This window comes from Thamnophis elegans, chromosome 1, assembly GCF_009769535.1.
Source record: "Thamnophis elegans isolate rThaEle1 chromosome 1, rThaEle1.pri, whole genome shotgun sequence".
NCBI classification, from domain to species: domain Eukaryota; kingdom Metazoa; phylum Chordata; class Lepidosauria; order Squamata; family Colubridae; genus Thamnophis; species Thamnophis elegans.
The window spans coordinates 152,558,260-152,699,599 of NC_045541.1; the positions used below are offsets into that span (position 1 = coordinate 152,558,260).

Below are 141,340 nucleotides of genomic sequence, written 5' to 3' on the forward strand. Positions count from 1 at the left end.
TCAATTGATTTATAAGAAGTGAAAAAGCCACTAATGTGGTAGTATGAAAATATTATTTTAGGAGTTTAATAAACAGGTGGTCTTCATTTTGCAACTGCCTTGTTTAAGGACCACAGTTGTGGCAATGAGGAAGTGACCAATGCTCACATTACGACAGTCACAGTGTGTTCACTATTGGTTGGTATGTGTAGAATTGGTGCAGATATTTTTAATTGTAGATGTTTTTTTATTGCATGCTGCCCACAGTCATATTTTGTGAGATGAATGGCTATACGACAAATACGACAAATAAATACAACTTTGGAGGGAGACAAAGATTGAATGTCACTTTACAAACTTTAAGACTTTTACTTGTTATAAGAACTAATCATCAAAAAATTATTTACATGGCTTTATCAACTTGAAAAGCTAAGAGAAGGAACTTAATCCAGGGCAACAGGAAAGGTGTTGCTACAATAAAGTCTTGTGGGCAATTATCTTCTGTGATGCGAAATGTCCAATATTTGGAAAACAGTGAGCCCTCACAAGAGGATCATGTTTTCTAAATTAAAATAATATCTATGGCCTCATTTACACCAGAAAGAAAATGAAATGGGACAGAGGGAATTTTAACAGCCAGGTGATAGGCTATATAGATTTCTCCAGTGCATCCTAAAACAATGTTGAACCATTTCTTACAGATTGCAAAACAAGAATATCAATGGGTGAAGGTTAAACAAACCTAATTTACATTTCCCAATTTCAATATTTTAAAATCTATATCTCATTTATTCCTATATTGCCGCTTTAGGCAATTTATTACGTTTAACAACCAGTAACATTTAAAAACCCATTAAACTTGAGCAGCTCAAAAACAGCAGGGTACAAGACTGGATACGGTTTTTAACTTGCTTCTAACCTGGAAAAAGGATGGATTCAGCTTCAGGCCCAGATATAAAGAACATGCCAGCGTATCTCTGGGAAGACCCCCAAAAAGATGCTCCAAGGCCAAACTGTATGGGAATAATTCAGGGATGGGTTCCAGCAGGCACTACTGCCGGTTTGCTCATTTGCGTGCTTCATGCGCTTCATGTGAATGCTTCGTGCGCTTCATGTGCATGCTTCATGTGCTTCATGTGCACTGTGCACGCATGCATAATACAATTAAAATTGTTCTGCACATGCTCAGAACTGAAAAAGACGATGGCGGTGCCTATGGCCGCCTGGAGAACCAGTTCAGGGGCGTAGCAGGCTTGGGTTGCTGATGGTTCCAGCGACCCAGGCCGCCACACCACTACTGGTTCAGCCGAACCAGGCCAAACTGGTAGGAACCCACCACTGGAATAATTTAAACCCATACCATAGAATTGATAATCTCACTGTGCTATCTAGTGAACTGCAACTGTGAAAAACTTGAATAATGTTGCCCTTCACCATAGGGTTGCTGAGCTTTCCCCTTGACTCAAAAGACACTCTATATTAAATGCACTTTATTTCTGCATATTCCTATTTTTGGCTTGCAAATTGCAGCAGGGGTGGGGGAGTGGGTGGGAGGCAGGATTGGTTACTTCATTTTAATCGAATGAAGTAGAGGGAAGAGCTCCATTGTATTGAGGTTGGAAAGAAATGACTACACCCCCCTCCCCACCCACCCATTTCTTTATGTTACAACTATGCCTCTGCTTGTTTTCCATCTTGATAGCTTATTTATAGTAAATTCACACAAGACCCAAATTGTATAGTTTATGAAATGTGTACTTCATCCCCAGCTGAGCAAAAGTATGCTTTTGTAATTTATCCTTTCTGCTCTGGTAAGCTTGTATTTTTCCTGAAGCGACTGAAAAAGTATTGCAGATTGGTGACCATTAATTACTAAAACACCAATAATGTTGCTGTTGCATAGATAAATGAAGACAAATACATCTCGCAGCCATTGGCTGATTGGAAGAAAACTTTAAAATGCATAGAATTGATTTTTTTTAAATGATTACTAGTATCGGGGGAACCTTTTCATGTGCTCTGAGCACTGCTGAGCACTGTTCTTAAATTGTCCTCCTCCTGCTAGCTAGTGGCCTTCAGCTGCTTCACTGTTTTAGACTCAGACTCAAATGCAACTTAAATGCAGCTGCTTTATTCATCTACCTGGCCTCACTCAGCTTTTGTGTGAACCAGTATTGGGATTTCGATCTATGCTTTTATACAATGCTTTATTATTACATTACTGAATGGCAGGATTTGAGATGAAGGAATCCAGAGGAATTTGGGGAATTCAAGAGCAATTTACTCCAAATAAAGACTAAAGCAGACTTCACTGTTGGGATGTAAAGTTAGCTGAAGCAGCATGGAATAGATAAGCAAATAGTGGCAATGTGTATGCCTGTACAGTGGTGCAATTTGGATGCGATGGAACTGCCCACTGCGCTGAGAAACAGCTGCTCTAGATAACGAGACAAACCCAATGCAGGTAGTCATTGGCCACAATTGAGCCTGGAACTTTGGTTGTAACTTGTAAGTTATAAGGCAAGTTACCATGTGACCGGATTCAGTTTTACAACCATTTTTACGATCATCACAGTCATGAAGTGAATCACATGGATGAAAGTCCAAATGCAGCTTATCCAATGGTATTGATTGCCAGAAAATGGCAAAAACCATAGCTAAACGTGGTCATGTGGCCTCGGGATGCTGCAATAGATTGTAAATGTGAACCAGTTGCCAAATGCTCAAAAAGATGATCATGTGACCACAGGGTGGTGCAGCAGTTATAACTTCTCGGGCAGGTCATAAGTAACTTTTTGAGTCCTTCATAACTTTGAGCATTTGTTAAATGGCCAGTCGTAAATTGAAGACTATCTCTGATAGGTTGGTTAGGAAATGGTACTTTTAAATCTATATCCAATGATAGACTTTGGGAGGATTTTTCATTTACTTAGAAATGGTGAAATGAAGCATGACAGAAATGAATGTGGATTATCCAAAGTGATTGCATCTCTTGAAATGTATCCACAAATGTGGGAGATTGACTATCTAATCTTGTTTGTATGACCTTTCAGAGCCTTTCACTTGGGAATGTTACTTCTTATGTCCTTGTGTGTCACTGCAGACTGTCTCTGCAGATCAACTTGGAGACTCTTAAGCTGCCTCCTTAGAATAAAGGAACCAACCCATATCTCGACACCAAAGTGGTGAACGGCACTGGGGTATTTTCTTAGCATAATTCATCCAACATATAAATAAGCTAAATAAATAAAACACTTCCCATCTCAATTCCATTGCCATTATATACAGAAAAGGTTACAACAGACGGATCAAAGCAAGCTACTCCCTTCTGTGCTGTCCATGCTAATTATGCACAGGACTTGTTCCAGTGGCTCTGGAAAATTCTGAGACCTTTTGATATGCATAGATCTGTGATGGTGAACCTATGGCATGCATGCCAGAGGTGGCATGCAGACCTTCTCTGTGAGCATGTGCACTATAGCCAGTTGCTTTTCCAGGTTCTGGCAGATGCATGCACGCTGGCCAGCTGGTCTTTAGGTTTCCGGTGCCCTGGCATGCGTGTGCACATGCGTTCCAGTTTGAGCACTTGATGTCAAAAAGTTTCGCCATCACTGGCATAGATAGATTCATCATGTAAACTGTTTTGTTGTTCATCTCTCTCCCTCCTTATTTTTTCCCCTTTTGCTCCATTTTGCCAATTATACTGATTTTGAATAAATAACATCAAACCATATTTTTGCTAGCTGCATTGAGAAGTGTGTGTGTTCATTGCAATCTGGAGACAGGAATTTAGAGTGAGTGTGCAGAGTGCAAACCAAGATGGAAATCACCCACAAGAATTTTCCAACAGTTACTTTAATAGGAGACAAAATGCACAACCTTGCATTTATGGTGCATATTCTTGTCACACTACAAACAACTCTAGGGTCAGGATAGAAATAGCTGCAGCCTTTTCCATCTTCATGTACAGTTAGAACTGCCACATTTGTGCTGTAGCCAGCCAATCACTAATTAGATGGCAACAAAGAATTAATAGTTTCTTGTGTTACTTTGATTTGTTAAGTCAGTTTCTGTGGTCACCATCTCAAAAATGGCATAGTCATCTAGTGGCCACAATGTAATAGTCCTATGCACCAGTGACCTGTGCCTCATGTGGCTTTATACACAAATCTTTCATGTGGACCTACAGCCAGTTCATTTCTAAGGATTGTGTAATTTGTGAACCCAGTATTTCCTCTCAAGCATTCCTCTGCTTTTCCTTATTGGAATGGGGACAGGGGAGTACATAGTAGGTTATAAGCCACAGTAAACTTCCCTTGAAAGCCAGTTGCTTGTCTCATATGGCTCATGTGTGGGTTTGTGTGTGTGCACATGCACCTTTAAGTCAATATTGATTCTTGGTGACAGCATGACTAGTCCCAGTAGTTTTCTTGGCAAGATTTTAGAGATGGTTTGCCATTGCCTACTGCCTAGGGTTGAGACAGAGTGATTGGCCCAATGTCATCAAGCTGGCTCTGTACCTAAGGTGAGACTAGAACTCATCTCCCGGTGTCTAGCCTGATTCCATAACTGCTACATCAAACTGGCTCTCTTGTCCAGCTTCAGACACATCTAATTCCTTAGAGATCTCAATAGTGACTGTACCTTCCCTTTCTGATGATACCATGAGATGATTTCATCCAATTTATTTGGGTCCTTGTATCATCGCTGAGAGAAATAAGGTTATCTGTGTAAAAGAGCAGAACCTGACCGACTACATTTCTACACTTTAGATAATACCAGAAGCAGAAGCAGTACTTTCATAACACATTACTTTGGTAAACACATTAAGTTAATACCATATATATACAGGGGACATTTAGGGGAATACAAGAGCCGTGAGGTTAAATGAGGAAGAACAGGCTGGGTCAAACTGAGGCCTAATGAGAAAGTGCTGGTGTCAGTTTTAAGAGGCTGACATAAGTCGCTTGATTGTGCTTATAATTCCTAATAGGTGGGAAGCAATTGGGGGCTTCCACTAGGGTTTTTTTTTTGGGGGGGGGGGCGGAAACTGGTTGACTAGTTGCTAAAGGCATGTTGTATAATACGACTTTATGAAACACAGACATTTAAGGAAGTGGACTGTTACCCCAAAACTGTATTTAAACTCTCTATCAGGTGATAGACATTCTCTTTCTATCTTTCATGATTGAGAATCCTTTTGCAAAAGCTTTTACAATTGTATCTTAAATAAACATGCTTTTTATTGTTTATGGTCTCCTTGCCCTTTGTTCCTTTACGAGATAGAGATTTCTTTTCTCACATTGATACAACATGTGACATGTACAGAAAGCAAGTTTCATGTATAGCCCATTCAGGATGATCTAGATACTTTTTTTTTTTTAAGACTTGTATTAAAAAAAAAACAATCGCAAACAGGTACTTTTACAAAGTATGTTGATGTAGAAATGATGGAAATGCTATGAAACATCTGTCATGGAATGTCACCAAGTTCCTTCCTTGAAAGTCTTCCAGTACCTGATAAAGAATTAACGGGCTGCTTCAAAAAGCTTTGATTGATTGATTAAATGCTGTCAAGCCAGTGTCAACTCTTAATAACCACATAGAATTTCTTGGATGAGCTGGAGAAATTGGAGGATCAACATCTAGTGGACTTCCCTATTACTGTAATTTTGCTTAGAAAGTTGGAGTTTTGTTTTTGCTTTTACTTTATTGTTGGCAACTTTCATACTTCTCTGTTCTTTCATTCATTGCATTTTATAAACACAGCCTGATATTTCTTAATTTATATTCATGGAATTTGGCTGCACTGAGTTTTCTTTGCATAATAAAGTGGGAATTAAGTTTCTGAAAACAACCTATTTAATTCAGTGTACTCCAAATATCTCCCAATGCACACCAGAGGATACACTTGAATTTTGCAAACTAGAGTGGGTTTTTGCTAAAATGGTTCCTTGATGTTTTCCTTATAAATTCTCATCTTATTTCAGAGAGGTTGAGGAGGTGCCTCAGTTATAAATTGAAGAAAAATGAAGATTAGAACCAAAAAAGCACCAGAATCTCTTCTTCTTTCTCTACTACCCTTTTATTCATTTAACTTCTTTGCTCTTCATTCTTTACCATTCAGAGAAATACTTCAGACCTCATGCAAGGGTATCAATCTCTACTATTCAAAAAGGCATGTATGTCTCTTAAGGATGTCATGTAAATCTGAAAAAATGTATCTGATTAAAGAATTGTATTAGTCATTCCATTAACTAAAGGATCACTTTCCTTATTCAAGCTGGTGAAGAAGGTTGAAAAAAGGGACTGCTTTAATGGATCACAGAGATGTGGTGCTTTTTATGAGATCCCAAAGACTTTCAAATTATTTCAAAATGTGTACACCTTTAGTGGGAAAAGCAGTCCTTCGCTAAAGCTCAGAAAATTACTCCATTACTCTTCCATTACTCTATCCATCTTCCATCCTTACTTGTAACTAGGGCAAGAACTATTTTAAGGCTTTTGTAGTTCTGAATTTCTCCAACAGTGGTAGATGGGAAGAGACTCACTGACCCGATTTGGGAAGGATCTCATGAGAGACAGGGAGTAAAGGAGGACAGAGCAGCCAGCTCTCCAGTTGACTGTCCTGAAGCAAAGGGAATTGAACAACTCAGCTGAATGTTCTCCAGGGTCTGAAATTAGAGCGGCCTCTGAAAGATTTAGGCTTAGTGTGTTCTCTCCCCCCCCCTCTCCCTCTCTCCTTCTGTCTTATTTAGATTGGATTTAGGGGAAGGTAGTTCACACTGCAATACATACCACTGTTTCAGCCCCAATTAGCTCTTATTATTTGAATTAAAAGTATTTCAGAATTTGTGCTCAGTGGCAAGAAGTAAACTCTTCGTCATTATTTTAAAATTATATTAATAAAATCATTGTGGGCAGTAGTATCTTTTATGTCTTTAAAACTTACCATAACTATTGTCTCTGAATAGAGTTTGTAAATTTCTCTGAAGAAATGTTTGCTTCTCTCTTGATGGGGCTGAGATTCTTTGATAAAGTGGTCAGTAGGACTTCAGAAACACTGAAGTCATCTACTCCAGCAGAAATGGGTAGCTTTTATATGGAAAAATATGCTTTTTGGGTAGTGTTACTCAGTCTAATTTCTGTTTTGGATGGGGGCATCACCAATTCCTTTTCCTTTCCTCAGCTCTTTTTGGGGAACCTTTAACAGCTTGATTTAGAGCCATTTGTTTAGTAAGTTGAGTTTCTCTTACCCTGAGCCAGATGGTTCCACCACAAATCCGCGAAGCCCTTATCCGCGGAGACATAAGCGCGAAGACTAATTCGCGCCGTTCAAAGCGCTAAGGAAAAATAATCGCGGAGGGTAAATCCGCGCATTCCCAAGCACTCAGTACCCTAAACCTAACCCTAAACCTAACCCTAAAACAAACCCCCTAAACCTAATCCTAACCCTTACCTTAATTGAAGTCGGCTTTCTGCTGCGGCGCCGTTTTAAAGCGCCCTTCTGTTGCCGCGCTGTTGTCGCGGCAGTGATGACGCGCGGTGATGACATCACGGCTTTAGCGACACGCTTATGTCTCCGCGCATAAGGGCTTCGCGGTTTTGTCATGCCATGGAGCCAGATTTCTCCAACCTACTGACCAGGGGTGGGTTGCTGCTGGCATTACTGCCAGTTCGGTGCGCGTGCAATTTCCTTGCCCATAAATAGGTCTGTGCATGCGCAGAACATAAAAAATGGGGGAAAAACATGCTGTGGCAACCGGGGAACCAGTTCGGAGGCGTGGCAGGCCTGGGTCGCTGCTGGTTCTGGTGACCCAGGCCAGCAAACTACTACCAGTTTGGCTGAATTGGTCCAAACTGGTAGGAACCCACCTGTGCTACTGACTTCCAGATGTGCAACACTGGTTCCTATCATTTCAGCTAAAAATTAAGAAAGGCCAAACTTATCTGAAAGGCAGTGGGGTAGAAAAAAAGTGCTCAATCATTGACAATAATACTTGAACAATTCGATATCTGCAAATAAAATAAATAAATGGAGAAGAAAGGAAAGGGAGGAAATGGGTGTCTTTCCTAGATCTACTATAGAGAGTAAACCATTAAGACAGGTCACCATGCAGCAAAAGACCCTCCCACCTTGTTTTTACAAGCTGTTTATACAATACGATATACATCCATTATACCAACATGCAAAATTAAGTTAATCACAGATACTGCAAATATCTCAGGAATTAAGACCCTCCCTAATCTCTCATGCTAAGTTTAAATACTTCAGGACATCTGGAACATTTCCTCACAGCATTAATACTGAACTAGTCATTAAGGATGGATCAAACAGTGCTGGCAATGGACAAAGAAAACCCAAATGGTACTTTCCTTCCTAGTACAAGCCAATTTGTTCAAATGCTTCCATTGCCTGACAGAGTTGCAGGCCTGCCTCTAATTCACAAAGAGGCTCTTATGATCATAAAACACTGTTTTGTTGATTTTGCTCCAAGGCCATTTCATTGACAAGCTGCTCAACAGATGACTGGATGGCTGTCTTCACAAGCGAGGCAGCTGTTTCAATCAACAGCATTTCATATTGCTCTGAAGTCCAGTGTTCCTGGCTGTTGGTGCCAAAGGAAGATGGGACCTGGGAGCATGCTTGGTCTTCCTTTGTGTGGTTGCACCCTGCAGTGGGAGTTTTGTTTTTGCTACTTTTTTTCTTCCCTTTTTGCTTGATGGCTTGGGGAAATGCAAACATTTCACAGGGAGGGACCGATTCTTCTTCCTCCTCCTGATCATCTTCAGCCTCAGTGATCATGATTACAATGCCAGCCCCAGGAAGGGTAAACTGATTTCCTTCACTTTTCTCTTCCTCATCAAAATGAACCGGTATGTCTGAAGCCTCATCTTCCATTGCAGATGGGCTGCAATGCAACATCACTTCGATGGAATGGCCTTCCTTAGCAGCCGCATCCTCGCTTTTGCCCACCACATCAATGCCTGCCCCAAATGGCTGTGACTTGGTTTCTTTGGTTCCCTCTCTTCCTATAAGTTGCTGTTCACTTTCAGGCAGGTCCTGAGGAATGGGAGGACTGATCTCAACGTTAAAACTGAACTTCTGATTTTCCAGCTCTTCAAAGTTTCCATAGAGCGTTCCATGATGCAACTGAAATATTTGCTTCTCTTCTTCAGTTACAAGTGCAGTTTCAGAATGGATTATTTCTGATGGAACACCACAGTCAGCATAACAATTGGGATCAGGAAACGTGTTCTCTCTATTGGAGAGTGCCGCATTTTCCGTATTTGTCATGGCTCCACTGTCACTTTCTCCTTCCTGAAGTCCTCTGCTGGGAGATTGCTTTGCATCAAGGGGAACTTCCATAGCCACAATCTCTGGCTCTTTGTTACTTTTATTATTCACGATGCTTGCTGTATCATTTCCTTTTTTCTCGCCATCAGGCTGTTCTATTATTTGAGAATGGCTGTTCCTTTTTTTGCTTCGGGAGAGTCTTAGGCAGGGAATCTTAGAACTAGAACTGGCATGCTTCCTGCCAGAATCTCCTCTGTCCACCTCTAGATGTACGCGAGAACAAGCCTGTGTTTGCTTCTTCAGAGAGGATTTGGATCTTCTCCTTAATGTCACTAGTCGTTTGAAAGCCAGCCAAGCCCCTCCTGAAGTCCAAAATGGATTCGAAAGCTCTGCTTCATTGTGCCCCATGTCAGAAGATTGGTTAGCAGGCCTTAAGCTAAGTGAAATGGATTCATGGTTCTCGTCCTTCTCCTCTCCCTTCTCACAAGACTTTTTCCTTTTCTTAAAGCAAAAGATAGAAGCCTTTGTGGCTGGACTGTCAGGAGCAATAATTGGATCAGTTGTATTTGAAGTTTCCAATCGTTGCTCAGTGTCCATCTGAATTCCTTTTGCTGAATGTTCCATATTTTGGGCTTCCATTCTAACTTCCGAAAAATTGTTTTCTTTGCTAATGCTTCATTGGAAAGATACAATTGAGGCTGATCTACAATAGAAGAATATCACTTGTAGACCAATTGAACAGTTATGCTTTTCTTTTTAGCAATTGTATTTTGGAGATGATACGCTAAATCATTTATTTGGAAGCACAATTCCCAATAGTTATTAGAGAAAGGAAATCACTATTAATCCTGTTCAGATGTATGTCAGTAAATTATTAATAAGGTCAATTTATTATAATTCAAAACTGACCTCAAAGTGTTAGCAAAAGAGAGGTGTTTTTTTTAACAGCTAACTCATAACTGTGGTCTTCTCTTCTCTTTACTCTTCCTGAAGGAATCACACATGTATTTAACAGTCTTTTGATGTGGTGGTGATAGTCCATCAAAAGTTCAACATTTTAAATGTTTTAAATAGGTTGAAAATCAACACACAAAGTGCCTCTTATTCCATTAGTGAGAGACACAAGAGACAACAGCCATTTGCAAATCTACATATGGCTTCCCAGTCAAAGATTTAGTTTGGAAACACATTCAAAACATTTTGCTGTTCATTTATGGGATGAAATTTCCCCAGGATCTTGCACATTTGCTTCTTTTTTTTTTACTGCCTTTCAATCCATTTTCCAGCTAGTGCTTCTTTGGTTGTAAATGTGACCATTTTCTTCCTCAGTGGGATAGCATTGCAGGCATCTGCAGGAGGGGAGGGAAAGAAAAGGGGGAAAATGAATAGCAGCATGCTAAATTCACCCACACAAACAAATCTTCCAAAGAATTAAGCTATTTTGTTAAGGAAGTGTTTGCAATCTTGCCTAAATGGCTCCTCACCCTGCATGATATCCACAAAGCAGGTGCCTCTTTATAGGAATGTAAGTAAGTGGAATGCAGAAAGATGCTGAATTTGAATTACCCTGTACAGCCGGGTTGATAAACTGAAGCTTCCAGATGTGCAAACAAGAAGAGAAAATGGTTGTAGCCGCGTCACCAGCTCATGAACTTCAAAAGGGATAAATAATGTGTCTTAGCAATTTATATGTTGCTGAAATTGCTTCCAGTTTCAGGCAGATCTAGACAATATGGACAATAGTAAGGGATAATGAGACTAGCCGTCCAACAAAATAATTTATTGATTTCTTTGTACAGGTAGTCCTCGACTTATGACCACAATTGAGCCCAAAATTTATGTTGCTCAGTGAGAAATTTGAAAGTGATTTTAGCCCTGTTTTACAACTTTTCTGGCCACATTTGTTAAGTGAATCACTGCTATTGTTAAATTAGCAATACTGTTGTTAAGTGAATCTGGCTTTCCCATTGACTTTGCTTGTCAGAAGGTCACAAAGGGGCATCACTTGACCCAGGGACATTGCAACCATCATAAATATGAACCAGTTGTCAAGCATCTGAATGTAAACCATATGACTGTAGGAAAGCTGCAACGGTCTTAAGTGTGAAAAATGGTCATAAGTCATTTTTACTACCAATTTTGTGGGTGTGGCTTGGTAGGTGTGGCATGGTTTGGTGGGCATGACAGGGGAAGGATACTGTAAAATTTCCATTCCTCCCAACTCCAGGGGAAGATTACTGCAAAATCACCATTTTCTTCCGATCAGCTGTGACTCGGGAGACAGAGAATAGATGGGGGTGGAGCCAGTCAGAGGTGGCATTTATCGGTTCTCTGAACTACTCAAAATTTCCACTACCGGTTCTCCAGAACTGGTCAGAACCTGCTGAACACCACCTCGGATGCCACCCATCTATTGACCCAAATTAACTCTATTTACAGTTATAAATCAATGAATACAAAGAATCTAGGCAGCATACATATTAGCATAAAAATGCAATATAAAATACATTAGAAGGCCACATATTTCACATTCCTTGTTTGCACATTATGCATATAGAACAATCTGTAAGTAAGTCCCCTATTACAATGGCACTCTAGGGACTCAGGCAAAGAATCTTTTGGATTGGAAATGTTTGGGATTACATCTGCAGCCTGCAATGTCCATTGTTTGCTACCTGTCATTCCGTTTTTACTTTTTTTTTGTTGCATTTAACTTCAAGATGATGTTTTTATTCTGCAATGCTGGATCATCAAGATTTTCAGGGGACTGTTACCCCAATGAAAATAAATAGAATAGAAAAACAGAGTTGGAAGGGACCTTGGAGGTCTTCTAGTCCAACTTCCTCCCTAGACAGAAAACCCTATACCATTTCAGACAAATGCTTATCCAACATCTTCTTCGAGGGAAAAAGGTGCGTCTTAAAGTCTGAAAAATATGGTAAGTTGTTTCTGTCCTTGATTAATTTCTACCCATTGCTTCTTGTCCTGCCCTCAGGTGCTTTGGAGAATAGATTGACTCCCTCTTCTTTGTGGCCACCCCTGAAATATTGGAACACTGCTATCATGTCTCCCCTAGTCCTTCTTTTCATTAAATTAGACATACCCAGTTCCTGCAACTGTTCTTCATATGTTTTACCCTCCAGTCCCCTAAATGTATGAGGTAGCATGGCTTTTTGTTGGTTGTTGAATTGATCGTTAGATTTTTTAGCCTATTTTTCTTCCAGGAGCACAAGACACCTTAGCATCTCCCTTTCTTTTATCCCCACAATTACCCTGTTTAGGCTAAGAGAGAATTTGACTCAAAGTCAGTCAGTACGTTTCTACGGATGAAGATGGGCTGGACCTGTGTCTCCTGGAGTCTAGTCTAACACTTTAATTATTACAGTACATCACCCTGGATCTCATTGCCTGTAAGTAAATAAAATAAATAAACAATCCTGCTGCTGGCTTGAACCTTTGCTCCATGCACTTATAGCAGGGGTGTCAAACTCGATTTCATTGAAGGCTGCATCAGGGTTGTGTTTGACCTCAAGGGGCTGGGGTGGGCATGGCCAGGGAGGGTGTGACCAGCTCGATGTCACTTGTGACAGGGGCGCCTGTGGTTCTACCAGCGAAAATGGACACCTGAGCTCTGTTTGACCATGACAGCCTCCTACAACCCCCCGACAGTGAAAACGGAGCTCGGGAGGGCCATGTGCCCTCCATTTTTGCCGGCAGAGGCACCACAGGACAGTCCTTCACTGTTTCCAGAACAGCCCCATGGACTAGATCTAAGCATCCTGTGTGCCAGATCTGGGCCTACGGGACTTGAGTTTGACACCCCTAACATAGAGCATTCATTAGGATGCCTTGCTGCTTACTGCTTACCTTTGATTGCATAGTTCCTGGTTCACTCATTCACAAATTATGGAGCTCTGACTTAGTGCATCAATAAATTATTCTGTCCTAGATAGCGATTCCCTACTCCTAGCTCCCTGCTGTAGCAGATACAAAAGAGCATGGAAGTCCCTAATTTCTAAGAATATTTACTACTTAACCAAATTGTATTTAAACTGCCTTTCTGATTCATTACAGGATGATCCCAGCAAGGGTGAAATACAGCAGGTTCTGAAAGGTTCTGTAGAACCGTAGCGGAAATTTTGAGTAGTTTGGAGAACCGGCAAATGCCACCTCTGACTGGCCCCCGAGTAGGGTGGGAATGGAGATTTTGCAGTATTCTTCCCCTGCCACGCACACCAAGCCAAGCCACACCCACCAAGTCATGCCCACAGAACCGGTAGTAAAAAAAATTGAATTCCACCCCTGGATCCAAAGTATGGCAAGCCAACAGTTTCACAGGATGCTTCCCTAAAATCTCTTTACACCAAAACCTTTTGACCCAATCTTCAACATAGAGGGAGCTACACTTTAGAAAAGACAATACACATTCTAGGAGGGATGCTTATTTATAGGTTCAGTTGCCTTTCCATAGCAACTGCAGCATGAATCATTAAGCCCCTGAAATATGCCCATTCCATGCATCTTGAGGCAATACCTTTTCCTGAAACTCTTCCTCCAGAGCTATTAAGAGCCCCAAGATTCAGTGGGAGGATACATAGCTGGCATTTAAAAGGTCCTGGATTCAATCCTCAGCATCTTGAGGTGCATGTCAAGAATTTGTTTTTTTTCCTTCTCTCTCTCAAGGGATCCATGGAGAGATGAATGCTCCTAGGAATGAACTCAGGATAGTATTTATAATTCTCCCCAAATACACGGATAATCAAATTTAAAAATATGGCCAAGATTTTAAAGGTTCCCTCTGTTGTGGCCCGCCAGCGGCCAGTGGAGCTAGCGGCAGACCTGGACAGTGAAGAGGTTGGGGAGGAACATGGGCCAGTCCTGGGGTCTGGGGAAGGCTCTGATGAGGGTTCTGCATCAGAGGCAGAGATGGGCCCAGGGCCGTCCAACAGTTAACAGCTTCCTTCGGAGTCGGAGATAAGTGGGACTGAAGAACAGCTGGAGCCTGTTCCCGATGTGCGCATGCACAGAGCTGTCAGGAGAAGGGAACAATTAAGGAACAGAGGTCGACTCGGGAGTAAAGGCACAAGGGGATGCTGAATGGCCCCTCCCATAGGAAATGAATAGGAGCAAAAGGGGAGTGGTGTTTGCAGGAGACAATTAGTTCCTTAGTGTGAAGATTTGCTTATCTGAGAGGTCCCTTGCCAAGTATTTCCTTGTAGAGTGTTACATCGGGAAGCTATTGACCTGGCAACTATCCAAGGACTGGTAAGGTCTGTGTTTGCAATTCACCCTTGAAAGACTGTTGCAGGGACTTTGCTGGATGTGAATGCTAGGAACTCACATTAGCCAAATAAAAAGGGTTTTTGTGGGGGGACAAGGATTTGGTGAAGCCTAGGTCAGAACACCCCCTCCCTTTATAAACAAAAATGTCTTTTGACACTTTTTCCCTCTTGTGCATGTCATGAAAACTCCATGTGATCATTCAGCATCAACATCACAGGATAGCTTAAGAAAGCATACTCCCCCCCCAACCCCAAAAAAGTAAATACATTTTTGCCATTAAAGCCAAAAATCCTAATTCTTACTCAAGTCACTAAAATGGGTGGCTGTATCCAATCCATCTGTAATCTGTAATCTATCAATCAATATAGGTAGTCCTCATTTTACGACCACAATTGAGCCCAATATTTCTGTTGTTAAGCGAGACATTTGTTAAGTGAGTTTTGCCCCATTTTAAGACCTTTCTTGCTACAGTTGTTAAGTGACTCATTGCAGTTAATAAGTTAGTAACCCATTTGTTAAGGGAATTTGGCTTCCCCGTTGACTTTGCTTGTCAGAAGGTCGCAAAAAGGGAACACATGACCCCAGGACCCCAGTTGACAAGTGCCTGAATTTTGATCACTGACAGTGGGGATGCTGTAATAGTCGTAAGTGTAGAAAATGGTCATGTCACATTTTTCAGCACCGTTGTAACTTAGAATGGTCACTAAATGAACTGTTGTAAGTTGAGGACTACCTGTATTTAAAACTAAGCCCAACTTCACTCTCTCCTTGACAGTTCTGTCCATTTTTCTCCCGTCTTTTTTTGAATTGGGATGGTGTGGTGGCTCAGCGGTTATAAATGCTGAGCTTGTCAACTGGAGAGGTGGCAGCCCAGGTTCGAGACCCAAGTGCCATATCATGGGGTGAGCTCCCAAACTCGCCTCACCTCCTGCCAACCTAGCAGTTCGAAAGCATGCAAATACAAGTAGATAAATAGATACCACTTCATTGGGAAGGTAACATGACAGCGGAAATGTCTTCGGACAATACTGGCTCGAAATGGAGAGCAGCACCTCTCACTAGAGTCGTTGAAGGCTAATGGGATAAAATAAGCAGGGTCTCCTCTTTTGTACTTTTTTAAAGAAACAAAATCAGGAGGAATGGAACTCATGAAAAATGAGCTGGAAATTGGTTATATCTGCACTCACCCACACATCTTTAACTTTGTTCTGAAATATAGAAGAACTGCATGCCAGAACTGCTGATAACTACAGGCTAAATGAATGACTAAAACAGCTTCCAATGGTAAAGATCATGTACAGGTCCAATATTATAGCAAAAGTCACAGCTGGCTTTTAAATAGATGAAAACTTAAATTGCCAAATAGTCGTGTATTTCAAACAGCATTTGCTGCTATTATATGATATATTTAAAAACATGCCAAGGCAATTATAGCAATTATAAATCACTTATTGTAAAAGGAATATATTTGTCACTTGGTATATATCCTCTGAACATCATCTTTCCTGTCATTTAATTACCTAACTGTCCATCTATCCAACCTTCCATCCACCGTGTTGCTCAGGTAACATCAGGAGGCTCTCTGGCTCAGCGATGGAATACGGTACATGCAAAGCATGCAGCAGGGCCCAGGTCTGAGTTCAGATCCTCCATTACAAACCTCTGTAGTACTGTACTCATTTTGAAGGAGACTACCTAAGACCAAGAAGAATCATTGTTCCCAGTTAGGATTTGATTATTAGATCTGGGATAGGTGGGTGAATTGGTGGCATCCTTCTCTGTGTGCCATGGTCGCTAAGACAGCTGGAAACTATAGTTTAGCCTCATTTGGAGGGTCACCCTGCCCAAAAGGTCTGCCTATAAAACACACCCCTTCAAACAAAGGCTGTCACACCTGCAGTCCAGACAAGATCTGGCCAGATTACCTGTGTGAGGACCCAGGACAAGGCACAAAGGTCACATAGCCAGTAAACTCCTCTTTAATGCTCCAAATTTCCCCTCAAACGCTCCCATGTTCTTGGCATGTCCCAGAGCAAAGCGCGCACACACTCACACGGCAGGGGTGGGTTGATGCTGGTTTTACTACCAGTTCGCAACCTGCATGCAACCCTCGCGCTTGCTTGCTTCGATTGCACGTAAGCTGTTCAATGTAAATTGTTCTTTGCGCATGCGCAGAACAATTTACATTGAACTGTGTACGTGTAGTCACTAAAAACCAAAATGGCAGCAGCCCAGTGGCGGTGAGGGAACCAGTTCGGGGGCGTGGCAGGCCTGGGTCGCTGCAGGTTCTGTGACTCAGGCCTGAATTCCACTACTGGTTCGGTTGAATTGGGTCGAACATGGAGCAACCCACCTCTGTCACATAGCAGCCTCTGGCTGCAGCCAGTCCATCAAAACAAAGGAACAGGAGAATGAGTCCACAAAATAAGGAACTAACACATTCCCCTCCCCACCGCATCTCCTTAAATCTCAATCCCCAGGTGTGGCTTGTGAAGAGGGGTGGAGCTCTCTCCTCTCAAGTCATCCAGTTGCCCTGTGCTGTTCTTGCCTTCTCTCCACACGATGTGCTCAGGGATCAGGAGTGGGCGGTCCTTGCTCATTGCCTGAGCTCTGTCACTCGTAATGTCCATTGCTTGCCCTCTCTTTGTCATCCTGCTCCCATTCCTCCCTGATAACAGATAGAGCCGAGGTGGCTCAGTGGTTAAATGCAGCATTGCAGGCTACTTCAGCTGATTGCAGTTCTGCAGTTCGGCTGTTCAAATCTCACCGGCTCAGGGTTGACTCAGCTTTCCATCCTTCCGAGGTGGGTAAAATGAGGATCCGGATTGTTGTTGGGGGCAATATGCTGACTCTGTAAACCGCTTAGAGATGGCTGAAAGCCCTATGAAGCGGTATATAAGTCTAACTGCTATTGCTATTGCTATAACAAGCTGTCCCAATCCTGAGAGGCCCTGGGCTGCCTCAGCCTGCTCCTCTCCACATTCCTCCGAAGCCAATGACGGCGCCCCCTCGAGCTCTGTTGGCTTGAGCTCCGGCTCATCCTCCTCCACAAATTCAGGCCCCGAAGGGAGCATGAAAACCTGTGGCCAGTTATTGTTACTGATGGAGTATATATACCTAGGTTATTATGCACATTATCTTTGCTCTCACAAAGTTTGTTGCATGGTATTAGGAAGGGAACAGAATCAGGAAGAACAGTACAATTGGTATGAGGTAGTGAGAAAAGGTTATGCAAAATACTTAGTTGCAAAGTAAATGTACCATACTGCAAACATGCATTTGAATTAATGCTTCTTTATTTCATTTTCCATACAAGCAGGTCTACCCATTCCAACCGTTACTGTGCTCCAATGGGGGAAGATAGCATCTTTAATCATTTATTGTTATATCTATTAAGAGAGGAGACAGTCTGGTATAGTGTTTAAAGCGCCAGGCTAGAAACTAGTAGATACCAATCCAACTGGGCCAGTCACTTTCTTTCATGCCTAGGACACAGGCAACAGCAACGGATTTGTCCTGGCAGTCACCAGGATACAAAGGCATATACAGAAGACTATTAAGCAAGTATATGCCTTTTCATACGTTTTTTGTTTCAGTAAGTGGTAAGTACTAAACACTCGCAGAAGATTGCTCAATGGCTTTAGCCACACTTACCAACTGTGCTAAAGGCTATCATCAGGATTCTGCTATTGATGTTCCATTAAAAAATTAGTCCACAACCTCAAAGTTTTCACTTTTAGCAAAAAGGGGAAAAAAAGTTGGTCATCAAAAGAAGAATTACAGAATTCAACACTCATTAAATTGTTATCTGAAAGCTTTCAGTCTCTTTTGTATAATATCATATGTCACTAATGGATTGTTTTTCTCATACATAAACCTATTTTGAGTTTTTTTGTACCCTACTAAGAAGAGAAACCTTTGTTCTGTCCTAAATTTCCGACTGCTCAATTTCACTGAAGAATTCTACCACTAACAGGAAAAAATGTTTATTTTTCTACTCCTATAATGCCATGTAGTACTTCATGTTCTCCTATTAGATCTCCTGGTTTTTCCTTAACCTAAAAAGACCATCAGCTTTCCATCCTTCCAAGGTCAGTAAAACAAGGACCCAGATTGTTGGGGGCAATATGCTGACTCTGTAAACTACTTAGAGAGGGCTGCAAAAGCACTATGAAGCGATATATGTCTAAGTGCTACTGCTATTATACACTCGATCCAAATTGCAAGTTGTAGATTTATGTAATTTTTAAAAGTATCCAAATGCTTTCAAATTCAGAATTTGCTCTTTCTTTTCATACCATAATGATAAACCGGGATCAGGGGATCCAAAATCTTATTTGAAAATCCCCCGTCAGGAAAGCAGCATAAAAATGAAGGTGGGCAATGTTATCTTTTACCCTTCAGTATCCCCATGCTTGGAGAGATCTTTTTTGAAATTCTTCATGGCCTCAATTTATTTTAAAACTAAAGGTAAATGTAAATGTTTCCCTCGCACATATGTGCTAGTTGTTCCCAACTCTAGGGGGCAGTGCTCATCTCCATTTCAAAGCCGAAGAGCCAGTGCTGTCTGAAGATGTCTCCATGGTCATGTGGTCGGCATGACTGAATGCCAAAAGCGCGTGGAGCACTGTTATTTTCTCACCAAACTGGTCCCTATTTTTCTACTTGCATTTTTTACATGCTTTCGAACTGCTAGGTTGGCAGAAGCTGGGACAAGTAAAGGGAGCTCACGCCGTTACGCAGCACTAGGGATTCATATTGCCGAACTGCCGACCTTTTGATTGACAAACTCATCATCTTAGTCACTGAGCCACCTTTTATTTTAAAACTAGGCACAATTTCAATTCAACCACAACCTTTTTTTCAAAGTGTCCGTTCACTATTCAGTTGCACAGAAAGAAAACAAGCAACATAAATAAAATACATGTGTGAACGCATTCAGTAGTATATATACTGTATATTTAGACTAATAGGAGGAAAGAAACAAAGGCTGGGGAAATTGGCCACACTGAAATAGCATGGTCAAGAATTGAAAAATCCTTCTTAAAACATGGGGAAAGCTTTATAGCAAATCACATAATTTATTACCAGCCCAGAATTACTGTCACTTGTTACATTAAGCTATGATGTGGTAAGTTTACTTTGAGTTAACCTGGTAAATGAACCCATCCATTATAAACCAAGCAAATATGAATCACTTAGCTAACATGATTTTGAAAATCCCAGGATCACTGACAAGTACTTTGATATATTAATGTTTTGAACTGCATTCAAGATTGTGCTTCACTGCATTTCTGATGAAGAAACCCTTAATAACCCTCATTTTTGAAATTAAAAATTTTCCCATCACCAGCTCTTCTAATATTACTCATCAAAAGAATTATTATTACTAACAAGGTGCATACCCTGAACTTGAATGAATAGACCTGAAAGTTAAATCATAGTCCTAGACATCAATGTATGCCTTGTAGTTCCAGTATAACATTTGGAGACTGGTATCACAGTACTACATAGCTAAATCAGTCTTCCTTATCATTATAAGAGGTAGAATAAAAATTATACAAATCTTATGTTTAAAAAAGTGAATATAAATGAACATTTTCATGAGTTCACTAGGAAACATCTGACATCCCGAAGAAACCCTAAGGTTTCTTAAGCTTTTTTCTCCCTTATGTATTTAAATCTATTCGCCCTGTTAACAAAAACCACTGGCTTTTTGATGTTTGTAAACGATGTTTCATCTTTAGCTAATAATGTTCTTATGTACTCCTTTTCAATGCCTGTAGCTGGTTTCTAGATATTGTTCAGTCCATCATACCTATCTTCATACGCAATTCAGCAGCAAAGATAGGAATTATTACTATTACATATCAAGGCCTAGCATCACATTGTCATGTTGTCAGATATCACACTGGGTCAACAGTGTTTGTGACAGGTTAAGGAAAAGGTAAAGGTTCCCCGCACGTAAGTACTAGTCGTTCCTGACTTTACGGGTTAGGATGCTCATCTCCCTTTCTAAGCCGAAGAGCCAGCACTGTCCAAAGTCATCTCTGTGATCATGTGGCCGGCATGACAAACGCCAAAGGTGCGCAGAGCGCTGTTACCTTCCCACCAAAGTGGTCCCTATTTTTCTACTTGCATTTTACATATGCTTTCGAACTGCTAGGTTGGCAGAAGCTGGAATAAGTAACGGGAGCTCACTCCATTACATGGCGCTAAGGATTCAAACTGCTGAACTGCCAACCTTCTTATCGACAAGCTCAGTGTTTTAGACACTTAGTTATGGTAATTAATCATGGCTTACAAAGAGTATTGATATAAATGAAATAGTTTACACTAAATAAGGTTTGGTATGATGTAAGGGCTTTGTTCCCTATTAGAATCTGATGGACCTTGAGATAACAATAAATGGATAAGCTTGAAGCAAGAGAAAATAAGGAGCAATCAACCATAAAATGTGATTTCTGAGTTATACATCTGAAAACTCAGTTCACAGTTAGTACAAAACATGTCCTGTTCTGATCATGTGAATTAAGCCATATTTTTGTTAATGTATGTTTCTTATTACTTATACTGAAGGCTAATTTTGAACCTTCCCACTGAGTACTTTTAAATAATGACATCAGAGTATTAAATCAGTTAGATGTCAAATAAATATCCTAAGTAATAGGAGAGCAGATTATGTTAAGATACAATTTTATGATAAATGCTTATATAAAGAAAGAAAGCTCCATATGGAAGAGACATTCTCAATTTTCACACAGGTGGGAAGAACAGTTATATAATGCTCTCTGCTATGGCATACATTATCTATCACTTAATCATATTAAAAATATACTCCTGGCTTCATTATGGTAATTACTTTTACTCATTCATTTATATATGCTTTTAATAAGATTAACATTTTATCAGATTCAAGATGGATTCCATTTAATTTTATTAGGTTGCAGGCAGCCTTCACACAGCAGCCTTAACAGTCGGCACAAGTAGCATCTGTACTATGGAGTATTATATAGATGGATATCTGGTTTGCTTTCTTTCCCTTTACTTCTGAATAGACAAGATTAATATTAGAGGCAAGGGTAGTATTCACTTATTTTCCCTACCAGTTCGCAAATGCAAGAACACGCCCTCAATGCATGCACACGACTGCCCGCACATGCGCTTTGCTTGCGCACGAGGCTTGCACGCATGCACACAGCTTGAAAACATGCCTAAATAGGATGACATAGAGGTGGGGCAGGTGGGCGGGAGCAGGACCATCCCACCCACGAGTTCCACTAGTGGTTCGGGTGAACCGGTCCAAACTGTTTGAATACCACCTCTAATTAGAGACAAGGACTTCTGTAAGGTATGGTTAAAAAAAGTCAGGATGGTAGCTGCAATCAAAGCTCCATCCATTTGTTATGTGCCCTTGACCTATGACCACAATTGTACCCAAGATTTATGTTGCTAAGTGAAACATTTGTCAAGTGAGTTTGGCCCCCCTTTACGACCGTTCTTGCCAGTTGTTTAGTGAATCATTGCTGTTAAGTTAGTAACCCAGTTGTTAAGTGAATCTGGCTTCCCCATTGACTTTGCTTGTCAGAAGGTCACAAAAGGTGACCACGTGACCCCAGGACAATGCAATCATCATGAGTCAGTTGCCAAGCATCTAAATTTTGATCCTGTGACCAAGGGGATTTCTGCAACGGTTATAAGTGTGAAGAACGGTCATAAGTCATTTTTTTCAGTGCCATTATAACGTTGAATAAGAGGCACAGTGGCTAAGACACTGAGATTGTCGATCAGAAAGGTTGATAGTTCGGCGGTTCGAATCCCTAGCGCCGCATAATGGAGTGAGCTCCCATTACTTGTCCTAGCTTCTGCCAACCTAGCAGTTCAAAAGCATGTAAAAATGTAAGTAGAAAAATAGGGACCAATTTAGTGGGAAGATAACAGCGTTCTATGCGCCTTCGGTGTTTAGTCATGCTGGCTACATGATCACGGAGCCATCTTTGGACAATGCTGGCTCTTCGGCTTTGAAACGGAGATGAGCACCACCATCCCCTAGAGTCGGGAATGACTAGCACATATGTGCAAGTGGAATCTTTACCTTTATAACTTTGAATGGTCACTAAATGAAGTCTTCTAATGCAAGGATTACCTGTATAACATGTCTAATAGATGTAACAAAACAGGCAGAGTTCAATTGCTGGGTCAGGGCCACTCCCTTGATTTTTTTTTATCATACTGGTAGAAACCTCTGATTATAGCTGAGATTATATCCGAGGGCTATGATCACTTTTTCCACTTTTATAGGTGATCAGCAAATATTCAAAATCTATAGCGTCGTGTGGCTTTCCTTCTCATGCGTGGACAATTGCATAAAAGAGATCATGGCTGGCTTTTTCCATTTCACCCATGCCCTCCCCAGGGAAAGCTTTCTCTGCACTGAAGCCCATCCTGGATTGGGTTCCCATTTACCCAAGGGCCCGTTGCATGGTAGGCACTTGCCATTAAGGCCTCTTCCTCCCAACCCATGGATGGTGTAACTCTGCTGTCTTCCTTCAGTAGTGTTCACTATAGGACAGAGGGGGGGGGGCAGAGTGTTGTGGCCCGCCAGTGGCCAGTACAGCTGGCAGCAGATTCAGACAGTGAGGAGGTTGGGGAGGAACATGGGCCAGTCCTGGAATCTGGGGAAGGCTCTGATTAGGGCTCTGCATCAGAGGCAGAGATGGGCCCAGGGTCGTCCAACAGTTATCAGTTGCCTTCAGAGTCAGACATCAGTGAGGCAGATGAACAGCTGGAGCTTGTTCCCAGTGTGCAGAGTTGTCAGACAAAAACAGTTACGGAACAAGGGTTGACTAAGGAGTAAGACCACAGGTGGACGGGGAATGGCCCCTCCCATAGGGAATAAAAGAGGAGTGAAAGGGGAGTGGACTTTGCAGGAGACAATTAGTTCACTTCGTGACTCTCCGAGATTCCTTGCCAAGTTTTGAAGATATCAGCCTGGCATCTCTCCAAGCCAGATAAGGTCTGTGACTATAAATTCACCCTTGAAAAACTTTGCTGGATATGAATGAGAGGAATTCACAGTAATTTAATAAAAAGGGGTTTTTTTAGGACAAGAAGTCTGCTTCGTGGTTTGGGGAAGTCTAGGTCAGAACACAGAGAGGTTCCCCATAGTCACTGATGCATCAAAATAATTAGTATTAAAAAAAGGAGCCTAAGCTTCTTGACATCTCTTGGAAGTAGGGATTCTTTGCAACAGCACCATGAAAGATGAAGCTCTGCTCCAGACCTGCCATGGAAAGAATCTCCTCCTCCTCCTCCTCCTCCTCCTCCTCCTCCTCCTCCTTCCAACTTTGCAAATCCTTGGACTGACCAGAAGGAATGGCAGCCGCTGCCAAAACTGTACTTCCTTTTTCTCAAAGGCAAACAGCAATCGAAGATCGCTTATTTAAGTAGACTTGTTATTCTTAGCCGAAAAAAATTGTACATTTTTGCCATCAGGAGTTATTTCTAGATAATTTCCCCAGAAGCTGCATGAACCTTATCTTAGAGAAGAGACCAGCACATTGTGTGTGTGTGTGCATGTGTGTGCGTGCACGTGTATGTGTCCATGTGTAATGAGATGTGGGTGCACAAAACATCTAATTTTGTATCAACAGTTACTGGCAATTAAACATTGCAGTATGTATCAGTTACATTATCTACACATTTCTTCTTTTTTTTGCACTTAATCTGATCCACAATTCTGATTTATAATAGAGACACTACCGCTAATTTGCATATCCCACTTGCCTTGGTGTGGTATAGGGCAGCTTGCTTACAAATGGATGACTTTATCCTAAACCTGCCCCTGGCCACCCATTTTTCCTTGGGTTTTTTTTTTTTTTGTCAAAAGTAATTTTCCAGTCTCTGCTGGCTCAAACAGTTCTGTGTGGCCAGTGCCAGCCCTGCTGTCAATTGGCTGTGCTTTGCATGCCTCATCCCTCCAATCATGGTCACTCTTGGCCATTTTTCCTGGGCTCTTAGACCAGTCCACAGGTGGCCCATTCATGTTTGAATGAGGAGAAGGGGGTTCTATTTAATCAGCCTGCTGATGGGCCAGTGAAACTGTGAGCCTTAACTGTGTGTGTGTGTGTGTGTGTGTGTGTGTGTATGTCTCTATATGTCAATGATGGCCAATCTTTTAGACACTGCGTGCTCAAACTGTGCACATGGATGCCCAAACTGAAAGGTGTGTGCATGTGCAAATGTGTGCATGCATGGACATGCGCGAATGTGCACATGCGTGGACATGCACATATGGGCAGCAGAGACCCAAAGACCAGCTGGCCGGTGGGGGGAAGGGCATCCCAACATCAGCAGTGCAGCAAGAGGTAAGATCTTTTTCTTTTATGAGCTTCTGTTTTGTGATTTGCAGGAAAACAGAAGCTCACGAAAGAAATGCCATGGAGATCTGACCTGGGGAGATGGTGTATGTGCCAGCAGAGAGGGCTCTGCATGCCACCTCTGGCACAAGTGCTAGAGGTTCGCCATCACAGCTGTATGTGTTTTAATCAGCCCCATGGAAGCATCCTAAAAGCATCCAGTGAAATGGCAATGGAGGGACAGGAAGCTGGGATCTGAATGGTGTGGAGGGGAAGAGAAGGCTACAGGAAGGAGAAAGGAAAAGGGAAGACCCAGCAAAATATTTTGTGTGCCAGAAAAAAAGAGAGTGTGGGCAAGCAAACAAAAGAGCAAGAGAACACAAAACTTTTTCCAAACACGCATAAAGAAGAGGCGTGTGTGTGTGTGCACGCACACCCACACTCACACACATAAACACACAGGCACCATTCCTTTCTCTTCTCTCCCAGTGCTGATGTGCCTCTCAGTTCTTCTGGATCTGAATCCAATAACATTAATTGTTGAACCTTTTTTACTAAGGCTTTTTGCCAAACCATGTTCTGGCAGAAAGCAAAGAATTGGATGAAATTGGCAAGAATTTATCCTTCTAGCTCAGTGGTTCTCAACTTTCCCAATGTCGCGACCCTTTAATACAGTTCCACATGTTGTGGTGACCCCCAACCATAAAATTGGTGTCTCGGTTCCTAAGACTGCTGAAAATATGTGTTTTCCGATGGTCTTAGGTGACCCCTGTGAAAGGGTCGTTCGACCCCCAAAGGGGCCCCGACCCACAGGTTGAGAACCACTGTTCTAGCTCAAATGGCAGCAAGAAGCTGAAACAGGGATGCCTCAAGTTATTTTCCCACCAATTCACCTGTGGAGTTCACGCATTCATCATGAGCAAGAACGCCTGCACTGAGCTGGGAGGTTGAACTCCATGGATCAATATTACACTTCAAACTGTATGGGTCTATGACCAGGGATGCTGTTTGCTCATGAAAATAGACATCCTCAAAAGTCTGCCCAATTGGTGCTTGCCTTCCAGGCATGGGTGGGAAGGATTAAAAAAAAAAAGGCAGGGTGACACACCAATCGGGGACTATGGTGGCTGCTGTCCAGATAGAACTTCTGGCTGGCATTTTTACCAAAGCTTGAAATCCAGACAGCAGCTTCCTAAACTTCATATCCAGCTGATTTCAGCACAGGAGACTACCAGCGTAATTAAGGTGGCTGGCTGGAATTGTCCTACTCAAGCGAATATACATTTGTGAGGTCCTATGGTTGGAAACCTAGCCCTCTGCACCAGGTTCAAAGTATGATAATGCAGAATCTTAAAAACAAAAAGGGCTGCTTACTTTTAGTTGCACAAGTAAATCTACATGTAAACAGTAACAGAGTTGGAAGGGACCTTGGAGGTCATCTAGTCCAACCCAGCTACTGCATTGTACTGTTCCTGCACCAGCTGTAGGCTTTGGTGATTGCAGTTAAAGTGAACAGTTGTCTGCTTGGGACCTCCATTTGTTTCAAACATCCCATGCCAGCCCAGTGGTGCCAGGATGGCTCCCATTTCCCAGTCCAAAAACCACTGAGGATGCCAAGTAGCGGTTGTGGTCTGCTCAAGCAAGATGCACCCATGCTCAAGGGAGATGCCCTGCTAGTAAGAGGCCCAGCACCCATCGTTTCTAAACCCCCCCCCCCCGCACTAAAGAGGGTTGGCGGCTGGTTCCCCTTGAAACCCTCTTTGCCCACACAAAGCCTCCTCCCAAGCAGCTCAGCGGGGACTTTCCCACGCGTGACTCTCCCGTTGAACAGAAAGGCTCCCTCAACTTCCCTGAGCGTGAAGCCTACTCAGAAATGGAGGAGGGGGGGGGTTGTGATGCTGCTTCCAGTTTTGGGGGACCGAGCAAAGAGATCTCCGTCTCCTGTACTCTGCACACACCCACACCGAGCATCTGTCCTTGCGTTGCGCGCGATTAAAATGTCCTTGTGCACCGGGAAGATGGTGTGTGTGTGTGGGGGGGGGCATTAGCAATACAGCCACGCGTTGCAAAGATCGCAGCTTAGCACCCTTCGCCCTTTCCCGCTCCACCTGCACGGAAAAGAGCGCGGCTCCCAAGGCTGCAAGGAGCTGCGGTCGCGCATCCTTTTATGGGGTCTATCCTCACTCCCACCTTCTCGGATTTGCATTTCCTCGCCTCGGCTCCGGCCAGGGCACCGCGACGGCTGGCTACCTCTTCCACGCCCGCCCGGTCCCCGCAACGGGCTCACCTGCTCCCTCTCCAGCCGTCCTCGAATCCCTGTCTCCTGCCTCGGCGGTTGAAATCAGCGCTCGCCTCCGAGCGGCTGCGGCGGCGTCTCCTTTGCTTGCCGCGGCAGATCCTCCCACTTGACTCCCGGGGAGGGTGGAAGGAGCGGAGCCCGCCCGCCGCTGGCGCTCTGGCGACGCCAAGGAGTCGCCCCGAGAAGGAGGGTCCTGGCGGAGTTCAGGCGCAGCGGCGACTCCCTTTGTCGTCGAGGGCCGCCGGCTGGCCCTCCAGGGTCATCGCCCTGCGGCGGATGGACGGGAAGCTTTTAAGAAGGTGAAGATGCGCGCTGTGTGGCGCTTCTGGGGGCTGCCTGCAACGCTTTTCTTCACACGTGTAGTTGTCATGTCTGTAGGCACCGCTCACTTGCCCCCTTTGCAGGTGATAATGGAATGAAAGCTGCCTGTCACGCGAGGTGTGCCTCCAGACCCGTATCAGTAGCGCTGGCCGGATTTTACCCTTTTATTCGCTAGATCAGTATTTCCCAACCGTGTCAACTTGAAGATGTCTGGACTTCAACTCCCAGAATTCCCCAGCCAGCGACGTCTGGGGAATTCTGGGAGCTGAAGTCCAGACATCTTCAAGTTGACAAGGTTGGGAAACGCTAGATGTTCAGCTGGCTTTTCCTGCAGGAGCCTTGCCAGGCATTCAGATCAACTCCCCATTTCTCCTCTCAACTACCAGGGCTTTGTGCCTGGTCCAGAGCCAGTCCTGTTCCAGCATCTGAAACCCCACTGGCTGCACTGAGATGTCAGGGACACTAACTGAGGTTTTGGGAGTTGTAATCCCATCCGATTGAGAAGCGGCATGTGGCAGGTGGCAGGAAGGCTGGATCTTTTGGGCAAAGGCTTTGCTGAGTCACAAGCACACATGTCCTGAGGGGGGTGCCCAGACTTAAACATGGCATCTTGTATGTTCAAAATTAGGTAAAGGTTCCCCTCACATATATGTGCTAGTCATTCCTGACTCTAGGAGGCAGTGCTCATCTCCGTTTCAAAGCCAAAGAGCCAGTGCTTTCCAAAGAGGTCTCCATGGTCATGTGGCCGGCATGACTAAATGCTGAAGGTGCATTAAATTCTGTTACCTTCCCATCCAGGTGGTCCCTATTTTTCTATTTACATTTTACATGCTTTCTAACTGCTAGTTTGGCAGAAGCTGAAACAAGCAATGGGAGCTCACTCCGTTACGTGGCACTAGGGATTTGAACCGCCGAACTGCTGATCTTTCTGATCGAGAAGCTCAGCAACTTAGCCAGTGAGCCACCAGGTCCCCATGTTCAAAATCAGGACTTGCCTATTGACAGAGAGTTTTTTAGCTAGTTGAGCATCATGCAAACCGAATACAGGTAGTTGTGAACTTACAACTGGTCACTTAGTTGCCATTCCAAGTTACAACAGACCCCCCTCAAAGGTATTTACAACAAACCTGGTTCTGAAGTTCCTGTGGCCAGCCCCCCCCCCCATATTTAAAACAGTGTTTCCCAACCTTTGACATGACTGAATCATTTGGATCACAGCTGAGGCAGAGACGTGAAAAAAATGGCACTGACTAGGCTTCAGTGAGCGAGAGTGTTTGCCGACTTCCAAAGGCAGAGCAATAAATCATGTAGACGTAGAACAAGAAACTTGCTGGTGGCTGTTTGCCAAGAGCCTCCATGATTTATTCCTCATGGCACGTGAGCCATTCTATTACAGGATGACGAATTACTATGTTAAGAAACCATCAAACTAGCTGGCTTCCTCGCCTTGAATTCTCTACAAGCATCGACTATATTATTTGAATATGTTTTAAAAGATCCAAAGGGAACATGTGCTACTTTGGAACTCTTTACACTTAAACAATCAAATAATTGCTACAGGAATTTCTGACATCTCAAAAGTTAGTTATACATAGTGAGCCTATCCTTCTCACAAGGACTCCTTCCTGTGACAGCCAATACATTATTATTATTATACTTTATTCATTAAACATGACTCTCAGTCAACTGAACATTCAAAAATGCATCGCCAATACCATTGACTGGTGCTAATGGATGATATGGGCTGCTGCCAGTGACCTAGGTATAAACCAAGTACCTTCTTAAAATATACAATGTTCCGAGTAGCACAGTTTTTTTGCAGTTCCGCTGGTGTTATTGCAGGAAGCTGCAATTTGTTGATGTATCTTATGAAATTATTGGACATGGTACCAAGTGTCCCAGTGACAATGGGTATCACTGTTACATGTTTCATCCATATGGCCAGGTCGCAATATTTTGTGATTTTTTTCCAGTTTTTTTTTTTTACTCTAACCTTCTTTGACTCTGACCTGGTACCGTGATGTCAATAAATTGTATATTTTGGCCCTCTACAACCATGATATCTGGCGTGTTGTGTTCCAAATGACAGTCTCACAAGATCTTCACCTTCTCATTTTTGGTAACTTTTTTCACTTTGTGCTCCCATGATTTTTTGGATACAGGTAAGTCGTATTTTTTACATAATGACCAGTGGATTAATTTAGCAACTCGGTCATGTCTAGATTTGTAATCAGTTTGTGCAATTTTGCTGCATTCACATATTAAATGTGAAACAGTTTCAACTTTGTTGTTGCAAAGTCGGCAGTTTGGATTGTCAGTGGATTTTTGTATCTTTGCTTTCATGGCATTAGTTTGTATTATTATTATTTAAAAAAAAAAAATAGCTTGGCCGCAAAACTGAACATGAAGCTGCAGCCAGTCTTGGTTCTTCCAGGGTTGTTTAGGATACAAGCCCTCCAAATTCATGTACAGCTGTAATGCGTAGCCTGCAAAAAGATTCACAGATCTGCTTCTTAAAATAGTTATATGGCTGCCATTCAATAAGCAACTGTGTGGCTACTAATCCATATGGCTGTTTAAGACACCATGGGGAAGTGAGATAATATGCAACAAATAGTACTTTGCAAACTATCAAAGAAAAAAAGGAAGCTTTTTACCTAAAATCAGATGCTAGATCAAATTATCAGAAAATTGTGTCAAAAGATGGAAAGACAAAAGTGAGGGAAGAACGTTTCAGTACTGAGTTCAGTACTGTATAAAACTATCTTAAACCTCATTTTAAGGTTTAAAATGGTATTTATTTAATCACTACTGTTTGCTGTGTCAAGCCACAATTCTCTGGGAAACCATTCAAAAATGCTTTTCTATAATGCATTATTTAGACTTTTAAATTGGTGATGCCAAGAACTCAAATTATGCAAAATGGTCTTAGCCTTGTCTGTCTACCTAGGCCTTGGGGTGCTTGTTAGAGATATCTATAAGCTATATAGAAATGAGTTTTGAACAGTTTAGAATTCTGGGAGTTGAAGTCCACAAGTCTTAAAGTTCCCAAGTTTGGACACCCCTGGTTTAGAAAAAGAGAGAGTGCAAGATATCATTAACAATCTCTTTAAAGGATGAGTGGTGCAATAAATATGAATCCAAATAGGCAACAAAATATGGCATATTTGGCTCTTTTGCCTTCCTTTTCATCAAAACTTCCTTCAAAACAAAGGATTTCACTTTTAATCCAGCCATTGTGGTGCATTGCAGATAAAATCTCTCCCCTTATCACCCTCCCCCCTCAAATACCCGGAAGCTCTGCCCAGAAAAGTAATGAAACTCACCAAATTCCTCTACATTAATCACAAGTGTGCTCAAGAGCTTTTCAAGGACACCAGTTTATTTCTCTTAATTACAAATCTGGCAGCAAATATATTTTTAATTTACACATTCGAAAGTAATTTGTATGTACATGGGCATATGGGTAGGGCTATCCATATTTCAAAAATGATTCAGAAGAATTGGTTTGGATCTTGCATAGCCTAGCAGTCTTCTCCTATTTGTTAAAAGAAGCCTACTTTCTTCAGGATTCTGCACAAGCTTGGAAGAACAATACTCCAAATGTTGCTGTTCTTTTAAGGAATCTGCTCATTGAAGCTAAGGCAACAAAGGTTGGCCTCCTTTCAGGAGTGTCCACAGAATGGACACAAAGTCAGAATATTGATCTATGATAGTGCAAATGAATCTGTTGACAACCAGCATTGATGTACTGGTTTATGTAGGAGTATCCTTCCATTCCCCACCATCCATTCATAGCTGAAGAAGCTTCTTGGATGAGAAGCAAAACGTCTTCAAAAAAAAAACCAGAAAGTCCAGTTGCCTTTGGAAAAAGCACTTTTGGGACACCCGTGACCCCCGGATGACTGAGAATCTCCATAGTACTATGGAATATTTTGCTATTGTATTTCATTTAGAAAAATAAATGCAAAAAACAGAATAAAATCAATTTATGTTGTGGCCCACCAGCAGCCAGTGGAGCTGGCAGATTTGGACAGTGAAGAGATTGGGGAGGAACATGGGCCAATCCTGAAGGGCTCTGTGTCACAGAGGGAGAGAGAGGGGGCCAGAGCCTTATGCCAGTTATCAGCTATTTTCAGAGTCAGATATCAGTGAGGCAGACGAGAAGCTGAGCTTGTTCCCAGTGTGCGCATGTGCAGAGTTGCCAGACGAAGGGAACAACTAAAGAACAGGGGTCGACTTGGGAGTAAGGCCAGATGAGGAATGGCCCCTTCCAGAGGAAATAAGAGGAGCGAAAGGGGAGTAGAGTTTGCAGGAGACCATTAGTTCACAGGTTGTGATTCTCTAAGACTCCTTGCCAAGTTCTGTAGATATTGACCTGTCAGCTCTCCCAGCCAGATAAGGTCTGTAACTATAAATCCTCCTTTGAAAGACTTTGCCTGATGTGAATGAGCAGAATTCACAGTAAATTAATAAAAGGGTTTTTTGTCGGGACAAGGAAGTTGCTTCATGCTCTTGGGGAGCCTCGGTCAGAGTAATTTCTTTGGGGCTATTCAAACACCATCCGGAGGAATCTCCCCATCTTCTAAGTCTTTTGAGAGTGTTACCATCTCCCCATAAACATAAACAATGCCAACACCGCATCAAATGCAAAGTTTTTGGACTGACATCAGATTGTTTTTTAAATCAGACCTGTCCAAAGTTGTCTATAATAAGTGAACAAAAATAGCAAGAGGGTCAGCAAGAGGTTCAAAATGTGTATTATACCCAGCCAACTATTTCTGTGGGCTTACAGCTCCCACCATAGTTAGCTATTATTATTATTATGGCTGGACATGATCAAACCTCTTCCTGAACATATGTAGAAGGCCAAAAATCCTAGAGGGCCTTATAAGCAAGAATTTTCCAGACCCACCATCAGAATCTATGTAAGTGGAGAGGCTAGGTGTAGACTTCTTTATCCAAAGTATCAATCTGCCCCTCTCCCATCATTTCTGCTATCTTGTAAGATCCAGCAGAGTTAACATGCTTTGGGTTCCATCCATTTGGCACCATCATCTGATGTCTGATCATATCCTTCTGTGCCTGCCCCTTGGAATAGCATCCCCCATATCACTTAAAACTGTTCTGATACTGCAGTTCCTTAAACAATCCTTGAAAACCTGTGTATTTCCCTAAATTCTGGGATGAGTCAGGATATATACACCTGGAGTGTACTTTCTGTGTTAGCTATGCCATATGTTGTTCCCCCTGCTTTTTGGTTTGGGTTTTATGTATTGTGATTTATTGTTATTTCGTACATTGCTTATAATAACGATCAAGTTAACAGAATAAGAGGGAGGAAGGGACCCTGAAGATCTTCTAGTCCAACTTCCTGTTCAAGCAGAAGACTCTATACGATTCCAGACAATGGTTGTCCAATTCCTTCTTTAAAACCTCCAGTGATGGAACACTCACAGCTTCTGGAGGCAAGCCGTTCCAATGATTCATTGTTCTCGCTGTCAGGAGATTTCTCCTTAATTCTAGGTTGGATTTCTCTTTGATAAGCTTCCATCTGTTACTTCTTGTCCTGCCCTCAGGTGCTTTGGAGAATTGGTTGACCCTTCTTCTCTGTGATAACCCACCAAATATTGGAAGATTGCTATCATGTCACTTATAATCTTTCTCTTTGTTAGACTAGACATACCCAGTTCCTATAACCATTCATCGTATACTTTTAACTTCCAGCTCCCTAATAAACTTTGTTGCTCTTCTCTGCACTCTTTCTAGAGCTTCAACTTCTGGATGCAGTATTCCAAGTCTGGTCTTACCAAAGCAATATAAAAGTGGTACTAAGACTTCACATGATCTTGATACTATCCCCCTATTGATGCAGCCTAGGACTGCATTGGCTTTTTTTTTGGCAGCTGTAGGACACTGCTGATTATTTAAGTGGTTGAATCCTAGTTTCCTCTCACAGTTACTGCTATTGAGCCAGGTACCTCCCATTTTATATCTGGGCATTTGTTTTTCTTGTCTAAGTATGTAAAACCTTACTTTTCCCACCACTGAATTGCATTTTGTTGGATAGTCCCTTCTAGATCTTGAGTCTATCTTTTAAAGTGCTGGCTATGCAAATCTAAATAATGAATAAATAGGAAAAATCTCAGGAAGGATGAAGAAATATACAAGAGATTTTTGTAAGTAGCAAAGAGAGGTGGTGTCCTCTCTGCATAGCTCATATAACACTACCAAAATTAAGCATTAAAATGGTCAAATTGGTTTGGTTAAACTATTTCTTTTAAAAATAGAAATTAGTATGTAGCATAAACTAAATAGGAAAGTATAAGTGATTAATTAGTGAATTTAAAATTAAAGTCTTTGATCAGAAAATGTGCTTTCACTAACCCACCAGATTTTAAACAGAACAAAATATTTTTTAAACAAAAATGTATTTAAAACCTGTAGTTTACTTTCTTTGTGAGAAATCCAGTCTTGGATCTATGTGGTCAAACCTATTAAAAATGATGGGACTTAACTCTGCTTATTTCAGTGCATGGATTCAAATGAGGATTAACTTTAGATTTTATCCTAACATGGCAAGATGCAATTCATGGGTATATATTCCATGGTAGTGCCTGTTGCAATGCCTATGTAACAGCTATGTTTTTGTTTAGTTGTTAACTCACGTGTAAATGTAATAGACTTAATAAAAGTTGTATGATTCATTATTAAATTTTATTTAATCAGGTTGAATCCGAGGTAAAAGCCATATTTTTTTAATAAGGAATACAGGTGAACTTCTTTAAAAATGTGCCATTGTTAAAAATATAGACTTTCATTTGCCACAACTAAAAAGCATACCACGGTTTAAAATTACAGTATTAAGATGTGTTTTTTAAAAAAGTTTAAATTGTTTCCAAAGACTTCTAGGAACCACGGAGAGCTTACTCAACTTTTGTCAAAATAAGTTTCCCCAATATCTGCAAAAGAAAAGAAATTACTTGTGTAACAAAAGTGGAAGTCATAATTAATGAATCAGACAAAATAAAGAGCCATCTTTTTTTTATAGCATCTGTTATGCTCTAAAAATCAATGATAACATAATTCATTCAACATCTGGAAATAAAAAAGGAAAACATTTCCACATGTTGTCCACAAATTATTTTACATCTCCCTTAATATAAAACTTGGAGGATCCACATTGATCAATAGCTCATATCTTTACACCAATGAATATCAAAGAAAAGCTTACCAATATATCATGATATTGGAGAAACAGACGAGCTTTTGATAGCCAAGGCTCATATTTTTATTTCTATTGAGTTGATATGGCTGAGACTTCCATTGTTTTCCCCCCATTGTTTTGTTGAAAGAAGCCAGATTGAAAAGTGATTTTTGAGTGTGATTAGATCTAAACGAAGACTGACTTTTCTGTAATTTTCTCACTGGAAAAAATGGGAAATTACATGCTTTTTCTTGAACAGGTGTCACCAAAGCTTAGTAATATGATTTTTTAGACCTTCCTCCCTCAAAGAGGAAGCCACAAACTGCCCAAAATGCAATATAAATTCTCCTTTCCACTTCATAAAATAATAATTCTTCACATTGTTTGAACTACTTTTGCTGCTGAACTAACTTATCAACTCAACTTATACTGGCATATGTTTGGAGACACATTTTTGGCAAGCATAGTCCTTTCAGAAATTCCTGATGTACTTTCTCCTTCAAAACTTGGAGGAATGCATGGGAGAATGAACTAGTCTTGATTTGATGCTGGCAAGCAAAAAACCCTTAGCTGAGAAAAAGGAAGAAGCATAATAGTGGAAGAGTGACCCTGATGCTTTAATGCTTGAGTCTAGAAGAAACAAAAATTGAGAAGAGACAAAATATGTATCCTGGACTTAAAAAACTGTTTTAATAAATGCAGAACCAAGTTAAGTAGCATTCCAGATCAGCAGAAACTAATGGGAAAAAGAACTCCAGGTGGGTGCAAATTCCTAAAGAAGGGGATACTAACTGCAAATATAGCAAATCATTTTAATGAATGCAACTGCACAAAACAACTAGCGAGGGCCTGAAAAAAAAGAATACAATAGGAAATAGAAAGGGGAACAAATCACGAAGGAAGGATAGAAAGCAGGTAATATGAGACTGCAGAACTGGTTTCATGAAAGTTAAAAACTCAGAATTTCCTGACATTAGTGAAGAATGAAAGGAATACCGTAATTTTACAAGGTGTATTTAGCTATATTCTAAATAAAAAGAAAAGATTTACTATATCAAATTATTCAGGGAAGATAACAGCTAAGAGATAACAAAGAAATGGAAGAACTATTTTAATTTTATTTTGGTTCAGTCTTCTTTGACCCCAGTTCCCCCCACACCCTGCCACCCTAGCAAAAATGTATTCCACTGAGAAAAATAGAGTGGCAGCACTGATGTTCATGTCTGACAGAAACATGATCTCCAGGGGAAAATAAACTGCATCCTAGAACAGGGAAAGAATGAAATCATGGTCTGAATGAAACCTTTTGAGAAACCTTAGAGAACTGATGGAGTGACAGATGACTGGAGGAGAACAAATGTCAGCCCGATGTTCAAAAAGAGAAAAAAAAGAAGTGGCAGTAAACTACAAACCAGTCAAGCCACATCAATATTTAGAAAGATTTTAGAGCAGATCATAAAAAATGGATATGCAAGCACCATAAAAACATGGATTTGTCAAGGACAGGTTTTGCAATATTGACATGTATTGTTTTTTAATTAACCTTAAAAAATTATAAGAATACTGTAGACATAGTATATCTGGACTGTCAGAAAGGAGTTAATGATCAGCAAGATAGTTAAATATGGGCTGGATGGCATAATAGTTTAATAGATATACATAGCAAGCTTGAAATTTGTATTCAGGCAGTGTTCAATATAACTCATACTCAGCCAGTTTAGCCTCATCAGATTGGAGACAGAGTTGGATGCCAAGAAAAAAAAACCAGTCCTTGAGGCCTCTTCTTTTCAGTAGTAATGACTTGAATAAAAGATTTATCTTAGAAGACAAAAATAAAATTATATAAAGAGGATGAAATTTATAGAATGCTTAATTCTGCACATCTCACCTCGAGCACTCAATACAGTTCTGGGCTCTACGCCTTAAGAAGGATTAAGAAAAAAACTGAAACTGGAGGGGAACAAGAATGATAATCAGACTATGAGCTGTGGTGGCGCAGTGGTTAGAGTGCAGTACTGCAGGCTACTTCAGCTGATTGCTAGTTCGGCAGTTCGGCTGTTCAAACCTCACCGGCTCAGGGTTGACTCAGCCTTCCATCCTTCTGAGGTGGGTAAAATGAGGACCCGTATTGTTGGGGGCAATATGCTGACTCTGAAAACCCCTTAGAGAGGGCTGAAAGCCCTATGAAACGGTATATAAGTCTAACTGCTATTGCTATTGCTATAGACTAGAAAGCAAGTCTAGTGAAGAGAAACTCAAGGAACCTGGTACGAAGCATTGACTTCAAACTTAACAGTAGTGTCCAGCAATGCCTCTGGATCCCACATTAAGCTCACTACCATCCTTGGAAACAAAATGAGGGGGTGGCTTCAGCTTTGTGTTTTGCTTGTGCATCCATCTGTCTGCACTTGTCCCAAAAGAGAAGGTGGTACAGATCACTGATTGCTTTTTAATAAATGACTATCTGATGATTAGCCATGGCAGATGTTTTGTGAAAGTCCTTATTAGCCCAAATCCTCTCAAAAGTCTGCAAATTCTTGGTTCACAGAGTAAAGCAACATCTACTGATGTTCTCAAATACTCACTTTTGGTTGTTGATTTGTCTTAGAATAGTCCATTTACTTGTCCAGTCACAGGATCCAGATCAATGTCATAGAAACAAGGCCTGGTAGGAAGTCCTGGCATTGTGCTCATCTGGAATGAAGAAACAACTGGTCTGAAATACATATTCCAAAATTACTTGGTCATGGGGCCAAGAATCTAAACACTTCCTTCCTGGCTTGTATCTTGAGCTCCCTGGAACCCTTGTTTTATTCTGAAAAGGAAGCCCAGCAGAAAAATTCAACTTCTTTGATCTGGAATTCACTGCATCTGGAAAATGTTATCCACACACAATGCACATCTATGTCTATGCAGTTATTTCATCATGACATCATAATTTGGTTTGGTGCACATCCCCCACCCAAGGTGTAAGTTTTATTAGCACCATCCACCAAGTAGTGAGATACTTTCCAGGTAAGGCTGAGTACATCAGTCAAACTACTATTGGGTTTGTTCTGAAAAGTCGCAGCTAGTTGTCCTTTTCTCTTTCTTTCCACTTTTTCTAGTGTTAGAGCCTTTTCCAGAGAGCTAAGTCATGGCACAATGGGTGCAAAATATGATAATTTGAGCTTGGTTATTTGTTCTTCAAGTGAGAAATCTGAATTGATTAGTTCTATTACTCCTGCTCATTTCACCTTAAAAACCTATCCTATTTGTTCTTACCACAGCATAAGAATTCATTTTAAATAATCTATGTTTAGTAATTTTGGCTTTTGGTGAAGCCCTCTGTCTATGAAGATAAATATGGTAAATGCAATCTAGGGATGTGGTATTCCTACCCTGAGTTTTTTCTTTCCACCAGAATCCAGACCTATCATTTCCAGAATTCCATTTACAGGACCATAAAAGCCAGGATTTTGACACTTGAATTCTGAATGGTACTTTTGCAGGCAGCCAATATAATAGTTAATAGAAGGTTAGGATGATCACTGTTGCAGACCTCAGCAGCCTGTATCACTTAGAGAGCTATAAATCCGTGAAAAGTTGCTATAAAATGCTCACAGACTAGGCAGACAAATGACCTAACAATTTATTTATGTAAAATAAACAGGTATAAAAAGAAGCAGCAGGAACAAATCCTCCACATAACCCCTTTTTTTTGGATTTATAGACTATACCAAGAAGGACTAATTTAATCCTTTCAACAAGAAAAAAAACATTTACTTTCAAAATACATTTGTTCTATCTCAACCAAACATTTCATTAAACTTGAAATTATCATTCCTGTATTGGCTAAGGCTACAATGGTTTGTACCCACTGAATATGGGACATATGAATAGAATATAAACATGTTAATGGTCTGACCAATTCTTAGAGAAGGAGCACTACGGTGTTTTCCTACATAAATCTTTTCCTTACAACATGAGACCTTCTACTATATGCCCTGCTCTTTCCCCTTTCTCTTAAAAAGCTAAACTAGTAAGGAAATCCAGTAACTATTAACCCTATATTACTTTTTCTAGAAACTTGTCCAGTTTTAAATTTTAAACCCAAGGTGGGATGCTTATTTCAATCTCTCCATTGGGTACAAGAAAGACATTTTAGTGACTGTTACATGAGGCAGTTTTGTAAGTACGGTTTTAGGAGCCATCAGATCTTTGTATAGGTGGTCCTCGACTTAAAAGCATTCATTTAGTGACTGTTCAGGTACAACGGCACTGAAAAAGTGATTTGCAATTGGCCATGACATCCCTATAGTCAGATGTTCAAAATCCAAGCTTGCACCAACCAATGGTTGCAGTGTCTTGGTATCATGTGATCATCATTTGCAACTTTTCCAGTCAGCTTCTGATAAGCAAAGCCAATGGGGGAAGCTGGGTTTGCTTAACGACCACATGATTCACTCCGCAACTATTAAGCGATTCATTTTAACAACCGTGGCAAAAACGGTAATAAAAACAGGCATGACTCACTAAAAAACTGCCTTGCTTAGCAATGGAAATTCTGGTCCCAATTGTGGACTAAGTTGAGAACTACCTGTGCCTTATGGATCTTGGCAAGATTACAATCTCATTCCATATCTTTTGGCTGCACTAGCATTTTTCTTTAACTGCCCCCATAGACTTCCAAAGTGGAATCAACAACGTTCGATAGCTGTGGTGTCAAACTGGATTTCTTTGAGAGCTGGACCAGCACTGTAGTTCTCCTCCATGGGCCGGGGAAGGGGGAGACAGGACAACAGTTCTCCTACAGCACTTTGCTGGCCAAAATAGGGAGTGGGGGAACCACACACGGCCTTCTCACGGCCTATTTTGGCTGCCAGAGGCACCGCGGGCTAGTGCTTTGCTATTTCCAGACTTAAGCACCCCATGGGCCAGATGGAAGGGGAGCAGTTTTTCTTTGTTCCAGTGCACATATTCTTTTCACCCAAAAGACTCCTCTGAATATTAGCAAGAGATACAGTCAGTCTGATGTAGTAGTTAAGGTAGCAGGCTAGAAACTGACAGATTGTGAGTTCTAGTCTTACCCTAGCCACCCTAGCCACTGAGTGACATTGGGCAAGTCACACTTTCTCAGCCCTAGGAAACAGGCAATGGCAAACTCCTTCCAAAAAATCTTGATAAGAAAACTGCATGGGCTTGTTCAGGAGTCAACACTCACAAGAGGCACCAAATAAATAAAGAAATAAATTCCAGTAAACTCTCAAGGCCATAAACAGAGAGACACCACAATGGCTGAGGACTACATATAGCCTGTAAGGTACTCATTTCTGCTTTAACTGCAAATGAGACTTCCTACTACTATGCTCCAGCTTATCTTATTAGCATAAGCAGCATGATTTTGTTAAGTAATCTGCTTCTTAAATTCTCAGCCTTGTTTATTATCATTTGGTTTCATAGAGAAGACTAAAAATCAGCTAGTACTATGGATTGACTTGTATATAAGACTCAAGGTTTAATTAAAACTCAAGTCATTCAAATTGAAGATGCCTACACAAGACAAAATGTTTTACTTCTCTGAACATTGCTACAATATGTGCTTTTCTATTTATACCAAAGAACATTTTTGGGGGCTGAAAAATGTAACTTGGAAAGAAAATGTGTTTCTTTTTCTGGTCTTTCCTTCCGCCTTTTCTTGACCCTAAGCCAGTGATATTCCCCATAACACATGAGAAGCTAATCTAGATTCAGAAATGCTATAAAGAACTGTGCTTAGTAGAAAACTATTTTAAAAAATCATACAAAACACGCTGAAGGAAAGAAAGAGTTCCTTAATCATAAGGAACACACTCCAAGAACAAATCAATGAATAAAAAGTCAGCAAATGAATGCCATTTATTTCAGAGGTGGCCAACATGGTTCCTACATGTACCAAACTGCCTATTGGACCTGAAATATTAATTTATAATTGATATATATGAGTAACTGTATATCATTTAATGCAGTTTTTAAAAAAAATAGAGGGAGCTTGAAGCCAAATAATCCAGTACTAACCCAATTGAATCAAACTTATATTAATTCAAGACTCCCAAACTGTGACACTTACTGTTCCTACTAAGGGATAAAGGAATCCTGCACCCACGCTGGCTCGGATATCTCTTATGGGTAAGATGAATCCGGTGGGCACTCCTTTCTGCTCTGGGTCATGAGACAATGACAAATGGGTTTTAGCCATGCAGATGGGCAGGTTTCCAAATCCCTAGATGACAAACAGAAAAGAGACAATGATTGCAAAAGAAAGGACATCACTTGAAGAGCGTGCCAGAAAAAAGTTACCAAATTATACAAAGTCACATTCATTTGGCTCTAGCCTTTCTTGGTTTAAGCAGATCCTTTGCATCACAAATTGATTCATCTGTTAGACTATTTCTATCAATCACAGGATCTTTAGTTTTAACATTAATAGGGGTGCTCCTGGTACTGAATATATAAAGCATTTTCTAGATAGATCAGTCCAGCATCAAATATATATATATGGCAGCCAGGAAAAAATGCCACCACAGATGTCATTTTAAGCAAGAAATGAGGCCCTTCATACACTTTGGGATATCCAGTAAACTAAAGATCCACTGAAACTGCCAAATTTGAAAAGTGCAAAATGCATTTTAAATGGATCCACAGGAAATTAAGAAGAACAATTCTTGTAGAGCACATACTGTAGAAAGAATGCTTCCGTATGAATTCATATAAAATTGTTTGTGTGACATATGTAATACATAATTAACCAAGAGAATCTGGACTGTCATCTGTCAGAAACGCTGAAGGGTCTCCTGCTTAGACAGGGGGTTGGACTAGATGACCTACAAGGTCCACCCAACACTGTTAATCTCTCTGTTAAATCTCTCCTACACTTTTGTAACAAGAAATGTTGACTATCATCTCATGGAAGTGCTGTATTAAAGCCAGGTCAAAATGCTGAAAGAAGTCTTCTCTTCAAAAAGGAAAGTTTTCTAAAGGCTTTTGCGCTAGTTTTACTTCTTAAAAAATGTAGTTATGCCCAATTCTGCCTGCATATCCAGATAAAAATCACAAGGTGCATTAAATTTAGCCCAGGCATAGGATGCCTGTAGGTGTACCTGTTTGGTATATTGAATGATTTTAAACTGGGCTTCTGGCAGCAGTTCAATGTCATTTGCTCCATAGATCTTCTGTGCAATAATTCTGATCTTCTCTACAACTGGCAGCTAGGGACACGAAAAAGGAGAAAACATGTCAGGGAGAGTTTCTTCCATTCTCACAACATACTGAATTAAGACACAGCAACCCTTTGGACTATAGAAAATCACTGCAGTTTCACCAACCATATTTTTTTCATCAGAAAATGTACTTCAATATAATTGCAACAGGAAAATAGGAAGTTTGGAAGCAGACAATCTTGGCCAGAATTCTCCAATCTGCTACTACCCGGATATGTTTGGATTTGCACTTCCCCAAATTCCTAAATTGATATGAAAATCTCAACACAATCAGGGGCTTGGGAAAATCATTTAGCTTGGAGCAGAGTATACCAGTCCAGTTTCACAGAAAGGAAATCGCTATTTCTAGGCATTTCTTCAGAGAGAATGTAATATGGATTACAAGAGAGATCTGATGCCACCGCACAAAAGCTTCCTTATAGCAGAATGTATTCTACATATACAAATAATATGGATTTTATATGGCCATTCTCAGAGTTATTAGAAACTACCTCCCCCCCCCCCCCCAATAGCTATTGACATAGACAGTCACTAGGCTGAAATATCATGCTCAACCAAAACCAAGCAACATTATGGCTTACTGGGAATAAGTAGCTATGGCTTGGTTCAGGCATCACACTCAATCACCACCAACTATGATTTAGCATGATATGTGAATTATACAGATGGTCCTCGACTCACAGCAGTTCACTTAGTGACTGTTCAAACTTTCAACAGCATTGAAAAAAGTGACTTATGACCATTTTTCAACTTATGACCACTTCAGCATCCCCATGGTCATGTGATTTACATTTGGCTGCTGGACAACTGACTCACAATTATGAGGGTTGCAGTGACCCAGGGTCATGTGATTGCCTTTTTTGACCTTCTGACAAGCAAAGTCAATGGGAAAACCAGTTTCACGTAACCACCATGTTACTAACTTAACAAATGCAATGAATCACTTAACAAATGTGGCAAGAAAAGTTGTAAAATGGGGCAAAACCAGGGGTGAAATTCAGCAGGTTCTCACAGATTCTGGAGAACCAGTAGCAGAAAATTTGAGTAGTTCAGAGAACTGGCAAATACCTCCTCTGACGGGTCCCAGAGTGAGGAGGGAATGGAGATTTTGCAGTATCCTTCCCCTGCCACGCCCACAGAACCGGTAGTAAAAAAAATTGAATTTCACCACTCACTTAACAAATTTCTCAACATAAATTTTGGGCTCAATTGTAGTAGTACATGAGGACTATCTGTATGGGCATAAGTTGTTGTAGGAGTGACATGTTTGAAGCACACATAACGGAGTCCCCCAGTTTGCTTTGGTTTTTTCACTGCCACATGAAGTGACCCTTCCTGGAAGTTTGGCACTCAGACAAATCAGCCATCAACAGGCAAATAGAGATAAACATCTACATACCATTCAAAAAAAATAATAATTAAAAAAGCCAAGACAGTAATAAAACCCCCAACCACCTCCTTGACAGCAATAAACAGCCTGATAAACAGAGATTAACATCAAGATTAATATTAGACCAACACTCAAGAAGTGAACAATATCCCAATCAAAGGATGCCAACTCAGACAAACAAGCTAACACTAAACAACAGCCTAATCAAGAAACCATGAAGAACATTCCCACCTATACCAACAAGGAAAGCCACTAATATATACAAAAAGAGGAAACCTCACTCCCTTCTAGCACTGGTAATATTACCTAATTGGATAATGAAAGAAAAGAAAACAACTAAGCTCAAAGAATACTAAGGACCCCACAGTCCATCTCTGAACTACAAATATTCTCTGTTATCAGACTCGGCATCCATATATTTTGCATGGAGAAAGTATTGCTACTGTAGCAGAGAAGGCTATCATTGCTGTATTGGGGACTAGATTGATTCCTGATAACCAGTGGTGGGTTCTGGATCCCATTGCAACTGGTATGGTGCAAGGGGGCTGGGCGTCCACCACATGAACGTATGCAGCACGTGTGCACGCATGCATAATTTCTGCCCTTGACACTCCAGCTACGCAGCGGAGCATCACATAGGTGCCTCCACGCATGCGTAATTACTGCCCTTGACACTCCAGCACCATGCGCAGAAGCCCCGAACAGCTCAAATACAGGTAAGGAGCACAGGCAGGCGGGTGGGCCTCAGGAGCACCATACTGGAACAGTACCTAGTGCTCCCAGCAGGCACCAGTACGCCCCGGTACGTATTCCACCACTGCTGATAATCAACCATGAGTAGCCCAATTGGATACAATTGTAGGGTGACAATTACCACACAAACCCATGAAAGCATGACACATGGATGTGCTTTCTCTTTCCTGACTGAGCAAGAGTCAAAGCTGTAACATGGTGTGCTGGTTATGACTTAGTGTACTTTATTCAACAATCTGTAGTTAAACCAACCATAGCTTAGCACAAAAGGGAGATACCCATAGATTCTGGGAGGAAAGATCTCTCATCCCCAGGGCCTTTGGGGTCTGTTTCTCTACTACTACTAAGTGATGGCAATTCTTCATACTTATTGAGATTGCCTTTTTCCCCAGAGAGTGGGGAATAATAAAATGCACAGTGTGACATACACATGAATACATGTAAAATGTAGCTTCATACAATTATAAGTCACAATTAGACAAAGCATTTTAAAATTATAACTCTTTCTCTATGCTTTTCCATTGAATAAGTCTCTCAAAACCCTCCATAAAAGAAGAGGAAATATCAAGAAACCTGACAGGAATGACAAGAAAGTTTCAAATTTGTGCAGGACACTAAAATTCAGGGCTGGTAAGAAAGAAAAACATGTGGACAGAAACTTAATGACAGCTAAAACAGCTTGATTTCAAGTGAGTTTAAGTATTCTTTCAACTCATCAATCATCAAGACACTAAGTTTTAAAACTATATTATTTTCCTCTTGAACATAAAAATCAAGTTCTGGCCACTGGGAACAGCTGCAGACGAGGTTGGAAAATAATTTGATTGTGCTGCTGAGTCAAAGACCATGAAACCTGAATTAGATTTAGTTGAAGAGAGCCAGGATACTTGTCTGCATTTATAAGTCTGGTTCAGCTATTATCCCCATGGAAGCCAAGGCAAATATTTCTGTAACCAGCTGTGATAATCCCACATATCTGGTCCTGTTGTCGTAATCCCAATACTCTGCTCAATATTCTTTACTTTCTGAAATTATTAATTTAAATACTGCATTTCCTTCCAGAGGAGCCCAGTAAATAAAACAGGGCACTGTAGAACCTAGATAAGTAAAAGGATTTTTCCCCAGGGAGTTGTCTTCATCCCAGATTTTTACCCAGCTAAATTTTTTCAGCCTCTATTAACATATTTCACAGTTTTTAAGCTGTGAGCCTCAAATTTCCTTTGCTATTCACAATCTTATTTTTAATAGGATTATCACATTTTCCTTACCCCTTCATTATGATTTTGGAGCTAAAGTTGACTCCAGCTGAAGGGACAAATCTTTCAGTGATAGATACTGTAGAACAGGAATAATCTTAAGGCAAAAACACTGATTTCTGCCAACTGCTCTAATTACTTGAAATGATACATTTAAAATGACATCCAGCCCCAAGGCAGGGAAGAAAAAAAAGAAATCATCTTCTTCTATTACTGTATTGTCATTTTTCCCCATATTGTAAATCATTTGTAAAAGAAATTGTCTTCCTTTCAAATGCTGAATCGCATTAGCATCTCTGCATTAATACAATCAGCCAGCCAATCCATCTCATAGGGAACCCATTCCTTTTTATACAAAGTTAGAAAACAAGCCATAATTTCCATCTATCAGTTTCGCATTTCCTTCCTTAGCATTTCATTTCTCCTAATATATATATAAGATTCAAAACAAAGCCTTACCTCCACATTGTACAAGAACTGGAAATGGCTTGGGGCCTGTGATGCCCTCTGCACGGCTTCTGCTAATGCCACAGCTCCTTTACCCCCATCAGCCCAGTGGGTGCATTTGACAGCATCCAAAGCACCAGCTTCCTTAGCCATCTGGATGACCAGCTGTAGTTCTGCCTCTGTATCTGATCTGCAAAGGGAAAGATTACCAGGCTTTCTATTAGAATGCCAATATACCAGTACTTAACCTTTCAAATGTTTCATTGACTAACTACAATTATATACTGGAAATGCCCTGCCTCCTGTGCTGTACAAAGCATATTTCCAGTTTCAGCATTACTGAACTTCAGTAGAATCCAAGGACTAAAATTACTGCCAGCCACAGTTAGTTTTGAGATTGTGATAATTATGGTTAAAGCTAACCATAGCTGATTCATCATTAACATTCAGTTGGTCTGTCACTGTTGTCCTTTAAAAAGATGCTGGTTCTTCTTTAGGCACGGAGCCAAAAAGAGAGACGAGGTGGCTATACAGGAATTGTGTCCTTCTCTCTAGAGAAGTAGCAGAAGCCATTAAGAAAAATAACAGATCCGGAAGTAGCATGTGTTAAGCAGGAAAGGACAGCACAAGAAAGAGTCTCAAATTTAGTAAAAGGAGGTGGGGGGAAGAAGCTACAGATAAACTTGCAAAATTTTGTTATTGGAGCCTCATCTTGATAAACTGTAGTTGTAGTCTTTTTGTTATAGTTTCCAGATTTGGTTTAGCTAATTCATTTGGTCCAAATTAACATATTTTATTTTATTGAAGTTTATTATATTTATGAATATTTTTATTCATTATCTATGATATATCACTTGTTATTTGTGTATACACTGAGAAGTTGTGCACCAGAGACAAATTCCTTGTGCTTCCAATCACAGTTGGACAATAATGCTATTCTATTCTATTCTATTCTATTCTATTCTATTCTATCCCATCCCATCTTCTTTGTACTGGGTATTTTTAACCCTTGCTACTAGCATTGAACTACCAACCAAGCAGGTGGTTATATTAATTAAACAAAAACATTCAAAATGAAAGAGATGAATTTGACAAAGGGAAAAACAATTATGCCAAATGTTTAATCTTGGTGAAGATCATAGTGAAAGAAAAACACCAACTTCCTTGAGAATTAAGTATTCAACATTAGGGAGTGAATATGTTCAGACTGAGTAAAAGCTATATGGGCAGGGTAGAAAGAAAGCAAAATATGGCTGGGAGTACTGCTGTACTTTTCAGCCCTGTCAAACTCCCTAAACCCTTCAAGGTGGGATGGAGAACTGAGCCATTCCCTCAAACAGGGATGCCAGGTGGGAAACAAAGGAACTATTTCCTGTAGGAGAAAAGGGCTGCTTAAGCTTCTTTAGTTGAGATTGATATTCCAGATTTGTCCTTCTCTTTTATTACAGAACAACACATGCAATTGTTTGCCTGCTTCTGCCTTCTCTACACAAAGGGGTCACCACCATAAGGAGGTGCAAAAGTGTGTTGGGTATGTTGGGCTTGAGGAATTGAATCTAGAAGGACGGGATTTTTGGAGTAAAAACCATAGAAGCAATTCAGCTACACTGAGCAGAAGATGAATAACATGAAGTATTCCTTAATTGAAGTAAGAGAAGCTGGGGAAGGCTTAATTTTTATTCTGTTAATGTTTGCTGCAAATCATTAAACATTTCATCTTCATGACATTCTGAGATCACCTCCCTCAAATCATCTGGCAAGCATGAAAAAACCTTGCCTGATAAGCCAGGGCACTTTGATTTTTTTCAAGGTTGAAATGGAGATGCAACATAAAGAGAATAGTCTCCTTGCAGCAAATCTCTTGTTACCCAAATCTGTACATTTTATTTACTTTATTAAAAAAAATGCATGGTCGCCCACAACTCTGGGTAGCTCACAACAATAGTAAAAACCCTGAACTATAAAAATGTGAATATTACATTTGTATACAAATAACACAAAAACACATGCAAGAAAGACCAACAGATGGCTTGGGAGGGAGGTAGAAGATATATTCTATTTACCCCTACAAGCAATCTGACATGCGAATATTTACCACATTTCAAATCACCACCCACTCAGCTACCTGTATGTGTGAACCAGGTTTCTGAAAATCTGATCTGAGGGGAACACTTCGTTAATGAGGCTTCCTCGCTCAATAGACCTTAGAAAAGATTGTAGTGTTTGCCCAAAACTAACATATGTTAATATTTTATCTGCATTGATTTTTAAAAATGAGGACGTGAAGGAAACTTCTGGTTTCCTGCAATGTAGAGTGATAACAGTCCATCTCTTCTGTCTTAGATTTTACTACCCCGTTTTCCTGCATTGTTGAAGTACCGAGAGCATCTCTAAAAGCTGCCAGTGAATTGTACTTTTAATGTGAACAAATGAGAAAATTACTGAATATATGAAGAATAATCATGTCAAATGTATTTGTTGTGATTTACATTTAAGTCAAACTTCAATTAAATCAAATTTAATGTTCTAGCTTTATCCAATAATTTATGTCTTGAACCCTTTCTTGTTGAGTACATTTTAAAGAACATAGGTAGATGGCATCCACCCCGAACTGTGAACTTTGTTGTACTATGGACCATGTTGTACTTACTTGAATGCATTGACTGCCACCACTACTGGAACACCAAAAATTCTGGCATTTTCGATTTGCTTGCGCAGGTTACTACAACCTTTTTCCAGAAGTGGAATATTCTATACATGACAAGGAGATTTTAAGGGATTAGTTCAGAGAAGGAACAAATGATAAGTGTCTCCTGGCAATTGGCTGCTGAATGTTAAAGAAAGCTGGAATGAAAATGAAATGTGTGTGTGCATAATCTACATTATTTTACAAACTTCACTTTTTGATTCACAATAAAAGGAAAAAAAGACAGACTGAAGAGAAATAAACAGGATAATTTGGATCAATTTTAACAAAAGACTGTTTGCATTCAACTGCAAAATAGTTTCATTTAAGAAACTACAAAAAAAGAAAGAAAGCATCTTTTAAGAAGAAGAATGGCACAAAGGGGGGGGGAGAAGGTGAAGACAATTCTCCATTTTCAACTAGAGGGCCCCACATTATCCAATTCTCTGTTGAAGAGACTTTGCTTTTGCAGGATGGAGATTTAACAAAGGCTGCTCCATGGATTGTTGAAGATCCTTCTTTAAAATAGCTAGAAGCGTCTTCAGATGAGTACTGCTGATGTAATAAATGTTTAAAATCACATAAAAATTGCCCTTGATCAAATGTGCAAGCCTTTAGCAGTTTTAAGATTCTTCTGTCTAATATATATTTTATAAACAGATGTGGCAGAAGGATGGTTTTGCAAATATAGAACCATATGGAGAGGCACAGTGAATGCTCTCAATGTAAACAAGATTTAGTTGTATTTCATTCCCCATATTTCCTTATCTCCTTATCTTTAGTTTTTCTGACTTAGTATTTTTATCTTTTTCTGCCTTTTAATAATAACTTAGCTTCCTATGAAGAGAAACATTGTAACAAATACATTTGGATGTAATACTTAGGGTATTTGCATTTATATAGCAAAATAGCAGAAAGCCATGCCTCCAAGAAAAGTGGGACAAACTCAGGGGTTTTGGGGGACAGCAAGGAGCTGGGAGCAGGATCCATGCAGCTCCTTATTGTGCTTTGTAGTGACACTTATACATCAACTGCTATTTTAAACTCCTGTTTTCCACCTTACAGTATTTATATAAATGGTTCTTGACTTAACAATAGTTTGTTTAGTGACTCTTCAAAGTTACAACAGCACTGAAAGAAGTGACCATTTTTCACACATATTGACTGTTGTAGTATCATCATGTCGTGACATGATCAAAATGTGGAACTTGGCAATGGACTCATATTTGTGACGGTTGCAATGTCCCAGGATTATGGGATCCCCTTTTGCAATCCTCCGACAAGCAAAGTCAAGGAGGAAGCCAGATTCACTTAACGACTATGCTAGTAACTTAACAACTGCAGTGATTCACTTAACAATGGTGGCAAGAAAGATCATAAAATGGGGCAAAATTCACTTAACAGATGTCTCAGGTAGCATATTTGGCGTAATTGTGTTCATAAGTCAAGGACTACCTGTTGATACCAGTTAAGAAATTCCACCTTGACAACAGTGTAGACTCCAGTCCAACTAATCTGGCAGGCGCCTAGTTGGACAAGTTCATTCCTTATTGTGGTACCCATCAGGCATGGGTACCTGAGTTGAGTCTTGAGTTTCTCTACCAAACTTCCCAAAGTCTCCTTACTCTTTTTATGCTACCACTGGCATGATTGTGTGGGAAATTATCATCCAGCCCTCTCCCAGAAAAATGAAATATCCTAGGAAATATTGAAAAGGCAGAATATTTCTCTGGATGTGAAAAGAAAGGAACATATTTTAAAAGACAGAATAGTTGCCTGTAGCTTCCTGCCCATCCCCACTGTTAATGGGCCATTGAGAACGCCAGACTAGTCCCCTTTACATAATAAAGACTTCTCCACTGCAGCTGCAGGGGGAAGGAATGTTGGAACTTTACTCAACTGACCACATGGCATCTGAGAACTCATCCATACCTGGATTCAAAACACAGCCTAGAGAGTAGCCCCTGCATGGCCCCATGGGAGTCTGACAACCAATCAGAGACAGGAAACAGAGAGGTGGGACTAAACAGGTTATAAAAAGCCTAGCAAGCCCCTCCTTCAGCCCTTCTCTTCTTCTCCATCAACATTGAAGCATGTGATCACCTTTTCTGTTCAGGGCTCAAGCCATGTGGCCCTGTCCAACAATAAACCATCTTTCCAAGCAGCCTCTATGTCTCCAGTGTCTTTTTCCCCACTTGGAGCTGAACCCAGAAGGACATTTCTTTCATCAATTGTTTTGCAAAAAAATAAAATAAAAAAAAGCTTAGTTTGTGTTGTCTTTTTCCCTGCTCAAAATTTTGTCCATAGAGAGATAAAGCTTTGGCCTTGGTTTCAGTCTGCTGTTTGAAATTCATTCCTCTCCACTTAACACTTTAAGTACACAAACACAGCAGGAAAGGGGTTACAAAAGGAATAGATAATAGCATGAAAAATAAAGCCCTTGAACTGCTAGGTGGAAGGAAAGTAGACTTTAATGCTGACCAAATCACAAGGTTATCACATAAATGAAGCCAATGCAAATAATCAGTTCGATTCAGGAAGGAAATCCAGGTAGCTGAAAAGACCATATACATGTATCAATCTGGAGTACTGATAGTGCTCCATAGATTACAGTGGTATGAATTTTCATAGATAACCTGAATCCAGTTTCAGGGGAATGGGAAGATAGAAGAAACAGGTTGTCAAAGTTACAACCATCTCCTGCGAAAAAAGTTTGCTGCTGAATGTTGCGCGCATAATTGAGGGATGATCTGGAAATTACAAAATAGAGAATTCTGAACCATAATTTCACATCAGTAAACCATTGCTTATTGAATGAATAAGTTGTTCAACTTTTTATACCACCACAATTGCACATCTCAAGATGCTTTACAAATCAAATCTAAACAGTAAGTTTTTTTAAAAAAGCAAACAAATAATTAAAGTAAATAATTGCCCACAATTTATTAGATGGGAAGTCAAATATAGATGCCAGTCTCCAAAGGCCAGTCAGAAAAGCCATGCTAGTTCTTTAATGAGTTCTGTGCTTGCACATTTAATTGAACTTAATTCCCATGATATGACTGGTCCGAAGTCACTCATTTGGTATTATGACTAGCATAGGGACTAGACATCATGGTCTTCTAGTTTCCAGCCTGATGCCCTAATTCACCAACTGAATTTTGTGTCTGTGTGTGAGAGAGTGGGGGGTGGTGGTGATAGGGGGAGGAGCGAGAGAGAGAGAGAGAGAGAGAGGGAGGGAGAACAACAATAGGAGCTGTATTGAGATTGCTTTGGGTTTTATTTTTTGGGCAAGGAGCTATCTGAAAGGTTGGTTTGTTATCATTATCGAAATAGTAACATAATATCTGACAATGAATCTGAAGACAAGAATCTAGAAAAATAAACTAAAAAAATTAAATATACATTCAAAACACAATCAAAAGCACAATTATTACCTCCACAATGTATTCTTTGGGCAAGGGGACTCCAGCCATAACCTGAAAATATTAAGAACAAGACAATCAAGGAACAAAAAAAAATATTCTCCTGGTATCTCAATTTTATATTTTTGTATTCCCAAAATTTATTAGCAGATTTTTTCATGAATGGAGCTTGGGAAAGAATTATGAAATTCTTTTAGAGTGCATACCTGTAATTCTAATAGAATATTTTCCCCATCTGCTTTATGGGTATTCAAATTACCATTATTTCTTGTTTGAATTTATATAACAATTTAGAATGCATAATTTCAATTCAATATATGACCAAGAAAAAGAATTTGAATGCAGCAAAATCTCCTCCCCTAACTATTACAATCATCAGAGTGCAATAGTTAGCATAAGAATACAATTAACTAAGTCTCATCTTAGCCCTAGGGCCATCTGGTTACCCTCTTCCTAAAAATGTCTGATAAGCAGAAACATATTTCACAATTAAAGCATATTACCATTCTCAGTCACCATAGATAAAGCCAACAGAAACACTCTTAACAGTATTTCAACAGTGGGCCAATGTGGCAAGGCAAAGTATTCTCCAACCAGTCATATATCGTGGAGCAGAAATTAATCTTCCCTGATTCTGTTTTGTGGAAGAAACAGACTGTTGTCTTTTGCTTCTCTAATGAATTTGAGGTAAATTCTCTAAGTCCTGAACAGATCCAGCTTGGACCAGATATCTTCCCTGGGCTGATCTGTGACTAGGAAATAGTTGAGAAATTGTGCTAAATGAAACTAGTCTTAGAACCATCTTGATTTGGTAGAAAATATAAAGATCCTTTCTGAGATCAACCCTAGTTCCCAAACATCATATAAAAAGCTAGGATTACTAAAAGGCTGTTTTCAAGATAAGAATAATGAATAGTAATGAAAATTTGTCTAATGGGCTTGAAGGAGTTAGTTATTAAAGTCCTAAGTGCTAATGACAAGTCCCATGCAGGGAAACGGTAAATTGCTAGATCTGAGAGAAAGTTTTCCAAAGGAAATAATGCCACTTGTCTTATTCAGTTGAATGGAAAATAAGGAAGTTGTCTGTTTATCTGTCATATTTACTGCTAGCCCTCTCTTCAGTCTTGCTTGTTGGAAGTCCGAGAGTTCAGGGATCCCTATTGTTGGTGTCACACATTTCTCTCTTTCCTTCAAACCGACTGATATATCTTAATGTGGCAGCTCACCCTGGATCCAAGTTGATCTCTACAGCTAAATCTGGAATATCCATATTCAGGAGTTGCCCAGTGCAATTTCTAGGCCTATACTGATAACAACCCTGGACTGGTATGTACTGAACTTCAAGACAGGGGGATCAGGTCTTTTAGGAACTGGGAATTGCTCTCTCATGTCACTTGGACAGCAGAACAGTGTCCTTCGTGATATATTCTGCTGACATAAACAGAAGGCTATAGTTTCTGAAGGCCATTCAGTCTGTTCTAATAATTTAAATAGATTATGTTGTAATGCCATCTCTTTGCCGAAGTTAGTGGGCTCTCTTGTAGGAGATGAGCAGACTGAGCTGAAGGGTGGGGTTAAATGTGCCATTCGTTTAGAATAATAGCACAAGAGACCCAAGTCCAGCCCACTGAATTCTGCTGACCTTCATCTAGCACCAATTTAGCTTGGGTGTTAGTTGCTCAGATTCTTTGTTATAGGTGGCAGAATAAACTCTTAATGCTCTGAACTCAAATACTGTTCCTGGTTATTTGTGCATGACACCCTACTCTTTTAGCCTGGTGTCTGTGGCCATCTGGTCTCTGAAACTGATTGCTAATCTGCCACATAGAAGAGAAAGAAATCTTTTCCTGTAGGCTTCATTTCTAGTGACTGAGAATAAAGAGCAAAGCAAAACACCAGCTGCAGCCTTACTATTATTTATAGGAATGCATTTGGTCTGCAAAAAGTCCCACTGGGACAGTAGACAGCATCCTAGGAGGTTAATTTGCTTCTGGTAAGTGAGTGTTTTGTGATTGTGGCAGCCATTTTGTGAATAGGCAAATCTCCCATGGCAACAATTTTCTAAGCAAATCTACCATAGGATCCCAAAATTTAGCATTCATTATATGAAATTTTTCTCTCCTTACTATGGGCTAGAAAAAACATGTCACTTTCTGCTTCCCTTAAAAATAGTGTGTAGTACAGTATCTTCTGAACTGGGAATCATGATATAGAACAGTTATTCCGGTCAAATTCAAAAAATGCTTATTTCATCCAACCATTGCTAGTATTAAACACAAGTTCTCTTTTATGCATGAAACAAGCCACGCTCTAAAAGCAGCAAGCAATTCTGAAGTTCTATCCTGTCTGGAGAAGAGCATGAAAGCATCACCTTGAGGAACCACAAGGCACCAAGTTTCATTATGATTCCTTTCTGTTTCTGTACATTCTGCTAGGTAGCTTTTTGACCCTAAAAATGCAATTTACTCCAGGTGTTAGGCTATAGAAATTTGAAAATCCTATGTACATAGTCTTCCCCATCACAACACTAGAAGACCTCCGTCTTCTATTGTATCCTCTGTCATATCACAATATGCTCCCCTGCTGCAATTTAATCTGCCTGTTTGGCAGGCTCCAGGAATACAAAGAGGATGGAAAAAATGGGGATCAAAATATGCATTATGCATTGCCATTATCAGAATTCACTGGTGAAAGCTGTTTTTTAATTTTATACTTACACACACTTACACACGACAAATAACCAGTGAGAAGAAAAAAGGTGAAAATATGAGGTTTAAGAAATTACTGAAATGATCTGGGAGCACTATCACTAGCAAGCAATGATTATTACCTCTGATCTTCCAAAATAACTGAAGTTCTCTGGGTTGAAGACAGCATTATTAAACCATTAGACATTTTTAAAGCCACTACAAAAAGATAACCAATAGGACAACCACATAGCACAGAAAACATAAAATAAAATATTCTAGTCTAGAACTGGGTTAAAATTCCAACTAAATGCAGAATTATAACATCTGGAAAAGACAATTTTTCCCTAGCACAAATCTGGGCACCAGAAATCTAGGCATCATTGGAGAAGGCATTTCAAAGGAGAGCCCTAAAACTGAGATTTTTTCTCTCCAACTCCAGCTACTTCATTTGATAGGGATACTTGGCTGTTCCTTCAAAGGGTCTCTGAAGATGACTGCATTGACCCACTCAGGTTATCAAGTAACAGGGCAATACGCCAAGAAATCTGGCAATTATTATCTTCATCTATCAAAGAAATAATGGGGAGTAAATCTTTCAAGGTTGCTGATGGCAAATCTAGCCAATAGAATTTGGTACTATTAGTTGAGCCCCGCATCAATCATGACATCCTGAATTCCCTAAGATGAGGATCAGCACATACCGTCGGTCCTCCACCATGCATTTTCAGAGCTCGGATGGTGGCAACCAAGACTACCACATGAGGCTGCAAACCGGAATACCGACACTTGATGTCGAAGAATTTTTCCATGCCAATATCAGCGCCGAAGCCAGCTTCAGTCACTGCATGCAGAATAATGAAATTCATTATTATGTACAATCTGCTTTCTTTTTTTGCATTGCATTATTCTTATAAATTACATTCTGGGATTGCTTAAATGATTAAGATGACATGACTGGAGGTTTATAATTTAAAAATGAAGAGCAGCAGCAGATTAGCAAAATGCTCAGAGAAGCAAAGAAAGACTAGGACAGTGTTTCTCAACCTTGGCAACTTGAAGATGTCTGGACTTCAACTTCCAGAATTCCCCAGCCAGCGAATGCTGGCTGGGGAATTCTGGGAGTTGAAGTCCGGACATCTTCAAGTTGCTAAGGTTGAGAAACACTGGACTAGGAACAGGAATGTCTCTCCTTCCTTTTCCTCCTAATTGCACAGCTCTAGCAACAATCTACACAAGCTAGGAGAGAGAACAGCTAAGGAGACAGCAATGCTAATAGATAAGTTTACATCTCTGCAGATCTCCTGTCATAGGCATCTCATGACTATAACTTCCTTTTGTCTGAATTGTGGGTATTTTTAGAGTGAATAGTATAGCAAGAACCCTTCCAAGATGGTAACTGAACAAATATCATGCTAAGTAATAATTATGCAAAACATGTCAGTAATTAGATGAGACTTTCTCCAGCATAAGGAATTTTTTAAAAAAGCAGATATTCCGGAAAAAAAGGTAGGACAGACTTCATGTCATTTTTTTTCTCCCAGAAAATCTTTTGTTAATTTATAACAATGAGTGTTCTTTTACTTTTATTCACAGTATCTATTGTAGTTCATCTACTTTATTTAGCTGAGAAAATCAATGTTTCTTTTTAACTCTCTAATTCAGTTACTTTGCACATCCAATCCCATTCTTTCTTTTAAAATAGGTGATAAGAATATCAGAAGAGCCTGATTGCTGGATTAAGCAATCCAGCAATTTCCCCTTAGTGCTCAGCTTCTACAGAGTCCACCAATAAGACATATATAGGAGTAGCAATTTCCTGCTGTGCCTCATAGATATTCTGAACATAGAGAATTCTACAACCCTTGTGACTAATGGCTCTTGAGAGAGCAGTTTCTAATGCATTTGCCTTCCCAATCTTTAAAAGCATTTAAACCAATAGTTGTCACTGCATCGTATACCATGTATTGTATAAAAAAACCCAGGCCTGAAGGTGAAAAGAGACTTACCAACAAACCCATCCTTGCCAACGACTTTCAGGGCAATCTTGTCTGCCAGGACAGATGAGTTCCCATGAGCAATGTTAGCAAATGGACCAGCATGGACAAACACTGGATTACCCTGAGAGATATGAATAGAAACAGAGGAAAGAAAGAAAGAAAAAAGAAAGAAAGGAGAAAGGAAGGAAAGAAGGAAGGAAAATGAGCATGTCATCTAAACTACACCAAACAAACATATCCTTCCAGTATTTAGAAAGACATATTGCTGCACTCAGTAAAAGTTATTCATATAGATAAGCATACATAGGACTGTAAAATTGTACAGCATCTGGAAGGCAAAAGAAATGCATCACAAGGGAAGTAACCTAATATCATGAATAGCATGTGGACATTGTAGCAAAATACATTCAGTCTAGTGGAATCTTCTCCAATATTTCTCCAACAAGTTCTCCAACATTTCTGGTAAAACCCAAATAAGTTTGGGGGGGGGAGTCTTCAGGGACTCCCCAAATGGTATCTACTTTGCAAGTCTATAAACTCCCTGCATTTATATGGTCTTCCTTTAAAAAAAAGAGACCAATGATATCTAAAAGAAAGTGTTGAAACATACCTGAATTTTGCCTTTTGCAAAATTGCTTCTGCAAGGCAAATCAGAACATATCATACAAAAAGTAATCACCTTATACACCACAAGACCCAATCATATGGACCAACACTGAGAAGGAATAGGGAGCTCTTGCTTGCTCACTCTCTTTTTAATACATGTTTTACTCATCCAAAATATTTAAAAGCCGACAGGAAGAAACACATAGGAGGGAGAGCAGGACAGAAGAAACAATAATACTATTTTTGGGATGAAAGAAAGATGAAATGTGGTGTTAGGGTTGTGCCATAAATAATTTTAGAGGGGTGGGTGAAAGAATGAGGGCAAAAGCCCTATGAGGCGCCAATGTATGAAAATGAGTAGCAATTCATTGAGAAGCAAAAGATGTTGGTGCTTTTTGGTTTATTGGTGCAAGAGACAGAAGACACTGGCACCTGAAATTAGGAGGAGATGCAAAAAACTGCCGAAAGTCTAACGGAAGTGGGAAAAATTCCTGATACAAAGATAACAACTTTGTGAAAGAACTTGTAAGTCAGAAAAAAACAAAGCTGAGGAAAACAGGCTCATTTTATGTATTAGCTCCTCAAATAAATGCTTCCCAAGGTAGTTTACTCGAAAGAAAGAAAACAGCTAAAAATGGTGAGTAAGCAGAATGAAGTAATACAGTCAGGAACATGAAAAAAAGTGCTGTAGGACAAGAATAACACCAATCCTAGTTCACACTTTTGTTTCTCAAAATTGCAAACCAAATGCCTCAGGTGTGCTCAGAAGTAGAAAATGCAGGAAAGTTTTTCATCTCATTTTCCCCCTGCAATTGGTATTTGGAGGCACACAGACCCCAATCCAGAAATAACACTAAACTTCAAGACAAATTGGAAAACCCACCCTCCATAAATTTATCTAATCCCTTTTAAAGCCATTCTAGTGATCCAGGAGAATGAATTCCACAGTGGATGGCAATGTGGGAAGAGTAAAGAAACAGGAGCCAATTGTATGAGACATGGGAAGATTTTGTAAAAAAAAGAAATCTAAAAAAATATTGGCCGATACACAGACCTCTTACTCTTTAAAATGAACAGCATTCATAATAAATGATAAAAATCATTCCCTTAAATTACAAAGAAATGTCCAAAAGGAAGGCTGCAAGACACAAATCATCATCCCCTATGCTACACAGAATCTTAGAAGCTGATATAGCTGGCGTTATAAATAAACCAATGATTTAATCCAAAATTCTAACAAACAGTACAATAAATTCTCAAAAATTCTCAAATCTCAGGAGAACACTGAATCTTATAAACTTCCATGTCTCAAAAACCTGTGAGATGCTGGCCTCTGAAATTTGGAGGAAGAATTATGCAAAATGTCACAATTTTACCAGTTTTTAAAATTTTAAATGCATTTTTGTAAAACAGCTAAAAGCCTATTTAATTGCCAAATAAATTATTCAACATTATTTTACATTTACCGTATTTTTCAGAGTATAAGACACACTGTTTTCCCTCAAAAAAGAGGCTGAAAATCTGGGTGCATCTTATACACCGAATGCAGCATTTTTGGCCTTCTGAAACCCCGCCCCTTTGCAAAAATGACTGTGCATAGCCTTTAAGAGGCTTCCAGAGTGCTCCTGGGGGCTGGAGAGGGTAAACATGAGCAAAAAATGGGCCATTCTGCCCCACAAGCTGCCCAGGAGCACTCTATAAGCCTCCGAAAGGCTATGCATGCCCCCGACTTTTTTTTTGACAAAAAACAGGCCCATTTTTGTGCAAAACCTTTTTTTAAAAAATTGCCTCTTCAAAATCTTGGCGTGTCTGATACTCTGGCGCATCTTATTCTCCAAAAAATATGGTAGTTTTGGATCCTATGGATACTACTGGGGAGGTCTTATGTGCCACACATCCTACATATATCATCTCTTTTATCTGACAAAGAACAGAAACCTCTAATGACAATGGTGATGATGCAGTAATCCATGTAAACCACTGGAATAGAATAGAACCACTGGAATGTATTTTAATGTACATTCCTATTTTCAACAAAAAGCATTTGCACAAACTATACTTACTTCCAAAGTCTGCATGAGATTGGGCTTAATAGCATCTTTCATCAAAACTGCCAGGGCACCGCTCACTCCCTAAGGAAATAAGTAGGAAAAATATTTAAGTAGCAGTTCTTGCCCTTTTTTTAGGTTTATGGCATTTCAAGCTAATAAACCTACTTTTTATAATCATGATGAGCCATTTTCTCAGTTTTTGTTGCCTAAAAGTAGGTCATGAAAGGCAAATTCAGCTGGTCGTGTTTAAGCTTTACTTAGAATCCAGTTTGTTCCATGCTTTCAAACTCCATTGCCAGAAATTTGGGGAAATGTCTCAATTTTCAAGATTAATATTAAAAATAATTTACTAGATACACATTTAGAAATCCTGAATCAGACAAAGACCACTGAACGTAGCTTTTTAGGAATCCTGGCCATCAACATACACTGCTTGATATGACTGAAGCTGTCTACTTCTGTCATAGTTAAAGCACATATAATCTCAGAAATGTGTGAACTGTGTCTTCCAGAGTTGCATTTTCTTCCAAAGAGACTCATGTTCAGTTACCAGATCTTCTGTGGTGATTGGGACTCCTTTCCTGCTGGAGGCGACCACCATTTTCCCCAGGCGTTCTCTCATATCCTCCAGGCCGTTTGTGAGTGCTAAAACTGCCATGATCTCACTAGCTACTGCAATGTCAAACTGGGCCTGCAAGGAAGAAAAAAAGGCAAGCAAGATCAAAAATAGACATAACTGAACACGACTGGAGTGTTTGATTTAAAAAGACATAGACAAGACAGAATGCCCATAATTATGGAGTCACAATAATCTAGAAACAGAATCAGGTCTAAGCATCTGTGGTAGCCTTTTCCAAATTTGGTGCTGTCTGGCTGTTCAAAAGTACACTTCCCAGATCTCCTAATTAGCAGTTGTTACATGCTGACAATCAGTATAGTAGTTTCCACCAAGGTCCTCTGTTCTGGCGGGAACAGTATTCAAATCTGATTGGTCGAAGGGTCTGACAGCTCCCTATAAAAGGGCTGCTGCCAGACAGAGTCTTTGCTGGATTGTACATAGCTGTCACTTAATAAAGAGCTGTTGTTACTGAAGCCTGAGTCTGCCTCATCCATTCACCCGACCTAACAGCAGTCATTGATCATTTGAACAGCACCAGGTGGATGGTAGCCTTTTTAGCAATGTCAGGTTAGGGCATTTTAAGAATGCTGTCATTCTGTACACAAAAGAGGGCTAAAACTCAAAGAGAATTTCTCAAATATGCCAAGTTTCTTCACACAATCGCTCTCATTAGTAGTAGCAGCCTTCAAAATGGAGGCAATATGGGCATGGGTACATCCAGAAAACAGAGAAAGATGCACAAACCCTTAGCTCAAAATCAGCCCTCAGTTGGGATAAAAATGCCCGCTATTCTAAAAGAATCTGAGCGAAAGGACACTTACTGTGCGTGTGTATCCCTTCTCAGATGGAGACTGCCCAATTGTAATGGTTCGCAGAAACCTGTCGTTTGTATCCAGTACTACATAAAAGAAGGTGGGAAGACAAAGGGTGAACATGGGGAATTTAGCAACATTTTATACATGTACATTTAAAACTATTAATTTCATCCAGGTTATCTCACAAAAGTAAGTCATTAGAATAAAGGCTATGAGAAATAAATTGCTAACATTGCAACCCACAAGATTGTAATTTTTAAAACCTCTTTATTATATAGATGTATGGCCATTTCTCCAAAGATTTAAGGTGACTTCCCTTGGTTCCACCACAAAACCGCGTTCGACTAAAGGGCGCTCGATGAAACTGCGTAGCTGACGTCATCACAGCGCGACAACAGCGTGGAGAAAAAAAGCACGCTGTAAACGCTAAACCTAAAATTAACCCCTAAACCTAAACCTAGCCCCCCTAAACCTAAACCTAACCCTAAACCTTAACCTAACCCTAAACGTAACGCTTAACCTAATGCTAAACCTAATCCTAACCCTTAACCTAACCCTAAACCTAACCCTAACCCTTAACCTAACCCTAAACCTAACCCTTAACCTAACCCTAACCCTAACCCTAACCCTTACCTTAACTTGAATCGGCTTGCTTTCAAAGCGCTATTTAAAGCGCCCTTCTTTCTCCGTGCTCGCTGTTGTCGCCCTGTTGATAACGTCAGCGACGCGGTTTAATCGGATGCGCTTTAGTCGAGCGCGGTTTTGTCATGCCACGACTTCCCTTGACATCTCCTTTGATTTTAAGCCCCAGGTAGCAACTTGTGAAGTTGGTTGGGCTAAAGCAGAGTCACTTGGTGAACTTCTATGACTGAAGGTAGACTTAAACCTAGATCTCCCAATCATAGGCCAACACTTTGAGCAACAAACCACGGTTATTCATATTTTAAATATACCCATGATTTTATAGACTGTTATTTCAAGTCACCCAAGAAAATCTCAAAACAAGCAATGGGAAACAAAATTTGCATAAATCAATCTTCACCAGCCTTCATGTATGCTGAACTTTAAATGCCATCATCTCCTAATATCCAGGAGTGATGAAAACTGAAGTTCAGCACACACAATTGCAGAAGGGCGATCTATATTTTCAGGACCATTGAAAGATGCCTGAAAGATAAACTGACTTGTCAATAGTCTTCTGTAATTTGCTCCTTTCTATTTGCACTGATCGTTTTATTTGACAGCAGGAATTCCACAGGAAGGAGGAAATACATAGTTACTTTTTTGCTTAAGCAATTTTGATACCAAGAAAATAGCTATAGAGTGTTTTCTATGTATAAACTTTATATGGAATACTAGTTGTAGGATAAAAATAATCCAAAATCAGTCTTTTGAGATTATGTTTCATATCTTATTTACTAGGAAACGGTATAAAATTAAATTCCCTTTGGAAACATTGGGAAAAAGTAAGCTAACATGAGATTGTGAGCAAGTGTGGAAAGAACCATAATATGTTCTTAACATGATGCTGATTAATAGGCTACATTTGGAAAGTTTCATTGACCTGCAGAATGACCTGCAGTTTTTTAATGGATGTAAGGATTAAATAAGGACAACGTGCATCTCTGCATGGTTAACGTCTATAGAGAACTGCTTAAATCATTTCTTCACAGACTATTCCTAGACAAGAAAGCTTGAAAATGCTTTGGAATAACAGCATTATGTTATTCTGCTATTTATTAAAGAAGCTCCACCTTTACAATATCCCAGAGCTCCAAAGAAGGTGCCACTGCTTTGGAATCACATTAGGTTTAATGAGTAGATTCATTAATGTAGTGTTTCTCCACCATGACATCTTTAAGATGCATGGACTTCCAACTCCCAGAATCCTCCAGCCAACCATGAAACACTACCATAAAGCATCATCATCATTACCACCATCATCATTATTTTTCATGCTCACAGAATCAAAACAACAACAATAACCTTGCACTTCCTTAATGAATAGCAGACAAATACTTCACTCCCATAAGTACAAAGCTCTACTAGTTAAGATTAAAAATAAGTTAATAAGAGTCTAATTGCAAGATTAATCAAGAGCTATAAATTTGGCATCAAAAGAGCCCGTCCAGTCTACCTTTACTCTATTTTGTTTCCTGACATTCTAGGCAACTTTCAGCAGCAAAATCCAGGAAGACCTTGACATTAATTTCTTATAATGTCTCTTAGCACACTGATCTGTGAAACAATAACGTACAGTGACTCAAAAGTGGAACCACTTACTGTGACCCAAACAAAAGGCAGCAGGCTGAAAGTTACCTCAAAACTATGAGCAGCCCAGTAGCAACTCCACAGGAACACAAGATTGGAGAACAAATCCAGAGAAGGAGCTCATGTAGAGAGACCATAGCAACCTCCTCTCCTCTGCTGCAGAGGAAGTGACTAATTGGATCAAATTTGAATAGTTCTAATAGAAGAGAATATATGTAGTTCAGGATTGAATTGTGCAGTACCTGGTGCTCTCTGAGCTTGCCTGTTTGCTTGTAAATGTTTTATTACTGAACTAGTTAACATCATCAGTGCAGCACTGATGATGTTACCTAGTTAAGGAATGAAATATCTGCAAGTAAACGGCCAAGCTCTTGGAGCACCAAGACCTCTATCTGCATAATTTTCTACACCTTGTAGCATTGTGCAACAGTAGTGGAATTCTGGTCAGGGCAGGTGAACTTGAGTGATAATGACTGTCAAAGATCATTTTACATTCCAAAAACAGCCCAATGAAGACTCAACATGTTCAGAGAACAAAGAGCATACACTCTTTGGGGGACCTGAAAAGGAATACACCAAATAAATTGAACTACTATGCTGTAATAGTTCAACTTCCAAGAAAGTCTATAAATGAATTATCTGATGATTAATAAGTTAAGTAATGGATTTATTATGAATATTTTAATGTTTTAATTTATCTGATAATGAAAGCTGTCCAAACAGATTACATACTTACAGTAAGTAAAAATAAAATAACTAACCCCCTTAGTTATATGCCTTGAGGAAAATGGTTGTCAAAAGGAAAAGGGAGAATCACATTGACCAAAAATCCAAATGGCCAACACATATTTCATACCAAGTGAACATTTAGATAACTACTCTAACAATAGCATAGATAACACAATGAACTCATGAATGCCTAAGAGGAACATGACAAAATGAAGGAAAAGAGACAATTAACTGCATAACTCCTGCTTCTATGCTGTAATATTCAGCACAGTCTTAGGTTTCTTTCAAAAGCAAATTCTGACTGCATTAAGCTAAATGCAAAACTAATGCATAAAAACCAGAATTTCCTGCCCAAAAGAGAAAAATGGCTCTGATAGATCATCTATGGGGTAGGAAGCAATGACTGAAGTCTTTTACTCTGGAGAAAGAAATCCCTACTGCTGGCAATGCAGTCCTGGCTGAACACAGCACCTGCCTCTTAACTATTACAATTGTCCCAAACTAAATGGATCCTAAAAATTAAGAGCGAAAGACTCAGCAGGTATTTATTCCTTGTTTAGACTTTAATCTGTATCCCCCATAGACAGAATCATCTTTCTTCCAAACAGCTTTTCTCCTTTTCTTTTGGAAGTTACTTGTGCTGCAATACCTCGTTGCCATGTTATGCTATCTGGATCAATATCCAATCTCACAAATTTGCTTATTTCATCATTTGTCAAAGTTGCTGGGTCCATTTTCATAATATGTAATCTCTGAGGAAGGAAATGAGAGAAAGAGAAAGAGAGAGAAAGAGAGAGAAAGACATTGACAAGTTACAGGAAACTGATCTTTAAGCAAAGTAGTTAAAAAACCTTTTTTTTGCAAGTAACATAAAGGGATGCAGCTGAAATGCAAAAACCTATCTGGTTTTAACCTATCTGGTTAAAATTAGAGTTCAGTAATTGTCTTTAGTGCAATTATTCACTAAAATCAGCAACAATTTTAAGAAAACAGCATCACCCTCAAGAGATCAATGAGCAGAATTCTCAATTTTTATTTTGCTCCCTCAGTATCAGCAAAATCATAGGCAGAGAACACCCACCCTCCCCTAAAATTCTTTTAATGAACGCACGTGTCTTGCACTGTCTATAACACAGTGCAAAGGTAAAAGAAGAACAGCTACAACAATGGAATCCAACCTGAATACTCAAAAGGCTTGGGTATGGCCTGCATAGAACCTTCAAAATTGTTATCAAATTGTAGCTTTCAATGTGAGAAAAGGGGAATAGAATTAAATAAGTGACTGAAGAGTAATTGCATTAACTATATTTATTTTAATGAAATGTAAACCAAATTAAATCAGCTTTAGTTTTTATCCTGCCCACCAATTATGTTTTATAAAGCTATGCCCAGCATACCATTTAAAGGCCAAATGCACCCTTAGCCCAGGAAAGGATGTGTATCCCTGGGCAAAGCATCCAGAAAAGGTCAGGGTTGTAGCTATGCATCTATCACATCTGATTTAGATCATACCATATTGAAGCCCGGAGGCATTGGCCATCATACTAGGTATGTATTGGTAGCAATCTTTGGCCATTTATGGTGGGCAACTGGAATGGAGAAGTCATCATTATCAATTTCTCAAGAAGAACGTGGAGGAACATTATGAGGAGTAATCAGCAACACTGGGAAAAATAGTATTATAGCTTCCCAGGCAACCACAATATGAGCAAAACCAAAATAAACTCTTGGAAATACCTGAAGGATAAAATATGGGGTCATCCTTGTAAAGCTTGATTTCGTATGAAATCAATGTTACTGTCTGATATGAATTATGATTCTTTAACATTGCTTTGCCTTTGCATCATACTTTGGGTAGACCTTGTTCTACCTCAAGGAAGACATATTAAACCAGAGCACATTTTTCTGTATTGAAAAACATAAAACACTGAATTATTTCAACAGAGGCTCTAGTATTCCTTTGAATACTGAGCCATGGTGGCACAGTGGTTAGAGTGCAGTACTGCAGGCTACTTCTGCTGCCTGCTGGCTGCCTGCAATTTGGCAGATCAAATCTCACCAGGCTCAAGGTTGACTCAGCGTTCCATCCTTCTGAGGTGGGTAAAATGAGGAGCCAAATTGTTGGGGGCAATATGCTGACTCTGTAAACAGCTTAGAGAGGGCTATAAAACACTGTGAAGTGGTATATAAGTCTAAATGCTATTGCTATATCAAATCCTATGTTTGTGAGCATTGAAGATACTCTGAGAAGTACAAACAGACTGGAGATTGCAAGCAAGCTCACCTGTAGTCTCCGAATCTGGACATCAGAGAAATTCCTAACACCGTCAACTGAAGGAACCAATCGTGAATAGAGTGCCTTTAAAAACAAAGCATGTAATTAAGGACCTATCGGCACACAATAAATCTCAGCTAAACAAACTGTGCACAAAGCACACTAGAAGAGAGAGTCATTAATTGCATCAAATTACCTGATCGGACTGTGTAGCCTCATGGAAGATGCGGGCATCAATAGCAGCAGCAACTAAGTTATTGGCAGCAGTAATAGCATGGATGTCACCCGTGAGATGGAGATTAAACTGCAAGAAAAAAGAAAGCATGGAAAATATCCCAACCATTATCTCAAACCTTTCACTAAATCTAATTAAGTCACCAAATCAAGACTATAAGATTCAGCGCTGTTTCTAGAGTCATGAGAGACGGTAGTTCTCTGATACACAAATGCCATCGCAGAGAAAAAGAGGGGCCTTCTCCTACATTTTTTTGGTAGAACTTTCTGAAGGGGGAAAAATAATTTTCTCCCCACCCACTGAACAATTTTTCCATCCTAGGATGATATCCAGCCTTCAGTTGCTTCTAAGCTACTGAGATTTATTCATTCACTCATTCAATTGTTATAGCCACCTATCTCAGTTAATGAATTTGAACAGCTTACAATTAAAAATATATTACAATTAAGACACTTAACAGTTTAAAATTATAAAACACAATGAAATTTGTTGCTACTAAAACTTATGTCAACCTCCCAAGCAACTGGCAGGAAATTCTTGTTATTGAAGACATCTGGAATTTGATTATTTAGGAATAGATAAAGCATTAAGAGAATTAGTTATAAATTTGGTTTCTTTCCTAAACCAGCACACATGCCAATGCTTCTTTTAATTGTCATAGCTAGGAGGCTGGTAGCCTTTTCCCTTTTCATTTTTCCAGAATTGTCCTTCAAAGTATGGTCAAAGAAGTTGAGAAGGGTTTGTTAAAAACAGATCATGCCAAAACAATCTTATTTCATTCTTCAACATAGTAACTAAATTAGTAGACCAGCAAAATACTGTGGACATAGTATACTTAGACTACAGCAAGACATTCAACAAACCTACTTCTTGGTAAGCTAGAAAAAAGTGGGATAGACAGCATCATCACTAGATGGATTAGGTAACTGGTTGACAAACCGAACTCAAGAAGTAGTCCTTAATAGATCTACGTCTACATGGAGGGAAATAAGCAGTGGAGTACCACAAGATTCTGTTTTAGGCCCAGTACTCTTCAATATCTTCATAAATGACTTAGATGAGGAAATAGAAGGGGAACTTACCAAATTTGCAGATAATACTAAGCTGACAGGAATAGCTACCACCCTAGAAGATAGGCTCAAGATCCATATGGATCTTGACAGACTTGGACACTGAGTCCTAGCTAACAAAATGAAAATCAATGTAGAGAAAAGTAAATTCGTACACTTAGGCAAGAAAAACCAAAGATACACATATAGACTGGGTGAAACCAGTTTAATAGCAGTAACTATGAGAAAGATCTTGGAGTCTTAGTGGACAACAAGTTAAATATGAGCCAGCAGTGTACAGCCGCAGCCAAAAAAGCCAATGCAATCCTAAATTGCATTAAGAGAGCGATACAATCAAGATCAAGGGAGGTACTAATACCACACTAAGCCTTAGTGAGACCACATCTAGAGTACTGGTCACCACACTATTTAAAAGATGTAGAAAAAGTTCAAAGAGCAACCAGGATAATTAGGGGACTGGAGACTAAAACATATGAAGAATGGTTACAGGATATGGCTAGTCTAGTGAAGAGAAGGACCAGGGGAGCCATGAAATCAGTGTTCCAATATTTGAGAGGCTGCCACAGAGATGAAGGGGTCAAGCTATTTTCTAAGGCACCTGAAGGCCAGACAAGGAATGGATGGAAACTGATCAAGGAGAGATTCAACCTAGAAATAAGGAGAATTTTTCTGACAGTGAGAACAATCAAGCAGCTGGAATAACTTGCTTTAAGAAGTTGTGGGAGTTCATCACTGAAGGCTTTCAAGAAGACTGCCATTTGTCAGAAATCGTATAGGGTCTCCTGCTTGTGCGGAGGGGGTGGGGATTGGACTAGATCACCTACAAGGTCTTTTCCAACTCTGTTAATCTAATTCTAAGATGATTGTGATGATTTTGTTGAAGCATCTCCCAAAGTACATAAAAACAGGCAGAGAACTTCAATCATATCATGATGGCTACTTTGACTTTTGAGACCACACCCTGCAGATACTCCCTGAATCTGCCTAATTTTCTAAATCAGGTGCCTTGTGACAGCCAATTCTATAAGTGTGTATAAAAATTACTTTCCCTTTGATATGCCAGATCAGTTTACTTGACTTGCCACACTTTAAGTGGCAAGTGTTACAAAGTGTTAGTGCTTTATAAAGTAGGATTACTGCAGTTCCTTAACTTGTGGCCCAAATGTTTTGGGGGAAAAACCCTCCAATGTTATAATTTACAATACATCTAATATAAAAAGCATTTCTCTAATAAGCCCCAAAATTGTTCATCTACAACAAAGCTGGTATATGAGGAGAATTTAATTTGTTCCACATGTTTAAACAAACTAATTTAATTTCTAATATCTGAATGCACACAGATATTGGAACAGTTATCCTGATTATACATTTCTCTAAATTTTGCAATTAGTTCAAAAATGTTGTTCATAGTTGAATGGATTTACGATTAAATGCATGCAGAACTGACAAGGACTGGAAATAATATCTATCCCCAAGCTGAATGCCTATGACTATTGGGAATCATACATCAGGATCAAATCACACAGATTCTCTCCATATAATATCAGGGAAAAGAATTCCCATCACTCTAAATTTCTGAACAAATAGGTTTTGACATCCTGGAATACACATATAAGAGATGAACACCCAGTGTATTTATAAAGGAATAAATTTGAAGTTTACTTCTTCCATAGGAATAACTTGAGAATAGCCACCTCCAGCTGCACCACCTAATGGGGAATATAAAACATAATGCAATGCATCAAATTGTGAATATTAAAGGGTTTAACAGTTATTCATTGGAAGAAAAAACCCTACTTATTTTAAAATTGATACATTATCTTTAGCAAGGACCAAAGTCAAGTGATTGTACCTTCTCACATTCTATTAACAGTAATAAAAATAGGTCAAGTACTTGTCTATAATCTTAATATCACCATGCTAAAACATTACACTTAAATAATGGGTATTATCATGATAGTGAAAATTCTACAGATGTTTCTGCTAATATCCTCTGCTTGTGCATTCTAGCCAACTTCTTACAGGTAGTCCTCATTTAGCAATCACAATTGGGACTAGTAACTCAGTTATTAATTTACTGTTAAGTGAATAGGTCATTAAGTGAAACTGTGACTGGGCCTATGATCTTACTTCAGCTTTCCTCAACTTTACAGACCTGCAAAGGTCTTAAAACTTACGAAGTTATTTTTATATCAGCATTCAAACTGAATGGTTTCTAAAAGTGGCAGTCATTAAACAAGGATAATCAATATTCCCCTCAGAGCCTTCCAAAGTTTATACAACCAGCAGAATAAAAGTAAGCAAACTTTTTGCTTGGCGTTTACCAAAGATTGGAGATTACCAGCACAAATGCTTTCGGAGTGGGAGTGGAGGGTCAGTAAACAAACCAAATCTACCAATCTGTAGAAACACAGGATATCAGAGACACTAGGCTGAATATATTTGCTGTTTGTCTTCCTTCATTCAACCAATTAACCTCCTAGCATAATGCCACATTGCAATGGGTATCCAGAAACACAGGTCAAAGTTTTTCTTATCATCTGCTAACTACTTCAATGGAGATGCCTTGGACTGAATTTGAATCCATGGCATTGTAAATTGTGTACAACTGGCAAGCTACAGCTTTGCCTCTGGCGTGGAATGTTGCAATCTGTCAGCCTCCGCTTTGCTGCTGCTTCGGCTGCCATTGAAACGGGGAGGGGGGGCATGGTATTTGGGAGGGGACTCATTGTTGTGCTGGAGGAAGATTCTAGATTTTGAACTGTCCACCTTACTGCGCAGGTGGAGGAGTGTTTCCCGTCAAGGCCAACGGAACCAGCATTCCATCCTGGTGATGCCTTTCGAAGTTATCTCACACCTGACAATTGGAAGAATTATGATTGGACTGTGCAGGGATGCCAAGGGGAGGGGAATGAATTATACAATATATTATTCGCTTTCGCGCCTAAATAATCAGACTTCGCTTCGCTTCTATTCATTTATAATTAGTAAAAGTACACTTGATTTCTACCAATGGAGTCCTGTGGTTTTCTTTCCTGATTTTTGAATGAAGAAGGGCTGACACAATCTGTACCTTTAATTCCAAAAGTAGGCCCTTGAGAAGGTTGGCGGACACAGGCAAAGGCATTCTGACCAAGGTGTGCACCCAAAGCTTGAACCAGCCCTACAGTTGTTGTACTCTTCCCTTCCCCCAGTGGTGTGGGAGTTATGCTAGAAAAAAATGAATAAGAATACCTTTAAAAAAGAGATAGGCACAATTCACTTAATTACAATATGTTAAGAGAGAGTAACTTGGCCATTAGAAGGTCTTTTTGTACATGCTTGCTCAGTTTAAAGGGACAGAACATTTTCTGTAATGATATAATTATAAATGTTTAATTAAACATCAGATGAGTGTTCTCCTTTATTTGCCCTTCTCAACATTTTGGGAAAATTTTCATTGATTTATGTTCAGATTGTATTCTGGAATTGACAAATTGATATTTTCAATATTTTGTCTCCTTGGTATATACTAGTGCTATGCTTTGGTGTATAGTATTTTAAAACTATGTTAGCTACCGTATTTTTTGGAGTATAAGACACACCCTTTCCCCTCAAAAAATAGGGTGGTTTTATGGTTTTATGGTTTTATTAGCATTTGTAGGCCGCCCTTTTCCCTGAGGGGACTCAGGGCGGCTCACAGAAAACCAGGGAGAGGGGAATACAACATTAAGACAACAACACATAATAAAATAGTAAGCAACATCCATTCATCATTCGGGCGGGGTAGCGATTCTTATCCCCAGGCCTGACGGGCGAGCCAGTTCTTCAAGGCAGTGCGGAAGGCCTGGACGGTGGAGAGGGTACGAATCTCCACGGGGAGCTCGTTCCAAAGGGTCGGGGCTACTGCTGAGAAGGCCCTCCTCCTTGTGGTTGCCAGCCGACACTGGCTGGCCGATGGAATGCGGAGGAGGCCTAATCTATGGGATCTTATAGGTCGTAGGGAGGTAATTGGCAGAAGGCGGTCTCTCAAGTATCCAGATCCACTGCCATGTAGGGCTTTATGGGTGATTAATAGCACCTTGAAGCGCATCCGGAGATCGACAGGTAGCCAGCGCAGCTCGCGGAGGATAGGTGTTATGCGGGTGAATCGGGGTGCACCCGCTATCACTCGCGCGGCTGCGTTCTGCACTAGCTGAAGTCGCCGGATGCTCCTCAAGGGCAGCCCCATGTAGAGCACATTGCAGTATTCCAGCCTAGAGATCACAAGGGCCCGAGTGACTGTTGTGAGGGCCTCCCGGTTCAGGTAGGGTCGCAACTGGCGCACCAGGCGTACCTGGGCGAATGCCCCCCTGGTCACAGCCGTTAAATGGTGGTCGAATGACAGCTGTGGATCCAGGAGGACTCCCAAGTTGCGGACCCTCTCTGAGGGGTGTAGAATTTGACCCCCCAGCCTGAGTGTTGGAATATTGGCCAAATCTTTGGGAGGAAAACACAACAGCCACTCGGTCTTTTCTGGGTTGAGCACAAGCTTGTTAGCCCTCATCCAGTCCATAACGGCTTCAAGACCCCGGCCCATCACGTCAACCGCTTCATTGATTTGGCACGGGGCGGACAGATACAGTTGAGTATCGTCCGCATATTGATGGTATCTGATCCCGTGCCTGCGGATGATCTCTCCCAGCGGTTTCATGTAGATGTTAAATAGTAGGGGGGATAAGACCGAGCCCTGCGGCACCCCATAATTTAGGGGCCTTGGGGACGATCTCTCCCCACCCACTAACACCGACTGCGACCTGTCCGAGAGGTAGGAGGAGAACCACCGTAGCACGGTGCCTCCCACTCCCACCTCCCGCAGTCGTCGCAGAAGGATACCATGGTCGATGGTATCGAAAGCCGCTGAGAGGTCAAGAAGGACCAGGATGGAGGGATGTCCTTCATCTCTGGCTCTCCAAAGATCATCCATCAATGCGACCAAAGCGGTTTCTGTGCTGTAACCGGGTCTGAAGCCTGACTGGAAGGGGTCTAGATAGTTTGCTTCCTCCAAGGACCGTTGGAGCTGGAAGGCCACCACCTTCTCAACAACCTTCCCCAGGAAGGGAAGGTTGGAGACCGGACGATAACTGTTGAGGACAGCTGGATCCAAGGATGGTTTCTTCAGGAGGGGTCTCACCACCGCCGCTTTCAGTGCGGCGGGGAAGTTCCCCTCCCGAAGGGAGGCGGTTACAACCGCCTGGATCCAGCCTCGTGTCACCTCACTGCAGTTAACAACCAGCCATGAGGGACACGGATCCAGAACACAGGTGGAGGAACTTACAGCTCTCATGGCCTTGTCCACATCCCTGGGGGTAACGTCCTGAAACTCAACCCAGAGCTGTTCTCCTTGATCCCCCTGTGCCTCGGCTGGAACTGCAGGTGTGGAGTCCAAGTCCGACCGAAACCGAGCAATTTTGTCCGCTAAGAATTGGGCATATTCTTCAGCTCTGCCCTGCAGGGGTTCCCCCGTCTCCCTTTTGTTCAGTAGGGAGCGGGTTATCCTGAACAGGGCGGCTGGGCGGGACTCAGCGGATGCGACCAGGGTGGCTATGTGCGATCTTTTTGCCGCCCTAAGTGCCCTAGTATATTCCCTGGTGCAGGTGGTTACCATTGCTCGGTTCGATTCGGACTTATCGGACCTCCAACGGTGCTCTAGGCATCTCCTCCGGCGCTTCATCTCCCGGAGCTCCTCGGTAAACCAAGGGGGTCTCCGGGATCCGCCGCCTCGGAGGAGCCGCAGTGGCGCAATCCGGTCGAGGGCCTCTGACGCTGCCAAGTGCCACGCAGCAGCCAGAGTCTCCACCGGACTGTGGGCGAAAGTGTCAGGAATAACCCCAAGCTCTGTCTGGAACCTTGATGGTTCCATAAGACGCCTGGGGCGGAACCACCTGGTCGGTTCCTCCTCCCTACAGTGGGGGTTTGGCCTCCGGAAGTCGAGCCTCAGTAGGCAATGGTCTGACCACGACAGGGGTATGATGTCGCTCCCCCTCAGACCAAGATCGTAAATCCACTGCTCCGAGAGAAATACAAGGTCAAGCATGTGTCCCGCTGAGTGGGTTGGGCCTCGAATTACTTGGGTCAAGCCCATGGCTGTCATGGAAGCCATGAACTCCTGCGCCCCATCAGAGTTTTCAACGAGCGATGGCAAGTTAAAGTCCCCTAGGACCATCAACCTAGGGAACTCAACTGCCAGCTCGGCTACCGACTCGAGGAGCGAGGGGAGGGCTGCTGCAACGCTGTTGGGAGGCAGGTACGTTAGCAGCAACCCCACTTGACCCTTGAGGTCCAACTTTAACAGCAAAGACTCACACCCGACAATCTCCGGAGCAGGGACCCTACGAGGAACTAACGACTCCCGGATAACGGCGGCCACACCTCCACCCCTTCCCTGGGCTCTCGGCTGATGCAGCACCTGAAATCCTTCTGGGCACAGCTCTACAAGGGGGACTCCTCCCTCTGGGCCCAGCCAGGTTTCAGTAATACATGCCAGGTCTGCCCTCTCGTCTAAAATTAAGTCCCGGACGAGAGGAGCTTTATGGACAACAGACCTGGCATTTAGCGACAACAGCCTGAGACCAGGGTCCTGACTACTTACGCCATCTGGTCTCGGAGTGGGACTCCCAGGGCCGGAAGGAGGGATCTCTGTAATGTAGCGAACCCTCCTTCCCCGGTAATGGCCTGCCCTGAAGTCCCCGCCGTATCTGCCCCTCCCTGTTACGACCGCAATACCCCGACCCTCTCCCGTGTCTCTGGTCCCCTCAACCACCCCCATAGCCCCCGCAACTCCCGGCAGGTCCTCCGAATCACACATACTCATACACTCCCCCAAACAATCCCCACGTAATGGTTAAAAACACAAAATTTACAACAATATAATCATAAAAGTGGGACATTCATTCATCTCATACGTACCTCATGCGTAGCCCATACAAAGAAAGAAGAAAAAGATGAGAGCAAAGAAAGAGTGAGAGTTAAAATAGTTGCGCAATTGATTAAAAAGTTTTTAAGTGCGAGTTCAGTTTGTTGCCATCAACTATCCATCCACAGCCCAGACCAAAGTTTCCTTCTGGGGATAGGCACCAGTAGTAATGATGGTAATAGTCAGGGCTAAGACAGACAGGCACATAGGGCCTAGGTCTATAGGTGAGGAAAATCTGGTAAGCAAAGTCCGAGGCGGCAGGGAACCAATGTTGGTAAAAAGGCAGCGTTGATGGGAAGAGCAGCGTCGAAAAAATAAGGCAGCGTTGGTAAAGGAAACAATGCTGGAACAAGGGGTTATGTTGCTGGAAAGAGTAGTAACAGTACCAGTAGCAGCATTGGTAGAAGGGACAGTATTGGTAAGGGGAGCAATGTTGTTGAAAGCAATGGTGTCGCTGTAAAGCTGAGTTCAGTATGGGGGAGGGGGGGAGGCATCCGGAAAAGGCTCCAGCTGCGGCACACCCAATCAGCCGCCCGCTTCGCCAAGGCCGGACCAGGCCTCCGTTTGAATTCCCCAACTCTAAACAACGATGATAAATAATCAGCCCAGTCAGAATCACCATAAATTCCCCAAACTCTCCGAGCTGTCCGCCAAGCTGTTCGTCAGGCTTCAGAGCTTGTAAAAAAGGGGCCGAAAAGCCCCACCGTTGCTGAAGCCGCCGCGAAACACCCTCAATCGTCTCCGCTCCCTGTGCCACCGTGAGACCGCTATACTCGCCGCCAAGGGTGCCCAGCCGCTGCCGAGGCCGCCGAAGCCGCCGCGGAACGCCCTCCGTCGCCTCCGCTTCCACCATGTCCATGTGGCCGCTGCCGCTGCCGCTGCAAATCTGGGTGCGTCTTATACACTGAATGCAGCATTTTTGGCCTCCCAAAACCCCACCCCCTTTGCAAAAATGGTCGTGCTTCCAGAGTGCTCCTGGGGGCTGGTGAGGGGAAAAATGAGCAAAAAATGAGGTTTTTGCTCATTTTTGCCCCCCCCTCCCTGAGGAGCACCCTACAAGCCTCCTGAAGGCTATGCATGCCCTTTTTTTGACCACAAATGGGCCCATTTTCATGAAAAATGGGCCATTTTTTGGAGGCCTGCAGAATGCAAAAACCTTTTTCTTTAATTTACCTCTTCAAAATCTTGGTGCGTCTTATACTCTGGTGCGACTTATACTCCAAAAAATACGGTATTTAAGGAATCTTTGAATGCTAAAGGCTTTCAATGATTGTAAATGCTTTTATAGACTTTTCATGGGGACCTGTTATTCTTTCCCCAAGTCAGTTAAGAAAGACCCCCAACCCTGCTAGTTTATCAGGGTGTAGAAATAATTTAAGGCAACTTACCCTGTTACTACAATGTATTTTCCATCTGGTTGATCTTTAAGACGCTTCAGTGTTGACAGTGAGATTTTGGCTTTGCATTGACCATACAACTCTACTTCATCTGAAATCAAGCCAATTTCTCTGGCCAGCTCACCAATGGGCTTAGGAGTACATGAGCGTGAAACTTCAATGTCACTGAAAAATAACAGTTATATTGAGAAAGGAGAAGATGGCATTCCACTCTCTCATTAAGTATTGGGAATATACAAGTCACGCCTAAATTTGCCCCTTCTCTTTGGACCTTGAAAGTGCAGGCTTCCTGAATGCTTTTCTACGTGAAAACTTCCCCAAAGTTTGGAAAACCATAAAGCAGGAAGAAGGATGGGTGAAAATCTTTCTTCAGGATGTTCTTGCTTTCCTACCCATTTCAACAAACAAGTCCAGTTTTCTGCAGCCCACAGCTACTTCTACTTCTGCAGCCTCACAATCCACAGCTACTCTTCCTCCAAATGTCAATAGCTGTATAATCAGCAGTGGCAATTGAAGCACAAAAATGCATTTAGGAAAAAAAATGAGGCCACAAAAAACCAAAACAAAAACCCAAAGACAACTGACTTTCCTAGAACTTTCCAGTAGTTGAGAGAGTATGTTGGATAAGAGAAGAAAATATGCACAGAATAGAGTGCTCTGAAGGAGACATAAGAAAGGCATGATATGAAAAGAAATATTCTATGTTATAATACTTGAATGAATGTGCTATTGCTTTTACTTTCCCTGATGTCCATTTTCTCTATACCAGCAGAAACTCCAATAGAGGCTATACAAGTTTTCTCCTGCTCTCTGTCTCACTGGGACACAGCAAGGGACAAATATAGACTTCCATTCATACCCTTTCTAGACTAATTTTATTACTTCTTTCTTACCTTGGAACAGGAGTTACAGGAGTGAGCAGCTTATACTGAATATTCCACTTGCCAGGTTGATACGTCTCAAGAAAACGTTGAGCACTTTCTACTGTACTCTGAATTGTTTTTTTTAAAAAAAGAAAACAAAATAAAAATTAATTACTGTAACCAATAATCTATCTGTTTTGTCTTGTTTAGAAAATTTAAGTTGCACAAAATAATCTGCAAAAGGCAGGAAGCACTCTATATCCTTTAAATACAGAATTAGGTAAATATATGTGTAAGTCATTTGCATTTTTGGTGCACAATTTATATTTACTCTGCAGAAATAGCAATAGCAATAGCAGTAGACTTATATACCGCTTCATAGGGCTTTCAGCACTCTCTAAGCGGTTTACAGAGAGTCAGCATATTGCCCCCAACAATCTGGGTCCTCATTTTACCCACCTCGGAAGGATGGAAGGCTGAGTCAACCCTGAGCCGGTGAGATTTGAACCGCTGAACTGCTGATCTAGCAGTAGCCTGCAGTGCTGCATTTAACCACTGCGCCACCTCGGCTCTTCTGCCTACTTCTGCCTAACTTCCTAAATACACATCAAGATTCTAACTATATTGCTTATCCAGGGCTTTAATTTGTTGTGATACACACTGCAAAGTAGCCTTATTATCTTCTTTTTCTCAGTTTAACCCAAACTTTCTCAACTTGCGCTTTTCAGTTGCGTTACAGTGGTAAGATTTAAGAAGACTTGATGCTCTGTGCTAGCTGGGCATTTTAGCAGGTGGGGTTGGTATGGTATAGTAGTATAGTCTTTATTGTCATTGTACAAAATAAATACAATGAAATTGGTTTTAGCCTCACTGGTGCAATCCATGACACCAAATACAAACAACATAAATCCCAAAGGAATAATCCCAATGCAAGTTAGGGGAAAAGAAAAAAGAAAAAACTAAACATACGTTTCCACGTGTGCGTGGAGTGATTGTGGTTGTGTTTAAGAGTCTGACAGCCCAAGGATAGAAACTATTTTAAAACCTATTTGTTCAGCTGGCTTTGCTTTGACATCTTCTGCCCGATGGTAGAAGTGCGAAGAGACATTGACCAGGGTGTGAATCATCTCTATCTTCCTTACTCTGCTAAAGCAGCGAGACCTGGCAATGTCATCCAGTGGTGTTAGAGGGCAACCAATGGTTACTTGTGCCAAATTGATCACTCTCTGTAGTGCCTTCCTGTCCACAGTAGTTAAACCATCGTACCATACTATAATGGAATATGTGAGGACATTTTCTATTGTGGACCGATAGAAAGAGGTCATCAACCGTTGTTCCACCTGATGTTTTCGCAGGATACTATTGGGCCTTGCCAATCACCAGGAATGTGTTGTTTTCCAGGTGAGATCTGGACTAATAAGCACTCCCAAGAATTTAAAAGAGGAAACCCTCTCCACATAGCCCCCCTCAATATACAGTGGGGCAGGTGACTCTCTGTGCTTCCGGAAATCTAGCACCATCTCCTTTGTCTTACTAGTAATTAGATGTAAGTTATTTTTTGAACACAATATGGATACCTTCTGGATTTCTTCCCTGTATGCTGACTCGTCCCCTCCAGTTATGAGACCCAGCACAGTTGTGTCATCTGCAAACTTTATTATGATGTTGGATAGATCAGAGGATATGCAGTCATGTGTATACATCGAGTACAGGTATGGGCTGAGCACACAGCCCTGAGTGGAGCCTGTGCTGAGCTTTAGCATGGAAGATGTAAAGGACCCAACCCTTACTGTTTGTGGACAATCCATCAGGGAGTCTTTGATCCATTCACAAGTGAGGGGAGGGAAATTCAGGTCAGTCAGCTTTTCAATGAGAACACCTGTAAGATGGTGTTAAAAGCCGAGCTATAGTCTATAAAAAGCATTCTGACATAATTCCCAGATTTCTCAAGGTGGCTCAGTGCAATATGTCGAGCAGTGGCAATGGTGTCTCAACGACCTGTTACTTCTATAAGCAATCTGCTATTAATCGAAATTTGGTGGAAGACAGAACTTGAGGTGTTGTAGGACCAGTCTCTAAAAGTTTATATTTTACATTTGGAAAATAAATAAATCTGAAAGGCACCAGTTTAATGTCATATAAGTGCTATTTATTGTTTATCTGAGATACAGTGGGTTATATTATTCACTGTTTCTATTTTCTTTTAATATTATTGCATTGAACATCTGGATTCAAATTCTTATTCAGTCTCAAAACTCCCTGAGTAACTTTCGATCTGTCAAACACATCCGAAAAACCAAATATATTCAAAAGATGGCTTGTAAATAAAATGAGCAAAGAAGATGTTATGCATTCTACTTATAACCTGGAAGAAAAAAAAGAGGAGTAATAATACTTATTAAAGTTTTAGTGAGATGCCTTTATTGTTTAAGAAAAGCAGAAAATAAGAGAGTATTTTTTTCAATCATTGCAATGAAAGCACAGGTGAGTGGGGAAAAAAGCGCGGAAGTGGGAACAATTTCTGGCTTCTCCATTGATTTTGTTTGTGGAAAGCCAGCAGGGAATGTCAGAAATTGTGATCCTGTAGCTGCAGTTTTCTGTGATGTCATTAATGCAAGCCAGGCATCAGATGCCTTATCCAATCATGCGGCACGGAACTGAAAGCTTTACTGTAATCAATAAAGCTACATGCAAGTTGGTCTTCCTTCTCTTTCAACTTTCCAAAATCATCTTGGCTGTTTATATGGACAGTGTTGAACAGCAATTCTATTTCAGGTGCGTTTTTCCATATAGGATCTCTGAGCTGAACACCACCAGCATTGGCAAAATCACCATCAATCAGTTTAGTTTTAGTTTTTAGTTTTAGTTTATTATTATTTATAGGCCGCCCTTTTCCCTGAGGGGACTCAGGGCGGCTTACAATTTATAGGGAAGGGGATACAAGACAATAAAACAATAAACATAAAAACAGTGCAAGTAAAAATAAAACACAACATTCATCATTCGGGTGGGGGCAGATTACGATCTTTATCCCCAGGCCTGACGGGATAGCCAGGTCTTGAGGGCTGTGCGGAAGGTCTGGAGGGTGGTGAGGGTACGAATCTCCACGGGGAGATCGTTCCAGAGGGTTGGAGCTACTACTGAAAAGGCTCTCCTCCGCGTAGTTGCCAGTCGACACTGACTGGCAGATGGAACTCGGAGGAGGCCTAATCTGTGCGATCGAATAGGTCGCAAGGAGGTAATTGGCAGGAGGCGGTCTCTCAATCAGTTGCAGAAGGCAGCTTTACATCATGAGATGATACTTTTAACATCCATATTTGCCTATCCCGGGTCCCTGGGAAAGACTTGATAGGGGGACAAAAATGCAAATTCCAGTCTGACTGATTGTGCAATGAGTCACAATTGTCCTTGTTTCTAAGTGATATTGCTTGATCAGGTATTATTCATTCTTCATGTTCTTCAACTTTTCTTTTATCCATTCTAGCTTGCTTGCATCTGATCTTTTCCAACCTGATTTTCATTTGTTTGGCTTTTATTCTTGTTTGTTGATTTTGCATCAAAGCTATTCAATTATAGCTACAGCAGTGTTGTACATTAGTTGGTTTGTTCATTTCTGATTCTGGATGTTGTTCTCTCCAGAACTGGTGCATTATTTTAAAATATCCTTTCTCACTGGATTTAATTTGTAGTAGCAGATCATTATTTCTTGTTTTCAGTGTTTGCTTATTTGCGATGGATAGTCCTGCAGGAGCTGGTATTAGTTGTTCAGCAACAGTCCTGAGCTTAAAGGTAAAGGTTCCTCACACACATACGTTCCCGACTCTAGGGGGCAGTGCTCATCTCTGTTTCAAAGCTGAAGAGCCATTGCTGTCTGAAGACGTCTCCGTGGTCATGTGGCTGGCGTAACTAAATGCCAAAGATGCATGGAATGCTGTTACCTTCCCACCAAGGTGGTCCCTATTTTTCTACTTGCATTTTTACATGCTTTCGAACTGTTAGGTTGGCAGAAGTTGGGACAAGTAACAGGAGTTCACTCCTTTACACGGCACTAGGGATTTGAACAGCCAAATTGCCGACCTTTCTGATTGACAAGCTCACCATCTTAGCCACTGAGCCACCGCGTCCTGAGCTTATTTATCACCAGGTAAATAAGAAATACATAGAAATATCTACTGTGGTCCTTGAGGACCTGGGTGACTACCCATCCAATAAGGGTTTTGGTAAATTATGTCTCACCATATCACCTGTCTCAGCTGCAGTTCTTGGAGGAAGGATGAAGGGAAGCGAGCCATGGGCCTCATCACTACCTCCTTCCTCGAGAGCTCCCTCGAGAGCTGGGGACGGCCAGCCACTCACCTTTCACCCAGAGACTCTTCATCTAGCTCCTCTGATGAGACTTGTGCAGTTTAGTTAAACCTCTAGCGTAGCTCTCATCCTCCTTGGAGTATGCAAGCCCCCCCCCCCCGCCCGCCCAACCATGTCAAGTTAATGTCTCATTGGAGGATTATTATTATCCCTAATTATACTGCATGTAGAACCTTAGAAGAAAGATTGGCCATGATCTAAAGGAACTCTGGGAAAACTAGAGGATTTAAAGCTGTGTGGGATGAAACAGAGAGCACTGCTAGGCATCTGCACACAGAAACTCAGTGGAAAGTGAAAAAAGGCTGTTCTCCAAAGCGAGGTACTCACCTGCATCAGCATTGCAACTGTCATTGGTCCAACCCCACCAGGTACAGGGGTGATATAGGCTGCTCTCTCCTTTGCTGAAGCATAAGCTACATCTCCAACAACCCTTTTCCCACTGGCCTTTGTGCTATCTGTGAAGGAGAGATAAGAAAACACTGGAGGAAAACGATACCCTCAAAACATATCAATCCTATGAGAGGCAACAGAAAATAAAGCTTTGGGTTAGCTTGCAATGACAAAATCTTCCTCTACACCAATATTCCTCTTGGCATTGCTGGGTTAACACATTCTCAGCTAGTCCTCCTCTTTCAGATTTGTTTAAAAACTGCTTTGTTAGCATGCTTGTGAATAAACATGACTGATCCAGGCTTGAGGGTAGAATTCTGAAAAACAATAGCTTTCTTCAAGAACCAAGATTTGCTCTCAATGTCATGCATGTCTCATCATTGCAAATGGAGATACTTAAGCATTTGTCAGAAAACTAAAAGTTTCCAGATTACTATAGGAAGGAAAAGATGGGAGAGGAACAATAATCCTGTTCTAATATAGTGGAATTGGCATTTCAAAATAATGTTTAACTTAAGATTTCAGCAGGTTTACTAAAGGTACTTTTTCATCAGGATTGGGAAGGTTTTAAAAAGGAACTTTTTAGTTTCAACAGTACAGAAGGTAACTTTTGCATTTATTAAAAACATCTTTACTGCTTCAGGCAACTGGGCACAATTGTTTGGAAGACAATTAGTTTTGTAATTGCACTAAGATGGGAAGTGATACTCTTGGCACTTTTACTTGTTCCACCAGCCACAGATGCTAAAGAAGAATAAGTGAGAATAGAAATTTTTTTTATCATGACTGAAGGTGTGTCCCAGTATAATGTTACAGGATCCAATATGGGTCGGTCACTAGGACCAAAAATTTTCTGAGCTTTTGTATTCATGCTGGAGTCCATCCTTACATATTCCAGTAAAGAGAAGTTGCTTAAGGATGGGCTTCAGTACAAGTCCAAAAACTTGCAAGAATAAACTTTTAGTCCCTATGACCAACTCAGATTGCACCCTGCAAAAAATACTGTGCAGCAGAGAGCAGCATTTCTTTACCGCACATTACAAAGACATATAATGAAATATCCTGGATTCCACAGAATTCTTGGATTTCATTGAAAGAAACTAAAGGAATACAAATTAGAAACAAGTCCCTAATGGCAAGGGAAGGCGAATTAAAATGTTGGAGGTGATTTTCTTCTTTCTTAGAAACTAATTAGCAGAGAACTATAAAGCACGTTACTCTAAAAAAAAAATCACAAGCACATACAGTACCTGCTGTTCAATAAATAGATTTTAATATTATCATAATTTCATACCAGATCTATGTAAATGACTTTACCCCAAAGCACTTTTTCTATTGTTTTTAATCATGGTTTAGTCCTGGCATGGGATTCTTTTATATGGTTACCTCAATAAGGCACCAAACAAAAGGCTCTAAATAATTACAGCTGCCTCTTGAAGCTTCACAAAAGTAGCCTGGATCTCCATAGCAGCAGTTCTCAAACTAATGGCAGGGATTTAATGGGAGCCTCAATTTTTTCACAACCAGGTTGCTAGCTGCTTACCACATATTTAAGAATAATACCCTAATGGCTGGTGTGATTGACATTCTGCCTGTCAGCATCACTCCCACCAAAACACTTTCCTTTGACATCAATGTATTGGGGGAACATTGAGAGCTGAAAGATACAGCAAATGTCCTTGGGAAGTCTGAAGCAGACATTAGGCCAAGGCTTTGTGCCCCAGGGAGTGGGGTGAGTGTAGGTCAGTGGTGAAATCTATTTTTTTTTACTACCGGTTCTGTGGTCGTGGCTTGATGGTCGTGGCTTGGTGTGTTCATGTGACTAGGTGGGCATGGTTATGTAGTCATGTAAGTGGGAGATCTAAAGACAGACACCCACTTTAACAATGTCCTGCTGGAGTAGGGTTGGACTAGATGACCTCCAGGTCCCTTCCAGCCCTGGATTATCCTCTGAAGCTGCTTCTAGTGCCAGGTTTGTAGTCCTTCCTCCATCTCCTTTTTCCCTCCCCCTTTCCCTCCCTTTTTTCTTTCTTTGTTTTTTTCTTTGTTTCTCCCTCTCTCTCTCTCTTAATAACCCCCCCTCCCATTTTTTGCCTAGCATGCCTCAGGGAACCCTGCTGGGAACAAAAATGGACCTCTCACATACCCACGTTTCCGGAGAACCTGTAGGTAAAAAAATGCTTTAAAAGTTTTAAAAAGTTCAAAAGTTGTGCAACGTGCGATAGTCGGAACAGTTGTTTTTTTTTTAAGTATTTTTTACTACTGGTTCTGTGAACCAGTAATATTTTTTATTATTGTTTCAAACCAGTAGCACTTCATCCCTGGCCTACGTCTTTATTCTGGGGGGTTGAAAATGATCTGAGGAACCAACATGTACATTTTTAAGGCCTTAATACTGTTCTACACCTGTTTTCAAGAAAAAAAAATATTACACATCTTAAATGTCTATGGAGATTCTCAGTCATCAAGGAATGGTTATCCAAGAGGGATAACCAAGAAGCAACTGGACTTTCTGATTTTTCTTTGAAGACGTTTCACTTATCATCAAAGAAGCTTATTCAGCTGAAGACCTGTAGCTTCTTGGATGAGACAACCTGAAGAAGCTTCTTGGATGAGAAGACCTGAAGAAGGTTCTTGGATGAGACGATCTGAAGAAGCTTCTTGGATGAGAAGACCCGAAGAAACTTCTTGGATAAGAAGTGAAATGTCTTCAAAGAAAAACTAATAGCCTCTTGAAAAAGCACCCTTGGGATACACATCTTAAAGTTTGAAAAAGACTGTCTTAAAACCTCACATCCTCCTCCCCAAAAATTGGTAAAACCTTTTGGGCTTGCTGGGTTCCTGATGTTCCCTAAGCATTTTCTTTATCAGGTTGGTCTTCATCATCATCATGAAGAGCCATGTGTGGCCCATGAGCCTTAGCTTACTGCAAGCTCAAATTCAACATCTTTCCCCCTTCCAATATGGAAATGAGCCAACTGGGGTCTTCTTGAGAAATGAATCAGCTAGCTAGTGTTGTACCTTATGGACTTTTTCCTCATCTTGAAAGGCAGATAATGAAGTGAGCCGCAATTGCTAAGAAAATGAGTATCTTTATTTAACCCTTTGATTAGTTAAGTGCAATTAAAAGATAGATCACTTATAAAAGCAACCTTTATAGAAGTGCAGCAAGTAGGAGGATAGCAACTGTTTGACAGATGTGACTAATCCTCTTAGTTTGTTAAACTGGAGAGCAGATGGGTAGAGAAGCTCCACTTTAATAAAGAGGAACCTTATGCAACCAATCTCTGGTTTATTAATTAATTTCTCAGCAAGAAAGTAATGATTTCATTCAAAATCCTAATGAGATTGTCTATCCAACTGAACCATTCCTTGGCTAAAAGTTATTCATAGTTTGTTTGGTTTTGGCTTACTACCGTGAACCATGATATATGGCTTGCTTACTGCATTGTCTAAACTTAGCCAAATCTGAATTTTTCAACAAACCATTTGTGAATACAGTTGCAGAGTTCCTTGGAGAAAGGGAAGGGAAAATCATACATAAATAGAAATACTATGAGAGACACACTAAAAGTTGCTGTTTGTTCTTTCTTGGATTCCATTCTGCAATGATACAGAAAAGATTAACGTGCTGTTTTTTTCAAAGTATAAGACTCACTCTTTTCCCTCAAAAAAGACGCTGAAAATCTGGGTGCATCTTATACACTGAATACAGCATTTTTTGCCTCCCGAAACCCCGCCCCTTCACCAAAATGGCCATGCATAGCCTTTAGGAGGCTTTCAAGAAGCTCCTGGGGGCTGGGGAGGGTAGAAATGAGTGAGAACAGGCTGTTTTTTGCTCGTTTTGGGGGGGCCTACCCCCAGGAGCACTCTACAAGCTTTTGAAAAAAACGGGGCTGTTTTTAGGAGGTTTGCAGAGTGCACAAAAACTTTTTTTTTAAAAAAAATTGACTCTTCAAAATCTTATACTCCGGTGCATCTTATACTCCGAAAAATAGGGTATACATTCATTCCTAGCATTGCATTTCTTCCATGTCTGTGTCTATCTATCTATCCATCCATCCATCCATCCACACACAAACCAACACTTTGAACAGACTTTCAGGAGATAGATAGACAAATGGACAGGTACTCTTCTGGAAGAGCTGTGCTGAAGTTATTATCTTTTTAAATAACTGTTATTTAGAAGTAGAGGGCCATGAAGCTGCTTGTATTGTTGCTACTACATTGATGTTGGAATTCCTTTAGAGATTATATTACTGTATGTAAACTACTTTATGTACCATGAGGCAGAAGGTCTGGCAACCTGGTATCTTCTGGATGTTTTCGATTACATCTTATATAAAATCTCATCCATCTGGAGTTCAGAATACTTCCAATGTCTGGAAGGCACCATTGCTATGCCTGACCTAGTATTTCTATATTTGACTGGGAGACAACAAATTGAACTCTACGGGGATATTTATTAGGACAAATTGCCAATGTAACAATCTCCACCTCTAAGAGATCAAACGGCTATATACTTAAACATCACTATTTAAAGGTTCCTACAGCATAATTTTATTTCCTCTTCTTCACTTCCTAAACCCTAATCTCCCCATTCTACCTCCCCCTCCCCAAGACTTCAGAGACAGTGAGATCTACTTCCAAATTACCATATTTTTTGGAATATAAGATACACCTTTTTTCACACATACACCCCAGGGTGAAAATTTGGGTGCGTCTTATACACTGTATGTAACCCCACCCACCCATCATCCCCTACCCTTTGGCCTCTGCCTCCTAGCAATTTACCTCCTTGCAGCAAATAGGGGCTTGAGGAGGCTGCAACAAACTATAGTAATCCCTGCAGCCTGAAACCCCTGATGATCTGGAGAAATTGAAAGTGAAACTTGCTGTTTGCTACATGTAGCAAATTGCTGGGAGGCAGAGGCAGATTTTTTTTCCCTTGTGCTAATCAGGCTATTTGCTGCAAGGAGGTAAATCAATAACTATAAATGCCTATAGAATGTTCAGATTAGTAGACTTGTTTTTTAAACACTGCTTTATTATTGTTCTAGACAGCTTAACAAAATGAAGAAGCTTTTTAAAATAAATGCTTGATCTGAAGAGGCCCAGTGCTATTGTATCTTATTTTAAATAGCAGAGAATAACTATACTTCCAGAAAGCACATCAATTTTAACAGCATCTATACAAGTATAGTCTGAAATGTAACACTACAAACAGTGTATATTGTCTGTACTGTTTGCTGTTTGTTGCAAGGAGGCAAATTGCTGGGAGGCAGAGGCAGATATTCCTTGTTTTCCTCCCCAAAAGCTGGGTGCGTCTTATACTTCGGAGCATCTTATACTCTGAAGAATACCGTAAGATCTGTAATTACCTGACTGAACCACTAATGAATGTAATCATTTTCTCCTACCTCTATGCTAATTAACATATGTTTACTAACAGTTTTTCAAAGTCATTTTTCAATGTTACCTGGAATGTGATTGATTCCACAGTCGATCACTACTGAACCTGGCTTGATCCATTCACCTTTTACCATCTCAGCTTTGCCAGCTGCAACCACCAGGATATCTGCTTTACTGACCTGCAAGCACAATTTGTATTAACCTACTTTCATGAAGAAACTTTGATCATTAAATTTGTTCTCTTTCTTTCCTGCTGTGCCTTCCCCTCTTTAAAGTGATTTATCTATTTAACAATGTCTTATAATATGAATATAAATCCTTTTAGTTAATTAAAATAGGAATGTGTGTGTGTGTGTGTGTGTGTGTGTGCGTGCATGTATTTGTGCTGAGCAACATGTGGCTTCCTTCTCAGACATAAACATCAATACAGGAATCGTTTCCCCAACATTTTGCAATTATCAGATATTCCACCTATCAGCAAGAGTTCATCTTTTTAGAACACACATGCAAATCAACAAGAGCATTCCCTCCCTGTCTAAAAAACATATAGTATACCAGGGAAAATCCTTGAATATTGTTTTTGACAGGCTATCTTCCCATAAGATTTTTTTGTTTGAAATGTCAGAAATGTTCATTTGTACATTTTGAGTTGTTTATTATTCTCACTTTAACAAATGCAAATAAACGAGTGAGATGGGCAAATTTTCATTTTTTATTTAGTTGCATAATTATTCTGCACACTAATAGTTGCCGAATAATTGTTCACACATAGATATTCTCCTAATAAAGCCAAAAGCTCACTTTTACTTTCTTAAATATTCAGGTTTGAGGTTTATTAACATTTTGGATTGACCGAGATCTCTATAGTTGTTCAATAATAAAATTAATCCTCCAAAATACAACTTGCCTAATAATTGTACACACAGTGTACATGTCCCCCCCCCCCCCAAATTCTGTACTTCTTTGACTAGAGATCTTAATAATTGTTCGTGCAAAACTGGCTTCCTGTGAATCTGCACAGACCAATAAACAACATGGTCGTATTTGTTTTTTCAGACTTTTCTTCCTGTTTCTATGTTGAGCTGGAAAATCACTATCCAAATATAAAGCACTGGTAGTTTGGATCAAGTGCCTACTTTAACATAGACTTTAAAGAAGGAATCCTATACTGCAAATTGAGGTCTGCTACTTCCCAGTATTCTTTCCAAGAGGAAATTACAGATTTTCCTGGGATTTTTCATATAGAGGCATATACTTTAGTATGGAATTACATTTACTTCCCATGATCGCCTATCCTATTAAGAAATCCTGTGCATTTGCTGAACTATAACCATCCGGAAAGAGGAACCTGATGGGGAGAGAAGATTGATGCATTCCCTGGCAGAACACAAACTTTGCATAGGCTAAATCCCAGAATCATTATAGCTGCAGTTGTCCTGCCTTACTTCATCAGCCAGCGATGCAGTCTTGGAATGGCAAGTGGTCACAGTTGCATGGTTCCAAAGCAGCAGGTCATGCATAGGAGCCCCAACGATCTTACTGCGCCCAATCACTACTGCTTTTTTGCCTGCTACTTGAACACCTGAAATGCAGAACCCAAAATTTGCATTCACATCACAAAAGCTGTGCTCTGTTCAGCCTACAATGGCTTACAAAAAATAACCCCAAAGCCCCTGAATCATGCTTTTATTAAGGCTTGTATGTGTTAAGCTCCATGCAGTTGGGCAAGATCAAAGAAACAAGAACTAAAGAGATTTCACTAAGGTCTCTTTGATGTAAATTCAGAACCTTGAAAAGTGCAGTAGAGTTTTTCCAGCCCCATTTATATGAATTAATTAAGGCAGAGTGTCTTTGAATGCTCTGACATACTTCTTCCAACATTTTATTTATTTTCACATTTCTGAACTGCCTATCCCATTTAAAGAGGGAATATTTCTCTTCACTAGAGCTAAGTTACCATTTATGATAAGACATCAAGTGAGTTGCCACTCAAGTGTTTATGTCTGTGTTTTCTTTCATTCCTTTTCCACCCATAATCACTCATGGTACATAAAGCGTATCCCTGGCTCTTGTGAATCAAGACCCCTCCTTTCCTTGCTCACCTGTTTGCCTGATAAGTTCCATGCATCCTTTGGGTGTGCAAGGAATGAAGCAGTTGCTGAGGTCCCCACGTGACAGCTTCCCTGCATTTATACTGCTCAAGCTAAAGAGGAAAAAAGCAAAACAGCAGTCCTTGAAATTTTATCTTTCCATCTAAACTTTTGTAGATGGGTCTGAATTTTTTTATGCCTGTCTAAACTTTTGTAGGGGAGGAACTACAAGAAACCTTGTGGATTACAGGTAGTCCTCGACTTACAATAGTTCGCTTAGTTCAAGTTACAACAGCACTGAAAAAGATGACTTTTAACCATTTTTCACACTTTGCGGCATTACCATGGCTCCCATGATCAAAATTCAGACGCTTGGCAACTGACTCGTATTTATAATGGTTGCAGTGTCTTGGAGTTATAGGTCATATGACCTTCTGGCAAGCAAAATCAATAGGGAAGCCAGATTCACTTAAAAATCATGTTACTAACTTAACAACTGCAATGATTCACTTAAAAACAGAGGCAAGAAAGGTCGTAAAATGGGGCAAAACTCACTTAACAAGTGTCTCATTTAGCAAGAGAAATTGTGGGCGCAATTGTGATTGTAAGTCAAGGACTTCCTATACTAAATGCTCATATCACTGAATTAGATAGACTGATAGTCTAACTTACTTTAATGTAACTTTTTTGGCTCCGTGTTCATAACAAAATATGGTGATTTTTTTTAAAAAAAACTATCTCCCTTGCAATTTAATAAGAGCCAGTTTGCCATAGTGATTAAGGTACCAGGCTAGAAATTAGGTGAGATATTTCTAGTCCCACCTTAGGCACAAAGTCACAAAGCCAATCATTCTCTTTCAGCTCAAGGAAGAAGGCAGTGGCAAACAGAAGTTATTAAAGCTTAACTTTTGGTGATCTTATGCCTGAATATTTACTTATACTAGGGAAGTTTTCTTCCTTTGAGAATAAAAGCAAAATGAAAACTTAACATGTATACTAGCGAACGGACACTTTTAAAAGCAGCCACTTCTAAAGACAATTATTTTGCTTTTCTTTAGGATAATGTTTTCCCAACTTGACCACTTTAAGATGTGAGGACTTCAGCTCCCAGAATTTCCCAGCTGGCATTTCATGTTGAAGTCCACATATCTTAAAGTTGCCAAGTTTGAAAAATCCCCAACTGGCCCTCCAGAAGCTTTGGGACCATAACTCCCAACAAGAGAGTTTTATCCCCAAGTAAATTAACATGCTTTTTTTTTTTAACAATCATACCCATCAACGTCTTTTTCGGGTGCCACAGCATTGGTTATTTTCTCTGTGTTGATGGGCTTGTTTGTATCCAGAGGCAATTGCACTATAAACCCATGGATGGCAGGGTCTTCATTCAAATTGTTAATGCATTTGAGCACCTGCAAGTTAATAAGAATGGTAAAAAGATGGGAAACAAGCCAGTTCACAGGCAATGTTGATAAACCACAGAAGAGGTTTCCTGATTTCTTCAATCACTCCTGCTGCCAGGAGGCATCAAGCATGAGAGATTGTGTAAGGGGCATAGAAATATTTACCAGCTCTAACAAACTGGAATTATTTTCAACATTACCTCATACTTATGAATGTATCCAAATGCAGTTAGGGCTAATCATACAACCTGCTAAACCAGGGGTGTCAAACTCAAGGCCCGGGGGCCAGTTCCGGCCTGGGGATGCTTAGATGTGGCTTGCAGGGCCACCCTAGAAACAGCAAAGGACTGGCCCATGGTGCCTCTGCCAGTGAAAATGGAGCATGTGGTCCTCCAAGGCTCTGTTTTTGGCTGCGATGGCCTCCTGCCACTCTCTGCCAGTGAAAATGGCAGGGGGCCATCGTGGCTGAAAGCAGAGCTCAGAAGGTCATTTTTTCTGGCAGACGGTCGGGCCATGACAGACACCCCCAACACAAGTGACATCAAGCTGGCCATGCCTACTCTGGCCCCCGAGGTCAAACACAACCCTGATGAGGCCCACAATAAAATCGAGTTTGACACCTATGTGCTAAACCATGGGTGTCCAAACTTTTGCCTTGCCTGGGCTGCATTAAATGAAGAGGAATTGCTTGGGCCTCTTATAAAGTATATAATATACCATAGTTAATGTATATAAATCACATAATGTTAAACATTTACAATTTTGTGGGGCCAGATTACTAGCTGTCCAGGGTCACAGGCATCCTGTGGATCATGGGTTGGATGCGCTTGCACTAAACCAAAGTCAAACAAAAACTTAGAATAGAATAGAATTCTTTATTGGCCAAGTGTGATTGGACACACAAGGAATTTGTCTTTGGTGCAACTTAGTAGGTTATGTCAACTCAGCTACGGTTTTTAAACATTTCATAGGTTATAATAATGATCCCAACTTCCCAGCTCACATTTGGAATCTCTTGCAATATGGTTGTTATGGAGAGCAGAATTATTAATGAGATTATAAATGAATTATTCCTTGCCACCAGCTTTTGCCTATTAAGTATTCTCTGTCATTTAAGTTTATCTTTGCTTTTTTTTTCTTTCCCTAAAAAAGTAAGTATACTTCTGAACAATATCCAGACTTGTAGCCATCCACCTAGTGATAATTCTGGAATCTTTAGGTTGGTACTGTATGCTTTTCATTTATTATTTTTAACTAACTGAACCATTTAAAAACAAAGCAGCACACATAAGCTTTATGATTGAGTTCATGTCCACAGTAGCCAACCATGGTTTATTCAAGAGTACATAAATAGAAAACCATGATTTGACATGACATGTTATTTTTAGTCATTGTTTCTGCCTGGTAATTTTTTTAAGACATTCCCAAATTAAAAATGTTAAATTATAGACACCGAAGGTAGCTAATGTTAGAAAGAAAGCAATCATTTCAATAGTGGTTCAGGATACCGATTTCCAAGGGGCAACAGAAGACATAATATCAGATGAGGCTGATCTGATCACATACAGCTGATGCAGACATGTCTTAAAATGAACTGGATTACCTCAGCTTCTGTAGCAGTGCCTGGCAGCTTGATGTGATTGGCATTGATCCCGATCTGAGAAAACAAAATTCCAAATGAATGACAGAGTTTATGAACTGAGACATGGCCAGATGAAGGTTAAACAGTCTCATTTTGCAAGCTTTATAACATTCCTCATGCAGAGTTCAAGAAAGGTATATTATGTTCATTGGCAAAGCCAGGAAAATGTATTCCTAGGTTGTCTAGGCGACCAGGCAACTTTCTTGACACAATGCAAAGCAAGAGTTTCATCATCTGTCACCGCAGTACAGTGTGGGGAAATAAGAACTAATCATGTGTTCAATTCTGGTCTTGAAACAGAAATAAAAACAAGTTTTTATATTTATATGTATATAGATATCTACCTGCATATGTATGTGTACTTCTTTCCTGTAGCTTTAATTAAGCATTTGCCCCTGTGCAAATTGGCAAATTATTCTTGGTTACCATAACAGTCCTCCATAACATACACCTATCCTAACTTTGTACAGCTGAAGAAGACAATTGTTGCATTGTTGCACCAGAAGGGAAGAACTTGCAGAGTTTCTACTACTAGATTTTAGATTTTTAGATTTTATTTAGCATTTATAGGCCGCCCTTTTCCCTGAGGGGACTCAGGGCGGCTTATAATAGTAAGGGAAGGGGAGTGAAAGACTAAATACAGAAAAAAAAAATGTGAAATAACTAAAAAGTACTAAAACACAACATTCACTCAGCATTCGGGAGGGGCAGAAGAGTTTATCCCCAGGCCTGACGGGCTAGCCAGATCTTGAGGGCTGTACGGAAGGCCTGGACTGTGGTCAGGGTACGAATCTCCACGGGGAGATTGTTCCATAGCGTCAGAGCAGCAACTGAGAAGGCTCTCCTCCGGGTGGTCGCCAGTCGGCACTGACTGGCGGATGGAATACGGAGGAGGCCCGCTCTATGCGATCTGATGGGACGCAGGGAGATTATTGGCAGGAGGCGGTCTCTCAGATAGTCAGATCCACTACCATGGAGCGCTTTATGGGTGGTAAGTAAGACCTTGAATTGCACCCGGAGATCTACAGGTAGCCAGCGCAGCTCGCGGAGGATAGGTGTTATGTGGGCGAACCGAGGTGCGCCCACAATCACTCGCGAAGAAACAATTTCCCATCTCCTTGGTAATGGTTATAATTTTATATGTACCATCTATCTAAATTTACATCACATTTTCCTTCTTTCCATAAGCTGCCCTTTCTAGTCTTCAAACCCGTATTTTTTCAGCAAAAGAGGTTTCCAGTCACTAATAAATGTAGTTATTGCTCTTTCACTAATCAAATAATGCTGCCATCTCTGCTAGTTTTGTCATCTTCACCAACCATTCCTCCATTGTGGGTAGCAGCAATCATATATACAACTAATCTTCCACTACTCTTTTGTAATTGAGTATCCATTAATCCTAACAAGGAAAGTTATGGTTACCATTACACTTCACAATTGGAAACTATGTATCTCAACTTTTCTACTTGAAGCTAAATTCACAGATAGGAACAAAATGTTTCATTGAATCTAATGCTATGAAAAGCAGAATTACCTCAGCGGCAGCCTTCAGCTTCATGCTAATGTAGAGATTTGAATCATCCCGGTCACCAACCTTTGGGGGAAATAAATCAGATTATTTTATAAGCCAGTGCTCCCCAACCCCTGGGCCGTGGCCACTACCGGGCTGTGGCCAGCCTGAACAGAATTAGGCCACATGATCGGCTGGCCAGTGTACGCATGCAGCTCAATTTGCGTAAACCAGTTCTCCCCCTCCCTTGCTGGGCCACCAAGCCTCAAAAGTTGGGGATCACTGTTATAGGCCTTTCATCCTTTTATCCATGCTATTGAAGACTATATTTACAGAAAGCGTTTCAAAGTTGAAGGGTTCTGATCATGACGTCAAAATCTTTGGCACAATTCTAAGATCTATTTCTTTATCCTAGATCATTTTTTTAACTTTTCCAAGAAGTTGGATATTACCAAAACAGAACAAAATGATATTACCGTATATACTCGAGTATAGGCCGACCCGAATATAAGCCGAGGCACCTAATTTTACCACAAAAAACTGGAAAAGTTATTGACTCGAGTATAAGCCTAGGGTGGGAAATGCAGCAGCTACCGGTAAATTTCAAAAATAAAAATAGATACCAATAATGTTTTTGAATATTTATTTCAAAGAAAAACAGTAAACTAGCGGTGTATTCAATGAAATACTTCACTCACCTCATGATGCTGATGTCCCGCTGTGATGATGATGTCCCGTGCAGCCGCGGGAGCGATGTCCCGCCTCCTATGACACACGGCACAGTGATTCCTATCATTGGATCACTGTACCAGAGGAGGTGGGACATCGCTATGTGGCTGCTTGCCATAACAAGGAGGAGGTGGGACATCGTTGCAGAGCGGCAGGAGGGGGAGGAAGGGGAATCGTAAGACAGCCCTGTATTACATTAGAACGTGAGGAGGGGGGATGGTGCGGTGCGCGCTGCGCGGCAAACTGACACAGAGGGAGGGGAAACTCACAGGGGCACTGGGCCATTCACGAGTGTCACCCAGCGGCATGGCCCCGCCCCTTTTTCTCCTCCATTTCGGGCAAATTTTTCACTGACTCGAGTATAAGCCGAGGCGGCTTTTTTCAGCCCAAAAAGTGGGCTGAAAAACTAGGCTTATACTCGAGTATATACAGTAATAATATGTTTTACTGCTCTGAAATACTTTTTCATCTTAGTCTGCTACTTTAGTGGTGGCTAGAAAACAATTTTATGTACAGTACAATGTAACGAATAACATGTGTTATTAACCTCATAAAAATGGTAATGTTTCTACCTAAGCAAATTTCTTGGTTATCTCTTTATTACATTTTTATTCTACCTTTAATACTTTATCAGTAACAAGGCAATGAGCATAGTTAATACTCCTTCTTCTCCCTATTTTTCACACAACAACCATCCTGTGAGGTGGGTTGGGTTGTGAGAGTGAGAGAAAGAGTGGTTCAATGTCACTCAGTTGTCTTCATGCCTAAAGTGGGACTAGAACTCACAATCTCCTGATTTATAAGCCAGTGCCTCAACCACTACACATATTGCCTAAAGCAGGAGTGTCAAACTTGCATTGTCATGGCATCATCATGTGATATATTGTGTATCAGGGATCCAAGTAACACCCCTAATGAAAGAAGACTCCGAGGCGTGAGTCCGCAAAGTTTCATTTTATTAGAGGTGTCATATTGGCACATCTGGGAAAACCCGAATCTGAAAGTTTCCAGGTTTTCCCCGCCCAAAAGAAAGGTCAGGTTCCTGCCCAGCACCCACATGTCCATCACAATCAGGCCAAACCAAACAGGAAATGCCTCCCAATAACTTCATCACAGCTGCACGGCCAGATGACCTTGACTTTCTGAGAAAGAATGTTATTATAGCTATATAATCACCCACACTCCCATTTTCCCACAGTAGAAAATGTGGCAGGCCTGAAGCCCCAAAGATAAAAGATGGCTTCCAGGTTTGACATTGTGACTTTTTCCCCTTCGCTAAATGGGTGTGGGTGTGGCCAGTGTGTGACGCATCCAGCCTGAAGGCCACAAATTTGACAGCCCTGGCATAAAGTTTTCTCTCAATCTGATTTAATATGTAAAATTATATTTTCACTGCGGCACTAGCTCAACTGGGATCTTGTATCTGCCTCTGAAGATACAGACTTCGTTCTTTCTTACATAATTCCTCCCAGTCAACAGAGGAGATTTTTAGTGTGCTTAGCTGGAATCAGGCAGACTTTAAAACCTTCACTATAAATATGAATATATTCATATTTAATCTGCCTTTTCTGCTAATATGAAATTTTACAAGTGTGCTAGTAATGTATAACACAATGTCTTCCTCAAACTAAGCTCACTCTGACTTTACAGACACATCCAAGTAGCAAAAATACAAGATAAAAGAAACAGAAATAAAATGTTTGGCATCATGAAAGGCTTTTTGGATACTTTCTCCTGTTTTAAACTGCATCTAAAATTCAAGAGATGGCACTAAGCTAGTGCACAGCATTGAATTCAAAGGGGGAAAAGGCACTTTGGAGCATTCACGTAGCATATCTTGGCAACTTTTAAAATAGATGCAGCTTTTACTGGAATCATGTCCGTGTTTTTGTGGCTACAGTATAATCCCAGCAGTTTAAGGAGTTGCTGCCAGATGCTACATGAGAACCCCTGCATGCTCTGCAGTATCTTTTTCTCCTTTGAATTCAGTTTGTGTACTTCCAGAAAAATTGTCTTTCTGGATGCAGCTGCCATTCCTTATAAAGTTTTCACAGTTCACAGACATGTTAAATTGTGTTGTCAACAATTTGCTGTTATGTTGACCCTTCACAGTACAAAAAAGATTATTGACTGTAAGGACTATGGAAATGAATGAGACAGCCCCAACTAAGGTGCTATAAAACAACAATGCACCAAAACTATTACAGATAGTCCTCGATTTATCCACGAACTATTCATTTAGTGTCCAGGTTACAATCAAGAAAAGCAACTTATAATTGGTTCTCACAGTCATGATTGTTGCATGATCACATAATCAAAATTCAGGTGCTTGGCATGTATTTACAATTGTTCAAGTGTCCTGGGTTCACTGGATTGGCATTTGTGACTTTCCTAGCCAGGTTTTGGCAAACAAAGTCTAAGGGGGAAAGCAGACTTACTAGCAACCATGTGGTTTGTTTAACAACCCTAGTGATCTGCTTAACAACTCCAACATAAAGATTGCAATATTGGGTGTGACTCACTTACCACCTCACTTAGGGGAAGAGGTTCCATTGCCAATTGTGGTCATAAGTCAAAGACTACCTGTATATGTTTGGCTTGACTCTACAGTTTGACAATATGTATATATATATATATATATATAGTCCTTACCTGCAGAATAGCGAGGCCTGGCCTGAAACCAGGAACTTTTGCTTTCATTTCTGCAACTTGGTTCTTCAGTCGTTCCCTTACTTGGCTAGAAAGAACAGGCGGGAAAGAGAAAGTAAACATTAACAATTAATAGTAGATTAATTGGAAGTGGGATCTAGTTCCAAAGATAACCCCAATATTTAAATTTGCACCATTTAGTTTTTCCGTTTTTAATGCCCAATTCCACAAATGTGGAAGACTGTGCTGCTGACCAAAGAAAGGAGAAGAAATCCATCAACTAGTAAAGATGATTGAACAACTTTCTTTTCTTTGCTCATAAAATGTCATGAAACGCCACTCATCAATGGTGTGAGTCAACAGTGCAGTTGTGAAGGTATGCAGTTGCCTAAAATGAGGTGAAGTCTAACAAGGAAAATTATTAAAGGAAGTTTTTAAAACTGATGTGTTTAGTGGCCAACTGACAAATGACAAAGGAGAATATTTGTAGCTCAGGGTTGAAATGAGGATGTTTCATTACCCAATGTGGGTAACATCATCATTGCTAGTAAGGAGTGGGGTTTGTCAAGAGAGACAATTAACAAGCCAAAAAGGGAACACAACCTCCCCACCTACAGTCAGCACCCAGATGAGCATAGATCAACTTCAGGATTAACATCAATCAAGTAAACAATACCCCAATCAAGGAACTGCCAAACAAGCCAACAGCAAACAACAGCAAAAAGAATCTTTAAGACCACCCTCACCAACTCTGCCAGACAAGCCAGTAGACTGTAAACTGAGAGCAAACCCCACTCCTTACTAGCACTGATGATGTTACCTAGTTTGGCTAATGAAACATCTGCAAGGAAAAAAAACAAGCTCAGAGAGCACCAAGGACCCTTCATGAACAATGTATGAACTGGATCTGAGACAGTTTCACAAGAAACATCAACAAAATATTACTGTCACTATTTATGATTGCAATATATGTCTCTTGATTTTACAAAATTACATATTATCCTATGGGGAAAATAACAGAATAACAGAGTTGGAAGGGACCTTGGAGGTCTTCTAGTCCAACCCCTGCTTAGGCAGGAAACCCTACACCACTTCAGAGCAATGGATATCCAACATCTTCTTAAAGACTTCCAATGTTGGAGCATTCACAACTTCTGGAGGCAAGCTGTTCCACTGATTAATTCTTTTAATGGTCAGGAAATTTCTTCTTAATTCTAAGTTGCTTTTCTCCTTGATTACTTCTCACCCATTGCTTCTTGTTCTGCCCTCAGGTGCTTTGGAGAATAGCTTGACTGTCTCTTCTCTGAGATATTGGAACACTGCTATCATGCTATCTCCCCTAGCCCTTCTTTTCATTAAACTAGACATACCCATTTCCTGCAGCCATTCTTCATATGTTTTAGTCTCCAGTCCCCTAATCATCTTTGTTATTCCTGTCTGCACTCTTTCTAGAGTCTCCACATCTTTTTTACATCATGGCCACCAAAACTGGATGCAGTAGTCCAAATGTGGCCTTACCGAGGCATTATAAAGTGGTATTAGCACTTCATGTGATCTTGATTCTATCCCTCTGTTTATGCAGCCTAGAACTGTGTTGGCTTTTTTGGCAGCTGCTGCACACTGCTGGCTCATATTTAAATGGTTGTCCACTAGGACTCCAAGATCCCTTTCACAGTTACTACTGTTGAGCAAGGTACCACCTATACTGTACCTTTGCATATTGTTTTTCTTGTCTAAATGTAGAGCCTTACTTTTTTCACCATTGAATTTCATTTTGTTATATAGTGCCCAATATTCAAGTCTGTCTGCCATGTTATACCTATCTTCCGGAGTGTTGGCTATTCCTGCTGGCTTGGTATCATCTGCAAATGAGTTCCCCATCTATCCCTAAAACAGAGCCTTGGGGTACTCCACTGCATACTTCCCTCCATGTACGATAGATGCAGTTCCATTGAGGACTACACAATGAGTGCAGTTCCATTGAGGAATACGCATTGAGTGTGGTTGGTCAGCCAGTTACGAATCCATTTGGACCCACATTTTTCTATTTTAGCTAGTAGTAGGTTATGGTCTACTTTATCAAATGCCTTACTGAAGTCCAAGTAAATTATATTGATAACATTCCTCTGGTCCACTGATTTTGTCACTTTGTAATGCAATGCAATAAGAGGTAACTGACAGACCCAAATGAGTTTTAAACTTTTAACAACAACTGGGGTTTGAGTCTCTGCCTTACAGGACTGGTTTCACACTCCAACCATCAATATTTTTCTTGTACAAAACATTATGCAACAGTATTTCTTACGTTTAATTATTAGGTGGAAATATTTAGTTTAGAGCAGGGGTGGGCAATTGATTTTCCCATGAAAAACTGGGATTGTTGTAGAGGGTCAAACCTATATGCTGAACTTAATTCTGCTCAATATTAATTTTATTGCTTTATAAAAAAATTGCAAACTATATGGTTTTTATTACCTGCTACTGGTAAGAATAAATGTTATATCTTATTCTAATTTCTGATTGCCCTCCAACAGGACGCACAGGGACAGCCAAAGGGCCAGGCAGCCAAAAGGCCAGGGGCTGTAAAATGCCCAGGTCTGGTTTAGAGAAAAGTCAAATTGAAGAAGAAAATGAAACTGACAAACCAGTTGCTACTATACATCATTTACTCCCATACACTCTACTCCAGTAAAATTAACACCTTTCAGTGCCACCTGGTGAACCCAGAGTGCAACTGCAAATAACATTTTTTCCCCTTAACATTTTTTGAAAGACCAGTAGAACTTAATAATTACCTGCTACAGACATTGCATTAAGCCAGGTTCTGCTTAACCATTATTTTTTTTCCTGAGCTAGAATTGGCTGAGTTTATTTGTGATGCAAAATCATAAACCATGTTTTGCAAAATACAAATCTAATATCTAATATCAACCCTCTCCCCAAACCACTTTGTATTAATATAACAAAAGAAACAAGTTACTATTTAATTAAATAGTTGTCAAGGTGTGAGAAAGCAGCTTTCCAAATATCCTAAAATGTTACTAGCACGGATTCGGAAAAGAGGTCTGAGATGTTTGATGCTGCTTAAAAAGGGCCTATGTCAGACTTCACCCAAGTACAATGATAAGTCAACTCTGCATTCGTAAAGTTGCATTCTGCACTCAAAAGCAGAAATTTCAGAGACTTGACACACTAAAGGAAGCTGTGTAATTAGTCCCAAAAGAAATCCTGTTTATACATAGATTTGCCTGCTCAAGAACACAAAAATTAAACCCGATATGGACGATTGGCTTGAACTCCTTATACTTTTCCTCTTCATCCTTTGGAGTCAATGGACTTTTGGCCATTCTTTTCTCAGCTTTGAGAGTGAGAAGCAGCAGTTCAGAACTCACACAGTAGATCTCTTTGAGTCTTGATCTTTCCACATGATACTCTTTTAGTGATTTTTTTTTCTATTACCTAAATTTATCTAATTTCCTCACTTTTTCCTAGAAGGATTTGATTTCTAGTTATCTTTGTCTTACTGTGGTATTTTCTTACTTTTCACTGTTGAAACTTAAAATTAAGTGTGTGTACATGTACACACACACACACACACACACACACAGAAAGAGAGAGAGAGAGAGGGAGAGAGAGAGAGGGAGGGAGGGAGGGAATCAATTGACCAGAGGGAGTGATTTTGGATGAATCAAAAGAAGGTATTTTACCCATGATCTCCTTAAACATTTCCTAATATTACAAATACTTGTTTTTCAAGGTAACATTTGAGATAGCCCTGTAAGAAATTAACATCTCTGTTGGCTTTAATTTCACAATATTTAGTTTATTGATTATGTGTCATCAAACCAGTTTCAACTCTTACTGACCAAATAGATTTAGTAATTTCCACTGGATAAAAGAGCTGAGTAGCATGGACATCTGTTTTATCAGTTAATATTTCACCAAATCCCACTCCACGAATTCCATCACATCCATTTCAGCTTGCTAAGAGCTAATTCCCAGCTACTTCTAATATTGGTAGTCCACAACTCACAACTGTTCATTTAGTGATTGTTGAAAGTTACGACAGCACTGAGAAAAGTGACTTATGACCATTTTTCACACCTACGACCATTGCAGGATCCCCATGATCACGTGATCAAAGTTTGAATGTTTGGCAACTGGTTCATATTTACAACAGTTGTGGTGTCCCAGAGTTACATGATCACCTTTTGCGACCTTCTAACAAGCAAAGTCAATGGGGAGGCCAGATTCACTTAACAAACATGTTACTCACAACTGCAGTGATTCATTTAACAGCCATGGCAAGAAAGGTGGTAAAGTGGGGCAAAACTCACTTAACAAATGTCTTGTCAGCAGAAAGTTTGGGCTTCATTGTGGTCATAAGTCGAGGATCATAAAATAGTTTTTGTTACCCAAATGTTTTTTTTCTCATATGTACTAAATAGCAACATTTCTGTTACTGCCTTCTGCTTCATAAATGTAAAGCGATTTTAAAATGAAGTCCTAAGGGCCTGATGAAATTAATTTGCCAATCAAGCAAATTAATTTAACATCCCTAATTTATGTTCCCAAATGAACAGAAAGGGAAAGAGTATGAGATTTTCGCCACAGAATCCCTGTAAGTGGCAAATAAAAAACTGTTTAGTTATTTAAATATGTAGACTTTAGTTTAAGAAGTCCAGATTCACAATGAAATAAATGTAGTTAATGCCATTTTGCCCAATGGGTTTATTACATCTTAAACTCCTAATTTAAATAATTTATTACACTGCAATTATTATTCTTTTCTTCTTATAAGAATATTAACGAGTTCAGTGATGGGATTCACACACCGCAGTAAGCCACAATAGGTTAGTTTAATTTCAGTTTAGCAAATTGTTTGAACATAGCCAATATGATTGATGAAGAGGGGACCCCAAAACTTTCTGACCACTGGACACTTTTAGAATTTTGAATTCTCTTCCAAATAATTGCTGAGCATCTTGCATGGTTTTCCTGAGGCATCTAAGAAGTTAAAAATGAGAAATTAACAATTCTAGCTGCCATTCTCTCCAGTTCTCCTCTTTTAGGATAATCCCTCCTGACTCTGCTTACCTTTGTTCTTTTCCTGGGCAGATAGGCTCCCATCCAAACTAAGCAATGCTTACAAGCCACTTATCATTTTCATGTTCTAAAAAAACTCTATGGTGCCCATAAGAGATCTTGAAAATAGAGGTTGGCTGGCACTAATAGTGCCAGATTCCCTCCCTAACGTAAAAAGGAAAGAAAAAAAAATTAACTGGGATAGGGAGCCTGGTGGGCACGGGGCTTAGGTTACTATAGTATCTTGCAATCTATATACTACTACTATTTCTTGTTTGATTGCAATCTTCAATTGGACACAATGGTGTATCACTGGGCAACAATTTTTGAATCAACATTCCTCAAATGGGGTAACTTACAGAAATGTGTCCCAAATTTGAGACCCACAGCAAATTTGGGGCTGCTTCAAGTATTGCCACATTGCTGCAATCACATGTGATTTCCAGCGCTTCCTGCCAGTTTCCTACAGCCAACATCATTGGAAAAGTTTTATTTAGGTAATGAAAAATCTCTCAAAGACCCAATACTCTTTGTGTTGTGTAGTTTTCTATAATAAAGAGCATCATAGATATCTTTTTCTGTTAAAGTATGCCAGAATGCAGCCAAATGCGGCTTATTGAAAAACCGGTGGCTAAACAAATCATGATTTAGCACAATCTGTGACTTAAAACAATGCTGCTTGAAGATTGCCCAGTGAGTTCTGGGGCTGAGAAAGGATTTGCTCTCCACTCATCCCAAGCTCAAGAACAAAGTAATCCACTATTCCACAATAGCTGAAATTTATTCTGTTTTTTCCAATATGGGCCGTGTTAAATGTTTGCAACAGCTTTCAATTCCAAAGGTCAGTAAGAGAGCAGATTCTGCTTCAAGTGCCAATTCAGCTAGAAAGGAAAATTCCATGCAACATGTAAAGAACCGAAAATTTCCCTTGAATTTCACAAATAGCCTAGTCATACGTACTGTTAAGTGCTGTTTAATCAGTTGCATATGAGCCTTATGAATTCTAAACTCGTGATATCCTACCACAAAAAATTTGGGAGGGATAGATATATCAGTATCTACATCCCTCCCTTTATGAAATCTATCTGAAACATTCTCACACAGTAACTTTTCCAATTCTGTTGTTCTTCAACACCCTCTTGAGGTCTAAAAGAAGGAGAATATTTATTTTTATTCTCCAGCTTCCTCTTTTAGGTTCAACTCCCAAATCAACACAATTTGGAAACTTTAAAAACAGCTACTAAGTTGTAGCCTGGCAACATAGACAGTTCAGAAATGTTTGTCATAATAAAACAGCTTCTCTTTGGGGTGCAACCAGTCATTTCTTGCAACAAACTAACACAGCTGCATTTCTTGGATTTGTCAATAATTTACTGGTCACTCTTTTCCCCCACAGTAGGGATGGGCCATATAAAGCCTCCAGAGATACCGAACATACTTTCATAAACTTCAGGCAACAGAACCAGTGAGTTAGAATGAAGAAGCTATAGTCCAACAGAGGAGCATATGTGATGTTTTCACCCTACAATTCCTATGACAAAAACAGCTGGATTTGATGCAACATCGAGCAATATTAAAGTTCTATTGATTATAGCAATAGCAATAGCAGTTAGACTTATATACCGCTTCATAGGGCTTTCAGCCCTCTCTATGCGGTTTACAGAGTCAGCAAATTGCCCCCAACAACAATCCAGGTCCTCATTTTACCCACCTCAGAAGGATGGAAGGCTGAGTCAACCCTGAGCTCGTGAGATTTGAACAGCCGAACTGCAGAACTGCAGTCAGCTGAAGTAGCCTGCAGTGCTGCATTTAACCACTGCGCCACCTTGGCTCTATATGTCTGATCTATGAAAGCCCATTCAAACAAATAAGGCAACAGACTAATGGTTTCCTATTAGTCAACTGATTATGGACTGATTTGGCCTAATCAAAATATTCCAAAGAATAGTTTAAGGTTAGGGTTACCCCTGGTTTAGCACAATAGATGGACTCAATCTTATTTTCCAGTAATCTAATAATGGAAAACAATAGGAGTTCCTATAATTGATGCATTCTGGGAAACAGAATCCCAATTTATAGGATTGTGAGCATACCTGGAATGCTGAGAGTATGTTATTTGCAACCTTACTGGAGTTACCCACTTTACTAGAAGGCAAAATGCACCATTTTTCAGTTTCTGAGAATGTTCTTTATTAGTCCAATTTATCTTTGTTTTTTCAATGAAAAGGCAAGCATGCTTCTACACAAAGCACTGAACTGCATTGAACCCATCATCTTTTGTTTTCTAAGAAAATCTCTGACAGTATGCATGTGGCTGGTGGGGCATCCAGTTTTGAATGAATTAATGAATCTACAAGGGAGCCAGGTAAGGAAAAGGAAAGATCATGGACTATGAATTATTTGTAAAAATAATGAAGGTAGAATATAAACAAACAAACAAATAAATAAGAGCAGCAAAGAGCATCACATTGGCATGTACACTTATATTATAAAGGTAATTCCATTTTCAATTATACTGAAATGAGATAACTTTATAGATTTTTTACCAACTGTGCAAAACTGTAGTCCTTATATGTCTTATGTAAGATAGGGAAAAAAACGTGAAAACTCGGTAATCCTATCGGTAGTCAAAATCCAAGAAACCCTAAAGTAGCAGAGTTGGTTTTCTTAACACTATTTCTGGTTGTGTGCAGAAATTGTGCTGCATGAAATGATAAAGCTTCTCTTGATATATTTCTAAGTGTGATTTATTTAAAACAAAACTGGGACCTTTGCCAACCAGACACCTATACAGATTTTAAAAGCAGAGATCTGAAATTTGCAATCTTTCTGATGTTGCTGGTCTAAATTCTCTTGGCCCAAGCCAACGCAGCCAATAGACCTGGGAGTTCAACATCACATAAAGAAGTAAAGATTCTCTACCTCTGCATTAAAAAAGTGAATGGATTTCAAAAGTCAGCAAACATTTTGTATCATATGTATAATTTCAAGATCAAGATATAAAATGTTAATCAATCACAGAACTCTGAGTTCATAAGCAATAAGGAAGGATAGCAAATCAAAGATACCCTTCAGAAAAAGACTCGATAGGTTCCGCCTTCCCACGGTTTTAAAACTTAGTCCAAAGCTGGATGGATGTTCCCTCAAAATGGCACCTATGAGAATGATAGCACATGTGATGACCTCTCTTGATGCCCATGATTACATGGCTATCTAGGAATTAAGCACCATCTATATAGGAATTGATCTGGGCTGGAAAAGCTTCCATTAGTCTTTTGAAAACAATAAAAAATGATGCACCTACTATGTGTAGCTTTATTTAGAAGTGTGCTATTAAGAAATTTTGAGAGAATGCAGAAAACATACTCTTAAAAGTCCAATTTGTTTATATACATATCTGAGAGCCAGTCTGTGTAGTGGGTAACTGAGGAAGGAAGCTGGATGAACTAGTTCTGCCTTAGTCATGAGGTCAGCTGGGTGACCTTGAGCCAGTCTCCTCTCTCAGCCCTAGGAAGGAGGCAATGGCAAACTATTTCTGGAAGATCTTGCCAGGAACACTGCATGGACTTGTTCAGGCAGTCATCCAGGAATCGATGCTGACTTAAAGGCACAAAAACAAAACAACCTGCATACATACAGCAGCATATATTCTACCAGATTAAAAAAAAACAACTGTTCACATGCCCATTTGGTTTTTTTTGGCAAGAAAGCAGGAGAAGTTGCCATTATCTTCTTCCAGATGGTTTTTCAACTTCCAGTCCAGCCCATAGTCCTGGGATTTCCTGGTGCTCTCCCACCTAAATACTAACTTGTTTAGTGTAGCTTTTTTGACATCAAATAAAGTCTGCCCAGAATTGCTACCTGCAATGAGGTATCTACTCTCCGGTATATTCCTTTTGTTATTCAAAGATCAAGCATATCCCTGACATCCAACTTGGACAGCTGCAGCTTTCTTTTTTTTTAATTTATTTATTTGTTAAATTTGGACCTTGTTCTGCATTTTCTAGCAATTATAGTATGATAGGAAAGGGTCAAAATTCTGTAAACCTGAAAGTTTAGCACCATAGCAAAACCTATATAGGTTAACTCCTGCCAGAAGCTGCTTATGCAAGCAACCTCCCAACCGAATCCGTGTAATAGAACAAACTTGCACAATAATTAGATGTTCTCTTCCAAGGAACAGAGGAGGGGCACAATCACAATTTGGAATGAGAAAGTAGGCAATGCCTAACTGCCCAACCATTAAAGGCACAGGAACTGGTGAGAAAGAAAAAACAGGCCTGTTTCCACTACCTGGCAGGTCATCTGTCAGTTCATATCTCCTGTGCAAAACTTTCTAGATTTAGGGATAAGGTAATATTAAAAACTTGTGCTGTGATTTTCTATGAAACCCTTTCGCGCAACCAATCACAGTTGACAAGTCCCATCCTAGAAGAAACCCGCTCAGCTTCCAAACAGGAGGAAACAATTCTTCCAAGATGGCACCAATCACAAAGCACACACTTATACAAATTAAAAAAAAAACATGCTTACTTATTAGAACTCTAAGTTATATGCAAATCTAGGCATGATTTTTTACCAATTTTTCCTTTAATACCATGACACTTTCACTCCACCCCTTTCTTATTAGAGGTGGTGTGCCTTTAATACGAACTGGATGCAGTTTTCCCTAATACCAAGATTCAAGCGCCTGTTGAAATCTTGCCTCCCTTGCTGTGGTTAGGAGGTTCAGTTCTACCCCCAGGAGAGACAGGAGTAGCAAATTAGCTACCTTGTAATTTTAATGCTGCTTCAGTTACCTTTCATTCTAGGGCATTTTTACAGAGGGGGAAAAAAAGGAGGAATCTTTACAGAAGAAATTAGAGGCCTGAAGGCTAAAAGATATGAAGGGCGGTTGCAGGAATTGGGTATATTTAGTTTAATGAAAAGAAGGACTAGGGGTGACATGATAGCAGTGCTCCAATATCTCAGGGATTGCCACAAAGAGAGTCAAGCTATTCTCCAAAGCACCCAAAGGCAGGACAAGAAGCAATGAGTGGAAACTAATCAAGGAGAGAAGCAACTTAGAACTAAGGAGAAATTTCCTGAGAGTTAGAACAATTAATCAGTGGAACAACTTGCCTCCAGAAGTTGTGAATGCTCTAACACTGGAAGTTTTTAAGAAAATGTTGGACAACCATTTGTCTGAAATGGTATAGGGCTTCCTGCCTGAGCAAGAGGTTGGACTACTAGAAGACCTCCAAGGTCCCTTCCAACTCTTTTATTCTATTCTAAGTCACTTGTATAATCAAAGTGGCATATTGTAATTTTGATAGACCATATACTAGAGTAATGCATGACCACCTCTCCACACCCACAATTTTATCAAATGGCAACATACATCATTAATCCAAAGCAGGCTAGGTTGATACATCAACTTAAATGTGGTTGGCTAGTTTATGGTGCAGTGATTTGTGAGAACACAGCCAACTATGTGAGCGTCCTCTAACAAATTTCATGGCTAGGTGGGTGCTGGAATGACATGACACCCACAAAATGTGGCTAGTTGACTTAACTGTTCCATAGGGACAAATGTCTTAATGTGCCTTTGAGAAAGTCATCCACAAAATAATATTGTGAACAGATTTGGCTGTTGGATGAGCAAAACAGATAAAGCAGAGTTAATGCAAGTGCTGATCCCCACAGCCTCTTTTTGAGAAACATCTGCAGGCAATCTCATTGAATTCAATGGGATTTACCTCCAAGTAGAGATCAATATAAGATCCACACCGCGTTAGACTGGACTGTAAGGTTAGGATTCTTAGGATTTATTTTATTGTTCTGATAAGCATGTTCCTCATCATACCTACGCACTAGATAACAGCCCAGGTATACCCCACGTGTCATGTTTACTGTGCTGCCGCCCTGCCGAATGTGGAAAGTCTCCCGCTGCCCCCCTTTCCTTTCCTTTTTTTTTTTTTTTTGCAGAAAAAGATACACATATCAGCGTGAATCTCCATCCCCACAATCTGTGCACCGAGGCGATGGAGGGAACTTACGCGGAAACGGTTTTCCCACTGATGATCTCCGCGGAAGGCATGGCGAGTCTCCTGACAACAGCAGGTCTTGCGCTCAAAGAGGCTCCGATGGTGTCAGGAAGGAGTTCAAAAACCCCCGGGACCCTCCTCCTTCCGCGTGCTACCCACGTGGCTACAAACTTTGCACTGCACTCCCGGGGCGCGACTTTCCCTCGGACAGCCAACCCGGGACGCTCTCCGCGGTCCCCCCCCTCCCCGCCTTCCGCCAGGGGGAGGAGAAAGAGGAGGAGATGGACCCAGACTAGCAGGAACTCACTTCGCCGGCGCGCGCGCACACGAAGGTCCCGGTCCACCCCTTTCTACGAGCGATCCAGGAGGCGTCGTCCTCCCCCCAGTCGATTCCCGTCGCCTCCTGCTCCTCCTGAGTAGGTGGAGCGATCGTTCCCCTCGTGAAAAAGCGGGCTGAGGAAAAAGCCTAGGGAGGAGAAGCGGATTCTTCCTAGAAGGGTCTGTTTGTCTCTTGAGCCCCTTTTAACGTAGAAGTAAACGAGCTGGTTGCAGATGTTTTGGGGGGGGGGGCATCATTTGAAAGCGGACAGGCTTCAGTTCTTCGGGAGCAGATTGCATAAAATTTACCACTTGTGGGATCGGATTGCACAACTTGTTTTGAAGAAAAAGGACTTCAGAATTTCCCAGAATTCTGTCTGTCTGTCTATCTCTCTCCCCCACACTCTGTGTAGTGTGTCTGCTTGTGCCTGCCTGCGTAATCGTTATTTGAAAATACTAGGGAAAAGTTACCTTCACTTAAATAAAGCGTCCTTTGAGTTTAATTATTGATTTAATTACTGGTGATTGGTATGGATTTCTGTATATAACTTCCTTTGGCAATATCCCAGGAGGATGTACTGTAATGGCAAACATAGGCTTTGGTATTACAGTGCTCTTGCTGTTACAGTACAGTATGTATTTTAAATTACCCAGTCTAGTTTACAGCTCTCTGATTTCCTAATGGTCTCCCATTTTAAGCAGTAAGAAAAGCCAGGACTTTATGCTCTAGTAGTGGATAAGTGTTTGGACCAGGACTGGGCATAACCAGATTTGAATGCACTTAACTAAGGAATTTCACTGGGTGACTTTGAACAAACACACTCTCCGCCTAACCTGTCCCAGTATCAGTGGGGGTCAATTGAGCAAGATTGAAGCCCTCATTCTTTTCTCCAGGTGTGCAACAACACAAGTACAAAAGGAGCAAGTTTCCTTGATAGATGGTTGTCATTTTGTCTGTCTGACACACACATCCCACCCTGCTGCTGACCACCGGTCTTTTATGGGGATAAATGAAGAAAGAATAGAGCTATATGTAAATCACTTTCAGTTTCTTGAGACTAAGGATATTAATCAATTAAGCAGGTGGAACCCTATTCAAGAGTTTCATGATAAGTCAGGGTCCCTTAGATAGGCTTCTTTTAAGCAACTATTTGACATTTATTCATGATACAAGCAAGAGGAAAGTGCTGGGTATGAATCAACACTTGATAATTTGATAATAGTATCCATGGCAGTTGTCAAGTCTATCTGCATTGTAGGGTGGAAAACTGCTCACAGCAGCATAATTTGATGATGGCTGTTAAGTTTCTTCCTAAAAGCAATCAGGCTGCAATAGATCTGGACACATACAGGTAGCCTTCATCATATGACTCCAATTGAGTCCAAATTCAGCTAAGCAAATTCAGTGAGTTTTGCCCTATTTATGACTGTTGTTGCCACTGTTTTTAAGCGAATCACTGCAGTTGTTAAGTTAGTAACGGGGTTGTTAAGTGAATCTGGCTTCCTCACTGACTTTGCCTCTCAGAAGGTCACAAAATGTGATATATTACCCTAGGACCCTGCAACCATCATAATACATGCCAGTTGCCAAATATCCAAATGTTGATTATGTGACATGATGGGAATACTGCAACAATCATAAGTATGAGAAATGACCATAAATCACTTTTTTTCCAGTGCAGGGATAACTTCAAATGGTCACTAAACAAATGGTTTTAGGCTAAGGACTACCTCTACATCAGGGGTGTCAAAGCCCTGCGGGCTGGATCTGGATCACCGGATGCTTAGCTATAGCTTGTTGTGCCAGGCCATCCTGGAAACATTAAAGGACTGGCCTGCAGTGCCTCTGCAAGTGCTCCATTTCACTGTTAGGAGGTTGCAGGAGGCCGTCCAAGCCAAAAATAGAACTCACAAGGGCCACGTGTGGCCTTCTTGAGCTCTGTTTTCTCTGGCAGAGGATTGCAGGAGGCCATCCCAGCTGAAAATGGAGATAGGGAGCCTCTCTTCACTGGCAGAGTATTCGGGCTGCCACAGGCACCCCTGAAATGAGTTATATCAACCTGGCCATGCGCAACCTGGCCATGTCCCCCATAGTCGCCACTATCCCTGGCCCCCTGAAGTCAAACACAATCTTGATTTGGCCCTCAATGAAATCTGGTTTGACACCCTTGCTCTATATGTACCCTTGGCCTTTCAGTGGTTTCTATTGTCAATCCTTGATTGGACAATCTTCTACATCCCCTGAATGTTTTGCCCCCATTTCTATATTCTTATTTTCCTTGGTTGGGACTAATTAGTGGTTTGGGAGCTAGAAGCCTGTGTTTAAGAGGCTCCCAAATAGAAATGTAACAACTAAATCTTTTGCAGTGACAAAATACAAAATGGGGAAGGCTCCATCCTCATTTAGTTTGATGCTGAAACTCCTTAAGTAGAACCTAATAAGACAGAGTTTGTAAAATGTTCTCTCTTCTGCAAACAAGTATTTTCAGAATTCTAATATTGAAAGTTAGAATCTTTAGGGATCTTCCACAAAACCATAATGACTCCACAGGAAGGCCTTTAAACAGGTTTTAATAGCATGTAAACATAAGTGAAGTTATTCTACCAAATGAGAATAACTTATTTGGAGGATGGCAGATCTGTACCTTGGATCTACCATTTGTTATTCAGGTTTTCACCTTTCTCTTTAGAAACACAGTTCCTAAATGGCATTTTGGATATTTCAAACAGTATTTGAGGGGGGAAATAATGAATCAAAATTCACTTGGTTGATACTTGCACAGATGTTTTTTTCCCCTTTGCCTTCTGATACATTGTTTTTGGTTCTATCAATGACTGGAAGATTGTATCTTGTCTCTGATCAGAGAAATAAGCCTAGCCCATAAATATGGTAATGGTAATTGGGTTAACCAGGATTATTAAATAAACCCCAGTGTATCCATACAAATGTTAACAAAACTTTACTAATCACTGTGGCTGATATGATGCTACATATTAAAAAAAAACACCACAAGCCACCTAGTCATTTAACAAAATGTGTAAACCCATTAATAACTGATTTATATGGGAGGGAAAGATAATTTTCCTAGAGCTGTTGCCTTATAACTCCTATCCAGGCCAAACAGAATGGCCATTGACCATATGGATGATGAAAATAGCACTTGTAGACCAGAGGAGGTATTCAGCGGGTTCTGACCAATTCTGGAGAACCGGTAGCGAAAATTTTGAGTAGTTCGGCGAAATACCACCTCTGACTGGCCCCACCCCCATCTATTCTCTGCCTCCCGAGTCCCAGCTGATTGGGAGGAAATGGGGATTTTGCAGTATCCTTCCTCTGCCATGTCCACCAAGCCTCATCCACAGAACCGGTAGTAAAAATATTTGAATCCCACCACTGTTGCAGACCAGTAATCTGGGGAAAGCTGCTAGACAGCAATGATTATTGCAGAATTACACAAAACCCGTGCTTGCATATTTAAGTTAAGAAGTCTGCTTTATTAAACTCGTTATGAGGAAGAATTTGTTTTACTTGTTTCTGCTCATTCAGATCAGCTAAATAAACTAGGATGGGAAGCCTAAAACAGAGATACACTTAGAATCTTGGTCTTCTTATGCCTAACAAGGTCTACATAAGTAACTCATTGAAGTATTGATTTAAAGTTTGATAACACTGCCTTATTTCTTTGGAAAAGGATTAAAGCTTAAATATTATGTTGAGTTATTCACATTTTATTTTTTTCATCTGTTTATCAAAGTGAGATAAAAGAAAATAAACAGATGGTCTATGTGCACATCACAGTCTAATAAGCAAGGATTCCAGACCTAAATATAACAAAAATATTGGGCCAAAATGTTTGACTTCTGTGGATTAGTTGTACATGAATATAATATATTCATTGTGTATGAACGATAGATACAAATGCCATGCTTTGTCAGAAATCCATATCTGCCTCTCCCACTTTGCACCCTCAAATTATCTTTACAATGACTAGGCATGCAGCAAAGTATAATTATTTTACCTATGAGCATCTGAGGATAGCTGAATGAACAAAGCTATCTATTAATATCAAATGCATTTTAACAATTCAGGAACAATCTCAGGAGAGACTAAGTTTGAGGTCATCTTGACTCTTTTAAAGGGCTGGAAATGATTCAAAAAGAGCAGTTAAGTTTACAAATCGACATTTCAACAGGAAAGGAATATCAATAGTTGAGTAGCTGCTCTTTGACTGTAATAAACTTGATTTTATTTTATTTGAGTTAAGTTGGGTACTTGAAGGGCTGGTTACTTGTTTCTGCACTGCAGTATTTTACAGGTTGATTTAGAGTGATGATTGGATAGATTTAGTCCAACCTTATCCATCTAAATCACAGGTGTCAAACTCGCAGCATCATGTTGTCATCATGTGACATATGATGTTTTTTTCCCTTCGTGGAGGTGGGGTGGGCATGGCCTGCGTGTGATGCATCTGGCCCATGGACCCCCAGTTTGACATCCATTCTAAATTATTAAAGGGCAGGTTTGAGTATTTGAATAATTAGAAGTTTTCAGTTGAAATGGAGGTTTGTGTGCAATCTAGTTCTCAATGAAGAGTTAAGTAGTTTTGAGGCAACCTAAATTAGTTGGCTGAAAAGTGTTTATCAGTTACTGGATGGATATAGCCAAATATTCATAAATTATCGCTACAGACCATTTCAGGTGGAATGTTAAATCATAATTTATATTACAGACATGAGCCCAGGCAAAATTCTTCCTCCTTCACTGCAGACTCAGTGATGTTTACTTCAAAAGTTGTTATTCTGTTTCAAATTAACCACAGCAGGTTGTGTTTTCCAAAGACCCCAATTTCAGATAAGATGTTGACTTGTTACCCAACTATGTAACAGTATCACCCTCAAAGCAGTAATGGTATTCTATTCTCTTCACTACTGGTTTGGTAGCGGAAGTGTGCATCTGGGCATGCGCAGCCGCCACTTCCGGTTTGCCTGAATCAGTGGGGACTGGCAGCATACCACCTCTGCCTCAAGGTCTGTATGGCCTTGATCCTCCTGGTCTTCAGGAAGGAACTTAAGACCTGACACACCCAATAAGCTCTCCTACTTCTTCTGTGCTCACGCAGAGAAAGTCGTGTGCTTGGTCAAAATTTCAGGCTGATTCAAGTGCGCTGATTGTCCGACTGCCCTAAATTCCTCAGCTGTAAGTTATATTCTATTCATGAAAAAGCAAGTGCAAAGTCTCCCATGATACTAGAATCTAATATTGTGTCATCAAATAATGTCCTGATGCAACTGTGTTACGCTTTTGAGCAGTTTCTATCAACGCATACCTTTGGGTCAATAGCCAACATTATCAGTAGATTGTTGCAATCATTCGATTTAGGGATTCAGTCGCTAAACATTTGTTTTGTTTTTGCATAACATAAAAGAGGAAGAGGGACACAGCCAAGAAAAACAGAGGCAGAGCTCAATGTCTTTTTAAAAGCATTGATCCAATTGTTGGTTAACTTTTTGCTTCTTGATTTAATATTGGGACAGTGTTTAGCTGATTAATTGTGAAATAAAATTAATTAGAATTATTTTGATTATAGTAGTGTATTTTTTAAAATACAAGAATTTATAAAGTTGGGAGGCAGAGAGAATGCTTGGTCAGATATTAATGTTACCTTCCCATACCATAGAACCTTTTCCGTGGGCACAGAAGCCATTGCCCCAGTTCAATTCCACTGCATATGCTGCCAGCCAACTGGTCTTCGGGTCTCTGCCACGCAGGAGCAGGGTTGCGGGGCGCATATGGGGTGCACGCATGCACAGGGGGCCATGTGTGGGGTGTGCGTGCATGTGTGTGGGGATGCGTGCGGTGAGGGTGCATATGCAGGGGTGGGGCACATGCATGGGGGGCAGTGCACATTGCATTTTGGGGGTTCGGATATGTGCTTTGGGCACAGAAAAGGTTAGCTATCACTGCCATAGAAAATGGGGCTTTTACAAACATGGAAGAAATAGAAGCCTGTACAAGTAGTCCTTGACTTACCACCACAATTGAGCCCTGAATTTCTGTCGCTAAGTGAGAAATTTGTTAAGTACATTTTATCCCATTTTATAGCCTTTCTTGCCCGAGTTGTTAAGTTAATCATTGCAGTTGTTAAATTAGTACATGATTGTTAAGTGAATCTGATTCTGTACCAGCTGCAGTTTCTGCATATGATTCATACAGCCTCATGTACAGCACATTATAGTAGCCCAATTAGGAGAGTGTGTGGGCATAAGTAACCTTGGCCAGGAATGGGCACAACTGAAAGATGTGCAAAAGCTCTTCTAATCATGGCAGTCACCTGCTTTTCAAGAATAAGCCATGAGTCCAGGAGGTTTACACTCTCATTGTCTAACATCAACCCCTAGAACGAGAAGGAAATATAATTGGATAGCTATAAGGGAGACTCATGGGATGATTTCTACAACTAGAATGTAGCAAGTGAGGAATACATTATATTCAAAAGAAACAGAAGCAACAGAAAGGAAATGGTGTTGCAAAATATGCTAATAGTACATTTGATAGAGAGTCAGGGAATTCTGGGAGTTGAAGTCCACCAATCTTAGAAGTTGTTGAGATTGTGAAAGTTATAGAATTCAGGTGGGTTAAAGTAAACAGAAGAATGAAGAAAAATGGTTAGTACTGGTGAGTACTAATGCCCACCCAACTAAGTTGAAATATAAGTAATGATTTATGTTTTTCAAAGTAATTAATATAAAAAATTAATTAAAAAGTACAGATTTTATAAATAAATAAATAAATAAATAATATAAAACTTCATATCTTCCAAAAAGGCATGAAGTCATTTTGATTGGTGGAGGGGATTTTAATTATTCTAATATCCCCACAGGAGCAAATGTCTGCAAAGAATGTTCTTTCCAGAAAACTCCAAATTTGTATTGCGGGTAACATTCTGGATTAGCTGTTCTTAATCAGATGCTAGCCAATAAGGAAAACCCACTTAAGGAAGTGGAATTTAGCACAACATTGGGTGAAAAGAGCAATATCATATTCTTGATTTTAAAGGAAATTCAGCGTGAATATAGTTGAATGCATATTCTGCACTTCAAGAAAGCAGACATTAATAAACTCAGAGCAGTCATAAGTAGGAACCCATTGCAGGAGAAGTTAGTAAGGAAAGGAGTTCAAGTAACTCTAATAGCTAAGGAACTAATAAAATTAACAATCCCAGGAACAATTTCCAATTGAAGGAAAAAACAATATGGGACAGGAGATATATAGACTGATGGAACACGTATCTTGGAAGGTATCTGGGGAATCCTTAGTCCAATTCCCTACATATTTCTCAGTATTTAAAAAATAATAATAAGATATAGAAAGAGAGAGAGGCCATCAAAAAAGAATATATACAGATAATTGGAGCTGTAAAGATGTTCAGTAAAAATGACAGAATACTAACAGAATGAAACAGAGGAAAAAAAGGTTGACTTTTCAGAATGGTATAGAAAGTCTTTCACTGCACAGGGAAGAAAATTGTGCCTCCTGTCTTATTCCCAGAACTTTTAGGATTATTTTTGACCTTTTAGACAGGCATTGCGAACTTCTACCTTGCCTCTTCAATGGTTGAATAACTGAATAACTGCTCTGGAATATACATAATCTTACTTTTAAAAAAATATTGAAATAATATTAGTCTGTCAATGTGATAACAGTAGATGGTGCTCTTGTAATAAGAAAGACAGGGATTATCTTTGGATAGTTAGTGCTGAGCAAAATAATCCATGGAACAGAAATCGGAGGACAGCTGGTGAGGCTGGGCTCCTGCCCTTGATCTTTAGAATATAAACTTGGTGATTAATCACGCAAAAGAAATAGTTCCTTGGGAACAGCCTATGATAAATCCCCAGCACCTGAAAATAGGTTGAAATACAAGCTGACACCTGGCCTTCTGTCTAACAGTGGAGGGGGGAGGAAAAGGGAGGGCAGGAATGAAAACAAACTTCTTTTATTCCTGATAAATATCTAGCTTCATTCATTAAGGTTTCCAAACCTGGAAACTTTAAGACTTGTGGACTTTAACTCAGCATGGCTGGCTGGGGAATTCTGGGAGTTGAAGTCCACAAGTCTTAATGTTCCCAAGTTTGGACACCCCTGCATTAAGGTATAGGAATGGCTTCACAAATCCATGGCTAATGGCTGCTGCAGTGGAAGAACTGCAACCATCCTTCATTTTAGAGATGATAGTTCAAATAGGTCTACAAGTACTTCGTAGATAACCTTGCTGGAATCTGGAAAACAAATCCAGACTGAATGTTTTATTTGATATCCACTATCCAACACACCCTTCCTTCCCCATTCACATCTTTAGATATATTGGATAATGCCATGTTGCCTAACATGTGTTTCAACATGCCCACTGGATATCAGGTTGAGATAAGCCGCTTTGGATTTCAGTCAAAGAGAAGCTCTTTTTGATGGGATCCTTGATGTTCTCTGAGCTTGGTTGAATGGTTGGTAAACGTGATTTGTCTCTATGAGTCTGTTGAGGGCTGATTTGACTGAGTGCCAGACAGTTCTTTCCAGTTGCTTGATACTATTTTTTTTTCATTTATAGGAATAAAGGAATGAAAGAAAAAGATCAGGATACATTCTCTCCAATACCCCACCCTCCCATAAGCAGAGATTAATACCAGACAAGCAAACAGAAAACAATACCTCAACCAACAAACTACCAATGAGAAAACCCTCACCAAGGGCAGGCTATTACATATACTGTAAACAGGGAGCAAATCCAATACTTACCACTGTGTTTCCCCTAAAATAATACCCAACTGGAAAATAAGCACTAGCATGATTTTTCAGGATGCTCATAATATAAGCCCTACCCCCCAATAAATCCTAGTTAAGTTCATCAGCCAAACAGACACATACAGTACCGTATTTTCTTGGGAAAAAATCCTATCCAGAAAATAAGCCCTAATTCATCTTTTGGAGCAAAAATTAATATAAGACTTGGTCTTATTTTCAGGGAAACATGGTAGCACTGATGATGTTACCTAGTTGAATAATGAAATATCTGCAAGCAAGCAACCAGGTTTAGAGAGCACCAAGGACTCTACATGCATTCTTTGTATTCCTGAAGTCCACTAATTTGAGATCCACTAATCTGTGTGTTTTCTGCATTTCACCCCCCACGGTTTCATTTCATTCCAATGTCACTTTAAGATGTGTATTGTTTTCTTCCTCACTTAGTTTCAAGACAACTTACACAAATCCATCAAAGTTGTTAGGGTTAAAATAACTGCATGAAATACAATCTAAAATATTAAAGCTAAGAATTCTGGAACAAAAGCTCAGCATCTCTATCCAGTGGTAGCATTTAGAAATTTGATATAGTGAAAGCAAGATAAAAGGAGCATTAAGCACTGTTGGATTGAAATCCTTGCTTCATTCCACCTTAATATTGGGAGGAGAGGGGGCCGATAAACTGAGAAATCCTGTAGGATCTCATGAGAAAAAAACAGAACAGAATTGGAAGAGACCTTGGTACTCTTTCAGTCCAATCTCTTGCTTAAGCAGGAGGCCCTGGCCTATACCATTTCAGACCAATGGTTGTCCAATCTCTTTTTAAAACCACCTTTCATTCAATCTTTGATCCTATATTAGTGAGCAAGATTTCCAGAACTATTAAAGCCTCTCCATATAAGAGGGGAGAACAAAGGAAAAGGAAACTACCATGGAACCATCAGTGGGGATGAAGTATGCCAGTCAAGAGGGAAAGAAAGAAAGGAGGGGAGAGTTGGCTTGATTGGAATTCTTAAGGGAAAAAATGCAAACATTTTCTTGCAGGTTTCTTTTCTTTACATACAATTATATAATAATTGGAACAGCTTATATCCTCCGACGTTACCTTAACAGTTCCTAGGTCCTTGGTTAGGACTCGAGCTGTTAAGCTACCAAACAGCCCCAATGACTGTGAATATCACCAAATATTATTATTATTATTATTATTATTATTATTATTATTATTATTATTATTATTATACAATTGTATCACAGCGGGCAGTTGTTTCACCGGATTTGGCATTGGTTACTTATTATTATTGTTGTTGTTATTATACAATTGTATCACAGCGGCCAGTTGTTTCGCCGGATTTGGCATTGGTTACTAATCGGGCCCCACCCAGGGGCCTAGGACGTTGTAACGTATTTTTGTAATATGCGTGCAGATCTAAGCAGTGAGGCTTTTTGCATTTGACTGATGGTGATTTTGTCAATTTTTAACAGAGCTTCTTCTGGGAGTTCTACTATAATGTCTTTAGTTATGTCTTGAATATCAGTTATTTCTGTTTGTGATATTGTTTTTTTGGTTTTGCAATTTGCCTGAATTTCCTCAAGTTCAACTTCACTAAACACTTTATTCCGTATAATAAATCGCCTTTGATCTGCTAGTCATTGTTCACTAACATTTGAATCTGAATATTGTTCTTTCCATAATTCCATAAGAGCCAAGGTGGCGCAGTGGTTAAATGCAGCACTGCAGGCTACTGCTAGATCAGCAGTTCAGCGGTTCAAATCTCACCGGCTCAGGGTTGACTCAGCCTTCCATCCTTCCGAGGTGGGTAAAATGAGGACCCAGATTGTTGTTGGGGGCAATATGCTGACTCTCTGTAAACCGCTTAGAGAGGGCTGAAAGCCCTATGAAGCGGTATATAAGTCTACTGCTATTGCTATTGCTATAATTCATACATTCGCTTTAAATAACCTCTTTTTTCTGGCTCTGAGTTGTAGTAACAGGCCATTATGGCACTGTTTTCATCTGCACTATATTTTTGTCGTTTTGTTGGCTGGTCCACTTGTAGCCCACTTGTTGACGGATGTCCAGGGACCCCAACATCCGCCGCGGCCCTTGTTAACCCGAAAATACGTTACGACGTCCTAGGCCCCTGGGTGGGGCCCGACTAGTAACCAATGCCAAATCCAGAGAAACAACTGGCCGCTGTGATACAATTGTATAATACCATCAAACACTCAGATTTGCCTATCCCAGATCCTTGGTAAGGACGATAGGTAGACAAAAATGCCAAACCCAGACTGAACATCTGGTTGACTGCGCAATGAATAATAATATTATAAAGAATTAAAAGCAAAAAAGCCAGCAGCAATATAGTCTTTTATTACCCACACTGGATCTTCCAGCACTACTTTAGAAAGAGCTGAAGCATTGAACTCATTCAGTACTGGACACATGCAAGCTCTCCAGGACTCAGAAAGTTTCCAGTTCTAAATGCAGCTCTAGAAGCACACCAGAAATGCAGCATGAATGCACCCCCATAATGGCTACTGCTTCATGCAATTCGCCTACACATGCCAGGGAAAAGTTATGTTACCCTTTCATGCCTAGCATTTCCTCTGCATGACTGTGCTTTGCGCCATGTAACATCTTCATACGCAGAGCAAATACTCTGCAAATGTTAATATCAGTGTCCAGTCATAAGCAATTGATTGCATGGGCGTTTAAAAATCACATTAAAAAAGAGCAACAGTTCTCTGATTAGCCATCTATTGCTCAATGGAGGGAGTGAATCATACCAGCATTGTAGCCCCCATGTACTTTTTTTTTGGTAACTCCTGGCTGTATTGGATGAATAGGCATAGATATACTAGTGTTTCACATCACATTCCGAGGCATGATTATATAGGAGTGAGTGCCACTGAGGACAATAGGATTTATTCCAAATGAAATGGGACAAAGAATACAATGTTGACATTTCACATTTCAAGGGATTCACATAAAATCTTAACCCCATAGTCTACACATGTGCCATCTGCTAATAACTCTTTACAGCTTTCTAGTCAGGATTTCTAAAATAATGCATGGAGAACATTCTGAACTTCCAGAAGTACCACGAACCCTATACTTTCCAGTCCAAAGAATACTAGAAAGCAATTATGTAAAAAAACCCACACACACATTTGTGCTTCTGCCTGCAGGAGAGCTTTCTGAATATTATTATTAGTATGTTTGGTTGTATAGTCTGCCAAGTGATTAGATTAGATTTGGCATTTTTGTCCACCCATTGAGTTTCCAAGAACCTGGGATAAGCAGATGTTGTTTGATGACATTAAAGCAAACTGCTTACATATTGTGACAATATCTTTAATATTATCAAACAACATCTGCCTATCTCATATCCCAGGTCTTTGGAATAAATAAATCTGTTTTTTTCAATTGACTGATAGTGATTTTATTCATGCCAATGGTGTTGAAGTGGCACTTCATGTAATTCTCAATTGCACCCAAAGGGCCTATTACTGTTATTATTATCTTTGCTTTCTTTCACACAATCATTCTCGTCTATTTCTGGCTCCTCATATTTTGTGATTTTCTCCAGTTCTATTCTGCTGCCTTCAGTTACTTAAATCTCCACTCCAGATCTTTTTGTCTTTCTTATCAAGAGTTGTTAGGTCTGGGATGTTATGTGGCAGGTGGTTGTCTGTTTGCATTCTAAAGTCCCAGAACCACTTTAGTTTCTTCATTTTCTAATACTTTATCTATTTTGTGATCCCACCAATATTTGCTTGCAGAGAAATGGTATTTCTTGCAGATATTCTGGTGGGCCATTGTTGTTTCTTTGTCATGCCATTGTTTTTTCCCTTGATCCTAGCATCACCTGGAATATATTATTATAGAATTTGTATCACAGCGGGCAGTTGTTTCGCCGGATTTGGCATTGGTTACTAGTCGGGCCGCACCCAGGGGCCTAGGACGTCGTAACATATTTTTGTAATATGTGTGCAGATCCAAGCAATGCGGCTTTTTGCATTTGACTGATGGTGATTTTGTCAATTTTTAACTGTTTTAAATGTAATTCCAGTGCTTTTGGAATAGCACCCAGTGTGCCAATTACCACTGGAATTATCACTGCTGGTTTGTGCCATAGTCGTTGAATTTCGATTTTTAAGTCCTGGTATGTTTTACAATCTCTACAGCTTCATTGATGTTTCTTGTATCCAATCTATATCTTCTGATTAGCCGATCTATGATTTTGTTGTTTTTAAGCCGTTGCTCATGCATGTTCTTTAAGTTACTAGCATCTGCCCTTAATTTTTTGATTTTTTGTTCTAAACGGATTTTCCACTTTGGCTTTGATGCTTTTTCTGTTGTGTGACTAGGTACTTTAATTTTAATGCCTAGTTCATTAGTGACTATTACAGCTGTACTGTACATTAACTGGTTTGTTTCCAAGATGGATCCCGGTTCAATTGTTGAAAACACTGCATTAACCATTTTCATGATAGGAGCCAAAATTTTATTAGGCACAGTTTTTAGTGATGGTAAACGTTGCCTTTCCTCATTAAGCAGAAAATGCTCCATGATCTTATCCTTCAATTCTTTTTGTTTTTGAGTTAGTTTATCAGTTGGTTCAGTGATAACTGGTTCTAGTGGTGGTGATGTTATTTCCTCCCCGAGAGCTTCTTCTGGGAGTTCTACTATAATGTCTTTAGTTGTGTCTTGAATATCAGTTATTTCCGCTTGTGATATTGTTTTTTGGGTTTTGCAATTTGCCTGAATTTCCTCATGTTCAACTTCACTAAACACTTTATTCTGTATAATAAATCGCCTTTGATCTGCTAGTCGTTGTTCACTAACATTTGAATCTGGATATTGTTCTTTCCATAATTCATACATTCGCTTTAAGTAACCTCTTTTTTCTGGCTCTGAGTTGTAGTAACAGGCCATTATGGCACGGTTTTCATCTGCACTATATTTTTGTCGTTTTGTTGGCTGGTCCACTTGTAGCCCACTTGTTGACAGATGTCCAGGGACCCCAACATCCGCCGCGGCCCTTGTTAACCCGCGCGACGACCGATGCGGTATGGAATTCTTATTTGTTTTTTTTCACCATATTGTATGGGTTGGCGGGTTTGTTTTTACGGGACCAGATGCCAACCTGACCCCAACCCTCCTCCTTTCTCATCCGGGCTTGGGACCGGCAATGGCGGAGTTATTATTATTATTATACAATTGTATCACAGCGGCCAGTTGTTTCGCCGGATTTGGCATTGGTTACTAGTCGGGCCCCACCCAGGGGCCTAGGATGTCATAATGTATTTTCGTAATATGCGTGCAGATCCCAGCAGTGCGGCTTTTTGCATTTGACTGATGGTGATTTTGTCAATTTTTAACTGTTTTAAATGTAATTCCAGTGCTTTTGGAATAGCACCCAGTGTGCCAATTACCACTGGAATTACCACTGCTGGTTTGTGCCATAGTCGTTGAATTTCAATTTTTAAGTCCTGGTATTTTGCAATTTTTTCATGTTCCTTCTCAGCTACCTTGCTATCACCTGGTATTGCAATGTCTATGATTGTGACCTTATTTTTCTCAACCAGTGTGATGTCTGGTGTATTATGCGCCAGTATTTTGTCTGTTTGTATGCGAAAATCCCACAAGATCTTGACCATCTGATTTTCGGTGACTTTTTCAGGCTGATGTTCCCACCAGTTGTTGTTGTTGTTGTTGTTGTTGTTATTATTATTATTATTATTATTATTATTATTATTATTGGTTCACAACAATGTGAAGCCACAGCTGCCAATACTTTACCTGGGTATTGGCATTCATGTGCATCGAATTATCCCCAAGAACCTGAGATGTCTCAATTTATCCCTGTGGTATATTTGAGGTTCCAAGCAATGTGGCTCTTTGCAATTGATTGATGGAAAGTTTGTCAATGTGCAGATTTTCTCAGTGCCATTCCGGCTTTTTGGCTATGGCATTCACAACCACTGGGATCACCAGGGCTGGTTTTTGCCATAATTTTTCAGCTTCAATTTTCAGATCTTGATACTTTTCAATTTTCTCCAATTCCTGATATTCCATACTACTATCCCATGAAATTTCCAAATCAATTATCCACACATTTTTCTTTTCAACTGAAGTTTAAATCTGGTGGTTTATGAGCCAATAATTTTTCAGTTTGTATTTGGAAATCCCACAATTTTTTAACCTATTTTTTATTATTTTTACAACTAGATGTTCTACAAATATACTAATTATTATTATTTTAACCTGGACAGTTTGAATGGGACCATTCATGTCTGTGTGGGTATGTGTGTGTTTTGTGTGTATGTATTTTGTATGTATATGTGTAATATGTGAGTGCTTGTGTTATACATACATATATGTATCTGTCGTATGCTAAGCCCCCCTTCTGATCATATGACACAGAGCATACGGTATGTTTTGCAATGCATACGTTCACATCAGTGGTGAGTTGCTTCCGGTTTGGCCTGGTTCAGCCAAACCGGTAGTAGCGGCGGTTGGAGACACATCCCTCCCAGACACTTCTGTGCATGTGCAGAAGTGTTGTGGGCACAAAGGAGCGCATGCGGAAGCGTGCCCGAACTGGTAGCAAAAATATTTGCAACCCACCACTGGCTCAAATATGTAACACATTATTATACAGAAAGATTTTTTTTTTGCAGATACCATTTCTTTACATGCATCTTCCATATTTTAGAAAGTTTAAGGTCACAGCACTCCAACTTCCAGATCTAACCCTTCAACCACAATCTTGTGAGGTGGGTTGGGTTGATAGAGTAACAAGTCCCAAGTCACTAAGACAACATCTGTGGCTGAAGATGAACTGGATTACTCATATCCTTCTCTAACACCTTAACCACTCCATCACTTTAAACAATGGCTTAAGGGTAGTAGTAGATCTATATGAAGGAGAACAGCTTTCCTCCACTGAGGGCACTCTGAGTGTACTGGTCTAGAAGGATGGTCATTCTCAGCTAACATGACATTAGTTTGATATAATTGGGATTTGCCAGTTTAGGGACACTGAACTATTTTCTGCTCGCCCACTTCTTTCATCAAATTTTGCATCACTAATTAAGTAGGCAAATAAATGAGAGTCAGGAAAACATCTGTCAGGGGTTGGATTTCCAAAAAAAGATGACCAGCGCTAATGTCTAAATCATTTTTCATTTTTTTAAAAAAAATCTGCCTTTGATTTGAAGCCCTATTGCTGAAAACTGTTTCCATGAGAACAGGAGCTGGGCCTAGACGCTAAATTGAAAGTTGCTGATGCAAAGAGATGAAATACTGTAATATGACAAAGGAAAGTGAATCTGATGGTTCATTGAAATATGTACAGACCAGATTATATATTCTGCAAATCAAGTGACAATCCCTTTCTGGGATGTTATCAATTCAGGCTGCACATCGGTATGTATTTTAATGTGGAAAGAGACCCATGTAAACAGAGAGAAAACACAACTCTACATGTAAGAAAAGAGAGCATCAAATGAAATAAATAAATTTTACTTTCTGGGATGAGAAACTTTGGGGAATCATTTCAACATTTAATCTCCCCACTGTGACCTAAATTAGGGCAATGCCCAGAATTTGATTCCAGTGCTACTGTATAATAAATGTTTGAGAAAAGTGTCCTGCTTAGCTTTAGAAAGTTCTACAGGGAAAATGTGTCTTTTGAAGTAAGGGTTTTACAGACATTAACAACCAATCAATTTACTGCTGCATAAACTTTTGTGGATCACTTATCAGATGCATGTGAAAACTTTTAAGATTAGTCCCTGCCCTCCACCAATAGGTTTTCTTTCTAGAGTACTATGGGATTTACCTTTTAATTTATGACTATCTGGTTTGACTGTCTAATTTAATTGTTTAATAATAGTGCGGTTTTTAACAGTATTTTTGATTCTGTTCTCTGCCCCTTTGGTGGGGAGGGCAAATAAACACCATGCTGATGTACCTACTTATGCTCTGGTGGTCATTTTCTTATTTCAAAAATTGTGAAAGGAAGCAATTGTTAAAGTTATCTGAGCAGAAAAAGAGAGCCAGTCCCAAAGGTACTTACTGTATCAAGGACCTATTCACATGGCTAAAGTCCATTTTGATTCAAGAGTAATTTTTCCCCTCAAAAAATGTGGGAGTTGTAATTCTGTAAAGAATAGAAAGCAAATGGTAGCTAAAAACTCAACAATCTTTTGGAAAACTCTACAATTAATATAAGCTGTTCTGTGAATATAATAATATAATATAATAATATAACAATATACTACAGTATACTACAATACTATATGATGCTTGCTTCTTTACCAAAAGCTTTAAAATTATGTCTTGGATACAACCTGTCTTAGCCATTGTAAGTTCTTTGACTTGGACTATTCTTGCTATGGAATGAAAAAAAGAAAAATGCATCTCTTTCATCAGAGCTTTTTAAATTCTTAATTGTTTTTGGTTTTTGACATTTTTTTTAATTCTATTTTTTAAACTTTTGTTAGCCTTGAGTACTAGGCCGCTACTGAAAGAATAACTAAGTTCTGAGCTGGATTAGAACTTTCACCTCAGTGGTAGAGGACATGTGCTCAATAGGCAGCAATTCCAAATTCAGTCTCTGGAATCTTTATGTTCTTGTAGGAGGTGATGGAAGACACCTCTGTCTGTGATCATACAGGACCAACATTGTCAGACTAAACCCTGTTGAAATGTTCTTCAATTCTGGCAACCTGAAGATGGGTGGACTTCAGCTCCCAGAATCCCCCAGCTTAGTACGAGTGGTACAGGAATTCTGGGAGTTGGAATCCACACGTCTTCAAGTACCAAGGTTGAGAAAAACTGCTCTGATGAGATAAACTTAATGGACAAAGGGACAGTTCTCCATGGCTTCCTACTCTCCCAAATCCTTGAGAAAACTAAAAAGTCTTTTTCCTATATATTGAGGCATTGAAAAGCACCTTCATAGTTTTTCTCACCAAATATTATTGTCCTTCAATACTTCTTGAAACCTGTTGAAAAGCTTACTGCTCCCAGCTTCAAAAAGTCCCAGCAGCAAAAAAAAACAACCCTCGAAACAAAACCCTCTAGTGATCTTCTGAGCGCATGTCACATTTGCAGTTAGTGAATCTACAGCTTGTAATAGATGCAATTTCTTGTAATCACAAAATGTTCCTGACCTTTTGGTGATCATAAAGCAAATGTGCCTTTACTTATGTCAAGTAACATCAAATTTTCTTTTCTGTTGGCTCAGAAGAATGAAGTTATATGCCATTCAGGCTAATAGGAAATTTGAACCAAGTATTTGATTAGAACAGTTTCATTTAAGATTTTAATGGCCAAAGCTTTGCCTTGGTGTTCTTTTCAATAGGTCTATTCCCTTCCCACCCACCCACCCACACATATATACGGATGCAAAGCAAACTCAATAAGAAAGGCAACTCTGAGAATAATGGTGGTTTAAAATAGGGTATTGTGTGAATTTATGCAAGAATGAAGCATGCATTAAGTGTGGCTGTGCCATTTTAATTGTCCCTTGAAGTGATGAACCTCTAAATCAGCCTGAATGAATTCTTGTGTAGAATTTTTTTTTCTTTACCGGTGTGGAAAGACAACCAAACATTTACATCACAAGCATTTTCCTTTATATGTGGTATAGTAGTGGATTGTTGATCCAATGGGTGGGGCTAATTTAACATCCCTGAGCCAAAACCAAACTACACTATGTTTTACTACAGTATGATCTGTAAATCAAGCACCTGTGGTTTGTCAGCCATTGTTTATGGATTAGCTGTATGTGAGAACCAGAGGTGGTATTCTACCAGTTTGGACCGGTTTTCCCGAATGGAAATTGTGGGTGGAAATCATGGGCAGCCCCACCCACCTCTGTCAGCTCTATGGTATCCCATTTAGGCCCTTTTTTCCACCAAAAGTGCATGTGCAGAAGCCCGTGCGCATGCACAGAAGTGTGCATGCTCATATTTGTGAACTGGTAGGGAAAGTAAGTGAATACCATCCCTGGTGTGAATCCGTTTGTGGTAGTTTATTCAACAAATCAAGGTTAAAGAAGTCATGGTTTAATTTAACAAAGAATTAAATCCAAAGTTGTAACTATTACTTGCTTCTAAGGTGGTTTTTTTTCATTGCCATAACCATTAGTTTGGCTTGGATTACACATCACTTAATTTTTTCTGTCCAAAATCCACCCCCTGAAATTAGTTTTTTTTTTCAAAACAGAGATAGAATATATGTTACTTGAAGTAAACTCTAATCTCTCTCCTGCAATGTTCTCTTCCCATGACTAAACATATCACTTCCTTTTTTCATTAGATTTGTGTTTCCATACCACTAAATATCCTCATTGCTCTCCTCCAAAATCTATTTCAGTTTTTTATAGATCTAAAAAGGGGCACTGCCCAGAACAGTATTAATGCAAGATGAAAGCATGGAGATAGTTGGTTTACCATCTATACACCGCCTGGGGAGTGAAATCGTCCAAGAAAATACAACATCCTGAAACAGATAAAGATTTTCCTCTCCCTATAGCTAAAACCCTATATTTGAAAGATTCTTCACTGATTGAAACCAGGCTCATTCTTAATATCCTTGCCCTTTCAAATGGATTGAAGAAGCCCTGTTCCCATTGCAGTGTTGGAACCAGTGTTGGATTAGTGACCTAATTAAAAGATTTGGGCAATCAGGAGTGGACTACATGCAGCCAACTGTGCCTGTCAATCCCTACACATTCAGCTGTGGAAGTCATAGCTGGTACAAGATGAAATAAGTTTTAAAGACAAAATTGAATAATCTCAAATGCACAGCTATAGGGTAGCTTCCCCAAAGTAATATGCTTCAAATATGATGAGCAACAGCTCTCATAGTCTCCAACCAGCCTGGTCAAAGGCTAACAAATGAAACCAATGAACTAGATGGCATCACTAACAAAAAAAGAACACACCCATGTCAACAATCTATTAGGGAAAATATAGGGTGGAAAAATAAATGGTAAATAATAGGGTGGCCTATGGGCAAACCACATTTTGTTCATTGTGATTGCTTAACCAAGTGTTCACCACAATTAACTTTAACTTTAACTTTTAATAAATTTTTATGCCGCCCAATCCCGTAGGACTCCGGGCGGCTTACAGAAAAAAGTTAAAATAAGGAGTTAAAATAAAGAAACAACTTAAAATTAATACAATATGGGTAGATTCATATGGGTAGATTCACATCTCTTCCTATAGGCAAAGGTAACATAAAACACAGCAACAATATAATGAATATTCTTCATAGAGGTAAAACAGAATGATGTGATTTACTCATTTATAACTGCTTTAAGCTGTTCTATTTCATTGGAAGTACAGATTCTCTATTGGTTGAAATCTAGAAATGGTAAGGTACATTTTAAACCTTTCAAACAAAGCTGTAGATTTAATTTTTCCATTCTTTGTGTTGGACTGAAGCTCCCATTATGGAGATTTTCCCATTCAGAAGTGTCCGGCTGGGACGCTATTGTAAATAAATTGAGTCCTTGGAAAAATAAATAGAAAATATGATATTCCAGACCCAAATACTATTTATCTATTTTATCTCTCTATCTATCAAATCTTAGAATCATCTTTCAGTTATATGACTCAAATATGGCATTTAAAATAATAAAAATAATTTATGTAATTGCTATATATTTTTATTATTTTAAATGCCATATTAGGAGCTGAAAGTTATAAACAAGCAACAATCAATATAACAAGGAGAAGGTTCCCTTACACATTTGAGATCTTCCCCAACCATTAACATCTCAGTACCGATATATGTTTGTAGTCTATTTGAATTCATTTTGCTTTTATTTCATTTTAATTCTATTTTTATTATATGCTTTGGTAAGCATATATTTATTTGTTTGTTTGATTAATCAATCTATCAATCTATATGCTGCTAATAATAAATGCTAATAATAAATCTTATTTGCAATTCTGGACAGCTAATATTATATTAAAAACAAGTAAACAAAAGATCACCAAAACTACACATAAAAAATAGTGTCACAAGAGAGGCCAGGCACAATTATCCTCTTAAGCTTCATAGGATGGGTTCATTCATACCTTGGGCCAGTACCTGGATCAAGAACCTGCTTTTCAAGCCTTGGTCAAGGCCAGTAAGTTGGAGCTCAGTAATGTGATGTTTCATAGGACAGGCACAACCACCAAATACATATGCATCTAAAAGATATATAATATTTTATCAACCTTGTTAGGTAAGCTCCCCATTGGGAGGGCAAGTGCGTTCAGAGAAGCGTTGTGAGAGTTGTGTTGGAGAATACACAAACCAGCATAAAGAGACACTGCAGTTTAAATAGGCTTTTACTTTCGTGGAAAAAGAGGTATCAGAGTCCATCAAACAGTCCAAGTCATACACGGATATGACAGTCAGTCATCAATGTCTTTCAGTTAAGGGATAATCCAAATAACATAGTCCAGTACAGGGACGTGCAGTCAGGGGAGGCAGGGGAGGCGGGGCCTCACCAGTGTCATGAGGAAAAGAAAAGAAACATTAAAAGGAAAAAGACTAAGGTAGCTGCTGCTAGACTCCAGAGTCACAGTGGATGACTCTGAGTCTGCTTAGTGCTAACTGCAGAGGGAGGCGAGAGAACTATGGGCCTCCTTTGCATAAGGAATTTTTCACCTTTTAACCCTTGCTCAGAGTTAAGCAAGGGTTAAAAGGCGAAAAATTCCTTATGCAAAGGAGGCACGTGATTCTCCTGCCTCCTCCTGCTGAGGGCACTTTGTTTAGAGACTTTTTTTAAACAGTTAAGCAAAGCCATTCACGTGGTGCCTCTAGCAGCAACTATCCTAGCCTGGCTAGCCTAGAGCAGCTCTTGCCTTTTTCTTTTTACATTTTCATCGTGGTGGACAAGAGGAGAGTTGACACAGCTGGAAGGTATGTGGGTCGGAGGGAGGGGGCAGAGGGGAGGAATTAAAAATTATTTGTAAGTAATTGTAATTTGTTTTTTTATAAATAATTTGTGTGTGTGTGTGTATGTGGACTCCAGTATCATATAATCAGTTCAGTATGCAAAGTTTGCTAGCAGTTGCAAAACTTACAATAGCTCACGGCACTTTCTAACAGCCAGCTTCTAAAACACTCAGATCAGATCAGCCCAGCATCTAACAAACAGAGAGCTAACAGTCATTGTGGCACCCTCTTATGGCCAATTGAGGAAACAACAACCAATCACATTTTACAGTATGATTTAAAGAAACAGGTATAGCATTGTTACATGATTTATATATTGCTAACCCAACCGTTAGATTATATTCCTAACAAACTGCTTCATAAATTTTAAAGTAAGAGGTAAGAAGTAAATATAAATATTTACAATAAACAGTCATGTAATAAACCCAGGTTATGCTGATGAAAATAAAACTTTTAAAATATGGAGAAAAAAGTTCCATCAAATATTGCAGATGGAGACTAATAGGTTTTGCACACCGAAGAAGAAAATATCACTTCAAGAAGCAGGAAGAGTGCGAAGAAAAGAGACACTTCTTCCTTTCGCATTTGCTCCTGTTTCTCTCCTCTGCCAAAGTATATCATTAGCTTCTTTTTTTAGCAGCTCTTAAAAACTAATTAAATATGCTCACAGAGGGACAGCTTGAGGATGGGGTGGGGCACAGAAGGAGTGTGAACCACCAAGTGCTCCATAAAAACACTTCGTGAAATTGAGGACTGGCACCGTATTTAACAAACTGAAAAAAGCTATTCATACCCTAAAGATATCTGAAAACTGCATAGGGAGAAAAGAAAAAAGAACAAAGGCAGACTCTTCAGAAGAAATACATTGCAAGAAGTACAGCTTCACTAATCTACAGTTGACCAAAAAAATGAAGAGAGAGAAAAAAGTGGATTAAAGCTGAAAAAAAGTAATGTTTTTCTGAGCCTTTAGTTGATGTAGTAACTATTTCTCCCTGATTCTATCACCTTTACTCCTTATTACAGTTAGGAATAGAGCTGGTATTCAGACAGTTCTCTCTGGTTCGGGTGTACCTGTAGTGCCAGCTGCAGGAGGCTCTGCCCACCCGCCTCGATATAATGCACAAGCACTGCGCATACACAGAAGGCAGTGTGCATGCGCAGATGTGGTGCAAAGTGCACATGGACTCACATTTGCGAACTAGTAGGGAAGGTAAGTGAATCCCACCGCTGGTTAGGAAGTTTCATCAGGATAAGTGTCATTTTTACCATTACTGCTGGTTTATTTACAAATTGGTGACTTTAGAGAAGCAGTATGGTAATGGCAGGGTTTTCTCATGGTTATAATCATTATTTTAGATAAGGAGGTCCAGAAGACAAATAAAGTAGCTTCTACCAGCCTGGAAGTAATGGTGAACCAAAGTCTTCTTGCTGTTTTGTGATTGGGGCTGAGAATATTTGGCACGGTTGTCTTGTGCCTTCAAAAAAGGCAAGAAAGAAAACCAAGTTTTCTTAGAAATTCGTCCCATAATCAACATGATCCCAGTGCTAATATATTCTGGGACTGAGGTGTTCTAAGAGCAGAGATACAATGCGGGCATGATTGCAATTCTTAAGGTCAGATATTTTTTTGCAGGTTACTGTCTATCCACATGTAATAGAAAAAAATAATTGAGAAAGAGATAACATCTGAATTACCTTAGATTGCTTGGATATAGCTGTTGTGATTTCAGAGAATGTTGACAGTCACTTTTTCTTTTATCAAAAACTAGGTGTGCATAAAAGAGATAGCATAATTTTTTTCACCTAAACACTGAGCTCAAGAACCATGTGTTAAAACAACAAATTAAAGGAGGCTGTCCCTTAGATAATCTGTGAAATGCTGTTGATTTTCTGACAATAAGGGGGAAGTAATAAACTATTATCCTTTCTTATACAGCTGGAGCCTGCCTTTATGCTTGTTATCAATACTGCAGAAAATGAGACAGTTTTGATTACTCATTCAAGCATAAAATAAGACACTTACTACTAAATCCAGAAGTTTCCCAAGTAACTGGATTACTTTATGCTGCTTCCATTTCTGATGTTATTGAGTAGTTTAAAGCTGTTTTAGCCAAATCATTTTTTGACAAGATAAAATACCCCTCATTACTGCTAACATTTTCTAGACAGAAGAAATCATCCCATAAATTAGATTCTGAAATACATTGGGCAGTCAACAATACAAGCCAAGCAACATGATTGGTCCAAGTAATATATAGTTAATAACATTTGTACGCATTCTTTTTTAAAAAAATGATTGAATTGTTTTAATTGTGGTTTCCCCAAATTTGCACAGCTTGCCCGGCATGTTTCCTACAAATATTTACAAATAAAGCTTGAACTAAGCATCAAATAATTATCTCCTGTTTTCAAAAAAGGGAATCATAGCACTAAGTCTGGGTTTCAGAAAAAGAAGCATATTCTGTGGAGAGACTCTTATGCTGTGAGGTCTCCATCCAAAGAGTTTTAAATCCAGAGTGCAACTCATTCCAAGAATCTTGGAAGTTCTTGGAAGTCATGATCTCAAAAAGACAGCCTCATGCTTCTGCCTGCCAGTAAGCTTCCAAATGTGTTTATAGCAAAGATTGGGCTTTGCCATAATTTTTGACATCTCGGAGAGTCTGAGGTACTTGTGTCGTACTTGTAATTGTCAGAAATAGGCCCCAACTTTAAATGGTTTCCAGACAATATATATATGCTTATTCTATGCATATTCATGAAAAAGAGTTATTTTTTTTTACCCATTTCTTCTCCCAAGGAGGGATTCAGAATACACCCAGAATGCTCTGTTTTCCTTCATCAAGTATCTTTTTTAGAAGTAAATTCCTGTTTGGGATTGAGAATCTTATTCACCTTGTAAGTAGCATGCTAAGTATTACACTTAAGCACAATATTCAAGGCAAAACCAGGGCAAAATTAAATTCAATTAATGGATTATTCTTCTCTGTTTTACATATTTTCTTCCTTCTGTCACAGTAAAATTTACAATTGAGCAGCAATTTAGAGCTTAGCTTTGGAGACCGTACCCAAGATTTTCAAGAACTGCATGAAATCCTGAAGGATTGAAGTAATGGATATTGTAATAACATTATATTTATTTTCTAGTCATGTTTGTGACTAATTATTACTTGGTTTTTTTCACAGATCAACTACACTCTTGTTCCCTCCCACTCCTCCAATTGTTTATTTTTTATTAGAAATATGGCATAGCCTTGTGATTTGCAGGTGACCATATTTAGTCGTTGGTTACAGATGGATTATGTATAAACAATTTTATCGGTGAAAATGAGATTAAACCTGATGCAATTTTGCTGAAGCATGTAATAAAGGAAAAGTTTGCTATAGAAAACTATTAAAGCAGTCCTTTGTAAGGATTCCTACATGAGCATTTTTTTTAAAAAAGGAGTAATTCAAGCTTCTCCCTTCTGATTAGAACCAGATATTTAAAGGACATAGACAATTACATCATTCAACCACAAAAGGATCTGATGGATGTGAGAACAATTCTTAATCTGCAATTTTGATTTCGGGTTTAATATTCTATTTCTACACTTGCCATAGCAGGTCAACCTATCAACAATATATTGTAATTGAAACCAATTTAGGGCCAGTAAAATATAAAGATGGATGATGATGATGATCTCTATCAAAGCATGGGACACTTTTTATGAGACATATTTGATTATATTATTTGCTTTCTTGTTTTGGGTGGTTGCAATTGTGGTGATTACAAATAATGTTAAATAAATAAATAAATAAATAAATAAATAAATAAATAAACAAACAAATAAACAAATAAGCAAGCAAGCAAAACATGGTCCAAAAAATTGTAATCTGTAATCAAGAAAATGACCCAATTTTTTATAGATATTAATGTGAAAAAAATAAGATCTATTCAATGTAATGGGATTTAATTCCAGATAAGGATCATGTGATTACAGTTTACACACACACACACACACACACACACACACACACACTCCACCCATCTCATCTAGAGGTGGCTCTGAGTGGCTTACAAACATTAAAACTAGTAAACATTGAAAGGGATAAAACAATAAATATAAACAACAACAATAGTAATAAAAATTATCATAAAAGATGGGGAGGAGAAGGGAGCATGAAGATCATGGGGAGAGGTGTGGTCTTCTCCTAATCTAGTAGCCACCTCTAGAGTGATACCTCCCCCATTGGCACCCCAGACTAACTTATAGAGTTAGGTCACTAGAGTCTTACAGAAGGTCAGGAGGGTGAGTGTGGATCTCACTCCGGGATAGTCCAAAGGGCAGAAGCCATGGCCAGAAAGGCTTTTCTCCTGGATCCTGCAATGTGGAATTCCTGAGAGGGTCCACAGTATGCCCTTTCTGCTGGCACAAGTGGGTTGGGCTAATACCATTGGGATGAAATAGTCCATATAGCCTAGACTCATGCCATGAAGGGCTTTAAAGGTGATAACAAACACCTTGAATTGGACCCAGAAGTAAAGCAGAAGCCAATGTAATGGAACAGCAGCGGAACAGTGGTGGAACATGAACCAACCTAGGGCCCCCCAAAACAGCCTTGCTATCATATTCTGCATAGTTGGGCAACCTTTTGCAGATGGAACAAGAGTGGAGAAATAGTGATGTTTTGCCACTCCTACTGCTACAAGGTGGACCTTAATAGCAGCACCAAGTTGTATCTGGTCAGTCATCTCGCATTTTCCTGCAACAGCACTCTAAGTAACCCTTAACCCTTTTCATAATATGAAGCTCCTCCATGAACCACAGGGAGGGTCAGAAGCAGGGGTGGGTTGCTAATCCCGTTCCCACCGGTTCAGTTGGAACGGGGCCGCTGGCATCCTCGTGCACGCGTGCAGTTCACGCATGCGTCTTAGCGCCTGCGCGATGCTCCAGCTGCTCACGGAGACTCGCGCAGGTGCTGTATGTACCATCCAGCTGCTCGCGGAGAATCACGCAGGCGAGGTATGTGCCATGTACCTGCGTGGAAGCGCAGAAGCCTTCAAAGACCGGTAAGGAGCGTAGGCGGGCGGGTGGGCCCTTCGCCGTTCCCGGAAGTTACTTACTTCCGGGTTCGCCGACCAACCAGTTCACGGGGACCGCCGCAAAATGGTTGAAACCCACCCCTGGTCAGAAGTGATGGGTTAAGAGATGCTAAAAAGACATGATTCTGTCCAAAGCCTTGACCCCCATTGATTCCAGGACATTACAGATCTTTGGCAGGACCATGCAGATAAGGTCACCATAATTTCCTTCAATTTCCTCTTGAACCCAATCATCCCCATGAGTTGCTGGGCGCAGACCACCTAAATGGGCCCAACCTCCTGCCAAAGGGGGTTGGTGGCATAAGAGAATCTGAAGGACAGCAGGGCATGATCTGACCATGACAGTGTGGAAACCAAAGGTCCACAATAGATCATGTTGCCATTGCTCCAACAAGTCATATCTGGTGTCGGACCACAGTTCAGATTGGAGCTAAGATGATCTGGGATAGGCCCATGGTTGCAATGAACTCCTGGGCTGTTTCTGAGGCCAAGCCCAGGGATGGAAGATTGAAGTCCCTCAGGACCATAAGCCTGGGGAAACCTCACTACCAGCCCCCAAATGGCCTCCAGCAGTTCTGGCAGGGAGGTTGCTATGCCGCAGGGAGGCTGGTACAGTAGAAACACTCCTAGATGTCCGGAACAGGGTTTCATGGTTGGAAACCTGGGGAGAAAGGCCTCCAAATGCCAGAAGAGATTCTTGGATGATTACTGTCATTCCACTTCCCCTGCCCCAGGGCTTTGTTTGTACCAAACCCCAAACTCAGAAGGGCACATCTCTGAGAGGGGACCCACCCCTCATCTGGAGTCATCCAGGTCTTGGTGATGCTTGCTCATCTTCAATAAGATTTGGATGAGGGGAGCCTTATTATTGCCTGATCTGGCATTCATAGAAGCAGGACTTCAAAGAATACATATGCTGTCCTAGGGCTGGGAGGGAGTTAAGAGGGCCAGAACAAGCCACCGGTACTACACATCAGAGGCCTCTTCCTCTGTAATGGCCTTGTCAGATTTAGAAGCCATTTTTTCCTTTTTGCTTCCTGACTGCCACATATTTTAGCCTGGGAAATTGGGAGGGTTTTTTTGTTGGATTAGTGGAAACATAGCCATAACAACATTCCTTGCACTGGGAGTCAAGGACATTTGCCTGCACCTGAATGGGAATGACTGGGGATTGTCTCCAGTCGAGTCTGAAGAATTGATTGCACCATGTGAGGAACTTGTGGGTGTGGAGCAGGGATGTGAACATTCAACTGAGTGGTGAAAACCTGGAAACTTTCAGATTCGGGTTTTTCCAGATGTGCCAACATGACATCTCTAATAAATTGGAACTTTGAGGAACTTTAGGCCTTGGAGTTTTATTTCATTGAGGGTGTTTCTTGGAACCCTGACAGGCCTGCACTCTGAGTACTATAACAACCCATGATAATCACCCCAATATGTGTAGTCTTTTCAAGAGCTCGCAAGTGAACTTGCCTCTCCTCCTAACTCTCCTCAGAGCTACGGCAGGTGAAGGAGGAAGGGATTTCGTATCATTCTGTAGTTCTGTCTCTCAGTGCCAAGATGTCTCCCATGCCTCCATTACCCCTCCTACATATGCATCCTCCCTCCTAAACTGAACCCTGTCATTGGACAGCTGGAGGGAGGGCAGATTCATTCAGCACTCCACCGACTCTCATCCAGGTGGAAGACCCCTAGCATTCACCCCTGGAACACTAGCTGCACCCAGAGTCATGCCTCACTCTAGGAGCAGCCTCTCAACTGCTTCAGAGTCAGCTGTCCTTGGGTGGCTATGTTAGAGTAGAGTTAGGTAACATATATTGGGAATATTTGCATTTCTGCCAATACTACCAAACACTCACTTCTCCAAATTTTCTGGTACAGTTCTTAGATCAAAAAATATGCAAAAAACTAGGCATGTTAAGGAAGAAACAGAAGAGTGCTGGAATTGGGATATGAAATGCATTATATAGGTAATATTGCTTCTAAGAAGCTATACTGGACAAAATGCATGCAATCATAAGGAGAAAATGCACAAAATATGCTTGGACAATATATTAAAAAGCAACTGCAACTGGAAAAAGAAAGAAATTTTACTGGTATTTTCTCATTATCTATTGCTATGCTCTACGTGGCATTGTGCACAATTTTATCACATTACAGCAGGCTGCCTGTCCTCATTCACATCAGTGAGAAACAATCTTGGTGGTTTGGAAATTTTACTAAAAGGAGCATAGAAAGTCTGTTGTGCTACAGACACTCTCTAAGCAGTTTACAGAATCAGAATATTGCCCCCAACAATCTGGGTCCTCAATTTTACCAATCTTGGAAGGACAGAAGGCTGAGTCAATCTTCAGCCAGTTATGATCAAACACATTTTAACCATTGCGCCACCCCGGCTTTTCCATCATATAGCTGAGCATGTCCAACAATTTCATTCCTATTAAACCACGGAGGCAGGTACTATTATATTTGCCCTCTACCAGAGCAAATGAAATAATATTAAACTGAAAGAAGATTCCTTGATGGTGAGACAGTATCAGTGTAGTAAGATATTTAGCTGGAGTAGTCTTAGATTCAGTCTCCAGGATTAGAAAAAAGGTTTCACTTACAGCATTTTGTCATTCAGGGTCCAGAATGTATAATTTAAGGCAGGGGTCTCCAACCTTGGTAATTTTAAGCCTGGTGGACTTCAACTCCCAGAATTCCCCAGCCAGCAAATCTGGCTGGGGAATTCTGGGAATTGAAGTCCACCAGGCTTAAAGTTGCCAAGGTTGGAGACCCCTGATTTAAGGGCCCCCGATCATAGTGTTCTTAAAGTGTTTCTGGTGTTTCTTCTTAAGAAACTAGTGTTTCTTAAAGTATGCGCCTAGGATCTCCCTCTTGAGTGTGTGGGTGAGTCTCAAAATCAAAATTATTTACTAGCCTATGTTGAAAAGTGATGTAATATTAAAATCTTTTCAATTATTTGTGAGAAGCAATTGAATCAATTTAACATTTTAATATGGTAAATATTGATAAATATAACCCATACACTCAATAGTTTTTTTTTGGGGGGGGGGGCTTTCATAATTTTTAAAATATGAAGTCTTGAGAGAGAAAAGTTAAGAGAAACAGAAAAAAATAACAACAACTGAAGTGAGAATTAAGTCAGCAGTATTGAAATTCAGCAGAAATTCCATGGAAAAGCACTTAAGCTTCAATAAAAAATGAAAGTTCTTCCCAAGTCTCCCTTTTATATAAAGGCAACATTAAAGAGGTGCGTGGAAACCTGCCATTTGGAATTTATGGCTTCTAGAGAAGAATTATTTGAATAGGGACCAAATTATACTCCACATAAGAGATTATTTTAAAAATAGCATGAAACGCTTTGATGACAATAAGCAGGAAACTGGCTTCTTTTGAGTCTGAACCAGAGGTGGGTTCCTACCAGTTCACACCAGTTCGGTAGATTCCACCAGAAAGCAGGTCACACCTATAGAAGAGGTTCCAAAAATTTTTGAAACCCACCACTCACACACACACACGCACACGCACGCACACACACACACACACACACACAGACTCACACAGAGAGAGAAAGAGAAAGAAAGGAAGAAAGAAAAAAGAAAAAAGAAAAAAGAAAAAGTGAGAGAGAGATGAAAGAAAAAAAGGAAAAAGGGACAGAGAGACAAAAGGAAGGAGAGAGAGAGAGAGAGAGAAAGAGAGAGAGAGAGAGAAAGAAAGAAAGAAAACACATGGCCAGCAAGCCACTCCCACCAGGTCACATGGCTGGCAAGCCACTCCCACAAAGGAGGCCACAGAGTAGGTTCGAAAATTTTTTGAAACCCACCAATGGTCTGAACGTACCTGTAGCCCAATGGTGGGATTCATTTTTTTTTGCTACTGGTTCTGTGGGCGTGGCTTTGTGGGTGTGGTGTGGCTTGGTGGGCGTGGCTTGGTGGGCATGGCAGGGGAAGGTTACTGCAAAATCCCCATTTCCTCCCAATCAGCTGGACTTGGGAGGCAGACAATAGATGGGGGAGGGGCCAGTTAGAGGTGGTATTTACCGATTCTCCGAACTACTTAAAGTTTCCACTACCAGTTCTCCAGAACTGTCAGACCCTGCTGAATACCACCTCTGCTGTAGCCCTTCCCTATGCTGCCTCCATGACCTTTTCAGCCTCCTTGCCTGAATCATGAATGCTACTCCCAGATATTTCAAGCAATTAACTTACTCAGTTATAGTGCCCTAGGGTCTTTTGCAAATATTACAGTCTTTGTCTTTTGATAATTAATCATAAGATTATTTTTAACAGCATAGTACTCAATATTCTCCTGAGACCAATTGGTAACTGTAATAAAGCACACAGCATCGTCTGGGTAAAATAGCATCGATGTCGACTGTTTCCACTATTTTAGGAGGTTAAGGGTGTAAATCATGCAAGGATGTGACTAAGCGGTTAATGTAAAAGGTGAACAGTAAAAGCTCTCAGAGAAAGGAATGAATAATTGTACGGCCAAGTAATGTACAAGAAGGAGGAGGTAATATTCAAGAGAGAAAATGGTGAAGGAGTCATGATGGGAAATGAGAACTGAAAGTGGAAAAAGGGAAGCACCTTCTGAAGATGTAGGGCTTCTCCAGACAGCCAGTTTAATGACTTTTCTCCAGTCTACCAGGCAACAAAGTATTCCAGCGGTGTCCCAAAGGTGCTTTTTCCAGAGGCAGTTGGACTACTACTACTACTACTACTACTACTACTACTACTACTACTACTACTACTTCTTCTTCTTCTTCTTCTTCTTCTTCTTCTTCTTCTTCTTCTTCTTCTTCTTCTTCTTTGTCATCGTCGTCTTCTTCTTCTTCCTCCTCCTCCTCCTCCTCCTCCTCCTTCTCCTCCTCCTCCTCCTCCTCCTCCTCCTCCTCCTCCTCCTTCAGCAGCAGCTGCTTCTTGGATGAGAAGCAAAACATCTTCAAGTAAAGAAAGACCAGTTGCCTTTGAAAAAAGCACCTTTGGGACAACCATGACCTGGATGACTGAGAATCTCCATAGACATTAAGCCAGTAGTGATTTGTTCAGCCCCCCCATAACCACTTTAAATTTTGTCGGAGTAACAAAATAGTACTGATCTCACAGTTTACTACGGGGCAAGACATAACAAATAAGGCAGTGGTGCGTTCCTAACCAGTTTGCTACCGATTCGCTGAGAGGGCGTTTTTCTCACACACTGCTTACTTCGCTTGTGTGTGTGCCCATTTGACTGAAAACTGTTTTGCGCATGCACAGGAACATGCCAGCGACAGCAGAAGAAGAACTGGGAATGGGCTCGAGGTGTGGCAGGCCTGGATCACTGCCGGTTCCAGCGACCCAGGCTGCCATACCACTACTGGATCAGCCAAACTAATCTGAACTGGTAGGAACCCACCACTGAAGTAATGTGGGGTGAGTTTGGAGGAGAAGGCAAGCTTTGACAGATGGCCTCAGCAATGGGTTTAACCATCTCTCAGGGGCCAGTTCACAGCTGATGGGGATTTTGACTTCTGCTTTACCATGAAGCAGGGCTCTTACCAACCACTACTCCTTATATCACAGTTATTTTCTCTCCCCTTTTGGGGATCACATGGGACCGTTTAAGTAAAAAAAGCCCACCCCACAAGTAGTTCTCAACTTATGACCACAATTAGGACCAGAATTTCCATAATAAGTTGAGTTGGACCTGACTTTATGACAAATGATGTTGGCCATGAAATAAATCACATGATTTGTTAAACAAATCCAGCTTCCCCAATGGATGTTTTTGCTGGGAACCAGCAAAAAAGGTAGCAAATCATGGTCATGTGGTTGCAGGTTGCAACCGGTCCTAAAAATGAGCTGGTTGCCAAGTGCATGAATTGTGATAATGTGACCATGGTGCTGTGACAGTCATAAGTATGAGTATCGGTCATAAGTCACTTTTACGAGACCGATGCAACTTTGAACTGTTGTTGGATGACTGAGTTGAGAATTGGCTGTCAGCCAGGAGTTTCTCCTTCTGTTTGGTGTTTTGTGTGTTTCTGCAGATGGAATGGCAGGTGGACTGATGCAGAAGCAACATGCAGGATTGGAAATGAAGAACCAAGAAAGAAAGTTATGGAGTTATGATTATTTAGATCTCCTTTTTAACCTTTATTTTCTAAATGTGAGCCTTTACAACCAGCACATGTTATTTAAAGCAATAAATATGTGGCTCTTTTTCCTGTGCTTTTGGCAGAGGGGGATTCAGCCTTATGCTTCTCAGAATATGAGACAGCTTGCCGTTGGGCAGTATTTTCATTATCAGGTTGCAAATATATTATCACAGCATTGCCCTGCAAAGTGGCTTGCCTGTTGGCAGGGTCATTTTATTTTATATATGG

The 141,340-nt window shown here is 40.2% G+C and overlaps 2 protein-coding genes and 1 long non-coding RNA gene across 4 annotated transcripts; all 3 read right to left on the minus strand.

Moving 5' to 3' along the window:
• Positions 1-7,805: 7,805 nt before the first annotated feature.
• Positions 7,806-27,288, minus strand: AKAP5 (A-kinase anchoring protein 5). The gene is made up of 2 exons (XM_032225284.1): positions 27,206-27,288; positions 7,806-10,626 (listed from the first exon to the last, which is right to left on the minus strand). The coding sequence occupies exon 2, from the start codon at positions 9,914-9,916 to the stop codon at positions 8,444-8,446; it is 1,473 nt and encodes a 490-aa protein (XP_032081175.1). The 5' UTR covers positions 9,917-10,626; positions 27,206-27,288; the 3' UTR covers positions 7,806-8,443.
• Positions 27,289-34,418: 7,130 nt separating this feature from the next.
• Positions 34,419-107,910, minus strand: MTHFD1 (methylenetetrahydrofolate dehydrogenase, cyclohydrolase and formyltetrahydrofolate synthetase 1). Of its 2 annotated transcripts, XR_004256867.1 has the most exons (29): positions 107,803-107,910; positions 96,683-96,767; positions 93,326-93,385; positions 91,753-91,806; positions 90,022-90,158; positions 88,762-88,862; positions 88,105-88,241; positions 86,727-86,838; positions 81,185-81,312; positions 76,523-76,620; positions 75,621-75,794; positions 70,372-70,508; positions 68,961-69,007; positions 66,190-66,297; positions 66,003-66,077; positions 64,368-64,470; positions 60,725-60,801; positions 59,835-59,975; positions 59,297-59,365; positions 56,637-56,748; positions 55,332-55,471; positions 51,953-51,994; positions 48,480-48,580; positions 45,842-46,019; positions 41,864-41,971; positions 40,834-40,986; positions 37,331-37,439; positions 34,773-34,965; positions 34,419-34,500 (listed from the first exon to the last, which is right to left on the minus strand). XR_004256867.1 is itself a non-coding variant. In XM_032235432.1 (28 exons), exons 1-27 carry the CDS (start codon positions 107,841-107,843, stop codon positions 37,350-37,352), a joined length of 2,808 nt encoding a protein of 935 aa, XP_032091323.1. In that variant the 5' UTR covers positions 107,844-107,910; the 3' UTR covers positions 34,419-34,500; positions 37,331-37,349. The 2 variants fall into 2 exon arrangements, 1 of the variants encoding a protein (XP_032091323.1); XM_032235432.1 differs by lacking the exon at positions 34,773-34,965.
• Positions 101,382-103,420, minus strand: LOC116520939. Its single transcript, XR_004256868.1, has 2 exons — positions 101,777-103,420; positions 101,382-101,686 (listed from the first exon to the last, which is right to left on the minus strand). It is a non-coding gene; the product is annotated as an uncharacterized LOC116520939 (long non-coding RNA).
• Positions 107,911-141,340: the final 33,430 nt, after the last annotated feature.

Excerpts from the sequence above, each read along its gene's own strand:
- AKAP5 (XM_032225284.1), bottom strand. The coding sequence starts at position 9,916 with ATGGAAGCCCAAAATATGGAACATTCAGCAAAAGGAATTCAGATGGAC.
- MTHFD1 (XM_032235432.1), bottom strand. The coding sequence starts at position 107,843 with ATGCCTTCCGCGGAGATCATCAGTGGGAAAACCGTTTCCGC. Across the intron at positions 81,313-86,726 it reads TGGAATCAATCACATTCCAG|ATAGCACAAAGGCCAGTGGG; the intron begins GTAACATTGAAA and ends TCTCCTTCACAG. Across the intron at positions 51,995-55,331 it reads TGCATGGTGGAGGACCGACG|GTTATGGCTGGAGTCCCCTT; the intron begins GTATGTGCTGAT and ends TAATATTTTCAG.